General features: G+C 47.4%; 19 protein-coding genes across 33 annotated transcripts in view; 9 read left to right on the top strand and 10 right to left on the bottom strand.

Annotated features, from left to right (window-relative positions):
- Positions 1-4,006: 4,006 nt before the first annotated feature.
- Positions 4,007-9,209, bottom strand: wipi2 (WD repeat domain, phosphoinositide interacting 2). The gene is made up of 12 exons (XM_003964418.3): positions 8,985-9,209; positions 8,292-8,374; positions 7,755-7,924; positions 7,539-7,635; positions 7,284-7,381; positions 7,042-7,134; positions 6,843-6,913; positions 6,561-6,674; positions 6,275-6,439; positions 5,996-6,103; positions 5,813-5,910; positions 4,007-5,329 (listed from the first exon to the last, which is right to left on the bottom strand). Exons 1-12 carry the CDS (start codon positions 9,056-9,058, stop codon positions 5,217-5,219), a joined length of 1,284 nt encoding a protein of 427 aa, XP_003964467.2. The 5' UTR covers positions 9,059-9,209; the 3' UTR covers positions 4,007-5,216.
- A 2,387-nt stretch (positions 9,210-11,596) lies between these two features.
- Positions 11,597-17,749, top strand: mmd2a (monocyte to macrophage differentiation-associated 2a). The gene is made up of 7 exons (XM_011603738.2): positions 11,597-12,290; positions 14,504-14,585; positions 15,227-15,387; positions 15,708-15,782; positions 15,897-15,998; positions 16,095-16,164; positions 16,338-17,749. Exons 1-7 carry the CDS (start codon positions 12,262-12,264, stop codon positions 16,536-16,538), a joined length of 720 nt encoding a protein of 239 aa, XP_011602040.1. The 5' UTR covers positions 11,597-12,261; the 3' UTR covers positions 16,539-17,749.
- Positions 16,942-23,707, bottom strand: ap5z1 (adaptor related protein complex 5 subunit zeta 1). Of its 2 annotated transcripts, XM_011603740.2 has the most exons (18): positions 23,348-23,707; positions 22,872-23,009; positions 22,511-22,679; positions 22,192-22,336; positions 21,960-22,072; positions 21,701-21,875; positions 21,557-21,598; positions 20,510-20,650; positions 20,342-20,379; positions 20,084-20,246; positions 19,806-19,984; positions 19,597-19,739; positions 19,392-19,510; positions 18,892-19,019; positions 18,725-18,822; positions 18,500-18,632; positions 18,204-18,418; positions 16,942-18,127 (listed from the first exon to the last, which is right to left on the bottom strand). In XM_011603740.2, the coding sequence occupies exons 1-18, from the start codon at positions 23,386-23,388 to the stop codon at positions 17,875-17,877; spliced, it is 2,433 nt and encodes an 810-aa protein (XP_011602042.2). In that variant the 5' UTR covers positions 23,389-23,707; the 3' UTR covers positions 16,942-17,874. The 2 variants fall into 2 exon arrangements, with proteins under 2 accessions (XP_011602042.2, XP_003964485.2); XM_003964436.3 differs by lacking the exon at positions 21,557-21,598.
- A 237-nt stretch (positions 23,708-23,944) lies between these two features.
- Positions 23,945-37,777, top strand: card11 (caspase recruitment domain family, member 11). 3 transcript variants are annotated; one of them, XM_011603736.2, is made up of 25 exons: positions 23,945-24,186; positions 28,168-28,366; positions 28,496-28,633; positions 28,820-28,996; positions 29,278-29,426; positions 29,513-29,692; positions 29,891-30,037; positions 30,241-30,366; positions 30,944-31,138; positions 31,213-31,368; positions 31,553-31,616; positions 31,687-31,868; positions 31,955-32,061; positions 32,179-32,219; positions 32,297-32,420; positions 32,504-32,705; positions 32,785-32,911; positions 32,988-33,240; positions 33,445-33,529; positions 34,180-34,275; positions 35,291-35,387; positions 35,609-35,791; positions 35,873-35,994; positions 36,513-36,628; positions 36,967-37,777. In XM_011603736.2, the coding sequence occupies exons 2-25, from the start codon at positions 28,177-28,179 to the stop codon at positions 37,169-37,171; spliced, it is 3,462 nt and encodes a 1,153-aa protein (XP_011602038.1). In that variant the 5' UTR covers positions 23,945-24,186; positions 28,168-28,176; the 3' UTR covers positions 37,172-37,777. The 3 variants fall into 3 exon arrangements, with proteins under 3 accessions (XP_011602038.1, XP_029692308.1, XP_011602039.1); XM_029836448.1 differs by lacking the exon at positions 23,945-24,186 and adding an exon at positions 24,395-25,873; XM_011603737.2 differs by lacking the exon at positions 23,945-24,186 and adding an exon at positions 26,320-26,985.
- A 1,669-nt stretch (positions 37,778-39,446) lies between these two features.
- LOC101072910 (carbohydrate sulfotransferase 12-like) lies at positions 39,447-44,731 on the top strand. Of its 2 annotated transcripts, none has more exons than XM_003964417.3 (5): positions 39,447-39,532; positions 41,049-41,612; positions 42,458-42,610; positions 42,683-42,862; positions 42,938-44,731. In XM_003964417.3, exons 2-5 carry the CDS (start codon positions 41,244-41,246, stop codon positions 43,484-43,486), a joined length of 1,251 nt encoding a protein of 416 aa, XP_003964466.1. In that variant the 5' UTR covers positions 39,447-39,532; positions 41,049-41,243; the 3' UTR covers positions 43,487-44,731. The 2 variants fall into 2 exon arrangements, with proteins under 2 accessions (XP_003964466.1, XP_011602029.1); XM_011603727.2 differs by having other exon boundaries at positions 42,464-42,610.
- Positions 44,732-44,979: 248 nt separating this feature from the next.
- Positions 44,980-49,454, bottom strand: c1qtnf6a (C1q and TNF related 6a). 4 transcript variants are annotated; one of them, XM_011603730.2, is made up of 5 exons: positions 48,961-49,454; positions 48,032-48,210; positions 47,835-47,915; positions 46,915-47,097; positions 44,980-46,802 (listed from the first exon to the last, which is right to left on the bottom strand). In XM_011603730.2, the coding sequence occupies exons 3-5, from the start codon at positions 47,848-47,850 to the stop codon at positions 46,252-46,254; spliced, it is 750 nt and encodes a 249-aa protein (XP_011602032.2). In that variant the 5' UTR covers positions 47,851-47,915; positions 48,032-48,210; positions 48,961-49,454; the 3' UTR covers positions 44,980-46,251. The 4 variants fall into 4 exon arrangements, with proteins under 4 accessions (XP_011602032.2, XP_011602030.2, XP_011602034.2 ...); XM_011603728.2 differs by lacking the exon at positions 48,032-48,210 and having other exon boundaries at positions 47,835-47,952; XM_011603732.2 differs by lacking the exon at positions 47,835-47,915 and having other exon boundaries at positions 48,961-49,450.
- A 923-nt stretch (positions 49,455-50,377) lies between these two features.
- il2rb (interleukin 2 receptor, beta) lies at positions 50,378-55,120 on the bottom strand. 2 transcript variants are annotated; one of them, XM_003964434.3, is made up of 10 exons: positions 54,866-55,120; positions 54,351-54,445; positions 54,132-54,273; positions 53,982-54,048; positions 53,807-53,900; positions 53,593-53,735; positions 52,416-52,584; positions 52,244-52,346; positions 52,037-52,115; positions 50,378-51,833 (listed from the first exon to the last, which is right to left on the bottom strand). In XM_003964434.3, exons 2-10 carry the CDS (start codon positions 54,427-54,429, stop codon positions 51,204-51,206), a joined length of 1,506 nt encoding a protein of 501 aa, XP_003964483.2. In that variant the 5' UTR covers positions 54,430-54,445; positions 54,866-55,120; the 3' UTR covers positions 50,378-51,203. The 2 variants fall into 2 exon arrangements, with proteins under 2 accessions (XP_003964483.2, XP_011602027.2); XM_011603725.2 differs by having other exon boundaries at positions 52,244-52,352; positions 54,866-55,119.
- A 2,853-nt stretch (positions 55,121-57,973) lies between these two features.
- Positions 57,974-60,586, bottom strand: LOC101072687 (SUMO-conjugating enzyme UBC9-like). The gene is made up of 7 exons (XM_003964416.3): positions 60,261-60,586; positions 59,935-60,020; positions 59,756-59,839; positions 59,451-59,523; positions 59,198-59,307; positions 58,842-58,921; positions 57,974-58,756 (listed from the first exon to the last, which is right to left on the bottom strand). Exons 2-7 carry the CDS (start codon positions 59,998-60,000, stop codon positions 58,693-58,695), a joined length of 477 nt encoding a protein of 158 aa, XP_003964465.1. The 5' UTR covers positions 60,001-60,020; positions 60,261-60,586; the 3' UTR covers positions 57,974-58,692.
- Positions 60,587-61,336: 750 nt separating this feature from the next.
- Positions 61,337-63,027, bottom strand: LOC101076640 (3-mercaptopyruvate sulfurtransferase-like). The gene is made up of 2 exons (XM_003964433.3): positions 62,408-63,027; positions 61,337-61,897 (listed from the first exon to the last, which is right to left on the bottom strand). The coding sequence occupies exons 1-2, from the start codon at positions 62,994-62,996 to the stop codon at positions 61,599-61,601; spliced, it is 888 nt and encodes a 295-aa protein (XP_003964482.2). The 5' UTR covers positions 62,997-63,027; the 3' UTR covers positions 61,337-61,598.
- A 1,164-nt stretch (positions 63,028-64,191) lies between these two features.
- Positions 64,192-65,887, bottom strand: LOC101076409 (thiosulfate sulfurtransferase-like). Its single transcript, XM_003964432.3, has 2 exons — positions 65,083-65,887; positions 64,192-64,540 (listed from the first exon to the last, which is right to left on the bottom strand). Exons 1-2 carry the CDS (start codon positions 65,672-65,674, stop codon positions 64,245-64,247), a joined length of 888 nt encoding a protein of 295 aa, XP_003964481.2. The 5' UTR covers positions 65,675-65,887; the 3' UTR covers positions 64,192-64,244.
- A 1,456-nt stretch (positions 65,888-67,343) lies between these two features.
- On the top strand, positions 67,344-74,839 carry LOC101076185 (uncharacterized). Of its 3 annotated transcripts, none has more exons than XM_011603723.2 (4): positions 67,344-67,362; positions 69,080-69,538; positions 69,761-70,165; positions 70,670-74,839. In XM_011603723.2, the coding sequence occupies exons 2-4, from the start codon at positions 69,095-69,097 to the stop codon at positions 74,552-74,554; spliced, it is 4,734 nt and encodes a 1,577-aa protein (XP_011602025.2). In that variant the 5' UTR covers positions 67,344-67,362; positions 69,080-69,094; the 3' UTR covers positions 74,555-74,839. The 3 variants fall into 3 exon arrangements, with proteins under 3 accessions (XP_011602025.2, XP_011602024.2, XP_029692082.1); XM_011603722.2 differs by lacking the exon at positions 67,344-67,362 and adding an exon at positions 67,842-67,931; XM_029836222.1 differs by lacking the exon at positions 67,344-67,362 and adding an exon at positions 67,901-67,917 and having other exon boundaries at positions 69,078-69,538.
- Positions 74,840-75,763: 924 nt separating this feature from the next.
- mief1 (mitochondrial elongation factor 1) lies at positions 75,764-79,555 on the top strand. 2 transcript variants are annotated; one of them, XM_003964415.3, is made up of 6 exons: positions 75,764-75,894; positions 76,655-76,963; positions 77,146-77,299; positions 77,380-77,560; positions 77,963-78,234; positions 78,350-79,555. In XM_003964415.3, exons 3-6 carry the CDS (start codon positions 77,153-77,155, stop codon positions 79,187-79,189), a joined length of 1,440 nt encoding a protein of 479 aa, XP_003964464.1. In that variant the 5' UTR covers positions 75,764-75,894; positions 76,655-76,963; positions 77,146-77,152; the 3' UTR covers positions 79,190-79,555. The 2 variants fall into 2 exon arrangements, with proteins under 2 accessions (XP_003964464.1, XP_011602023.1); XM_011603721.2 differs by having other exon boundaries at positions 75,796-75,989.
- Positions 79,556-81,057: 1,502 nt separating this feature from the next.
- napsa (napsin A aspartic peptidase) lies at positions 81,058-84,225 on the bottom strand. Its single transcript, NM_001078585.1, is given in 9 exon segments — positions 81,058-81,219; positions 81,521-81,619; positions 81,716-81,860; positions 81,968-82,090; positions 82,440-82,633; positions 82,770-82,888; positions 83,328-83,451; positions 83,852-83,978; positions 84,158-84,225. Coding segments are annotated over 9 exon segments (1,161 nt in total).
- Positions 84,226-85,601: 1,376 nt separating this feature from the next.
- On the top strand, positions 85,602-90,613 carry LOC105416418 (uncharacterized). Of its 3 annotated transcripts, none has more exons than XM_011603717.2 (12): positions 85,602-85,834; positions 86,653-86,745; positions 86,837-86,977; positions 87,053-87,205; positions 87,744-87,857; positions 87,943-87,999; positions 88,083-88,214; positions 89,106-89,219; positions 89,293-89,370; positions 89,456-89,495; positions 89,573-89,627; positions 89,705-90,613. In XM_011603717.2, the coding sequence occupies exons 1-12, from the start codon at positions 85,829-85,831 to the stop codon at positions 90,438-90,440; spliced, it is 1,719 nt and encodes a 572-aa protein (XP_011602019.2). In that variant the 5' UTR covers positions 85,602-85,828; the 3' UTR covers positions 90,441-90,613. The 3 variants fall into 3 exon arrangements, with proteins under 3 accessions (XP_011602019.2, XP_011602022.2, XP_011602021.2); XM_011603719.2 differs by having other exon boundaries at positions 85,604-85,834; positions 88,083-88,172; XM_011603720.2 differs by lacking the exon at positions 87,053-87,205 and having other exon boundaries at positions 85,603-85,834.
- A 612-nt stretch (positions 90,614-91,225) lies between these two features.
- Positions 91,226-93,887, top strand: atf4b (activating transcription factor 4b). Its single transcript, XM_003964430.3, has 3 exons — positions 91,226-91,405; positions 92,083-92,538; positions 92,632-93,887. Exons 2-3 carry the CDS (start codon positions 92,190-92,192, stop codon positions 93,582-93,584), a joined length of 1,302 nt encoding a protein of 433 aa, XP_003964479.1. The 5' UTR covers positions 91,226-91,405; positions 92,083-92,189; the 3' UTR covers positions 93,585-93,887.
- On the bottom strand, positions 93,789-99,880 carry LOC105416417 (GTPase IMAP family member 8). Its single transcript, XM_011603716.2, has 6 exons — positions 98,679-99,880; positions 97,537-98,092; positions 97,043-97,140; positions 96,828-96,959; positions 96,024-96,614; positions 93,789-95,940 (listed from the first exon to the last, which is right to left on the bottom strand). The coding sequence occupies exons 1-6, from the start codon at positions 98,707-98,709 to the stop codon at positions 95,867-95,869; spliced, it is 1,482 nt and encodes a 493-aa protein (XP_011602018.1). The 5' UTR covers positions 98,710-99,880; the 3' UTR covers positions 93,789-95,866.
- A 39-nt stretch (positions 99,881-99,919) lies between these two features.
- Positions 99,920-104,180, top strand: adsl (adenylosuccinate lyase). The gene is made up of 12 exons (XM_003964414.3): positions 99,920-100,178; positions 101,470-101,673; positions 101,783-101,827; positions 102,040-102,119; positions 102,208-102,379; positions 102,539-102,585; positions 102,682-102,772; positions 102,850-102,919; positions 102,996-103,143; positions 103,398-103,578; positions 103,655-103,831; positions 103,996-104,180. The coding sequence occupies exons 1-12, from the start codon at positions 100,035-100,037 to the stop codon at positions 104,080-104,082; spliced, it is 1,446 nt and encodes a 481-aa protein (XP_003964463.1). The 5' UTR covers positions 99,920-100,034; the 3' UTR covers positions 104,083-104,180.
- Positions 104,181-118,469: 14,289 nt separating this feature from the next.
- Positions 118,470-126,653, top strand: pdgfbb (platelet-derived growth factor beta polypeptide b). 2 transcript variants are annotated; one of them, XM_011603715.2, is made up of 8 exons: positions 118,470-119,327; positions 122,193-122,289; positions 122,868-122,924; positions 123,006-123,199; positions 123,267-123,449; positions 123,530-124,319; positions 124,401-124,548; positions 124,629-126,653. In XM_011603715.2, the coding sequence occupies exons 1-7, from the start codon at positions 119,262-119,264 to the stop codon at positions 124,529-124,531; spliced, it is 1,518 nt and encodes a 505-aa protein (XP_011602017.2). In that variant the 5' UTR covers positions 118,470-119,261; the 3' UTR covers positions 124,532-124,548; positions 124,629-126,653. The 2 variants fall into 2 exon arrangements, with proteins under 2 accessions (XP_011602017.2, XP_029692179.1); XM_029836319.1 differs by having other exon boundaries at positions 119,280-119,327; positions 122,193-122,285.
- A 2,989-nt stretch (positions 126,654-129,642) lies between these two features.
- csf2rb (colony stimulating factor 2 receptor subunit beta) overlaps positions 129,643-134,039 on the bottom strand; it is a 6,274-nt gene continuing 1,877 nt past the window's right edge. The window contains 13 exon segments of the mRNA XM_029836318.1: positions 129,643-130,648; positions 130,651-130,890; positions 131,080-131,236; positions 131,374-131,453; positions 131,525-131,591; positions 131,665-131,761; positions 131,853-132,033; positions 132,110-132,243; positions 132,882-133,036; positions 133,123-133,261; positions 133,357-133,501; positions 133,760-133,914; positions 133,992-134,039. The exon segment at positions 133,992-134,039 is cut by the window's right edge and continues 125 nt beyond it. Coding sequence (XP_029692178.1) covers positions 130,445-130,648; positions 130,651-130,890; positions 131,080-131,236; positions 131,374-131,453; positions 131,525-131,591; positions 131,665-131,761; positions 131,853-132,033; positions 132,110-132,243; positions 132,882-133,036; positions 133,123-133,261; positions 133,357-133,501; positions 133,760-133,914; positions 133,992-134,039 — 1,802 coding nt within the window. The 3' untranslated portion in view covers positions 129,643-130,444.

Genomic DNA, 134,039 nt, shown 5'->3' on the forward strand with positions numbered 1-134,039 from the left:
GCATTCGCTATAATAGGTCATAAAACTACATTGTAAGTTTCGGTGGTAAATTCTTCTACTTGCGGGATATTTTAAGTATTTATGTGGATAGTGACTGTATGGATTAATATCTATAATCCTTTCTAAAGAGCATGTAGTTTTATCACCCACCACCACCACCACCTTTAGCCACGTCATACTCATGTTGTCAAGTTATTTTATTTATATTAAGCAGTTTATATGAAGTAAAGTTTAATGAGCCTTTTTGGTCTGTGCCACTTAGTACTACCCTGTCATTTCCATTTAAGTTGAAACTTCAAATGAAACTTCATCAAAAAAGGGTTTCAAAAGTAACTTTCAGCAAAAAAAACCTAAATAAAGGCAAATTCAATTCAGTGGCATCACTGGTTAAACTGCACCTTTCTTTAAAAGGTTCCAAACGGATTTAGGCTTCCATTAATGAAAAGCTCTTTTACACAGTGTAGTTACTGGTGCTCTGTCCAGCTTTTTGAACTTTGCACTTTCTACCATTCTTCTTCTGAACATCTTTTACAACAAATCAGTGAAACAACTGACATTCTGATATCTGCGCTGTCGGGAATGTTAAGCACAGGGAGTGTTCAGAAAATGGTTCAGTCCATTAAATTGGCTCAAGCAGGTGGGCAGGGATAACAGCCAGATCTGGGTCTTTAATGGAACCCAGAGTTCAGCTGCTTGACTGCAGCATTAACGGGCGGAACAATGGGGCGGCCTGTTTACAGGACGCCGTAAATCCACATCAGCAGTAAAACAGTTCATGGGACACAAAACTCTTCAGGAAGCTAGGTTAACACACTTATTCCGTCCCCCTTTTCCCCACATCTCATTGTCCCACTTATCACCCAATCATGCACCATCTGTTTAACTAGCCTGTGTGTGTGTGTGTGTGTGTGTCTACACAGTGTTTAAAAGTTGTTGCATGCCAATAGAACCCCCAAATTGAATTGAAAGCTTTCCCCTCATCTCAGAAACAAACTTAGTGATATCATTAGGAGGGGCAAATATAGAGCGTCCCCCGTCTCTAACAGATAACAGGGACGGCGTGAGGACCGGAGGTGGTTTCAGCTTGAGTGATGACTTTCCACTGATGCCGTAAAAGGACGGAGGCTGATTAAAGGACCCCCGGATTTTCATGCTGTGAGGCAGATTGGAGGGGGCGAGACCTCGCGGTGATAGCTGCCTTTAGAGTTTGTGAGGATTTTAGGAGGGAGAAGCACACACACACACACACACACACACTGTAGGTGTCCTGTGTGTAGCTCCTGCGTCGGTAAACGTTCAAATATTCGCTTACCTGCTGTAAATGTTTCACTGTCATTCATTTGCTCAGCTGTCAGGGGCTGACTGAGTTTGCTGCCTCGCTGGGTCGGAGGAATGTGGACATGAGGACTGGAGGACTTCATCGCTGTGGATGGAGACAAAGGATGCTGCGAGGCTGCTTGAGTTCACTAATGTGGTCTAATGAACCTGTTTTTCATGATTAGCAATCGGCTGGCGTCTTGTCATGAAGATGGATGATGTTCGGCAGATGTTCTCCACGGCCAGCCTCTCTGTTGCTGCGGCTGACAGCCAACATCAGGCGTCGTCTGATCCGCACTGATGATCCTCATCTCCCTCAGCCTCTCGTCCTCCTCCACCCTCCTTGTGCCGCATCATCAGGGAGAACCAGAAACCAGTCTGTGCCGATCCTGTGATTCTATGCACGTATTCATGAGGATACACAGCAACAAAGGTGACTTCAGAAGATGGTTCTGGAACCACCATCAGGTCTCTGGAGGGCCAGATCTTCCATGCAAAGCCTATATAGGGGGTTTGCACGGAGGAGGTTGGGTGGTGGTTCTGTTTTAAAAAAAGCAGAACCATCTTCTGAAGTCACCTGCGTTGCTGTGTATCCTCGTGAATACGTGCACAGAATCACAGGGTGGGAAGGGAATACAGCTGTGGGAAAGGCCACCAGACTGTCGCAGGTTTGAGAAAGATTAAGGCGCATATTCACTGTGACACTGTTTCCATCAGCTTCTGCAGTGCCACCAGATTTATTTCCATCTCGTGCTGCATTGATTTTTCACCAAGATCTTGTTGAGTCAGAACGCTGCACAAAGTCTTCTCCAGCACATCCCAAAGATTCTCATTGGTGTAAAGGTCTGGACTCTGGTGGCTCATCCATGAGTGAAGATGATGTCTCATGCTCCCTGAACCACTCTTTCATGATTTGAGCATAGGCATATCCCAAGAGGACAATCTTGGAATCTTGGAGTGACCAAGGAGGAAAAAAATCAATCAATGGAAGAATCTGGTCTTTCAGTGTATTCAGAACGTCAACTGACCTCATTCTTTGGGCGTAAAACGTTGCTGAATCTGGATCTGAGCAACTGCAGCAACCTCAGATCAGAGCTGCCCCCACAGGCTTGTCCAGTGGGCATGACGGGTGCATCATTCTGGACCAGGGTAAATGTGGACTCATCAGAATACCCAACCTTCTTCCATTGCTCCAGAGTCCAAACTTTATGCTCCCTAATAAACTGAAGCCCTTTCCCCCCCAATTAACCTCACTGATTAGTGGTTTTCTGAAGGCTACACAGCTGTTAAGTCCCAGTACCTTGAGTTCCCTCCACATTGTGCAAGAGGAAATGTTCTTACTTCCACTCTTGAGCCCTGAGTTCTACTGTTGTTTTTCTCAATTTGATTTAAGCAAATACAGTATTTAAGTGTTCTTCGATCACAGTCATTCAGGATTTGAAGAGAATGGTTCCCCTCTATCCTTTTCAGTTTTTAATAATGAGTCGGACAGGTCTTAACCAAATATTAGTAGTTTCTGCAATCTCCTAAGATTTTTTCCTCAAAGGACTAACATCTCTTCCACGACCACAAGACGTCCTTCAACATGGTTGTTTAAGAAATGGGAAGCTACTCATTGCATCAGTTGGGGTTAAATAACGTGTTGCCATTTTCCGTGCAGTACTGATCCAAGAGCAGGCTTTTACCTATTTGCATAGTTAAATCCATGTGGCGACTCTCTTTGGACAGGCACTCTATGTTGCAATCTGTGTAGTCTCCACTAGATGGAGCCAAATCTCTCACCTGGAGATGATACAGACCCAAGATGCTGCACGTGTTGGAAGACAACAGGGAGTCACTGTTGTGGACAACATGGATGACGGAGGAAGTGAAGTTGCACTTGTGAACAACACCCTCCATATTAGAGGACAGGTGCAATGAATGCACCAGCCTGTCGACGGCGCTGTTGCTTCTCCCTGTGTTGTGCTCTCTGTCGCTCTCTCCTGCCTGCATGTGTGTCCCCCCCACAGTGATGCTTTGATGTGAGGAGTTTAATTCCAGAGGAGACGGTGAGTGTGTACAAGTTAAAATGCGCTCTAGCAGCTTGAAGTTCACACTGGAACCCATCAAGCTGCCGGCAGCTGTCGACTCGGCTCAGGGTGGACCTTTCCACTTCTATTCTGGTGTCACACTTCACATTTCTCCATCTGTCAGTGTTCTTTTCTTTTGATCCTCTCATCCTCCCGCATCATGTTTGCGCACCGTGCTCCGGTCCACCTGTCCGACATGCGCTGCTGACGCATTAATATGCAGATGCCCTTCTGTGGCTGACAAACACCTGACACACCTCAGGATAGGAGTGGACAATGAGCTTGATGCATTATTCATATAATTCAAATCTGAGAGCTCAATAAGATCCATCTGCTGTCTTCCTAAAGTCCTCTTTGCATCAAGAATGTCAGCGGAATGTCCCAGAATTCCACCTCTTTTTACAGTGTTTATCTTCAGTCATATTCTTCCTAATGTCCTGTTGACACTACATTCATAAAAAAGGATGTAGTGGCTGCACGCGTCACATTGAGATGCTCTGGAAGCAATAAGCAGACCCATCAGGATATTCAGAGGACCTCAAAAGGAATCAGTCACTTCTATTTGAAATCTTCCTGCCTAGAACCGCTCCTGCCCCAACAAACGCCACCAACTCTGCATCGTACATCAACATGGGATTTATTCTCATTTCAGTTTTAGATGAATGTTTTCACATTTCATACAAAAATCATTAGAAAATGCTCAACACACCAAAATCCTGTGGTTAATCCCCGTTTAGCGCCCTCACACACGCGCACACACACACACATACCACAGGATTAATGGGGAATCGTGCAGCCTCCCTGACCAGTTGATGAGAATCCAGCTTGAGCTTCAGAGAGTGAATCCACGGGTTCCCTTCGATGGTCGCTACCGCACGGTGCATGAAATGTCACGGCCGTTTCCTGGTGGGCCGCCGATACCTGGTCACATCCAGCACTGCAGAGACGAATACAGCAGGACGCCGTCGCCGACGGCTTTTTGCCAAAGGTGTCAGATGTATGGACAGAGTACCACGTCAACACCACCATGCATGTTTTTGAACACAGGATACATCGTTGGTTATGACTGATTATAGAGCAGGAAAAAAATAAATCAATAACAATATCAGGTTCAATTCAAGCAATGATGGGGGGGGGCAGGAAGGTCCACTGAGCCCCTGTTTGAGTGAGGTAAAAATAGGACAAGAAGAAGCGAATCACTTGGTGTGTTGCTAATGTACACGCGCAGCACTCAAACAGCTACAGATGCGCTCTCTGCACAGGCGCACTGACACACACTTGTACCAAAAGTTCCAAATCCTTCACTGGAGGGGGGATCGGATCGGTTTCCCACCCGGACTGGAGATACGCGAGGGTAACAAAAGACCGAACATAACCTTCGCATTAAGATCAGACGACTGAACACACATTTTTATTTAGCCAAAACAGAGAGCCCCCCCCGAGACAGAGGAAACTGTATCATCGGAGCTGCGAGGCACTTACACAATCACGATCTTTTCACAGAGTGCCTGGGTCCCAGTGTGTGCCTTTAGAGACGTAGCTACATTTTTAACATTTTTGAATCAAACGTCCAACACACAAGCTTTCAGACACTCGCATGGGGGGGGGGGGCATTTTCAGCGGTTGGCACATGTACATGCAAAGCATCAGTTTGACCTGTGGAGGCAAAACTGAGGGAGAAAAATGACAAACGTATGCGAGCAGATGAACGGGCTCCTGAACAGCGTTTAAAAACACCCCTGGCCTCCTGATCCTGCCCCCCCCCACACTGTGTGTCACATTTTCCGTAGCAGCACCAGAGGAGTCCCCCTGATCGATGGATCCGGCCGCTCAGTCCGTCTCCAGGATGAGCGGAGGCTGTTCGTTCTCTTCCTCCAAGTGCAGGTCATTGAGGTCATCTTCTAGGCCAGCCCCTCCCACAGCACCCTGCTCTTCACAGTAACCTAGGAAACAAGGTCAGAGGGCAAACAAGGAAAATAGTTTGCTATGAAGTAAAAAAACAACTGTAGATCTTCTTTTGAAGGCAACAGGGGGGAGGATTCTTTTTTTAAAGACTAACTCATATCAGAGTTGACTTATTTCTCATGAGAATATATCAACAATACTTTATTGGAAATACGTTTTCTTTCAAACTTAAATAATGTTTGGAATTTTAATCATATTTTTAATAATTAGAAGAGAAAGAATGACAAGAAGCCACTTTATAAGCTCCAACTATTTGAAAGAGAATGAAACCATAAAGTCCAACTACAACACAGACACAATCTGTTTTAAATTACATGAATCAACTTAAACATTTTAAAGTAGGAGAATATTCTGAAGGTGCAAAAATGATCAACTGTAGCTCAGCATGGATATAGAAACAACCTACAGATTACCAAAGATTATCTGCATAAGCAATATGTCAAATCCAGCAGGAAACATACCTTTAGTCACTGCAGCACTGTAGGTCTGAGCCACGAGTGGGCGGTCATGTGATCCCTGCTCCAGGATCTCATTGGATGGTTCGGCACTGCCGTCTAACCTGAAATCAGTGACACAAAAGTCTGGATGACCAACTCTCGGATTAGAACCCCTGACAAGAGCGAGTGAGTGAGAGTGTGTGTTACCTGTGCTGCTTCATCAGTGTGCACTCTCCTCCTTCTTGTGGATCCAAGTTGTAGAGATACAGGTACCCATCAGCCGCAGCCACCAACAATCTGGGAATCTTCTGAATCCTAAATTAAAATAACAACCATAAAAAGCCTCTCTTAATTCACACACGCGATACTCTGAGAGTGAAATGGACTCTTTCTACCTGGACTGGAAATTACAGTTAAACATCTATCAAAACTGTCCACATCTCCACTTGAACGACGCGCGACAAGTCTGCTTCTGCAGACACTCACACAGCTAAGGCGCAGATGTTCTTGTGACCGCAGAACGGCAGACGCACAGTGGCAAAGGCCCGTCCCTGGGTGAACATTTCAGTCACTTGGGACGGCAGGTAAGTGGTGGACGCCATCAGCACCTTGCCTATATACCCTCCCCATGTGGTGGGCTCCTCTGCAGGACTACAGGCACACACACACACACACACACACACACAAACAGAATAAATAGTTTCACACAATACAGAAAACATAAAGAACCTCCTAACTTTCAGTTATTCAAGGGAGATGAAATAGTACGCACACATATTTCTCCTTCTGGGTCTCCAGTTTGAAGATGTGGACCGTTTCTGTGTTGCTGGAAGCTGACAGGTACAAGCCTTCCATACTGAATGCTAATGAGCAGATACTGACGCACCTAAAACAAAGAGAAGCATTTAGGTTTTCTCCAAACAGTTGCTATCACATAAATAAAATGAATAATAGGTGCACTCAGTGTTAAGATGGAGGCTTCTGACTTTATAAAGACTCAATTTTTTTAAGCAGTTGAAGTAATAATAAAAAAAAAGAGCAAGAAATCCTCCACCTCTTCACTCCTCTTCGAAACTCAAAGAGCTTCTGTCCCTCTGGGATTGAAAAGACACGGATAACCGTTCCCTAAGGGGTGAAAGATACACAAGGGATGATAAAGCATGGAGGGGAGGCAGGAACAGTATTTGTGTAGCATGAAATAACACACGGGTGGATAAAAAAACAAACACCCAACACTCAAAATAATCATTTACTTTCTCTGAGGCTGTGGCCAGTTTGGTTCCACTGGCATCAAAAGCCAGAGCGGCTAATGGGCTGTCGTGGGCTGGAATCATATTAGCCGCTCTCTGCAGAAACAATACGGACAACATGAACGCAAGTGAGTGATGACAGCAAACAGTGGCTGTCAAACCAGACGGTGTCATCATAGCAGGCATAAATCTCCTTCAGCAAAGAATAAGAGTGAAGGACCTGTGGTGGTGCATCTGTCACCTACCAGGTTGACTGTGTCAAACACCTGGACTTCTCCTATTGTAGCGCTGCCTGGGTAGGCCAGATAACAATTGTCATTGCTGATGGACAGGGCACACAATCCTGTGAGCAGAAACACCAAAGGAATTCAGGGAAAAATGATTATTCTGACGTCACTGAACAGCTCCTCTTTTGTGGATTTAATATTCGAGTAAGTGACAGTGTCAGTTTGCAGCCACCACGAAATCAGAAAAGAAATTGCTTTGGTTATGACGCTCACCCGATGGGTTCGGAGGGGTTTCTCGGATCGTGTGCAACACTTTCATGTCTCGGATGTTGTGTATATAAAGTGATTCCTCCAGACACACTATCAGCCTCTGAACAGCAAAGCACGACAACATCACCATCAGTGTGACGACCAAAAATGTGTAAACCTGTTCCCGTTCTGGGCAAGGAAAATGTGTTTTCTGATGTGGTGACACAGCGATTTCTTCACCTGTCTGTTGAGCTTGACAGCCAGGATGGTGTTGGAGTAGGAGTAGTTGCAGATTTCAGTTCCCTTCTTGAAATGACAGACCTTGAGTTTTCTCGGAGCCTTGAGGCTGACGATGGCCACCAGACTGCTGGAGAACAGACGCTCCACGATGCACACATCCTCCGTGTCCACTGGTAGCGCCACACACAAACATGCAAAAACATCACTTTCTGGCATTTAAATGGTGGCATTTCTCCTTTTATTGCTACATTTGCTGACAAGATAGTTAAATGGTCGTCATAACCATTTACATATTTCCATTTATATCAAAGAGTCAGAGTCAGACCCTGCAGGACAAAGGTTGCAAACATTTATGAAGATCTTTAATTAAAACTTTAAACAAATCTAATATACTCAGTATGAAAATCATGGCTGATAATACACAATACAACCTTATTCTTTCAAGCAAGGATCTGATGACTCAGCTATATCATTACAGAGTAATGACAACATATTTTAAAAGACAAGAAAGGCAAGGAGATGTTGGTCAATACTTACTACATTCATATATCTGCTCCAATTTATCCACTGATGACAGTGAGAAAAACTTGTATCCCGATTTGGTGCCAACAGCTAAAGACCTAAAATATACAAAATAGAAAAGAAAAGAACACAATTATCTTCTTGTTACTGCACCATGATATTATCAATTGGCTTAAAATTGCTTGGCCATAAAACGACATTGCATTCCTCACTCTTTTGGATGGGACTTATGCTACGTCTCCAACAATTACACCGACCCACTTTGAGACTTTTCCAACACATTCACAGCCCAAATCAACACGTTTGACCTTCTGAAACACGAAACTGTCAAACACTGCGATTAAGTGAACACCCAATAACACGTACGCATCTGTAAAATATACATCGAACATTGCAACTTTTATCTATTCCTCTGGAAAAGATGCCTGCCACCTATGTTAATTATGGCTAAAGTTAGCCACGTTCTCCATGCAGCTTCGCGTTAGCTACAAAGCTATTCTAAAGCGGGGAAAATAACACATCGCCGGGGCATTCTAGCAAGATATCCTTAAACATCGCCTTGTGTTGGAGGTCACTGCTAATGCGAGTATCAGCACCGAGGCTATTTCATTCCGTCACCCAACCAGGCGCCCACACTGGGCTTGCTAACGAAGGCTAGCGTTGACAGCAGAGGCCGACGGTTCTCCAGTCCCCCCGGCCCTGCCTTACGTGTTGTCCTGGTTAAAGTTTGCGAAGAGGAGCTGGCTTCCGCCCGCATCCCCGCTTTGACTGGCCAGGTTCATGGGTTCGGCACCATGGACATGTAAAGCTCTGGCAGAAATAGCAGCAGTTCGACCGGGTTCAAGCAGCAACGTTGTCCGTGTCGGGGCTGTCTCCTGCGAGCCCCGCTGTTGTGATTGTTGTTGTTTTTCATGGAGCTGGCCTCCCTCTACTGCGCATGCGCCGTCCAGGCCGCGTGCTGCGTCTTTAAAGGGGCAGAGCACCGTTGGTACGTGCAAAGTTGACGTGGGTTTAAAACCTAACTTTAAAATGATCAAAAAGCAGATGTGACAGAGGACAGATGTTCCGAACTCTCCATCATCGGGTCCATCCGGGAGAAAAGCACTTTTGGAAACTTTCTGTCGGAAAATTAGCGACTCACGGCTTTATGTAACAGCGCCCCCACCGGCCACCTGAATAACTGCTGGGGGAAATGAATGGGACTTCATGAATTATGAATTCAAATTATGATTCAAATTGTTCCTACAAACCAAACAAGATCTTAACATAAATTTGTGGTGTTGTGCTGGAGTGTTGGGACATTTGTATATTAATGGTTAAAAAAAGTCTAATGTGTCAGCCCATAGTTTTTCTTTTAAGTGATAGGCAGAAATTTGGAAAGCATTTAAAACCAAAGAGCTGAAGCTTGAGTACACCCTTACTCAGTAGATTACTGTATTCAGCCAAGCAGGATCAGTGCTGGTAAAAAAAGAAACTAAACTAAACAAAGCATAAATCAGTAACTATATTTGGACCATGGGAAAGAACATTAAAAGATGGTTGAGAACTTGTAGACACAGGCTCAGTGTTTTTACCTGTGTTTTTACATGTGCTCATCGGAGGGGGGAAACAACTCAAAAGTTGAATGTTTAATTAAAAGTTTCATTATTGTTTAATGCCGTCAACACATAACAACATACACTTATAATAAAATCACTTACACTGACAATATATTGTCACTTATATATGAATAACTAAAATATGAATAACTAAACATGTATTACTGTGTGACTAGACAGACAGACAGACACACACACACACAGACAGACAGACAGACAGACAGACAGACAGACAGACAGACAGACAGACAGACAGACAGATAGATAGATAGATAGATAGATAGATAGATAGATAGATAGATAGATAGATAGATAGATATTTAGATAGATAGATAAATAAATATACAGACAGACAGACAGACAGACAGACAGACAGACAGACAGACAGACAGACAGATTACCTTTAGTAGTATGAAACGCTTATTAGCAGACAGTTGCTTTATCATTAGAAGTGCATGTGCTTCCTGGTACTTGTTCTCAGTAGTGATGACCAAAGAGTTCTGGTATTTTTAAGTGTATTTTTCTTCTCTTACACTGACAGTGACATCATCCAGGCTGGAAACAGTGTCTCCATCGCATACATCTTTTTTTCAGTTGGATGTTTTCAGGGACTGAGAGATACTCTCCCACAGAAACAACATAAATGCAATTTCAAGGGTAGAACATAAATAATATTCCAGTTCAGATCTTTCTATGTGGAGTTTGCATGGTCAAGGGGTACTTTTAGAGTCAGTCCAATAAAGATTTTGTTTCCTCCAATGTTTTTAACTAAGACCCAGAAACTTTGCTGAAGATTTACGGTGTTTAAATTCTAATGCTGAAGTTAGTTAAACTGTAAAACCTGTTTGTATCAACGCAGAGAACGAGCGGTGGACGTTGTTATTTACTTGCGTAAATAAAGCCGCCTGCCCGTGGTGAATATGTCACATGCTTTGTTGAAAGAGGGGAAACTTGTTTGGTCATCTGTGTGTTTGCAGAATGTAACTGTTCCGTCTCACACAGCTGCTGCTCAGTCCCACAAAGAGCCACTGCCGCCACTGTTGTTGGATAATTTTTAATTTTCCACTGAGCCCCTTGCTCTCTCTCTCTCCCCCTCTGTTGTTTGAAGGCAAATATGAGAGGGTCAGTGAAGGACAGGCAGAAGATAACAACATGTGAAAAACTGCCACATTTTTCCTATTTTAAATGTTAATCCCTTTTGTGTTTTGAACTGTTGGAAATGATTACAAATGTCCAAATAAAGATATCATTGTGCAGCAGCTCTGTGTGGACGATAAGGCCACATAAACCACTGAGAATTTGGATTCCAAGAATTCAACATGTGTCTTCAACTTCCTTCCTGTTACAGCACATTAGAAGCTACGGTGGCCCGCAGGGAACACATCTTTTATAGTAGAGCCTCATACAGGCTCATTTTCAGGCTACTTTAATGTTGTAGACACATTCTGAAATTAGCTGGGACATTTGATGGTGTTATTTGTTAAATTACTAACATGAAGAAATACTTCAGTGGGTATTCAATGCCCAGGTGGCCATGAGACAACATACTATTCCATGGAGGAGAAACCCAAGTCAGTACTACAGAAGTATCTTTTGTGTATGCTTGTTTGCACGTATTTTATTTCAAGATGGACACTTTGAAGGAAGCTAGGTTGTTACAGGGGCTGCGCCATTAATAATGCATTAAACACCGGTAGTATATCAACACTGACACATGCAACAAGTGCAAAAAGAACAGCTGCGTGATGAAAAACATAAATGACCCGTTTAGCTGCAATTGTAGTGCCGGAATGTAATGATGATGACGCTGATGATGATGCTGAATCATGTGAATAACAATAATTGGAATACTCCATAAAGAAGGAGAGTGAAACACGCAACACTCTCTCACAACCTCATTATAGGACACTTTCATCCTAACGCATAAAACCCAGCGCTGAAATGATCACCTGGATACCAACATGTTCCAACAACATTTAAATACCAGCAGGCGGCTCGACATGTAAACCGAGGCCGGAGAAGTGGTGTCGGGAGGGGCTGCTGCTCTGTTATCATCCGTCCAGAGGAAAGGGGAGGGCTCACAGACCCAGTCCCGCGGAACATCCCGCAAACGCACGAGACGCCAACAAAACTCGCTGCACCCTCCGACCTGCGCTCGCCGCCGCGCGCTCGCTCCGGCCGCGGAAACTCTCGCGACTTTGGGTCAAACTCCCCCGTCTGTGGCCCCGCTGCCTCGCTCCGCGGACGCGACTCTCCTGGCCGACTTTTCTATGGGACATCCGGAGCGGCGGGTCCGCAGGAGGGGACGACGCTCGCGGATGTGCCGACGGTAAACAGAGCGCCGGGCGCCTGACGCACGCGCGGGCGCGCGCAGAGCCCTTCACGAGATGGACTTCAAGAAGACAAAATTCGGAAGGTAATCATCCCCTCCTGTTTGGATCCGATAGCCGTGCGTAACGACGCACAAAACCAGAGTTTATGGACTGCGTGTGTGTGTTTGTGTGTGTGTTTCTGTCACCATAACTTATTCATTGATCCATCTCAGTCATGTAATAACACCCAAATCCAAAAAGTGAAAGTTCAAGCGTGTTGAAACAGTGTACACAAAATATACATGCTAATTCATTTCTAAATGAGCGTTTCGGCTTCAAAATCTTGGCTTCGCTCTGATGCTGGAGGTAATCTGCAAAAAGATTCCCTAATCTGAAAGTGGACCAGTAAAAGAACAGCATGATGTGAAGGAATAAACTAACAGCAGCAGGAAATGGGCCACAGATGTTTTTAGTAGTGCAGTATTTGGGTAAATGTGCTTGTTTACATGGTTACATTCTGCCACTGCGTGGCTGTAACACGAGTGTGTCACACACGCGCGCACACACACTCGAGAGTTTACAGTAGAGCAATCACTTTGAATTCTGCATGGCTGCCTTTATCGGTCATCCAGGCTCCAGCCTTTGTGTGTGAAAATGGAGATGACTACAATCGTGAGAACCAGAGTTCAAGACCCGCAAGAGATAAACTTGATCTCTCCGTTAAAAGAGTGGCCCTGTATTTAAACAGAGGACACACACACACACACACACACATACAGTCAATCCTGTGCTGTTGAGGGCCATTCAGACGAATTTATGAACCATTACTTAACACACACATTTACAGAAACACAAAATCTGGAGAGAATCCCAATCCCTGTCCTCTGTTTTCAGTTCATTACACACACACACACACACACACACACACACACACACACACACACACACACACACACAGAGCAGCCTCTTATGAATGATTGGGACACATTTTCACTGGCCTGGAAAACAGAAAACAAATGTGATGGCCGTGTTGCCTAAATGCATCTGCTGATTATGATACCTACAATACGGAGCGTGTTGTGACAATATCGCAACGGTTTGTTCAATCCCCGTTTTCACGCCGCAGGCAGTGGAGAAAGCTGCAGGAAAAACATGCTTGTTTGTGCAGGGCGTGTGTAGGAGGGAGTGTGCCTCAACATATGAGGCGATGATGAAGAAGACAAATGTCAGGAATTAAACACACACCTGAGCTCACTGTTAGATTATCTCCATGAAGCCTGGGAATTCACAAACATTCCACTTACACAATGGTTAAAGCTCCAGATCAGTCAGTGGCATCAGCGTGAGTATGCTTAAAAATCAGAACAATTTATGATGAAAGGAAAGATGTGCTGTGTGACGGAGCACTGTGGGCTCACTATGTGATGATTTAAGTCACATCTAAAATAACATTTAAAAATAAAATGAAATAAAATGGTCCAATTATGCTTCTACTCATAGTTTATCTCTTAAACTGCACAAACATCTCCAACAAAATAAAAGCACCTACTTGTAAAGGGGAGTCATTCAGACATCTGTGTATAATAACATAACGGGTTTTTACTTCTTTTTTTGTCACGCTACGTGACACAGTTAGGCATCCTCCCCTCAGGTGGGACGTATTAATCGTGTTCCTCCAATAAGCTTCTTTGTAGGGGTTCGCATGTGGCCGAGGAGGATCGTGCGTTAACGTTTCTGTTCTATGTTTGTGTGAATATAGACAGCTGGGATGTGAGCCCCCTTCTTTTAAACACCTCGAGTTACAGAATACCCACACAAATCGTGCCTGTTACAAAATCCTTATGTTTCAACCATCCAGATTTAGAGAATAAATCAGATTTGGCGATTCATGCATCTTGAAATATAAACTGTGGTTTCATAACATCGCCAGATGTGGTATGTTCCTCGCAAGACGGAATGTTTGCTGATTACACACGCGCACACGCGCACACACACACACACACACACACACACACACACACACACACACACACACCCACACACACACACACACACTTAAGAGTAGCGATCACACTAGAATTCAGAGAGCATGATGTGGATTACAAAGCTGCAAATCCTTGAAGAATGGCAATCTCACACACACACACACACACACACACACACACACACACACACACACACACACACACACACACACAGTTCATGGTTTCAGCACACTAATTATTAACCAGAACAGTGATACCTGATTCTTCACCTGTACTCATGCTTCTGTCATCTCCCCCTCTCTGCTACCCCCCCGCCCCCACCCCCCTCTCAGGTTCATGAACTGCAGGGTCCCAGCCAGTAAGCGATACCAGCCCACCGAGTACGAGCACGCGGCCAACTGCGCCACACACGGGGTGAGCCGGGTTCTCGTCCACTTTTCCTGTAGTTACTGGAGGTTCAGCGATGGAGCGGATTGGATTGTGAGGAATGAGGCCGAACGCAGGAGGATTTCTGGCCGCGGCGCAGAGGAAGTGGGCTGTAATCTGTGATTCAGCCTGCAGCATTTCTCTAATCTGCTGTAATCCACGTGAACATGTGCCCGTGACACAGCAGGAGGGAGAGAGTGAAAGAGAAAACAGAAAAATGAATTTCAAGGGGCTGCAGAGACCGGCGCCTGCAAACGCCCATGCTAACATCAAGTATCAACTTCACCTTCTGTTAAGCATCTTAAAGAGAAGTTTAATCACTGAAATCATCTAAACTTTCTGGTGCTAAATTCTGATGTAAAACAATGAAAATCCAAAAATCTGCGAATCTTAGGGTGCTTCCACACACCTCTGCTGTGGTCATATCAGCCTAAATTATGCTCTAATATCTTGGATTAAAGGGAGATAATTAGCATCTGCTGTTTATGCATGAAGGCTCAGTGTTTCTTGTCTAATTGCTGACCTAAATTACTTCAGACTGAGAGCAGAAACACAATTATCTTAACAACATTTGCATTTACTAATCAAGGAAAAATAAAAAAAAACAACGCTTTTTTTCCTCCATCTAGTTTTGGATCCTTCCAAGTCTGGTAGGCGGGTCTGTGCTGTATTTCCTGTCTGTAGACCAATGGCATCGCACAGCCGCCTGGCTCTACGGGAGCGGCCTCACGGGTCTGTTTGTCACCTCCACGCTCTTCCACACGGCTGCCTGGAAAATCAGTCACCTCCGGTGTGTGTTCATGGGTGCATGTGGGTGTATGTGTGTGTGAGGCATTTGGCACATGTGCATGTTTGTGTTCTGCTTCGATAAACAGTGTTTATGAAATATGACCCAACCTGAGGGCCCGAGCCAAATACACAATGAATGTTTGATTCACCATGAAGAAACTGAACTGAAACCACTGGAATATCGTGTTTTTATAACCTAAACATCATAAATGATCCTGGCAAATGAAAGTAATGACCGGTTCCCTCACCTGGAAGAGTGAGATTAAACAAAAAACATTGTTAATGGTTTTAATTAGAGCTGTTGTTGTCGTCACGGTGCAGGAATGTGGAGCAGCGGTTCCACATGTGTGACCGGATGGCCATCTACTTCTTCATCGCTGCTTCCTACTCTCCATGGTGGGTCACCTGACAGCAGCCAGTACCTTGTGCAGTTTGGCAGTTTTCTCAAGCTGAAACTGGTGTGTGTGTGTGTGTGTGTGTGTGTGTGTGTGTGTGTGTGTGTGTGTTCAGGCTGATGCTGAGGGAGCTGGGGCCCTGGTCGTGCCACATGCGGTGGCTGATATGGGTCATGGCTTGTGTTGGGTCTGTGTACGTCTTCTTTTTCCACGAGAGGTAACGCCGACACCTGCTAAATGCCGCACTTCTGCGTGAACCACTAACATTTTGAAATGAGTTTTTATATCCTCACATGTCTCCTGGAACTGTTAGGTATAAACTGCTGGAGCTGTTGGGGTATGTGGCCATGGGAGCGGTTCCTGCCTTCGTCATATTGTCTATGGTAATAATCAGCTTTTAATGGAAGAACAGCTAGACCACCATCGCTAGTTACTGTAGCATGTGTCTGAACTGAAACCCTGGGCTCTCTTATGTGACCATAAAAATCTGATGGTGAAACCATCACTGACACCAGGATGTTCCTGAATAATGGTTTTCTCCACTCGACCGGTCCAGGTGGAGCGCGCAGGTGTGTGCGAACTGGCAGTGGGAGGCGTCTTGTACGTGGTGGGCGTTGTTTTCTTCAAGAGCGACGGTCTGGTCCCTTTTGCCCACGCCATCTGGCACCTTTTTGTGGCGGCGGGAGCGAGTGTTCACTATTACGCCATCTGGAGGTACCTGTACTTACCGGAGTCGATGCTGCACACGTCAAGGTGACAAATGCCCCTCCGCCAGAGATGGCGTGTTGTCGTGGCGTGTGAGAAAAGTGTGTTCAAAGACACAAAATGGTAAAACAACCTCAGTGGGAGAGAGGATGAGTGAGATGCGACTCAGGTCAGAGAAGGCCAGGTCTCTCCCACCAAACTCTTGGTGTTGAATTAAAATGCTAGCTATATGCTAAGATCGGAGACCTTTTTGTATTCATCACCTGATGGAAGATCATTTGTACTTAGATGTGTTAAATTTAGATGTTGATTTTCCAAAAAAAAACAAACACTGATTCACATTCTAATGGAGTTTAGACATAAAAGGCAAGAAAACAGTGTGTCGGCACTAATAAAATGTCTTAATTCTGATTATGTCATCACACAGGATGAAGGTGTAAATTCTATGAGCAAAGTTAATGTACAACACTGAACTTTAATCAGGCAATTGTTAATGACCAACATTTAGTGCCAAAACACACAACAAATCCACGTTCTGTTGGTGCTGTTCAATAATGGAACATCATTTACTTTCTTCTTTACACAGTTGCAAATAAGGCTGCAAATTAGTTGGAAATTAAACTTTTAAATGAATAGAACAGGTAATCCACACTTCTGGCTGGATAAACACAGTTAGCTGAATCAGTTAGCAAAGCAGAAGACAATGGATGTTTTTGGTAGGAATCTAGAAATGACCTGAACACACGCATATCAGTCCAAATCCTGTTGTTATTGCACAAAGTTAATATTTCCCGAAATGTGCAACCCTATTTGCAAACAATGAATCTATAGATTTTGGGTGTTTTTTTAAAGAATGAATTCTGTTTCACTCTGATCGTAACTGAATTTATCACTGGTAGCTCTGGAAGAGTCACTCGGCACCAACAAATCTGGAACTACCCTGTCCACATTGACAGAACTCGCTGTGATTGTCAGCCTCAAGTGTATTGATGCATCCAGGATGGCTGCACAGCTAATCCTGCACGGGTGTCGGATTGTATCGTTTAGTCTCTTTCTCTATTGTTCCTAGGGTGCACTTTTAACATTTGATCACTTTTGCACTGAATTCTGCACCATCTAATGTCTAATCTTTAGAAAAGTGTTTTCTTTTCCTCTCAGAAAACAGAGCATATACTCAGGTAATAAGCATTTTATTTTTTAAACCAGATGATCTATTTTGAGGAAGAAAAAAAAAATCACCATTAAAGAAAAAGAGATGCTCTATCACACTGTGCTGTGTCTGTGGTTTGTTTGGGTGCCAGAAAGTGCTTTATCAAGTAGAACTCTATTAATTCAAGAAATGCACCAAAGTTGGTTCCCGGTTGGCAGGTCAGGTACAGCGTAACAGATCACTGGGAATGTGTGAGGTGGGTAAGGAGCCGCAGCCTCAGCGGCATGGCCATGTTGGTGTCTCTGTGCCATCGGGGCTCTGTGATGTATGATGGGGGTGTCAGGACGCTCTGAGCCACGCCGGGGGTCTTCAGCAGGGACCACAACTCCTCACCACGAGTTACTATGGAAACCAGATCCTCCTCGTCAGCGCACCAGGCAACTGATCCACCCCTAGTTACCGTTCTCAGCTTAGACAGGAACAGAGACACCCTGAAACAACACATAATTACCATCACGCAAGGCTTTTTCAACATTAATCACCAGGTGCAGCTGATCAGCTGGTCACCTGGGTATGAGGTCATGTGATCGGGACGCCAGCTTGGCCATAGCGCTCATCAGAGTGGTGATGACCCTCGGGGCAGGGCAGGAGCCTCCTGACGGCGGAGTAGAGGAGGTGATCTCAAACAGCACCGCCTCCAGAGCCTCGAAACAGGAAGTGATGAGGTTCACGGAGCAGCGAGAGTCACATGACACCGAAAGGTACTCCCCCAGCACCCACACCTGAAAGCCAACGAAGGTATTACTTTAACATCCAGTTTACTCAAAATATCCTCCAGTCAGCATGGACCACAGCTTCATTACCACGTGCGTGTAGATCTCCTCTTTGTTGTAGACGTTGGTCGTGGTCCCAGCAAACTCCAGCAGCTCGTGGGACTGGTCCACCACCAGGGACGGGTGCAGCTTGCACAGGTTCAGCAGGTGGCAGCTGAAGACCCTACAGAAACACGGAGGGGTGGAGAAAGTGAGGAGACAGAGGACTGAGAAGCAGCAGATGAACGCGTTTGCCCCGCGTGCGTGTGTGAGAACCTGTGTATCTCTTTGCTGTAAGAAGGGATGTTGAGGAGCAGGCTGCTTCTCTCCAGAATCACCAAAATCAAGTGAGCCAACAGCTGCTCGTCAGCTACCTGAGGGAGGTAACAGTCGTTAACCGGCCGAGGCTGCGCGTGCTGATCTGTAAAGAAAGTCAGTCTCACCTTAATAACTGCGTTGAAAAAAACGTGCAGCATCACGGGGACGATCTGAGCGCACCGGACGACTCTGGGCCAATCAGCAGCCTCGGCCAGCAGCTCATGGAGGGTGCTCAGTCGATCGATGGTGTCGCCTGCGGAGCGCGAAAAAAGAACAATGCAGAAATAGATCATCTGTCAAAATATCCAGACCTCCCGTCTGCGCTGCAGTTTGTCTGTTCAGGCACGGCCGAGCAAAAAGATCAGAGTAAAGTTTCATTTCTTTCCAGGCTTTGATCGATACGAGAGCGCTCGCTGTTCAACGACCAGACACAACAGGAGGTTCAGACGTGAATAGTGAGACAGAAGAGTCTTCCCAAAAAGAGGACCTGGGAGGTCAGAGTCTGATTTAAAAAGAGACAATACGTTTTTCCCTGTTCCTGAGTGCTACAGGTTGAAGTAGTAGGAAGAGTGTAACAGTCGTCATTTTAAATGAGAAAAACCTAAAGCACCATGATTTGTGCTACCTGTGCCTGCCTCGGTTCGAAGCAGGAAGAGGAAAAGGCCTCTGAAAGAGGGGTTCCGAAATGCCTCGAGTGGCACGAGGCCCCGGGCGCCGGCTTCAGCGATGGGCAAAGAGGCCGCCCTGCGACACAGACACGGAGGTAGTAAAGTATCAGTGTGAGAGGGGCTTTAGACAAATTATTAAGCCAGCTGTAGGCTAAAGTCCACCTCAGCTGCAGTACAAGTGTGGCAGAGAGGCAGGGTAGGTCCAGCAGAGTGTGGAGGAGTTCCACCGCAGTTCCCGCTGTCACCAGAGAGGGCATCAGATCCACAAACTCATCCACCAACGCTGGGCTGTTCCACGCCAACATCTGAACACAGAAGGGATGCTCAGTTCTTATCATGTATGTGGGAGGTCCAAGTTCTCTGGTTTTCACCTTTAGCAGGTTTGGAAAGAAGTGGGTGTACTGAGGGACTCGGAATTTCAGACTGTCGAGGTTCAGACGGAGGAAGCGCAACAGTTCGTGTGCCAGGAAGTTGTCATTGAACAGCTCGGCAGGGAAGCGGCCAAAAACCAGCTTCCACACGACGTCGCAATCCACCGCAGCGACCTCACCTGGATGGGTTCAAGTACAGCTTTATACAACTTGGAACCGTTAACAGATGGACCGAGCACAAAGGCATAATCTCAGGCGCGTCCCCGAGTTGTCAGCACCGTGGTTGAGGTAGAACTGAGCTACAGGCAGCAGGACTCTGGCGAACGACAGGTCAGAGCTGAGCCGTCCAAAGAGCGCTTTGATGTACGGGAACGTCCGGTAGACCAGCGACGTGTCTTCTGAACACACACAGTCCAGTACGCACACGGCCTCCACCAGGCACTGAACCAGGAAGAGGGTGACATTAGGAAATCTGACCTGATTTAGCACCGAGCGGTCATGTGACAGCAGTTAGCGTCTGGACTTAATACACTCACGGCTTTCTGCAGGTCTGTGTCTGTCTTTTTATGAGCCTCTGAGACAAGAAAGAACAGAAAGGTGAAATATAAGACACACACCGTGACATCAGTAGGTGCCAGTCATTCCCATTTGTGTATTTTGCATTTCTCACACACACTGACTGGTGTTAACATGCACAAACTCACTGCGATCGCACTGCTCAATGAGGCGCTGGCAGTACTGGAAAGCCTTCTCTCTCAATCGCTCCTTTGGAGGCAACAGGCGGCTGGAGGAGGAAGTTGCCGAAACCATAGAAACCACTGAACCGTCCACCTCGGAACGGTCATCTGCAGCATGAAAGAGCGAGTTAGTGTGATCAGAATACGTAGATCTTTGTTGCAGCAGAAGCATTGAAATTTAGAGGATGACCACATGGTTAAGGGTCATGAGTTGTAATATAACCTGAAAGCATGTAGCCTGTCTTGGAAATATTCACATTTGCTCACTTATTAACTCACATTCCTGTGAAGCACCTGGCTGCATGACACTACAAAAGCAAACCGCTGAAAACTCACAGGAGCACGATAAAATATACAGGAGGAATTGAAAGGGTCATAAAAGGGTAGATAAAGGAGCTACACCTCAGATTACATTTTGCACAAAATAATTTGGCTTTAAAGCTGAACGACCCGTAGTCCCAACCAGCAGGTGTCACTGTGCAGCTGCAAAAGCCTGCAAAGCCACAAGACAGCCTCAAATGAAAAGATAAATCCTCCGTATGACTACGTAGATTGATATAGACGTGTAAGTGAGAGAAAGGCCTACAGACAATCACGAAGGCTGAAACATTCACAGGTGCTGACAAAAATGGAGGAAACGCTGAAGTTGTTAGTTGTAAAGGAGGCACAAAGCTGTTCAGCCCAGCAGAGGACACGAGGAACCACATCAGTGATCACAATGACTGGTTTTGGAGATTATTTTTGTTTACAGAGGAAAAAAAAAATCACTTGGCTGCCTAGTGTGGTTCTTTCACCTATAAACTTTTCAGAATACTCAAGGAAGGTGAAAAGGATGTGATTCAGAATCTAATTAAGACGTTAGGCTGTGTTAGACCACATGTGGCTGTGAAACAAGATCATGCAAAGTGCTGTGAGCTGATGTCTCACACCCTGAGGTTAAGAAGGTGCTAAGAAGTGAGCGTATCTGCTGTGCCCAGAGACAGCAGAGAGAATCCACCCGCTCACAAGTCTTACCATTAGAAAAGGAGTGGGAGAGGCTGTGCTGCAGCCTGCTCACTGGAGAGGATGGGGAAAAAAACAACAACAGAGGCTGAGGCTGACGTTCGTTTGTAGCTCCAACATCAAGTAAACTGCTCATTAGCCGCGGGGCAGCCTTACCTGTGTCGACTGTGCTGTTGCCATTGGAAACAGAATGATAAGTGAGAAGCCAGTGGCGAAGCATGGAGAAGGAGTAAACATTCATCCACTGGTCCTCGGTGAAGCCCTGGCCCACGCACAGGACGGTGAAGAAATCCCCCGACACGGTGCCGTCCAGCTCGGTTATGGGTGGCGGCTGACGGACAAGGTGTGCACACACAATGAAGAGAAAAGTGATGGATGTGATGGAGGAAGATGAAAACATGCTGATCCAACTCACCTGCCGTGACCTAGGCCCCGTAAAGAATCCTCCCGAGGAAGCCCCACCCCCCTGAGTGATGCTGGCATAACGTAACCAGTCAACAAACTTTTTACTCAGGAAGGTCACATGATCTAGGCCAAAAAAAAAAAGGGGGGTGGGGGGGGTGGTAGGGGTTAAAATCGGTACGGTTGCTGATAACCACCTGACGATTTTTCAACTTTAGTCCCAGTACGAAACGTGTCTTCGTCACCTTCAGTGAGACAGTCGGGGCTGTGAGTGATGACACTGTTCAGGATGGGCAGGGTGTGTGTGAGCGACAGCCCCTCTGACTGTCGGTTTTCAAGGTTGCGCAGCAGCTGGGTGCAGTAAGACGAGAGATCAGTCCTGGAATCGACCTGTTGGGGGAGTCACATTTTGCTAAATGTGCTTTTGGGTCAGGAGCACAAAAATGAAAGCTATGGTTATTGTGTGCTGAAAGCATGAACGGGGCCTCCGAGCTGTAATTGCAACCCGAGCCACTTTTTTTCCACCATCTCAATGTTAACAGGAAGAATTCAAATAAACCTGACCTGTGAGAGCAGCAGAGCAGCCGCATGGCTGTTTAAAGGACTGAAGTTCTTTTGGTTGTACTCCAAACCCAGGGACGATTCTCTGAGCACAGCTGAGCTCAGTACCTGCAGCTGCTCAACAGGTGATGAGAGGAGTGAGGACACCTTCTTCTGAAGCTCTGCTGGTAACCTTTAATTGGTGACACACAAAGAGACAAACAGTTGAGAGAGAAGGGACTAACTAAAGCCAGATTAATGGGTGAAACGGGGATGGATATGGAATGAGGTGAAATGATTGGAGATGACATAATGAAACAGCAAGAAAGATGCAGAGTTAAATAGTGGGAATGAACTGAAAGTGAAAACTGACAGAAGTCCTTACTGTCTGGAGTACTTGTTGGCAGAAAGGATGAGGTGCAGCCTCTGCAGGGAGTCAACAGTCTCATGGCCATGCTCCTTTACTTTAAGAACTTTGATCAATCTGCTGTAAAACTTCTGCAGCTCAGACTCTTCTATGTCTCTGGAAAGAACACAAACCGTTTAGCTGTTCACGCTATTAAAAGTCCTTAAAGCGCCATTGTATGTCAGTTCATCATCTCCAATATTGTATATGCACACGGAAGATGAATTTGTTTCTCAATTTTTAATTTCTCGTTTTACACAGTGTTGCAGAGTCACGTTGCTGCTGTAAAAGTAACTTAAACAGAGCCTTCCGGGAGCCATCGAGACGAAAGTAAATGTAAAAGCGAGTTATTGCTGTGACATGTCACCTGGTATTAGCCTCGCTAGCTCACAACAGGGGGTTACAGCGAAAGGCGTATAAATCTGCAGTAGTACAATTTGACATCGTTTTCTTACCTTGCTTGTCGAATTAAACTCTCTGAGCCCTGAGAGTACATTTTAACAGAAGATGTCACATTACTCGGCTCTTTTAATTTACAAAAAAGTAAACAGTGCGGTGCTGATTTTCTTCCGGACTAGAAGCACACGACCATCCCTTTAGTTCCGCTTTCGCATCCGTGACGTATTTGATCTGTATGTTAAATAAATCGTAAAACAAAAAAACACCATACAGGTATGTGGATAATAAGAACGTGATTTATGTACAGATATCATGCACCTAGCTAACCATTTTGATAAAATCAGTGCAGTAAATTAAAAACAGATGACATCCAATAATTAAAGGGGTGAAGAACCGAATGGAGCCGTCGATTCCGCAATCCACCTGTTTCCATCTGCCCGCCCCTTCTCTCTTTCTCTCCCCCGTCTCTCTATCTGTCCCTCTCCCCCCCCCCCCCCCCCCGTCTCTCCCCCTCTCATCTATCTGTCCCCCCCCCCCCCTCTCTCTCTAGCTCTCTCTCTCTCCCCCTGTCTCTCTCTATCTGTCCCTCTCTCTCTCTCTCTCTCTCTCTCTCTCTCTCTCTCTCTCTCTCTCTCTCTCTCTCTCTCTCTCTCTCTCTCTCTCTCTCTCTCTCGCTGTCTCTCACGCTACCGGGGCCACCGCTCCAGTGCGCCCCAGAAGTTTGTCCGAAAGTTGTTTGTCCGAAAGTTGTCGCAAAACAGATGACGACTAAAGAAGAATAGATGGACGCAGCATGACCATAAAGGATTTATGACGGATTCAAAACTCCACAAATAAGACGAGAAAAGGCTGCGTTGAAGTTCTCCACACTTGGCACCGCAGCGCGACACTTTGGGTAGGTCAAACTTGTCGGAACACGATTTTCGTTCAGGTTCGTGCGAATAAAAACAGTGATGATTCGTCCTCGTAAACGTTTGACGGTCCGTGTCGAGGTAGCGTGGGAAGTATTATTGACTGACGCCTGAAATATCCGAGCGCAGGTACAGACTTTAGACCCATTCACATCTGTCCCCTTAAAGGCTCCTACAGAAGCCTTTTGGCCCGTGCGTGTGGAATGTGGCTTGTGCACGGCTCCCTGTCTTTGCCAACACCTCATTGGCAACACAGGAGAGTTATTAATGCAGCGAGACAGTAACTGTCATCAGCAGATACACATCCAGACATGTGGGATCAGGGCGCAGCAGGTGCAGGGGACCATCAGGTTGAGCTGCAGAGCTTTTAAATAATGATTATTGATCCCAGAAGGGGGACAGATACAGTCAGAGAGTCAGATATCACTGATTTGATGAAAGAAAGAGATGAAAAAAACGTGTTGTCTGCTGCATGATATAAAGACACTGTATAATTACATAGTAGGAAAGCTGAATGTCTGTGCTCCGTATACGTGGGGACGTATCAGATTCCCATCGGCCTGTGCTGCTGGACAATGAGGCCTTTATGGCATTTACCACACCCGAACTAATCGTATCTGTCCATCATCCTACCCGCCAGCCAATCCCAGAGCAGTGCAGACTGTCTTTGATGCCCTGTGACCTTTTATAACCATCATTGACACAATACCTGGCAACACCGAGCGTTCAAAGATGACAAAATGACAGGAAACTGAACAAATCTGGCACTGGCAGAAGTCAGGACAGGAAGGTGAAAGACCACAGCACTTCTCAGTACTGCTCCTTTTTACAATCTGTTTGTGTGTTTCATGAAATTCTAATAATCACCCTCATCATTTCCTGTTCAGATTTCAAGCACTCATCTGTGCAAACACACTCTTTATCATACGAGACTGTTTAGATGTGCAGTTTACGCATGCAGGTGCAATAAATCTGAAGGGTTTATTGGCCTTTTAGTGAAAAAATCAAGACGGCCTATTGCTTATCGTCACCGAAATGTTAGCTTTAATGGCAGAATAAAAGAGATAATTGATCGTTCAACATTGGTCTGCATCACTGAACAGGCTGGCTAGTTTTGACTTTAACTAACCCGCTGTGATAATTGGAATAATAATTTTTGACCTCATAAAATGGTTGAGACAAGGTGATTTATCTGTGATAGATAAAGTGTTTATTTTTATTCAGTCAACAGGAATAAAAAGAGGAAAGTGCCTGAAAACCAAAAGAATAAACTGTAAGTGAAATTATGAATAACAAAACAGGTTTTATTTCAGGCATTTGTTGGTTGCAGACCAGTAAATCTGCCCCCGTTAGTTTACCTCAGATCATCCGGGGGTCGGAATCCTCCGTGAGATCCAGCTCGTCAGTGCCGTATCCAGCTCCATGTCCCAGTAAAGTGACATCAAGTTTGGAAGTTAGTGCAGCCTTTTTGAAAGGCTTGTTTCCATGGCGATACTCAGTCTCTGTGGCTTCCAATTACAGATTAGTCGGTGACACGTGAAGTCAGACTCCAGACTGCATTTTAGACTGACGCAGTTGGATGAATCATTTTTCATTTTACTGAACAAATCCTAAAAACGTGACAACTGGACGGGATCAAAGATGCTGCGTCATCGCGGCCACAACACACAGGTACAATTCGCTAATCTTCTATCGTTAAATTAGGTTGGAAGGTGAACGATGTTCTTGTCTGACAGCAAAAAAAAATAAATCTGGATTATGTTTGGCCCATAAACCACTTAAAAAGGGATGTGGGTGAGGGGCCAAATATCGGGCACAGCAGTGGACAGTATGTTTATGCACGGAAACAGGAAAATATGCAACATTTAGATTGAGGACACACACACTCGCTCTCTATCGCCATTGACCACATTACTATTGACAATAGCGGCCCACAGAGAGGACTAAAACAGAGCACCGGAAGAGAACTACTACACACATCTGGTTGAAAAAGGAGGAAGCAGGGATGCATTTTCTCGGTAATGAACTCCAAAATAAGAGAAGAGAGAAGAGGAAATGTGTGTGTGGTTGGGGGATTCTCGATATGTGTGTGTGAATTGCATTAAATTTGTGTGTGCACACAGACTGTGTACTTCTGCATGAGTGCATATGGGTGTCAGTTGGTGTGCGCTGTTGTGGTTTGATCATGAGACGCACACACACAGACGCAACCACACACACACCTTTACATTTCTGTGCTTTTGCAGAGACGTGATCAATAATGTGTCAAGTTTGGCCTGTGTCTGCATGTGTTGTTGTTCCATCCTCATGGTGACAGTTGTACAACAACGTGCACACATTTAGTCATGGTTTCAGGCTCGTTTTGCATGTCTATGTATGATACATGAAAGCGTGTCACAAAGCAGAATTGTTTGATTGTGTGATAGCATGCAAATATGTACGTGAGAGAGAGAGAGAGTGTGCGTCTGTGTGTGTGTATGTGTGTGTGCATGATAGAGGAAATTGAGTGGGAGTCGGAGGAAGACAGAAAGAGTAGAAATGTGTTGCTGAATGAAACGCAAAACAAAGGAGAAGCAAATGGAAAGATGTCAGTTGTGTGTTTATAAGTGAGAGATGGAGCGGTTGAATGTGTGGGACCCGAACCAGCGGCGTCTCCCGCCGTCCTGTTAACGCATCACATTGACCCCCCTGCATCAGAGGACAGATCAGGCGCATCAGGTGCACCACGGTAACAGACCTAAAGCCCGTTCGATTTGACAGGAGCAACCTGGACCTTAAACACTGTGAGTCGGCATCACCACCACTTTTACCGTTGCAGCAGGACAAATGCTAATGCTAGTATAGGGACAGATACGATGGCGTCTCCGGATCATTACCGCCGCCTGAACAGCGCCCTCACGCAGCACAGTACAGAATCCAACAACATATTTTTTTGACTTTTTTCATAACTTTTTCTTGACTAGCAACTTATACACTGCTAAAGCTTAATGCAAAGGCAACGCAATCTCTATCGACGCAGTTGTAACTTTACCCGAGCGTTTGCCTTCCATGTTCATTTACTTCATATTACAGTTTAATTGATCAAATCTGACTACATCATATCTCGCTCCTTTTATTCCTCATGAGGTTTCATTTGACATTTCATCCTAATTATCCCACCTACTAAAGTTCATGACCTTTTGATTGGGTCAGGCTGATATAAAAGCAGGTAAGATAACCATGAAGTGTCACAGTTCTTGTTACTGTGTTGCCTTATAGGTCAAAGAGCAATGTTGGTAGCTGAAACTGTGCAACGCAAGAGGTTTTTTTTAGTGGCTGGAACATGGATTTCAGAGTAACCGTCGCCACAGTAGGCTGAAAACGTCATGTTTATTTTAGCTCCACACTCACCTTATTTGTTACCCACTAACCTTCCGCTATAAAAATAGACAATTTATTTTCTATTTCTATTTTGCTCAGTAGAAAATTTTCAAAGGCACAGCGTGTCTTTCTACAGCTATGCAGATTACACACGGATTTTCCTTCTCACTGGGAACCAGTGACCTATGAGGCCTCCCTGCTGTGGTTGACTGACGTAAACTGTAGGATGGCTCATAACCTCTCACAAGTTAACAATCCAAACCCAGAAATCTTAGTGTTAGGCTCATCACGTCCTCTTCGTCCTGTCATTCTTGTCAGTCCACCTGTGGATCCAGGTTAGACTCCGGCCGCTCTCAGCGGTCCCTGTTTTTGGCCGTTCCGAAGGTGAGCTTGATGAGCTTTACTTTAGAATGACCTTCCTGAAGAGATTAAGCTGGCAAGGTCAGGATTATTCTGTCTTCTTTAGGCCCACTTACTTATGCCGACAGGCTTTTGTGTGACATCAGTTTCGTGTCCTTTTATCAAGCTTATTGGTGTGACATGTATGATATGAATTGTATCTGTGGTTAGCATACCATGGCTTAACTGCTTTTATGGGATTTCAGGGCAGAGACATGGAAACTGGGCAGGAAGATGATGCAGAGGCGCTGTGGGAGAAGGTGGAGTGCAAGCGCTTTGAGCTGTGCCGCATCATCTCCCCAGGGAAGCTCACGCCCTACCTCCGTCAGTGCAAAGTCCTGGACGAACAGGACGAGGATGAGATCCTCAACTCCATTCTGCTGGTGTCTAAAGCAAACCGCACAAGTAGGTAGAAAACCGGCACACGCGTGTTCCATCCTCTCTACCCCCGGTAACCTGTGATTATGGCCACTGAAAACGGCCGTTTTGTGTTTTCGTGGGTTGAAATTTGATGGCGAATGGCTCCTCTGCTAGGCCGTCTACTTGATATCCTCCACACTAAAGGGGAGCGAGGTTACGTGGCGTTTCTGGAGAGCCTGGAGTTTTACTACCCCGACCTTTACAAGCTGGTCACTGGGAATGAACCGACGCGCCGCTTCTCCACCATCGTAGGTGAGAATTCAGCAATTTGGGGGCCTCGTAGTTCATCTGATATTAGAAAAAGAATCTGTTTTCGACAGGGTTTTGACCCTTTTTACCACCAGAAATAGAATTTTTGGGTGATTTCCTGTTGCACCAATTCAGTTCTGGATCTAAAAATGACAACATCGGTGTAACACGTTTGTTTGTTCCCCGCAGTGAAGGAGGGTCACGAGGGGCTGACCCAGTTCCTGATGAATGAAGTGATGAAGTTGCAGCAACAATTTAAACTCAAGACGCTGCAACACGTGGAACTCAGCAGGCAGAATTGCACTCTGGAGGACGAGAAGAAGAAACTACGATTCGCCAATCAGGAGCTTCAGGCCTTCCAACAGCGTAAACATGCTTATTTTTCTACCGAAAAGGATTTTTTTAAAATAAAGAACTGCTCAAAACAGCCATCATGTGTTAGATCACATCCATTTTAGCTTTGTTGATTCAATAAGCTGTGTGAACACCGCAGGATGTTCTTTTGAACGTTTTGTGTCGGTGAATGTTCTCTCTCGAAGACTCTCGACTCGCGTTTTCAGTTCTTTCAAACATTTTGCAAATATCACTAAACAGCTGACGTCTGTAGTGGTCAACACACTGATGCCCTGCTCCCAAATGTTCTGCAGGATACAACAAGCTGAGAGAAGAGAGAAACACGTACAGCGACGAGCTGCTGATTGTGAAGGACGAAAACTACAAACTGGCCATGAGGTACGCCTCGCTGAGCGAAGAGAAGAACATGGCCGTGATGAGGAGCAGGGACCTGCAGCTGGAGGTACCGGCCGACCGACGGCCATGACGGGACACACCGCTTCCATGTGCACTGATTTGGTCAGCTCGCTCTCTGGTGGCTCTCCGCAGATCGATCAGCTGAAGCACAGACTCAACAAGCTGGAGGAGGAGTGCAAGATGGAGCGGCGGCAGAGCCTCAAGCTGAAGAACGACATCGAGAACCGGCCGAAGAGAGAGCAGATCTTTGAGCTGGAGAGAGAGAACGAGATGCTCAAGATCAAACTACAGGACCTGCAGTCCATCATCCAGGTGACCTCCTCCCCCAGCACGGGCAAGCCTACACGAGGGGGGCGGGATTAAACATACAGGAAGTTGTCACTGTGGCATCAGATGAAAGCGCCAAGTCAGACCTTGACTGACCACCGACTCATCAGAGCTGATGGGATGTAAAATAGAATAAAAAAAAGCTTAAATGCTAATCTCCTACACTTGTTCCTTATCCTTCAGCCGGGCTCTCTACCGGCCTCAGACAAGACCATCGTCGACATTCTGGAACACGACAAACAGGAAGCCTTAGAGGACCGACAGGATCTGGTCAACCGCCTCTATAACCTCCACGAAGAACTGAGACACGCGGAAGAGCTGCGAGATAAGGTGACATACGTTGGAACCCGAGAGCGGAGGGGAACGCACGGAGGTTTAAGCAAAAAGACCTCTTAATAACTGTAATGCCCATGAGACCATCTGTGAAACACACCCAGTGCAGAAACCCCCGACTCTGGCCTCGCTTATTGTCACCTGCTCATTCAAAAGCAGCTTTTGTGTGTGTGTGTGTGTTTGTGTGTGTGTGTGTGCAGTACCTGGAGGAGAAGGAGGAACTGGAGCTGAAGAGCTCCACACTTCAGAAGGACTGCGAGATGTATCGCAACCGCATCAACACCATCTCCGTCCAGCTAGAGGAGGTGGTGAAGGAGCGGGACCAGGTGAAACACACACGCCACACACTGCTTCTATCTCCGTGAGCACTTTCATTAACGCAATAGCTGCATTTCCGACATCATTTCTTGCAACATGTATTACCAGCTGGGCTGTTTTCGCCACAGCTTAAAGTTCCCCAAATTGTATGCAAGTCTGGTGACGTTTGTAGTCAGACTTTGTTTCTTAAGGTTCTTCAAATTTGTCGTCTGTAGTCACAGATTCAAAGTCTGGCTGGGCGTCTTCTTAAGCTAATACTCACATGATTCTGGCCCTCATCTTCTGCTCCATTTCCACGTGAAACTCAAAGGAAACGCTAACGAGCCCACAGGGCATAACCCCAACATAGACCTGGCCCCCAAGAATCCCAGGGAGATCTAAAAAGGAATCCAAAAACTTTTTTCCAAGGTAGTTTTGGCGGAAACGCGCCTAAAGGGGCCTAATTCCGGCGTCTTAAAACAGCCAGGGCCACCCCAACTGCCCTCCCCTCCCCAAACAACCTCACTCTGATGGTGAAAGGTGTATTCTGGTCATCACTGTGTTCCACGTGACACACACACACGCTAATTGTAACGTGTGTAACAGGCGTTTCATGCCAGAGACGACGCGCAGCACCAGTTCTCCCTTTGTCTACTTGACAAAGACAAATACCGCAAGCAGATCCGGGAGCTGGAGGAGAAGAGCGACGAGCTCCATATTGAGATGGTACGCAAAGAGGCCAGGCTAGTCACCCTGGAGTCTCGCCTCCGACGGCTCTCCAAAGACATTGTTTTGGACCCGGTTGGTACCTCAACTTCCTCAGGTCTTAGTTCTGGCTGCATGGTCTCCATGGGATTCATTTTTCCCTTTAACAGAGCCTTTCAAGAGATCTGCCCCAAACCATCAGCTCATTGGGGGAGGAGTTTAAATTGGTCCAGGGCCAATCAGAGTGGTCCAGCGACGAGTCACCTGAGGACAGGTTCCTATCTGAAGAGCCTCGACTCAGACGCAGACTCAACCTAAAAGCAGGGGTCAGCTGCTGCACACACATACACTTCCTCTATTATCATCAGTACAAGGAAATGAGAATTTTGAAGTGAAATTAAAAATTTTGTTGGAAATCTTCCGGATCTGAGGGACGGAAAAGCTGAACTGTCTGGACGGGTGCTGAAGCGGACTTCAACGTTCATTAAAAGACTTATTTCTGCATTTCAGAACAGAGTGAAGTGTCCAGTCCTGAACAAAGACCAGCACTTCTCAGACAGCGGTCAAGCTGCAGGTATCATAGCAAGCGTCTGCCTCAGCTCCCACCCTGATGCTCCGTAAACTCTCCCGTTTCTGTTCACCAGCTACTCTCAATGGCGGCTATCTGAAGCTCCAGATGCCAACAACCTTGCACGCCAAAAGCCATTCCCTTCCCACATCCCCCTTACACTCACCCTGCTCGGCCATGCCCCTGGCATCCTCCCACTCCCCGTCGCCCTCGCCGGTCTCCTTCGCCAGCGCGGACCAGAGCAACAGGCCGAACCTGGTGAGGGTCGCTCTCCCCGCCACTGTCGCGTAATGAAGAGTTGGAATATTTCACACACTTTCACACTTCCTGTTTGGAACCTCCAGCTTCGTACCCGTAACGACAGTATCCTGTCCACGCTCCCCGAGCCACCAGAGAAAGCGTCGCTTTATCGGCGGGAACGGGAGAAGGAGCATGATTTCCACCCCCACAGGTGCGGCCCAGTCTAATCAGATAAAAACACACCTAATCCATGAATAATATTGGATTCAGTTTCTTTTACATTTTTATTTTGAGAACAGATTTCAACCTGTTGCTTTGTCTCCTTTAGCATCTTGGACCTTGACAGTGACAACATGGAGACGGAGTTTGGTAAATTGGGCTTGTGTTTCTTTACTTTTGTGCGTCAAATTTCTCCAACTGTTGGTTAACCTTTGGTTTTCCCTCAGAGGATGAAGTACAGCAGGGTCCTCCGTCCATCCACTCCTCGTCATCATCCTACCAGTCGGAAGTGATGGACACGTATGACCTGGAGCAGGTCTCCAAGATCTGGAGGAAGCTGTCGCTGGAGAGGTGAGGGGCACGGACACGGCTGGAAACTTGTGCCGGTTCAGCGGCTGAAATGACTGTTCGTGTGTGTGTGTGTGTGTGCGCAGGCCATTTCGTCCATCTTTGTCCTCCTTCTCGAGGGTCAGCTCGTCCCTGAAGCCGGTGCAGCAGCTGTCGCTCATGGGCGACGACCTGCTGAAGGACCTCACTCTGGTGGGCGGCAACGAGAGCGGCATTTTCGTTTCGTCCGTCCAGACCAGTTCACCGGCAGAGAAGGCGGGGCTACGGGAGGGCCACCATCTGCTTCTGGTAAGAACAGGAGGAGACAGTCAAACAATAAGAGAAGGGTGTGTCTCTTCGGGGGTACTTTGACCTGCGTCTCCGACAGCTCGAGGGATGCATACGTGGCGAGCAGCAAAGCGTCTCCCTGGACACCAGCACTCAAGAGGAGGCCCACTGGATGCTGCAGCACTGCTCCGGACCCGTCAGGCTACATTATCGCCCCAACTACGACTGTGAGTGGGATTCACGTTGCGTTTGCGCTCACGGAGCTTCAAACATATGCGAATACTCGACTGCGTGAATTCGCAGCCTTCCGCCGTCTTCAGCGGGACCTGACGGAGGGCCTGCTGGCTTCAGGGGACTCCTTCTACATACGTCTCAACCTCAACATCTCCAGCCAATCAGACAACTGTACGCTAAGCGTGCGCTGCGACGACATAGTGCACGTGCTGGATACCAGGTACCAGAATCGCTGCGAGTGGCTGTGCACCTGTGTGGACCCCTACAGTGGTGCCGACCTGACCCGGCCAACGGACCGCGGCACCATACCCAGCAGCTCAAGGTAGAAGCACTGGTGCCAGGCCTCTGTGCTCTGGCTGAAAAAGCTCACGTGCACGGGTCACACTCCGAGTTTACCTCCTCTGTGCAGCTTCAACTTGCTCGCACAGTTTCCACACTTGACTGCTGTCACACAGGAAGCTGCTCAACATGAAGGCAAACTCTGAACAGTGTCGCACTTTTAAGAGTATTTTGGTCGTGTGTGCAGAGCCCAGCAGCTGCTCATGGTAAAGATTCAGAAGTTAATGTCTCGAGGGGCGAGAGAGGAGAGCGAAAGCCGCCGCAACAGTCGGGTAAGAAGCTTCCTGAAGGTAAAAGGAAAACAAAGTGCCTCATGAACTAGAAATAAAATACCTATTTTGTTCTTACAAACAAAAGAAAACCATCAAAGAAGCCTTTTTTTTTAGATTCCCCTTCAAACATCTCCTCATCTAGTGGGCTAACACACAGATATGGAACTGTGCCTTTAACTGATGCGTCCTCTCAAAGTGTCATGGGGTGATGCGTTTGGGTTTTTGTAGGAAGTCAGAGTTGCGCCTAGCTGCAGAGACAGCCGCCATCTTACATAGCCTCTTGATATCCTTCATTTTTCTCAGTATAAACGCTCACATGTGTTTTCTATAGATACCAGGCTCAATGAGCAATGAGTGATGGAACCTATGAGGGCAGCGGATGTAGAGAAAAGTGTTTTCTTGCTAATCCCAGCAAGTAGTGTGGCCCTTCACGCCTCATGACCTCCAACAGGTGGATGCTTAAGCTGTTCCAATATGACCCCAGGCCCTCGGTGCTGGCGTGCACGGGCAGATTCGACCACGAAAAGCTGAGGAAATTCGATTTAAACAGATTAGAATAGATTGAAATAAATGAGAAGAGATCTTCCAGTTCGGGGTATATCAAAAATGTGTCGTCATCCTCTGAAAACATTGCGTTTGTTCCTGCGCAGTTCAACCTGCAGCCGGACGAAGCCAGCGCCTCCCCAGATCCCAAGACCAGCCCGCGGTTGTCTCGGGCCAGCATCTTCCTCACGCAGATACTGCAGGTAAGATGAGACGCAGAAACACCTCCCGCCACTGTGTATCTGCTGTAAATCAGGTTCTAGGTTACTTTATATGTACCTTCAGGTATGTTTTGTTTGGGATGAATCAACTTTAATGGTCCCGTTTGTGACCTATGCAGAGGGCACAAATGGGACCAGCAAGCCAGCGTTGAGAGGGTGACAGCTGTTGGTTTAGACACAGCCAGCCATCCTCTGTAAGTGGTTTGTGTACAGGGAGGCTGGATAAAGCTGGGGTTCTTCAACCAGCCCGCTCCACCATTTTACCATTCGGTTAAGCACTTTTTTAGCTTTAAGTGACAGGTTTCCAAACCACCACACTAGACACAGTGATAGCGCAGATAATAAAACAAGTGGTTCCGCCGATGTGCTGATAAAACAACAATTTCCCTTGACTGAAGAGCCGACTCTCAGCTTTGGAGGACCTTCGTTGGTTGAGTCAATAAATGTGTAACAAAACAGCTGCAAGAGCAACAGAACAATTATTGGGCTGGTTGTTATAGCAACTGGCTGTGTTATTGAATGAATTCTGGACTGTATCGAGCCCTCAACTCTGCTCACAGTCACAGACAGATGCTGCGGCTACACGGTGCAGATGGATCGTTGCCAGTGCTGTAAACGTACTGGAAAACCTTTAAAGATGAAGGAGTAGAAATAAATGTTGCTAATCGACCGAATCCAAACTCTACAGGAAGGACGTTCAAAAATGAGCCGAAGGTCGGACATCTAAACACAAAAAGCTACAGTTTTATTTAGAAGTAGGTTAGTTTATCCTCATACATTTGAGTGGGGATGATCTGTATGAATTAGCTGTAACTGCTCAATATTTAATTCTTTTGTTGACTGTTTAATCTCAATTCCATTGTGATGTGCCCAAAAAAAAAAAAAAATCTGTCGCCAGCTGAGCAAATGCTCAAAAGCAGGAAAAGAAATGATCCGTTCAGATGTCCTTAATCATCTAAACACCACGACTCAGCTCTTTATGCACTTTCACTTCTAGTTTGTCAGCAGGGTGGACATCAAGTACAAGAGAATGAACAGCAACGAGCGGGTGAGGATCCTAAACCCCGGCAGCGTGACCATCCCCAGGGCAGAAGGTGAGCACAGCGTGGTGAAGGTGGACATGGAAGAGTTCGCGGGACAAAAAGTCCTCACGCGGGGAACTCGATGAGTTCGCAGTTTGTGTGGGTTGAGTCACAAAGCTGGAAGTTTGAGTTTTGACCCGCTGCTGGGGGAGAAAAAAAATGAAGTGAAAGTCCTGAAAAACGATCTTGGAAAGTCAGTTGACGTTCATGTGACGGCGATATGTCGTCAACAGAAAGCGCCGAGGCCGAAAGCGACTTGAGCCGCAGCCTGAACCTGGTTCCCTACAGTCAGGTCACCCTCCAGCGGACGCAGAGGAGGAGGCCCGTCCTCTTCGCTCCGGCCGCCCTCTCAACAACCATCATCCAGAAATTACTGAACATGGGCGGAGCCATGGACTTTAACATCTGTAAACCCGGTCAGCGCCCCCCTCTTTTAAGGATACGTCTTGCTTTTGATCTGTGCTTTATTTCTTCACTAAAATCTGGCTTTGTTGTAGACATGCTGTTCAAAGAAGAGTTCCATCTGAAGCAGAACGTGGAGCCCTTCATCCACTACAGAGAGAAACACACCACCTTTGAATGTATCACGCGAGAAAACATCGAGGCCGTCGCTGCTAAGGTGCGACGCCACTGACGGCCGTCGGCAACTCCAGTCCTCAAGGTCGAATTCAGGGCGGCTTTTCTATCCTACAGGTAGAGATCGCTTTCATCTGGGGAGCCACCTTATGTGGTGAAAGCGGTTTCTGCCTGGTGGGACACAAAAACCAGCTTGAATCTGGCCCTCGAGGACTGGAGTTCCCCATCACAGCCCTTTATCCCATCCAGATATTGAAGGTTTTCCTCCCTTTTATTCACAACATAGATTTACAAATTAGACATTGATCTCATTTTATTTAAAAAAAAAACCCTCAAACAACTCAACAATTACTAATTTTCCTGCAATCTTCTTTTTTTTTTTTAAACCTCGCTACACATTAAAGCACAACAGTCCTTCCTCTTTTTGGTTAGCTTGGCAGCTTAGTTGGTCACAGCTAAACCGTGGCTGACCGTGCAAATATCTGAGCTTCCGAGACTGTAGTGTCGTAATAACGGAGACAATAAGGACGCAGATTTGATTTGGTTTCATTTATCCACCAGGGGAAACACTGCCTGCTGGAGGCTGAGCTGAGCTGTGTCAAAGACCTGCTGAGGAGAGAGATCTATCCAATCATCATCCATATCAAGATCTGTGAGAAAAATATCAAGAAGTTACGGTAAGGAGGTTGAAGCTGCTTCACACATTAACCAACTAAAGGCTTCTTACCCACAATGCAACACATCAAGGCTGTTGTTTTGCTGTACAAACTAACAAAGCTACCTGCAGCTAAATCAGGAAGGCGACACAATCAAAGACCACAAAGGAAACAATTTTTCTTCTGCTGGCTGAAGATTTTCTGTCTTTTTTGTCCTTTATCGTTGATGATTGATCAGTCAGTGAGATCAGAGACTTACAACACACACCACTGCTGCAAAAGCGTCTACAGGACGGGTTCCAAACGTCACCACACTCACCACCGTGACACTGCTTCCTTCCTGTTTCCTGTCCGTGCAGGAAGCTGCCGCTGCGTGTGGAGTCGGAGGACGAGTTTGTGAGGATGTGTCGGGCGAAGGAGAAGGAGTTGGAGGGCATTCCCTGTCTCTACGCCAGCCTGGAGCCCGACGCCTGGGCGGGGCCAGAGGAGCTCATCAAGGTCATCAAAGAGCGAATCCTGGAGGAGCAGAAGAAGGTGGTGTGGGTGGAGCAGGACCTCCTGTAACATGTAATATGTAGCCAGGCAACCGAAAAACCAAGCCTGTCTTTTCACCATACTGTCATATTTATTTTCAGATGCGACGTTTCAGACGCTGATATAAATGTAAAATAAATACTTTAGTGTATATTTGTAAGCTCAGACACGTTGATGAAAAATAAATAAATTAACGTATAAAAAACCCTCACTGGTCTACACTGCCCCCCTATGGTCAGTTTGGGGCACTACAATGTAGGTTTGATTAGAAGTGGCTTTTTGAGTCTTCCAAGTTTAAGCAAAAACAATGAAGAGCGTGAATCACCTGTACGTTACTGAAGCATAATGCATTCACATGAAAACCAAATTGAATTTGTAATTGTTTCATTCTGAATTATCAAGACAGGTTACATGAGAACCTCCAAGAACCTGCGAGTCTACCATTAAATCGAGCTCTCCGTTAAGAAATGACGTGTGATTGTGTGAAAATTAGTCCGAAACATAAAATAAATTCATGGTTTAAAAAATAAAAACTGGGGGGGAAAAAAACAGAAAAAATGTCACTGAAAAACCAAGCATGGAAATAAAGTACTGGTACTCTGGAAAACAGAAAGAAATCATTCTGGAAAAACAAAACAAAAAGGAAATCTGTTTTTTTTATTTATTTTTTTCCAAAATGCTCTTCAAATGGGAGGAAATCATTTTTGGCCGCTGTGTCTGTGTGCTAACAGAATCCAGACGTGGTTGGAGGACGAGGTCTGAACCTAAATCTTTATTGCCACCAGTAAAGAAAACACATTTAAATCTTAAAAATACATTTGAAACTTTAAACCTCTAAGGACGCTCACGAAAGGACGCTGCATTTTGTGTAGAGTGTCTTCTGTTTGCAGCACAGATGCATGCTGGGAGCTGCTGATCGCTGCAGCTTATAACTCAGTTTTTACGTTTACTGTCAGGGGGCAGCAGAAGGGTGGATGTGGCCGAACAGGGGCAGGTCAGAGGGGGATTCAACTACCGTTTCCAGGAGGCCACCAGCTAATCTCCTCGGAGAGAGACATATCAAGCAACTCTCTGGCTCTCTTTCATCGTCACCATGACGATGGACAGAATGATCCACCCTAGGGTTCCAGACCACAAGGTGCTCCAATCCTCTCCACGGACATCCAGGACATTCTCCTCCACAGGTCCCACCCACGGGGCAGTCCATCACACATTTACTGCATTACTCATCAGAAATAAGTCCAAGTTTTACCAGGACTGCAAAGAAAAACATCACCATTAATCTGAAACTCCTGCTCAGCTAAACCAGTAGAAACATCCAAGTGTATGTTAAAAGTAGCCTTATTGCAGTTCATTTCTAGATGATATTTATTACTTAATGAGGACCGGGACATTCTGAATTTTCAAGGTCAAGATTGGAATTGGTGTCGATAGGGTTGAGTACTTCATTGTGACGTTAGGATTAAGGTGAGAGGCTGTGAAATGAAATATGCCAGTCTGAGTCCTCATAAAGATAGTAGAAAGGGTTCCAGCATTACTGCAGGTGTTGTTATTTTAAATTACTTCCTCAGGAGAATGTGTGCTGGTGATGAAAAATGTTATGAGGCAGAGGGTGTGTGTGTGTTCATTTTGGCTGGTTCTCACATCTTGAAAGGGCTGTTTGAGGGTTAAGACTGAATTCAAGGGTTAAGGTAAACTGTGAGGGTGACTTAGCCTCAGATTTAGGGTCAGGCACGAGGAGCTGGAATGCCTAATGTCAACGAATGTCCTTACAAAGATAGAAGTCCAAACGTGTGTGTCAGCATTGCAGGTAGTTATTTTAAGCGTTATTATGAGAACACGTGCTGATGGTGAAAAATGTAATGCGGACACAACGTGTGTATGTGTGTGCGCATGTGTGTGTGTGTGTGAGAGAGAGCGCGTTGTTGGGACTCAGCTCGTGTTTGATGTCTCAGGATGAGCTCACTGAGGGTTCGGGCGCATCAGCCCGGGGCAACAGGAGCTGACAGGTCCCCGGGGCCATCATTTCTCCATGCTCTAATTTCATGACAGAAGAAGACATTTTTTATTGCGGGGTCGCCTGCAGCACGCCGTTCCCCGCACGCTGGCCTCGTGGATGGGGGCGGGGGGGGGGGTGTGGAAAGACTGTCGACATAAATCATCCCCAAACTACAGTCGCTCCGCTGCTGGAGCTGACCCAGAAAAAGTGAATCCCCCTCCTTTTGCGCTTCACCGTGCTGAGAACTCAGCCTCGAACTCTCGCGATGTTTCGCGTGACCTCACCTCATCGCTTGGAAAACGGGTCGGGGAGGGGGGAGGGGGGGGGTGAAGTGAAGAGAGGCTCATCAGAAGCGGCTGACGCGGCGCTGCGAGCTGCGGCCACGGAAAGAGGTGAGAGGGCGTCGTTGTTGTTATCTCCGGCGTTTTCTTATTTATTTGAAGGGCGAAAGTCAGCTCGCCGCTCGGTTGTCCCGCAGCAGGGACATCTTCTACCTTCCTTTGTTTCAGCGGGGAGCTGCACTTTAACGGGAGCGCTGTTGGCGCGCGGGCAGCGGGTGTTGACACAAGCCGGAAGCTCGGCGAGCTCCGTTTATCCTGCGCGTTTCTCCTCCGCGTTTATTTAAAAAATAAAAATGAACCGAGAGCTCCGAGGCGCGATGAGCAGCTCCTCCGGGCACCCTCCAGTCAAAGGCCACATTGTGTTTGGCCCTAGAGGGGAGAGGGGGGGGGGGCAGGACGGGCTGATTTATATCTGATCATGCGGAGCTCCGGCTGCTCTGAGCGGCTGCTGCTGAGTCCGCGGGAGGGACGCCAAAGTAGAGCCAACCCCCCCCCGGCAACTGCGCGCAAATTCCCATTTCTAACGAAGTTTGATAAATGGCTTTGTAATCGATCAACTGGCGCGAACACATTTAAAAGCGGCTGATTACATCACTGCAGTTTTCTGTGTAAAATGCACGTGCGGTGCATATTTTCCCCTCGAGCCTCATTGCAAGAGATGCATAAATCATTTCTCAATGTGGAGAGGGCAGCGGTGAGTTACTGTAAATGGATGAGCAGCCAGAAGCCCCTGGAGGGGAAAATTGGGATCTTCTAAGTCCTCTTAGCTGCAGGAAAGACTAAATAATAGGAGGACTGTTGCACAGCTGGCTCCAGATTTAGTGTCTGAATGGAAAAGTGAATCCTTGTGACTTCTGAGCCACACAGGAAGGAAACTCCATAAAATGGAATAAGGAGGAGGAAAAACATGGGTTGCGACTGAAGTCACTCCAGAAACCAGATCACATATCCTGCAGGTCTCCGTGAAGGCGGCGTTGTGGGTCTCACGAACACGGCGAGTTTGAGTGTGTTTTTATTTGGTGAGGTGTGTAAAATATTTGCCGCTGGCTCGCTCTCAAAGGTTGCTGACACAGAGGCTTTTATGACTTCAGCGGTCCTCAGATCCAGGTGCCGGGCTGGGATTCACGGGAAGCCTGTCGGGAGCGGCGGGAAGTGCTCAGGCAGGGAGAATCTGGAGCTCTGTGCCGTACAAAGGTCGCGGAATGCAGAGGTTTGACAAGCGGTTGTGATTTTACTGCAGGGAGTGGGAGTCCACCCCGAGGTGAAGGAGAAATTGAGCTCACTCCTTGTTGAAAACTGGCGCCTGTAAATGTTGGGCTCGCCTCCACTGCCTCGCTGTGTTTCCTGTTTGGGTTTCTGACCTCGGCCGCGAAGCTCCGTCAACGCGCCGATATTTGACCCGTTTCTGGCAGCCTTTGTTGCAGGGCGGTGCAAAAATACCCGCCGGGTTGTGAACTCGCCTCATTGTTTGACGCGCCAGCTGGCGGAGAGCCGAGCTGATAATCTGATTTAAGAAATGGAGCTGGGATGTTTCTAAGAAAGGTGATTTTTCTGCCTGTGTCTGCAGGGAGCTGCAGCCATGGAGTGGAGGTAAAAGCTAATCCGCGGATGGCAGATTACACTTCCTGTGGCGCGACGACATCATGATAAGCTCCCTCCTACCACCGACCCCGCTGTAGCTGTCATCTTTTGCTATGCTGAGCAAGAGCTCCTGGACCTTCGCTCTGTTGCCATGGTGACCCCGTAGCTAGCACCAGTCGCCATGGGAACATCCAGGATGTTTCGCATCTTTGTTGTCCTTGGCACGGTCTTCATGATCCTCCTGATCATCATCTACTGGGACGATGTCGGGGCCTCTCATCTGTATTTGCACGCCCCTGTCTCACCTGGCCCCAAAATGTCCCCGCCCCCCGCTGTCCCGCATAGGCCGCAAACCTCCCGCGCCCCGTCCTTCCTGTCCGACATCGACGCCTTCGTTAACCAGTTCCTTGAGCCGGGGACGGGCGAGCCCACGGACCAGGTGCCCGTGGACACGAGCAACCAGTCGGAGAAGGCGGAGGAGAGGTACATTCCACGGCAGGAGTGGAAGACTCACCTGAGCCCAGTGGCGGCGGAGCTCCGAGACCGACAGGTGGGTTTTTATCATCATCACGTCTGTGCGGGGAATCTCTAACAGCATTGGAGCAGATGCTCGGCTCCCTGCCGACTCCTTGTTTTGCGTCTGTTTGGGTCAGAGGCTCCTGATGAGTGGAGTTAGACAATCGGGGCTCAGAGAGGAGCAGAACCAGGTTTAACAGCAAGATTAGTCGGGATCCCCGAGTAGATCCCAGCGCTTTAGAGGGATTTTCAAACATGCTCGGTATGGCTTTTTTCTGCCTCCTGCACCAACCATCCCAGGAGATCTAACATTTAGAGGATGAAATGGGTGAAAATGCATATTGATGATGGAAGCAGGTCCAACATGCAGAGGAGGGCCGACCGATTTTGGTAAAGATGATAAAGTGAAAAAGGTTGTTTTTTTTCATCTGGGAGATATATTTAGACTTTTCTTTTGGAAACATTCCAAGGAGGAAGTGTGAAGTGCCCCGACAGCAGGATCCACCTCTGCCATTTTAGGTTATTTCCTCCAACAGCTCCAAACTGTGAATCCATTATTTATCAACCACAAATGGTGCCTGAACAGTCATCATTGTTGGGATAAATATTTTAGGTCCATCTGAAAAGGAAGGTTCTCCAAGCTGTCAGGACTTTACTCAGAAAGCGAGATGGCCTAAGCTGCAGGGATCTCAGTGATGCCTCAGATGAGTGTGATCAGCTGACCTCCCTGGTCTGTGAATGACTGGTTCTTCTGACACATTCTCTCTAATATGTAACCGAAGGCTTCGGAAGCCCGTTCAGACCGTCCTGGCTTCCAGGAAACAAAATGTCTAACTTCTCCACCTTTTGTGTTTGGGCCGTGTGAAACCTCGGAACCAGGAGCAGCGGCGGCAGTTACTTCAGGAGATGTGCACAAACGACAGCGTAGCCTTTCCCGGCAAAAACCGTTCTTTCGATGACATTCCCAACAAGGAACTGGATCACCTCATCGTGGACGACCGCCACGGGATCATCTACTGCTACGTCCCCAAGGTGAGAAGCTGTTTGCTCTGTGATGTCTGTGTGGCGCCGCTAACGGTGCCGCGCGTCTGCCCCCCACCCCAGGTAGCCTGTAGCAACTGGAAGCGCATCATGATAGTGTTGAGCGAAGGCCTGCTGAAGGACGGCGTGCCCCAGAGGGATCCGCTGGCCATTCCCCGAGCCCTGGTCCACAACAGCAGCATGCACTTTACTTTTAACAAGTTCTGGAAACGTTACGGCAAGTTTGCGAAGCACCTCATGAAGGTGGGTTCAAACGCCGCACTGCCCGGCGAGGTGTAACGGCTCTCCCCTGTGCTAATCTGGATCTTCTTTTCGAAGGTGAAACTGAAGAAGTACACCAAATTTATTTTCGTGCGGGACCCCTTTGTGCGCCTCATCTCCGCCTACCGGAACAAATTCGAGCTGCCCAACAACGAGTTCTACCGGCATTTTGCACAGGTCATGCTGCGTCGCTACGGCAACCAGCCAACGCCTCCCGCCTCCGTAGATGAGGCGTTTGAGGCGGGCATCCATCCCTCGTTCTCGAACTTCATCCAGTACCTGCTGGACCCCAAAACGGAGAAGGAGATGCCCTTTAATGAGCACTGGCGGCAGGTTTACCGGCTTTGCCACCCTTGCCAGATCCAGTACGACTTTGTGGGCCATCTAGAGACGGCGGAGGAGGACGCGGAGCACCTGCTGCGCCTGCTCCGCGTGGATAATGTGGTGGAGTTCCCCACCTCCAGCAGGAACCTTACGGCCAGCAGCTGGGAAACCGACTGGTTCAGCACAGTGCCCGTGGAAGCACGGAGAAAACTCTACAAGCTGTACGAGCCCGACTTCAGGCTCTTCGGCTACCAAAAACCAGACTCTGTCCTCAACGAGTGACTCTTGTTCCTACAAAATGGCTTCTGTAACGCTCCAGCACCTGGCTTTCTTTTTATAATCACAGAAATGACAAGCACACGCTCCTCACATCACCGTGCACGGTCAGTGTAGCCCACGACACACAGCAACACCCTCTTTGATGCCATCTCTGGTGGTTGTGATATCGCACTTTGCATGTAAGACTTGTAATAAGTGAGTGAGACGGAGGAAATGACGTCACAAGAGTCTGTTTTTTTTTGGTTCTGACCTCGGCGGAGTTGTCCTACATGTTCCAGTGGTCCCAGCTGTCAAGTACAGCGAGCGTTCAGGGCGATTTCCTTAAAAAAGGTTTTGAAACGGAACCCGTGACAGTAGTCAGCACCGTACAGAAGCATTTCATGGCTCATTAGGGAGACGCAGCGCGTTGTCCGACCTCATTTCACGTACTTCCCGTTTGCAGGAATCATTTTCGCAGCGTAACAGAAGAAAAGCAGCAGCAGCTCCATAAGGAGACCGTTTAAATATTAATTTCATCCTGGTTCGATGCACAAGGACAAGGCTCGTTCCTTTCAAACATGCAGCAGTTCCAAAAGGAACCTTTCCCACGCGCCGCTCGTCACGCTACATTTTGTAGGCAACAATGTAGGACAAAATGTAACCCTGGAGAGGACGCCGGTGTTGCTTCTCCCACCGAAACAAAGTATTTTTTTACGGTAGGATTCGGGATTATTTGAGGCGAGGGGCTTAGGGAGCAGCATTTTCCCTCATTAGTGCGATACCAGTGCTCTGTCGGGAGGATGCGTCGCTCCGCGGTGGATGAGGCTGCGGGTCAAGTTCCGCCTCCTGGGTGTGGTTCGGGCGCAGGGTTTATGCGCGGCCTGGGAGCTGGGGTTAGTGCCTTTGGGTTGTAAAAGTTTACACAAAAAGGAGTATTTTTGTAGATGGACAAACCCAGCGACGGACAAGAAAAGTGTTGGATGATATGAGAGCCCTTCAACAGCTGTGTGTGTCTGTGTGTGTGTGTGTGTGTGTGTGTGTGTGTGTGGTGTCACCATCGTGCAGGACATAAATGTTTGACTGTTGTTTCTGCCTTCTTTTGTTTTATATAAACAAATGTGTTTTTTATTGGTTTTTTTATCAGTCTTCATCTGTTTTGCATTTCTTTAAACTCGAGCAGTTCAAGAGTTCAAATGACCAACGGAACCACAGAACTATTTTGTAAAGAAAAAAGTTTATATATTGTCAGAATAAATGCCGTCAGTATCTTGCTTTGGTCACTCAGTGGAGTCACTGTCTTCTTACATAGTTGCATTTTTAAACAGCCAGACTTTACAAACCATTCTAAACATTTAGAACATCGTTAATGGTTGGTTTTAGTATTCAAATCTCGAATAGTCCTTGGCATCGCCAAGGTCGAGGGTTGCAGGGAGTTTACATTCATGGGCTGGAGAAACAGCAGCAGAAAATATCAAGATGAAGTGTTGTGCTTCATTTATAGTCGCGTCAGTATCTGATCTGCACAGATTATTGATTTTTTTTTTTCATCTTTTGGAAGAATCAGAAATCACCTCTGAGAAGCTCATCTGTTGCCACGCCAACAGGTCAGGACTCACACACAGTTCCCAGCAGCTTACGGCCCTGCGTGACCGTGCACGCTTGTAATTCCTCGCTGATGAGACATGTCAGGCAGATCATGAGTGCATTCCTGAGTGATGGGAACATCAAGGGTTTTTAAAATGGACATCTTAAAACAGGCCCGATCTTGTGAAAGGCCTCTGCTACGATTTTGACTGATACGGCTGTGAGAACTGGATGGGATATAGAATATGAGCCATTTTATCATGAAGTCCATCAGCAGCGATGGTCCGTGGTTTCCTCAGGGTGGCGCTGTTGCCAATGTTTATGCAACGGACAACTTAAAGAGAAATCTGCGAAGCAGAACGAGGTCATATTAGATTTTTAAGAACACTAATTAATTCTCTGGTAAAATATTTAGTAAATTGAGGCTCTGAGGTCCCGACAAAGGCGCAAAGGCACCAGGTACCGGGTCGGAACACTCATTGGATAAACGTTCATCAAATTCCAACATTGATATTCAGTGAACACTGGCTCCTATTTGATACTTCGTTCATTAGTAATCATCATTAGTAACTATACTGATACAGTGGTGATTTATTACAAAAAGAATAAAGTTTCACCTGTATTGCTCTAAATAATCTACAATATTTGAACACTAATTTATAGCATAGTTGCGTCGACGTCCCTCTAGTGGCCAGGATGGGCAACTACAACAACGTAAGGAAAAGAAAATGTTTAAACTACTGAAATTAAGTGATTAGATTACATTTTAACGGCATTAGAGAAGTATTTCAGACTGCACTATGGCACTGATTACACATTTCAGGTGCAGGCATTTAGCAATGCCTTTAATAAACATTTATAACATCTTGGTCATAGATGGAATTGATCTTTTTTAATCTTTATGATTAACAACTGACGTCTTCAGTCCAATCCTGCAGTTCATACATTTTAGTACTGATGAAAAAATAATAATAAAAAAGCCTGAACCTCATGAGCACTATCTGAACCATCAGAGGAACTCATTTTCAGATGCTCGATTTAGCATTCGCGTGTGGATAAAAATAAACAAAGACAACCTGAGCTTTGGCAGGATCACGCTCAGTTGTAGCCTGTTTTCTAAAGAAATTCTAAAGAATATGAAAATGATGGTGGGATTTTGAAAAATATTTAGATTTAGAATTTGTGGACAACCGAATCTATTTTTCTTAACCCTCAGTGCTCGCTTTGATGAGGTATCCATTGAAAGTGATGTAGATGTCCACATCGTCGCTGTAGATCGCATTCTCCCGCTCCCTCTTGTACAGTCGGACCCACACCTCATCGCCCTGCTCCAGCTCCAGCATCACGCTCTGACTCTGCATGATGGAGCGGTCGCTGGGCTGGGCGTACACGATGGTCTGCTCTTCGTCGTTCTTCATGAGGTGCAGGTACGTCTCTTTGAAGTTCCATGTGTGGATGTTGACGTTGAAGAAGTAGACCCCCGGCACGTGGCAGGCGAATTTCCCCCTGAACATGTCGAACTGGTGGTCCAGGTTGACGAACACTGTGTCGAACACCAGGGCCTGGTAGGACTCCAGGCTGTGGAGGGATTTGCGACGGCCCACGGAGAAGGCCGAGTGCTGGAGTTTGCACAGGTCTCCGGGTGGACCTGCCTGACCTTTGCTGCCCTTGGAGCCCGTGGGACCTGGCGAGCCCGTGGGGCCTTCATGTCCAGGTTTCCCAGGCGTTCCTCTGTCGCCGCGGTCGCCTTTGTCACCTGTGCATGAGTCACCTCATCAGAATAAAGTGGCGGCTCAATAGAGACGTAGCTCAAAATAGCATGTGGGGCTTGTCCATCTAAGACTAGATGAGGCGGACTCATATCGTACCTTTGAGGATGGTCATGTTGATGTAGGTGCGGACCTCTGGAACATGGCCGAACCTCGCTGTAGGAGGTGGGGATCCGCTGCCCTCCAGCATCTCCAGGTCATCACAGCACTGCCTGCAGGGCGGAGGCAGCAAGGTCACCGGGGAGGCGAAGGACACGAGGAGGAGGAGGAGACCCAACATGGCTGCGCTCACACGGAAAAGAGGAAAAAAAGTGCCAGATGAGTGCTTGAAGTACAGATATTTGATCCAGATCTGCACTGACATGAATTTATTAAACAGCTTTGGAACCGCTGATTAAACTGATATAAAGATTCCTCATCACATTTAGCGCGTTAGCACTTTCTCCCCAGGCTCGGTGAGACGCCGCTCGCGCTGTTAGCTTCCTAACCGTTCAGGAATATTTCAGCGATTAGGCCAGCGTGCACTGATTGGGTTGGGTCACTTTTTCGTGATCATAAACAAATGGTAGAAAAGTAGCTGACAGAGGTAGAAAAGAATTTACTGGAGATGATTGTGTTTCCAGATTCAGTACACACACACACACACACATCTTCATACTTTGTAAGGACCTAGATCGACATAATGCATTTCCAGCTGCTAAGCCTGACCCTAACTATCCTATCCAACGCTGGCCCTGACCCTCATCCCGATGCTGACCCTGACCCTGGCCATGAACCTAAATCTTAATTTAAACTCAACCTTAAAACCACATCTTAACCCTCAAATAGTCCTTTAGTTGAAGTGGTGAGGACCAGCCAAAATGTCCTTACTTTCCAAAAATGTCCTCACTTTGCTAGAAGAATGAGTGTTTTTGGTATCCTGTATGTAGTAAGTACAAGCATACAGGGTATGTAAATCAGTGCAAATATCAGCAGTTCACTTTAAGCTCTTTATACTGACGATATTAAACATTGTTAACCTCGTTCGGCTGACATCACTCCTCCCTGTGTACTGATCCACAGCAATGATGCAGAGGTTTTATTCCCTATTGGTGCCCATCCTGCAGCAGAGGCACTCACACTCAGAGGTCGCTCACACTAGAGGTCACACACACACACACACACACAGACACACACACACAGACACACACACACCAATTGATCAACAGTTATTTACACGTTTTGACTCCTGCTGGTTTGTTCCAGAGAGGTTGAGGCGAGCTGAGTGTTTTCCAGCAGGAAAAGGCCGCGGCTGTTTGCCAAACTCCCAGTGCTCAGCAGCTGGAACAGTGTGTGTGTGTGTGTGTGTGTGTGTGTTTGGACAGGACAGCTGCATCCACGCAGGACGGAGCAGCTCTGCAGGCACACACACACACACACACACACACACACACACACACACACACACACACACAGAGTCAGTTGAGTGTTCATTTCCTGCTGATATTCTTATAGTTACTTGCATTTTCTGGGGAATAAAACACGTCAAACTGCACAGAAACGAGGAAGCGAGAAAAGACGCAGCACACTCTGATCAGACCCTGAAGACCAGCAGCAGGAGGTAGAAACCAGTGTTCCCAGCAGCAGCAAATATACACAATCAGGACAGAACTCCAACCACGCTGTAAAAAGTTAGTTTGGGACCTATTAGAAGTTTGAGTTAACAGGATTTACGCTGCAGATTCCTGCTTCCTTGTGAGATTATTAGCTGTTAGTTTAGTCCATCTGCACATACGACCGCTGCCGTGGGGACTGTGACACAGAGCATCACATGACCGGTCCGGAGACCAGACCAGAGCCAGGATGCATTTTTACATTACATCATTTTACAAGCATCCTTGATTCTATGAGACATCTTGTTGAGGCACTTTTCTCACTCCCGACATCTCACCACACAGAAGCCAAGGTCTCATGTCAATCGCAGGTTTCCAGCAGGTGGTTCCTGTCAGATCCAACAGGTTTATCCTGCCTCAGACAAATGCTATTGTGCGGGGGGGTGGGGGTGGGGGTGGGGGTGGGGGTGGGGGTGGGGGTGGATTGAGTCACACATCCGACCACAATAACGCTAAAGTCTCGCTTGCAGCATTTCATGGGAATCGACCTCACCTCGTTCTGCAGCCGCTTCAGTCCGCCGAAGAGGCGACGCTGGAGAGCCGGGCTCCCAAGTCAGCGCCTCCTACCCCCCCCAGCCCCTCCTTCACACTGTGGGAGTGAGCTGGAGGATTCTGCACAAGATGTCTGGATCTGAAAAAGTCCAGCAGCCGATGATAAAGTGGGCGGCGGGATGAGGTTATCCAGGAAAAATAGAGCTCGCCATCCTCACTCAGGGCTCCTTCAGCCTGAAACACACTCTGAGGAACATCTAATAAAGTGAGGACTTTGCTAGTCAGACGATGAATATAAAGGGAACTTCCCGGATGTCGAAGGGAGTCAGTCAGGAATCCGTTACAACAAATCCGAAACAAGACCGTAGTGAGTCCCGTGCACAGCCGTATAGCCAACCAGCTCATTTTAAAACAAATCCAGCTGGCTGGAGCTCCATGTCTGCCTCTGCTGCAGCTGCAGATACCAGAACACTGGAACGTGCACAGCCGTGCACAGCCGGAGCCCATTATCACCACTGGCCTTCAGACGGCTCCTCTGCAGTCGGCTGAAAACAACATTCCTTCATTTCCCCCCCAATTATCTTGAACTGAAGGTTGACCAACACTCTTCTTTCTTTCTTTCTTTCTTTCTTTCTTTCTTTCTTTCTTTCTTTCTTTCTTTCTTTCTTTCTTTCTTTCTTTCTGTGGTGGAAGGAGTGCGAACGAGAGAGAGCGAGAGACTGAAAAAAGCTCCTTAGTTTAGCGAGTGTGTGTGTGTGAGTTTGTGGGGCGGCCGACCGCGTGCGGCCGTCATGGCGGCGAACGCCAACTTGAACGGGTTGAGCAGGAGACACGGGGTGAAGGTGGGAGCGGGCTCCGTGCTCAGTGTGGAGGAGGTGGCTCTGGCTGTGGGCCAGGAAATCGGTCCCAGCTCCGTGAAGTCCTCATGAAGACCAAAGGCATGAGGGGTCCTGATTTGGAGATTTACTTCCCCGACAAGCTCCTCTTCATCCAGTCAGCCGGTCATTGGATCAAACACAGAGTGGTGTCGGACCTGACCGACCCTGAGATCTTTCGGCTGAGGAAACATACGGGCAAAGCCAGGAAACAACTGAGAGAACTGTCCAACAAGAGCACCAGCTCGTAGGCCGACTGGCTGGGAAGGGATGGAGCCCCCCCCCCCCCACTGGAGCCTGCCTGACGAGCCACCACCGTTTCCCTCTCTAGGATGGATCTCTGTGTCAGACCAGTGCCTGTTTCTGTTCCGAGCGAGAGACAATATTTCAAGTGTGCGATGAGTTACTGTTTTTTGTTGAATTCTATTTATCGTACCTTATTGTCACTACTGTGTTGTCAACAGGGTGTGAAATTTGTAAATAAAGTGTCAAAAAAAATCTTTCTTTCTCTCTTTCTCACTCATCCAACCTGACATCACAGAGTTGAGCCAGACTTCTACGTCTTTATTGGTGTTGACTGTCAGCGATACAAAGAGTCATCTTGTTTGGATGACGACAACGGGCGGCGCGGTAATACAAGTGATAAAAGCAGCCGTGAAATGAATGAAGATAACGTCTGCTTGTTTTTCTCCAGCATGCTGAGATGCAGATGTTGATAATGTGCTTCTGCGCATTTACGAAGTGAAAATAAAATCAAAAAACTGGCCTCGGAGAGGAGAATGTGGTGTGCGGTGCATTTCCTGTGTCGGGACATCTTGTTGTGTTACTACTGTGTGTCAGTCACACTTGGAGCATGAACCTTTGTGCTGAAATGGAAAGTGGAAAATGTGCCTTAAGCCGCCCCGTGGCTGAATGTCAATGATGTTGAGCGGATGTTGCAGGTTGGGGGCAGAGTTAAATGTCAAACCACAATCTAATACACACACACACTCACACACACCACCATGACCACTTGACAGGACACGTAAACACAAGGGTGCATCGCAGGATGCGGAACGTTGACCCGTTTTGACCGCAGGTTCGCTTTGGTTGGGTCCCTGCAGCTCACGTGACGCCGTGTCATGGAAATATTCAGGGTGTGGGGAGACAAACAGAGTCAAGATGATGAAAAAAGGTGTCGGTGCTGAACCAGCCAGCACAAGTGCGACAAGCCTGCGAAAGCTTTTTCCTGCTATGGCTCCTCGTTGGGTTCTTCTCTGTGTGCCTTCCAGGACCACGACATGATTACATTAACGTTTAAAAAAAGCCTGTTAAAATAACAGCCGGACAATAAAAACAAGTCGCCACGTGATGCGTGTTCTGCAGGTTGTCAGATGGATTTGTTGCTGAACGTCATGTGGAGCTCTTTGAGCGTCAGGTATCCGGTTCTGCAAGGCTGCTCGTTCATGGAGGAGGACCTGCAGACGCTGCCCCCCTCAGCCGAGTCCACCGGGGGGTCGCCGCTGGAGAGGTGAGGGGGGCTGAGCAGAGGGGGCTTGGGAGGGCGCTGAGGAAGGAGACCCAGGAGAGGACAAATCTGGTCCCCTGAAACTTCACTGTCCGTCTCTTTTGACTCATCTTCTTTTCTGAAGCTGAATCCAGAGTCGGGGCTCTGCGACTCCCGCTTCAGGCTCTCGTAACTGCGAGTGTTCCCAAAGGAGGAGCAGAGAGACCCGGAGACGCCGGCGTCCCCGCTGTCGCCTTCATCCGGGTAAGCGGAGGAGGCGGGGGAGCGCACGGTTGGAGCTGAGCCGCTGAATGAGCTGGACGGGAAATAGCCAATATTGAAGAAGGAAGACAACGAGGGGGAGGAGCCGCTGGCGTCTGACTGCATCGGAGCGCTGGGGAAGACGGAGGAGGGAGGAGAGACCGAGGCCACGGCGGCGTCACACACCTCGATCGCAGAGATGCCCTCGATTGGCTGTGTGATGAAGAAGGCCTCAGCGGGATTGAGCCAAGCCTGGAAGCAAAATAGACGGTCTAAACTCAAATCCAGCCATCAATAGCTGAACCTCAAAATCAGACAATGAATGGATGGATGGATGGATGGATGGATGGATGGATGGATGGGTGGGTGGATGGATGGATGGATGGATGGATGGATGGATGGATGGATGGATGGATGGATGGATGGATGGATGGATGGATGGATGGATTTCCTACTTTTAGATTTCCTTCATAGAGAGACTGAAGGGTGCAGAAGTATTTCGAAGGGTTTGGCACCGGTTTCTTCTTGTAGATGCTGAAAGAACAAATGATCAAACACACCACAAAGACACACACGATTGTACTATGTTTGTGAGGACGTTCATAGACGTAAAGCATGTGAGGGCCAACTAAAATGTTGCTTGAACAGGAACACATAATGACCTCTTCCTGAAACATCCGGCGTAAAGGACCAGAATGACAACGCAGACGACCCCCAAACTCAAAATCAGCCCCGTCACCAGCGGCATCAGATCCAGGGTCCAATCTGAAACTAAGAGCTCCTTTTATCTCACATCTTACACCAGAACATCGGGACCTGGGATCTAAAGCATACTTTCGTCCCTCTCTGTCTCCACGAACCAGGAGGTCGTCGGACTCCAGTTGCTCCAGTACTTGTTTGGGGATTCATTTGGTCGAACTCTCACCCTGACGTCACAGAGTCCCGTCATCTTGGAGGATGGAACTCTGAGCTTTTGATCTTGTGTATAGAGGTCCTTGGCCTCCTGTGACGGGAGACACTGAATTAGCCTGATATTTTTTCTACGAGGACATAAACCTGCCATAAATGGAGCAGACGAACCCCCCAGATGTGCAGAACAGGGTCTGATAATGTATATAGAGAGACGGTGGAGAGGGACAGTGATTGAGCAGAGTTGGACAGTGAGGCTTCGCAGGACAAAAGGTTTGAATTGCAGCCACCGAGAAACAGCAAAGAAACGCTGCAGTGGTGACGAGAGAAATGAGGGAAAAGGTCCACAATGTCCAACATTGAAACAAACATGCCCAAAATTGACACTAACAGGTCCAACATTGACACTAACAGGTCCAACATTGACACTAACGGGTCCAACATTGACACTAACGGGTCCAACATTGACACTAACAGGTCCAACGTTGACACTAACGGGTCCAACATTGACACTAACGGGTCCAACATTGACACTAACAGGTCCAACGTTGACACGAACATGTCCGACATTGACAGTTACAGGTCCAACGTTGACACTAACATGTCCAACATGTCCTGTGGAGACTGACAGAAATGTATAAGGGTGGGAAACAACTACGCAGCTGCAGCTTAGAGGACATCGCCACCCCAATAAGACTCCAAAGCAGAGTACAGTTAGCTGACCGAAACATTTAGGTTAGTTTAGGTTACAATTCTGATTGTAAGAGCCGCTGTATAAATAAATAAAGATTGATTGATTGATTGACTGATTAGAGAAGAGATGCAGAACAGGTTAACCTCCGCTGTTAGAGGTTAAGGTCCAAACTTTTCTTGCGTGCTTCATCCCTCTGAGGGTGAGAGCGCTGGAGCCGATCCCAGCTGCTTATGGGCGTAGGCTCGGTACCACCCTGAATTAGTCACTGCAGGGCCCTATGGGACCATCTGAGGTTGGCACCTTGCTCAAGGGTACCATGGTGGATCAGAGGTCTCAGCCCAACACTGTACATATTGTTGCATTATCATTAAAATGGTCATTTATCCGTGCACTGTTCCGTGCACTCACCTCCCACTGTTGATTCGTCTGCTTGATCTGAACGTGGAACTCGCCGGACTCGAATCTAGACCAGGGAGCGCTGGGACCCCAGGATATCGAGCTGTCGTTGGCTGTGGTATTAACCACGGGAGCGGTCGGGGGATTCATTTTGACTGCGCACACAGACACGTGGTGTTTATCGAGGGTGTAAGGAGCCAGGCGTAACCTTCTGAAAGGGCCTCACTGTGGCTGCGCGGCTGGTAGGCGGTCAGGTTCTGCACCAGCGCCCCGTCACACTCCATCCTGATAGAGGGAATTTTACGATAGGGGTTGAACTCCTGGTGTGTGATGGAAGGTGAGCGGGTCAGAAAAGGATAAAAATGAATGACAGGGTTTTGATTGATGATCCGGTGACTTACCGTTTTTTCAAAAACAACGCTGCAGCTAGGAGGAGAGTTGCCGAGCTGCTCCAACCTGCAGGAGCGACTACCAAAAGAAACGTTAAGAAAGTGTTAATGAGGCTGATGCTTCATCTCAAGGGAAATGCCAGCACGGTGGATAGAAAGTACATTATTTCTCTGCTCCCTTTCCTCACAATCCGGATTTTTTCCACGCCAGAGATGGAACAGTTAGCGCCTGGAGCCCGAGCGGCGCCGTGCCACCCACAGGTGACGGTGTTGACGTAGTCATTTACACAGAGGAGACCTGGAACTAAGAGACAGAAGACATGGAAGAGCCGTCTGTTTCACCTGATGATCTACCCCCCCCCATCATCCCTGCAGTTTTACCTTCGGGGCCGTCGGCAGGAGAGGCCACATCCAACGAAAGCAGGAGAATCAGCAGGTGCAGACAGCGGTGGGTCGCCATAGTTACAACACAATCACTGAGGAGTAAACACAGCACATCAGGTTGAGACCAGAGAACCTCTTGTGTAAAAATAGCTTGCACTCGGTGCAAAATGATGACCCGAAACCACCCCCCCCCCTCTCTTGGTAGGTGAATGTCTTCCTCATTGTCTCAACAGCCAATCGCCATCGGGCTGACAGAACAATAGCAGATCCACGGGTTCGCAAAAAACCGCTGAAGCGAAGAAGGTGTTGAAATGAAACTTGACCGGAATGAGAACACAGGAAGTGGCGCTAAACCGGCGACAAAGTTGGCCCGACGACGTGACGCAGTACCGAGTGAATACATCCCCCCCAACTGATGAGGGTCGGTCACCGCTACCGACCTTCACCTTTCAAATGACTGAAACAATAACGACGGACGCTAAACCTGTTCCTAAGGCATTTTAGAAGATTACCTGGTGATCGTCGCCGTGGGGTCTCAGGGGCCCTCTGGAGGAAGCTCATCTTCGGTCTCGTTTCCTGACTCTCTGAAGAGATCTCTTTCTCCGCCACTCATCCCTCCATCTCTCTCTCTCTCTCTGGTTTTTCGTGTTCGTGCCGACTTCTGTTTGCAGCTACAGTGTTTCTGTCGCAGACAGGAAACCTTACATGGTGATGAGTGATGGCGAGAAAGGGGACCGAGGTGGCGGCAGTGGGGGTGGTCACCTGGCGCCTCCCCTCAGCTGGGACCCGGACCCCATCATCAACGTGCCTGGAAACTAGTCATATAACGCCAACCACATCCGCTTTCAGGCAGAGCGCGGGTCAGGCTGCAGCAGGAGGAACCAGCAGGTTTTTCTTGTGAAGTGGTCGATATCAGAGAAGTTCATCATTTGATGATAATCAAAGATGTCGCCAGATTTAAAGCCGACAAACCAGAACTCACACATGTGGAAATTAGCGGTGTCGGCTCGAAATTTCAAGGGAGGCTACCCACCTAATTGAAGAAACCGCGGCGGGCGGGCGGGCGGGCGGGCGAGGGAGGGGATGAATTAAATCCACACTCTGTAGACGTGTTGTTGATGAAGAGGTTGACGTGTCGGGCGGCTGTGAGTGTTCTCGGTTACAGCGACGTGCATGAAAACACACACCGAGAAAACTGAACCGCCTCAGAACTGCTGCTGCTCCAGCCACAAGCGCCGCAAACAAGAAGCGGCTGTTTCAGAATGGTTATTTTAATGTCATTTTAGCTGCCTTTTATGTGTTTTTCAGAAGAAACGCAGCTTTCCTTGATCACCCAAGTGGAAAGTGTTGATTTATCTTTAGTGTTTTCATTTGTGCCCCATTACTCCGCCAATTCTGGCACCAAAAACACAGACCAATCTGTTATGCCTCTATTTTAATCCAAATTGTGTTCATCTGTTTGAGGTTAGAACGACATTTGTGTTGAGTCATTAATTAGATTGATGGTCTTGGAGAGCCGTTGTGGCGGCGCCAAGCAGCTCACGCCGACAGACGGATTCATCTCAGCGCTGAACTTCAGCGGGGCCTTGTGCAACACTCCCCCACGTTGTTCTTGCACAGATCACAGAGCGCCACACGCGACGGTTGCCGTTGGGCCCTGCAGAGGTTGATCCGCTGGTGCCCTCGCAGATCATCACGCAGATGAGCGCCGAGGCCTGCAGGTGCGTGGGTCTCGGCGAAAAGGTCAAGCCCGCCATGTCTGAGGCAGGAAGCTGCACAGGAGACCACAGTTAGTGCTCGAAAAGCATCGAGTCGACAGTCTCCACTGGCAGACCACAGGAGGGGGGTGGGGTGCTGTGTAGGTGGAGGCCGTCAAGGTCAAAAAAGGTCTTTTTGCTGACTCACCTCGCACAAACGTCAACGTTCCCTTTCCTGTTCGACATGGTTCATCTATGGGCGCTGAATCAAACAGGTGGTTTAATATGACAGCTTTAGCAGGCCAGCAGTCCTCCTCTGGACACACACACACACACACACACACACACACCCACACACACACGGGTGACGACTTCTACAGCTAGTCATGAAAGGAAGCAGCAGGTAGTAACGAAAAGGGACTTTTTGTGGTTTTTGCTGAAACCGTCTTTTTTTGTTGCTTTTACACCTCACACACGCGATTGTGGACACGCACGCGCGCACACGCACATGCACACAGAGGGAGGTAAACAAAATAACCTCTTCAGCTGCTGCCTGCATTACGAACCATTCAGATCTTTACGTTTTTGGTCAGAGTGGTCACTTTTTCCTTTTGCACTCACCAAAAATCTGACTTGGAGACTGTTTCTGGTTTTATCACAACATTTTAATCTTTGTGGTGGGGTTTCACAGACGGACAATTAAAGATGCAAACTCAATTTATTTGGGAAGCAGTTCCTGAAAACAGAGCTGGGCTAGTGGCTAAAGATGTTAGCGTGCGAACATATTCAACACATACTGTAAAAATACAGGAAATAATCTAAAAGTAAGAAAATCATAAACAAAAGATCACAGTATTGTTAAATTTCTAGATGATTTTTGTGCTTAATGAGGACAAATTGGAACATTGGGCAATAAATGAGAAAATGTTTAAAAATGTTTGAATTTATGATTAAACTTTCTTTCTTCCCTGTTGCCTTTATTTGATATTTTAATGTGACATTACGGAAAAGATGAAATTCCAAAAAAATAAAGTTATTGGACGGCCTGAGTGCAATACTAATTGTGATTTTTTTTTTCCTGAAAAAAAAAAGTTAAAATCATTGTTTTAAATAAACTCGAGACAGGTGCGTGCGTCAATATCACCATACAACGATAACAGAGTATTTTGGTTTTTTTTAGTATGAGTTGTTAACTCCGTGGTCACAGTGAATCATCGAGAAGCGGGTCAGAAAAAAAGGTGTTATATTTCTCAAGAATGCTGCGATCCACGATTCTGATATTAAATGTTACCGCCTCCGGCAGAAGGAAACGGTGCGATTTGTCAGTATTTTAAGAGTCCTCCACCATGCACAAAAATACTTGTGCAATACACTGTGGGTCGCAAGCTCCCATTTTAAATACAGTGCATGAAGAAATATCAGCAAGTATCAGTAGGAAACGGCCTTTATAGCATGGAAGGAAAGGTTTGTCCTTCTGACTCATGTTTAACCATAAATCACAATATTAAACTGCTGTTTATCAAAGGAGAAATCAGCTGGTTTCTGCACTCCATCATAACAAAACTTGCTATGATACATATCTTCACCAAAATGCTTTCGTAACTGTTGAGCTGAAAGGTCAATTAATTAACACACTATTTTCCCAACTTATTTGCAGCGTTTTCCAGCCGAAGTGCATGCTTGACCCAGCAGGGGGCGCTCATTACACTTCAAAAACCTTAAAATAACCACCTGGATTAGTGTTGGACTACAGTGAGAGCTTCACCTGCAATAAACAGGTTTTAAAAAATCGTTTAAAACCTTCATTTTAAGATTTTGTTGCTTTATTATATTTGGAAAAACCTCCCTGACTCTACTAAAAATCAAAAACTGGACATTTTCCATCAAATCAATCCTGTTTGCGTTCAAAAGGGAAGCAGAAAACCATCTTTTGTTCAACTTTATTCCACAGTTTTATGCCATTTATGGTGTCCATTGTTTATTATACCACTCACAAATGTCGACTGGCTAAAACAATATAAAACATAAGCCCCACATAATTTATTTATATTATGTACATTAACTCGGAGGCAGAGAAAGGTCCGGCCGCTGTTCCTCTCGGCTGGGTGAGAGGCCATTCCAATGAGCGTCCTTCAGCTCCGGTTGACCACATGGACCTTGAAGTTTGGAGCTTTAAAGGACCAGTTCTGCCATTTCTAACCAGTCTGGAGGACAGAACTCTGAGGGTGTTGGGGTTTCTCTAGCTGGCTGTAGTGTTGAGGTTGTTGGAGGGACATCCAAGCTGCACTGCGATCAAATTTAGACGGCGGGGAGACTCCGACACCCCCCCTTGTTTTTTTTAAATTTTTTCTACATCTGATGGGGTTTGATAGAAACTGGAAGCAAAAGCTCTTCTGTCACAAAAGACTGACTTTAACACATGGTCTGATTATGGATGATCATCTACAGATCTGGTAATACATGAGGATGACTAAGCATGAATGGAGACACGAGTGACGAGACAAGAAAGAAAGAAGAAAAGAAATAAAGCACAGATTTGTCACCTGTACTGTGTATTAATACTTGAGACTGAATTGTTATTGGAGTGGTCCGTCAGGTGCTGCCTGTCTGTAACCTTCCTCGCTTCAGCAGGGCTCTCCTCTCTATGTCGGGGCGAACTTCTTGGCCTGTGCCCTTACCCGCTTCTCATAGTCCACCCTGTTCTGACTGGAACGCACAAAACAGGGAGATTTAAGCGATCTCTTGTAGTCGAGCAGGCATGCCCGATGACGCAGTGGGAGGGCACACGTACCAGTAGATTGTGTATGCCTCTGCCTGTGCTGGGTCTTGGATGTTGGGCTCATTCAGCAGCTCCTGGATACCCAGCAGGATCTGAAACAACCATCAGCCATCCTCCAGTCAGTGAGGAGGTGGTTAATAAAGGCCTGCTGTTGAACTGCATGTCTGGCTGACCCTCAACCCTTCATTATCTTCGCACAACAGTTCTACTATTTAAATATATGTGAAAAGCCTTAAAAATAATTGATTGGATTTGTCAGAATAAAGCAGCCTTTTTTTCTGCTCTGATGACACTGTTCACCCTTTACTTTTTGCACTACACAAATGCTAAATTTGAGTGTGTAGCTCCACCGAATAAGCGTTTGTGACCTGTTTGATGGTGATGGCAGGCCTCCAGTCTTTGTCCTCCTCCAGGATGGACAGACACACGGTACCAGACGGGTAGACGTTTGGGTGGAATATGGGTGGCTCAAACTTGCCTGAGTGTAAATAATTTTTTTTTTTTTTAAAACAACAATACAGTACAATAGAAAGCTTGAAGAATTTTGTTTAAAAAAATAGACATGGCAACTAGCCCATAATCATAACAACACCCGCAGCGAGAGAAGAAAAAACAACTCACATTTTGGTGGTGAGGAGGGGTAGTCATCTTTAAAAAGCATTCGGAGTTTGTAAAGTCCTCCCTCCCACAAGGTCTATCAAATATTAAAAGAGTAATTAAAAAAAATATAGATAGAAAATGCCACAAACTGTTGCTGATATGGATTAAAATCTATACAGGTGATTGCTGCCTTAAACTTTAAATTTAGGCTAAGTTAGCTTTAACCTAAGATCCGGTTGGAAAACTATCTTCTCAAGTGTTCATTTGCTGCTCATTTTACAGGTATGAAATGAGTTGTTCATTTTTTGGTAAAGGTTCAAACTTACTCCTTTCTTCCCGGGAATGGCGCATTCCCAGTTCATCAGATTCATGGTTCCATCCGCGTTTTTAGTAGGCACAGCAACAAAACCCTGTTCAGACCACGTCAAACACAGAATATTGCTCAAAATGACAATCTGATCCAAAAAAAAGAACCTTTGGGCATTTAGGTGAGAGTGCTGCTTACGAATGGATGATCTTTTCTCCAGGCTTTGCGCTCCTGTGACAGGCGGCTAAGAGCGATGCCAGACATTGCTTCTCATCAACGCCTCCCTGTGGAACAAAAGCGTCACAAAAACATAAAATATTCATTTCCAGCTGTTTACAGACTGGTAACCTAGCTCCGCTTAGGGGTTGTGGAAAATTCCAATCGCTATAGGTGACTTATAGTCAGCTGTATTGATAATAAGAGAAATAGAAATAACAGGTTAACTTGTTACACGACGCAAAAAGAAAATCCAACACAATAAGAGCGATGTAGCAACATCGTATTTTCAATTTTACAATACTTACCAATAGGTTTGGTACGACTTATTAGTAAAATTTCGAGATTTGGCGTGTTGGGTTAGCTTGAATGCTTCGCTAAGACTATTATTTTGTTGACGGCGATAATCACACCCTTCGATGTCCAAAATCAGAAGTAACGAAGCAGTTAGAGCGCAAATAATGGAACCGAATATCTGTTCGCTTTATGTAACGCACACCAACAAACCCTATTCGACATATATTCGTCTATTCTTTGACAGAATACAGCAATTAGGTTTTAAAAAAATGTGACTGCTAACACCGTTAGAGTGGCTACTCAGGAAGGACCCCAATTTGTTTATTTCGTCAGGACCTTCAGGCAGTTTACAGGACACCTAAAAATGACGATGAGAGAGAGAGAAAGAAAGAGAGAGAGGCGGACATTTTTGTGACGTTCATGAAGGTTTTGTCCTATTTACTCAGAATTTCTCGGTCAAAGTTTCAATAGTCTATTAAATTAGATTTTAACTTGTATAAAACGATTGCAAAGCGATGTCACCTGTTGAATAGAACACCAAAAACACGAAGAAGTGCAGTTTAAAGGTGATTGTCAGTGATATTGTCAATCAGGCAAGGCTGGTTCCCCAGAGATATCAGCTGAGGAAGGCATATTCTTCTGGTTTGTGTGTTTTTCTTATCACACACTAGATAGCAACAGCCTCGCTCGCTACCTGCCAGCTGGGCCATAAAATAAGCTGGCTTTCACTGCAATCATCTGGAGTAATTTCTTATGTCTCATTTAGAATAAAACACTTTAGGGCCCGCGAGGAGATAAAATCAACATGACTAAAAGACCAAATTACATAAATTTAAAGAAAAAGTATACACAGGAATTAAATCAAACTGCTTTTTTTTAAGTTCTCTGAATTGGCCCTGTCTTTTACTGAGTGTCTGTTATTCAGACTTTAGCGCTTCTGATGGGTTGAAATATTTTTTTTACCCTTTTGACATTAGTGGTCCCGTAACAGAGTAAATATTTACATTCCTGGTTACTGAATAAAAGAGCCGACATGGCAGATTCTCCAGTGAAAGTCGTGACATGGTCCCAATTGAAGAACACCAAGTCAAAAGCTGAACGTTTCATTTATTTTAACAGTCGCAGATGAGTTCAGAAAGTGCACTTCTTTCAGGAAAAGCTCCCATTTTCATACTTTCATGTTGATATGTCCTAATATCAATATTGACAAAACATAGAATGGTATTATAAGCTATGTAAACTCGTAAAATAACCAGCTGTAAGGAAAAGTAAATTTAACTTCAGGCAAGATGCATAGTTTATAAAAGCTCTGACTGGGGTTGCCACGGTAACTAAACATTGCCCCCGCTCTACACCTTCTTTCCCTCTCCCTCAGAGATGACCAGGTCTGGAGAAGCCCTCTTAAACCATTCGGACCAGGAGCCGTCGTAAACACACGCCCCGGGGTGGCCGAGCAGGTGAGCAGCCAGCACCACGTGGCAGGCGGTGACGCCTGACCCGCAGGTGGTCCAGAGAGGCTTGTTCAGGTCGATCCCCGCCTCCCGGAACAGTCTGATCAGGTCCTCGTTCCCCAGCTCCTTTCCGGAAGGATCCATGAATGAAGTGAAGGGCATGTTGACGGCACCAGGGAAGTGACCCGGGAGGGTGTCTGTTAGGGCGAGACAGAGGAGGGGGACACAACGACGCCCCACCTTTAATGCAAATTCATCACACTCCACATGAACGTTAGCAACCAATGTTGAACCGACGCCAAGGGCTTCTACAGAACAGCCAGGGGCCCCCGAAATGTCCAAAGAAAGGGACCCTTCCTGACTTCAGTGAAAGACTTGAGCCTCTAATAAAGTGAATAAAGTGATGATGGTTCAAAGGTTCAGGCAGCACAGATGCAGCAAATACTCACTGACCCTGGCGGAAATGCTGCAGTCTGTTCAAAACAAGCCCGTAATGTAAAGATTTACAGGTTTTGATGGAATTTTAAAGGAAAAATTAGCAACTTTTATAAATATATATGCAAACAATTTAACATGTTGATGGAGGCCCCACAGAATACGTTCCCTTCTATCTAAACACCCTCTAATATAAATTACTTTAAAAACAAACAAACAAGAAAATATAAATCCAAAACTTTGCAGGCAACAGGTTTAAGGGCCCATCTTACCCTCTCTGGGCTCCGGCTCCGTCCCCCTGAACCGTCCCGCTGACCTGGCATCCACAATCTGGACCAGCCCGGTTCTGGTGTTCTCCAGCACGTCCTCATAGCTCTTCACCCAGTCCCGGTTGAGGGTCGCCGAGAACTCCGCGCAGCTCGGCTGGGAGTACTCGGGGGTGGCCTCCAAGCCTTCGGCCAGCCAGTTCTTCATCCCCCCGTCCAGCACCGACACCAGGCTGTGTCCGAACAGGCGGAACATCCACCACACCCGCGGCGCGCTGTACGAGCCGAAGTCGCTGGTGTCGTAAACCACGACGTGCGTGTCGTGGCCGATGCCCAAACCCGCCACATACCGGGAGAAGTGATCGGCGCTGGGCAGCATGTGATCCAGCGCGGAGGTCTTGTCGGAGCATTCGTCGATGTCAAAGAAGGACGATCCGGGGATGTGTTTCTGTGCAAACTCAGCCTTCGGGTTCCGCTTGGTTTTCGGGAGGTACCACGAAGTGTCCAGAACGCGGAGCCTCGGCCCGATGAGGTTATTTCTGATGGCATCTGCCAGCCACTGGGCCGACACCAGAGCCCGGGTCTGAGCCGCCATGATGCAGTACAACGATCCGCCACCAGGGGGTGGAGTTGGTCACCAGTGTCAGAGGCGCTGCCCCCTTTTTAACTTCCGTCACACTTTTACCACAACATCCAACCATTAACACCATAATAGCAATATTAATCATATTAATGTCAGTAAAATTGTACTACTGATGTTTTTGGAAAAAGAAAAAAAATATTTCCTCCATTTTGATTTTAGGCCCTAACTTCAGTCTACCACATGATGTGGAAATCTTTAAACTATTTAATACCTTTAGTTTTATCTTACTGGTTTATTTTATGGCTTGTAAAAATATGTGTCACAATTAATTAAACAATATTAGAAATTTTGGAAATTCCCGGAGAAAAGTTTTTCCCCTCCAAATGAAGAATCCACTTATGCAGCAAGCAAATGACTGCTTTTAAAAATGTGGTTATCACAGTATGTTTAACAGTGTTATTGTCATTTAAACTGGTTCTGCATCAGTGCGTAACAAATTACTAGAAGGGGATGTTTGTGATTTTTGACTCTTTACAATTTCCCTTTACAGTCTTTTACTGTTTATGAATAACACAAATAATTTAGATGATTATGATATAAATCATTGTGTTCCCCATAATCAGGCCTATATGTTTTGAACAGTAAATTATTTGCAAATTTAATGTTTTATTCCCTTCCATCACTGTCTGTTGTTTTGTCTTGGAATGCTGAAAAGTTCCTCTGTGTAAACCAAATAAAGATAATCTAATTTTTTTTCTTAAAGTTAAAATGATTACATGATTTCTGATATGGATCTTAATACTTATGTGACGCATTATTTACTTTAAGATGAGAAAAATCCTCCTCGGTAAATGATTCAGCAACCAAACAGATGTATCCATGTGTTCATATCATCAACATCAACTGGAAACAGGAGCGTAATTATGTAAGTATTTTACCAGAGAGCGACCAGCAGGGGGAGACATTTAGATGCTGATATTTAGTTTGTTTCAACGCTGCATGTCGCATTATTTTGTGGGAGAGAAAACATCTTAACTGCATTTTGGTCAAATACAGTTTAAATGTACTATTATCTAGCTAACTGTTGTAATAAACACATAACATGAGAATGAGGTATCAAGAACTGGAAAAATGTCAAACACCCTGCGAAAGAAGAGTATGTTTATTTATCTCTCAGATGTGCATAAAAAAGTGATTCTCAAAAGTGATTTACACAGTTATTAATCAACATGATCAACATGATCTGAATTTGTTTTTTTCTTAAAGCTGACTTTTGATCTGGGAGACGACATGCTCCGGTGGAGCCTTGGTGAACCATTCGTACCAGGACCCGTCGTACACCGACGCCCCGGGGGCCCCGCACAGATGGGCAGCCAGCACCATGTGACAGGCAGTCACGCCAGAACCGCACGACCCGCACAGGGGCTTCTTCAGGTCCACCTGCGACCTCTCGAAAAACTGCTTCAGCTTCTCAGTGGACAGGAACATGCCCTCATCGTCAAGGAACCCGAAGAATGGCATGCACTTGGAGCCAGGGATGTGACCTGATTGGACCCCTGGAGACAGCAGAGCATCAGTGTGGCTCCTCCATACCACACCAGAAGAACCACACGGCTACCACTAAACACAACAGAACACCTACGCAAATTAATTTGTATTTTTTGTTCCTTGGCACAAGTTAAAAGGAGGACAGGTGAAAAGTTCATGGCACCCTGGTCACCATCATATCACTGTTTATTAGATAACACAGTACCAACTGGCTGAACTTCAGATAAATGACAGATTTTACCCTGAAATAGGGTAAAACATTATTGAATTCCTCAGTTTGCATAAGCAGTTTTTGTTAAACATTTATTTAACTGGTTACAAACTATCATGCCCGTCTTTTATATTTTCCTGATAAACCAATGCAAACAAAAGGTCAGTGCACAAGTGAACCGATCACAACAGAAATATCTGTTATTTGAAAGTATAGGAAAAACTATTAATACAAGAAAAACCGTGTAAAATACCGAATATCGTAGCAGAAAACAGATAAATAAATTTAAAATGACGCCAAATTGGGCTTGATTCCGGTTTTGTAATAAAAGAAACTTGCCTTCTCTTGGTTCCGGCTCTTTTCCCAGGAACCTTTGGTGCGGCCTCACATCCACTACCTGGAACTCCTGCTCCCTGATGTTTCGGGTGACATCTTCAAACGACTTCACCCAGGACGGGTGATTCCTGGTGGCCGTGAATCGGGCCCGTTCGGGTCTGCTGTGAGCCGCTGTGACCGGGTGACCTTCTCTGACCCAGTTCCTCAGCCCCCCGTTCAGCACCGACACGTTGGAATGTCCGAAGAACCGAAACATCCACCAGACGCGGGTGCAGGTGAACGACCCGAAGTCGCTGGCGTCGTACACAACCACGTGGGTGTTGTTTCCGACCCCCAGGTTCCCCACATAGTCCGCGAAAATGTCCGGGCTGGGGAGGGTGTGATCGAACTTGGAAGCGGGGTCAACGCACTCGTCAATGTCGAAGAAAGACGCGCCCGCGATGTGACCCTGGGCGAACTCCTTCCTCCCGTCCCTCTTCATCATTGGCAAGTACCAGGACGTATCCAGGATCCGCAGGCGCGGACCCACCAAGTTGCGTTTGACCATGTCCGAAAGCCATTTAGCCGAAACCAGAACCTGACTTGGTGCTCCCATTGTGGAGCAGAACTCTGTGCAACAAGCCTGCGACCTCCCTGCTCAACAGCGCCCCCACTGGGTTGAATATGCAATCGGAGTTTGGAACCATGAATTAAAAAAATTGCATCACGATTAAAACAAAGCAAAGTGAAACCAAATTCTTCCACACGTTTTTATTACAACACCAGTTAACTATTCTGAAATAAAAGTAATCCTACCCTCAAAAAAGAAGTAAAAATGTGAGCAAATGCACGTTTAACTGAACAACAGTTACCGTTTATCTAATCTGAGCTCAGGCCTGTGGGAAAACGTTTCATAATGTCTCCCATTAACTCCCACACAGCCCTTCCTAACATCGTCTCAAACCAGAAAAGATTCAGCTGCCTTAACCTGTAGTTCATTTCTTTCTGCCAAAATAAATAACACTCATGTTGGTGACTTTATTTCATCATTTATGTGTAAACAGAAGCAACAGCATTCAACAAAACACCCATGTGATTTAAGGTTAAACATGCCGGAAGAGAAGAAAATTACAGATTGAATTAGACATAATCAGATCATTCGTTGTTACATAATATATGACCACACCCTATACACTTTCCGGCCACTTTATTAGGCACAAGTTGCTCGTAAAATGGTGACCCACCTTTTGCTTTCAGAACAGCCTTAATTCTTCATGGCATCCTCAGAGATTTGCTGCTGATGTGGCAGCTGGATATCCTTGATGTGCATCTCCTATTCTACCTCACCCTGAAGGTGTTTTATTGGATTGAGATCTGGTGACTGGGGGCCCCCGTTGGATTAGAGCCAACTCATTGGTATGTTGGAGAAACCAGTATGAGATGAAATGAGCTTTGGGAGATGGTGCCTTACCCTGCTGGAAGTAGCCATCAGGAGATGGGGACTGTGTGGCCATAAAGATACAGACATGGTCAGTAGCAACAATCAGGTAGGTTGTTTATGCCAAATTCTGACCCAACCGTCTGAATGCACCTCGAACTGGGACAAGTCAGACCAGGCAGCCTCACTTGTTCTGGGGAGCCTGTGTATTTTGTTGCCTCACTTTCCTGTTCTTAGGTGACAGAAGGTGTGCTGTGCTGCTGTTGACCATCTAGCTGCAATAGAAGAGAAAGAAAAGGCCAGACATGCATAATTATTGGAGAATTCAGCCATCATTAAGTCAGCAGCAACCTTTTAGACTTACAAGGAGGTAAGAGGGAAAATCTTCCTAAAATTAAGGTCAGATATGTGGAATTCATTGGGCCAAACTGTGACAGTGTCATAGGCCATTGCCAGTAATCCAACACTTTTGTCATCTTTTGGATTTCTGAGGCCCATGTTCACTAACGCCATTCATCTTAAGACATTCACTCGCTCCCTGCTTAATAAATCTGTGTATGCCTAATTCCAACCTCATGGAATCATTGTGGGATCAACATGAAGCTTTTCTGAATGTACAAAATAAACTGGAATGAGAGAGAGAGAGAGAGAGAGAGAGAGAGAGAGAGAGAGAGAGAGAGAGAGTGTGTGTATGATTGTGTGTGTGTGTGTGTGTGTGTGTGTGTGTGGGGGGGGGGGGGGGTAACTTAATTGGAATCACTAGTTTTTTATTAGGAATGAACACTGGTGTGTCCAGTCCAGAGCTTACTTGTCAGTGACTGCCCTGCTGTCGACTGGTCAGGTTTTACGGAAGATTCTGTGCTCTGGTGAGTGTTTTTATCTGTTAAAATGATCAATAATTTAGGTAGGAGCAGGAATATTGGCACCCAGTGAATCATCAGTTTGCTCTTTTAAAAAAGTATGGTCTAAAAAAACAAACTTCTTCGTCACCATAGAGCAATAATTTAAGTAAAACGAATCCGATTTTCTTCTCTTTGCCATCAGATTATGATTTTAAAACGACACAGGCAAATTAGAACCCTTATTTCTGTATTGTGTGTTTTAAAAAGAGCTCTGTTTTGGGTCAAACACGCTTTTGAACAAATGGAAACCAATCCTCAACTCAACTCAACAATATCTTTTTAGATTTTTGTCTCTCTCGTGAATAAATAAAAGTCCAGTTTAGTTTCCCAGCAGTTATCGATCATCACGTCACTCTGCTTTTCCATAATGTTCCTAATGAGGCACAATTAACGCAGCCAATCAAAGAGCAGGACTGTGGGCGGGGAGAAGGAATTTGATTGCTTAATTGGAGTCAGAAGTTCTTTATTAGAGGGAGCCTTGTGGGCGGGGGTGTGTGTGGAGTCCTCCTCGCCGCTGTCAGCCGTCGTGTCAGGTTCGTTAAAACTTTCTAATCAGTCTTTTTGACGAAATAAAGCGCTTGTTGTGCCCCCCCCCCCCCTTAGTTAAAGTCGATATTTCACGGCACAGACTTGATCAGAGATCGTCTTCAGAAGCCTCTCTGATGCCAGCAGCTTTTTTTTAATCTGATCTGAAGCACTTGCTGAATAAAGCCAAGTTTTACTCAAAGTGTTCAATCGAGTGGTTTCAAGATTATTATTTTTTTAAATTTAAGTGTTTCTGTGCTGTCCGCATTCATCAGTGCGCGCTCCTGCAGTCGCATGACTACTTTGGTTCTCAGACAGACGGCATTGTAGGCAAACTGGTGAGACAAATGAAGAGTAATCTAATTTAGAAGCAGTGGTACAGCGAGGAATGACGCTGTCGCTGGGACAATGGACGTAGTCTGACAGGAAAGATTGATTTCACGTGTGAGCTTGGTTACTGTGGCCTGTAAGACGCACCTGAGGGCTGGCCTGGTTTGACTCTTCGTTCAGAGGCCTGTGACAAGCATTTAAGTCTGCCCATGATGGACACTCCTTAAGTTGCCTGATCATCCAGTTTATTTTTAATTTTTTTTTTGGCTCAGGGGTCATTTAAATAAGTGGACAATATGCTTGGCTGCATCTAGGGTTCCAGATTGTGCCTGTTTCAGTTATATGGGGGGTGGCAAACCCTGATATTTAAGGTTAAGTAATAAGTAAATGGAACACTGAAATTGAGAAACTGCCCCCTCAAAATCCAGATTCCAAACAGGAGTAGACTCCTGGACATGGATTATTTTTTTCCACCATTGAATGTTACACCAGTGGCTTTTGAAATTGGGGCAGAACCTGAGCACCATGCTTCAATAATGCATCCTCAAAATGTAAGCTGTAGCAAGGGTGCTGTATTGTACAGGAACATGTTGCTTGTGTATATGGTGCTAATGTATGTCTGAGGTAATTATGCATTTTATACTAACACAAAGTAGACTTGGTTTGGTTGATCTACAAACTTGATTGGCTAACAAAGCACTTGGTTAGTTGGACACCAAAACTACTTGATTATAAAAACATTTACCTGCTTATGCCCAGCACACTTTCCTAGTTTAATTCTGTAATGTAACTATAACAGTGGTTTTCTTTCACCTTCTCTCTCAAGCCTCCACATAACAAGATGGCCCTTCTCAATTTCCCCATTCCTGATTTGGCCGTGACATTGCAGGAAGTGAATCGTGTCCTTGAGCTTATTTTGAGCCCGGAGCTTTTTTCTGACTTCAAAAATTCAGTGAAACACCAGAGGGAAGTCCTCCTAGAAGTCCAGAAGAAATTTACAACTCTCGCTAAAGACCAAGAGAACTGGGTTACTGAAATTTTCAAGAGGAGCCTGTTGTCCTGCGACGATCCCCTGCCCACCTCCACGGCGCTCCCTTTTGTGCTCCTTCCTTCCCAGGCCAAGCAACGCTCCCAGCTGGGGAGGGCAGCTGCTCTTCTTTGGGCAGCGGCAAAACTATGCGCCGAGCCCTGTTTGCTGGAGGGCAGCACATCCCTGGAGTGCACCCAGCAGTCGGAGCTATTTGCTGCGACCCGCATTCCTGGCAGAAATCAAGATGAGATTAAGGTGAAGTATGCAGCAGAAACAACTTCTGGCCAGGGTTGTTTGGCTTTCTCTTCAAAGACGGCCTCGATTTGCAATTCACTTATCAGTCAGGATGTGCCACGACATGTCATACTGTTCAGGTTGCACCAAGTTAAGGACAACACATCCAATGGCTCAGGATGATGTATTAGACTTGAAGTAGCTTGGATATTATAAACATTTGACTCTTGTTCTCATTTTCAGGTCTATCCTGATAGCACCCATGCCATCGTCATTTGTGGCGGTGGTGTGTTCCCCATTGATGTAATGTCCCGGCCTTGTGATGGTAGCGCGCTCTCAGCTCGACCCTTTCGTGACATCTATAACCAGTTGGTCGGCGTGATGGATCAGCCCAGAGCGGCCAAAGAGAATGATCCCTCTGTCATTTGCAGCCTCTCAGCTCTGGGCCGCAAAGCCTGGGCTGCTTCCAGGGAAGACCTTCTGGAGCAAGGAGGGGACACGGCTGTCTCTCTAGGGATGATGGAAAGTGCCCTGCTTGCACTCTGTTTGGATGAAAGCAATGCACCCCCTGAGATGGCTGCTATCCTTGACGCACTTAAGCTTGGAGGTGGAGGAAAAGGGAGTCCAGCCTTGAGATACTATGACAAGGTAATGTGCTGACTCTAAAAACATGTCTTACTCCAAACCACAACAAGATTTTGTAACACTTGCTCACCAGATGCAAAGTATTTGTGGTTGTATTCACTGCCAACATTTCCCTCTTAATGTTTGCAAACTTTGATACCACATTCACTGCTACTTAAAATTTATTGGTGGCTACAGACATGTGTTCTCCTTAAGCCCCTTATGGCAAGGATGCCATCGTAATATTCATACTACCTATTGTCTTGTACATTCTGCCTTTTGAATAATTTATATCCACCTTGATTTCATTTTGCATAACCAGTGCTGCCATCTGCTGGTAACATGTAAACTAAGTGACATTTCTCTGTAGAACTGTTTTCATACAGACCAAAAATCATCAACATTAAAGTTGAATTGGTGCATTGAAAAGAATCTACAACTAAAATTGGCATTAGGAATCTGGAAACTCAAGTCTTTGATTTTTAAGGTGTTCAAACCACTACTGAAACATGTGTTCTGTCCCGGCAGGTCCTGAATGTGGTGGTGTTCAAAGATGGCACAGCTGGAATGCTGTTTGAACACAGTGCTGTGGATGGAATGGTGGCTTGCCTTGTGGCCCATTGTGTCTACACCCTGTCAGAAACCAGCGAGCTAAACCTGGTCCACAATACCACAGAAAACATGAATGGACCCTCCAAAGAAAATGGTGATGCAGCTCTTCCAGCTCCCCTGATGTTTTCCTTCAACACTCTGAACATGCAAAAATCAGGCCTTGACGCAGGACTACCCCAACAAGTGCTTTCTTTTGATGTGATCTCGTACCCTGATGCTTTTTCAGCTCTCAGAGGACAGAGAGGCCTGTTTGATGCTTGGATCAACTTCTCCTTGCAGCTTTCCCTGAGAGAGACCTTTGGGGAGTCTGCTGCTAATCGCTTCCTGATTGTCACCCCAACCCACATGCGCCACTACAAACATGGCCGCTGTGATCCGACATACTCGGTCACAGTGCACTCTCGTAAATTAGTAGATGCATTGGCTTCCTACTTTGGTTCAGAGAACACAATTGAGTACTCAACTGATCTGCTCCACTTGTTCCATGTTGCTTTTATGGAGCATAAACGCCTGATCAAAAATACCAAGAAAGGTCAAGGTGTTGGTCCCCATATAGCCACCCTGCGTCAATCATTACCCTCTGACAACCCCCTAAAGGAGTACCTGGATCATTTCCGTTGTCCGCCTGTCTACATCACAGGCACAGACGTGATGGAGCCTGTGGAGTGTCTAGTAGGAAATGTTTATGCCCCCAACCAGTTGGCTGTAGGCTACCTCTGGAGACGGGACAAGGTTTGCATTGTGCTAAATGGGAATGGAAAATTTTGCCTGTCATTGGGGAAGCTTCAAAAAAGTCTGAAGAAAAACCTGGAGTTGATGATGCTGCTTGCTGTCCAGGATGCTATTGCACACCAAATGGGAGCACAGGAGTCTATATTCAAAGAGTGTCAAACTGACAAACAGGATGGTGAGATGAATCGTGGCCAAGAGAATTCAAAGGGTCTAGGCTCTGAAGTGAACTCGGACTACACTCTGGTCATTCATGGGGGTGCTGGAGAAGACATGATGCTGAACACCAAAGAGATGAAGCTTGTAGAGTTTGCCTTGGAGGCAGCTTTAACTGTAGGTTCCCAAATGCTTCAAAATGGAGGCAGCGGCCTGGATGCTGTTCAAAGATCAGTGGAAGCTCTGGAGAACTGTTTCCTGTTTAATGCAGGTAAAGGCTCTGTGTTAAACAAAGATGGAAAACATGAAACTGAAGCAACCATTGTTGATGGCAATGAAAAGAGATCCGGGTCAGTTGCTTGCTTGCAAAGTGTGAAGAACCCCATAAAAGCAGCCAGATGTGTCATGGAAAAAAGCTCACATTCACTCATTGTTGGAGAAGGAGCTGAAGAGTTTTTGAGTGGGTTGGAAGAAAAACAGGAGTTTGTTGCACCCGAGTATTTCTACACTGATGTACGTCACAGAGAGCTCATGGCAAAGATCAACCGCATAAATCCTTCTAAAGTTCACCCTCAGACAGTTGGTGCTGTGGCCCTTGATCGATTTCAAAAACTGGCAGCTGCCTCCTCAACAGGTGGGCTGGTTGGAAAGCTGAAAGGGCGAGTTGGAGATACAGCAGTAGTAGGGGCAGGAATATATGCTGATGACAAGGTTGCGCTTGCATGCTCTGGTGATGGTGATATATTTTTGAGACACACGGTTGCACAGAAAATAGCTAGTCTCTACCACCACAAAGGACCCCATCTCAGGAAGGCATGTAAAGAGGTGATGGCAGAGAACCTGGATGGAACCTGTGCAGGCATTATAGCTGTGGATGGTAAAGGTGAGGCGATTATTGAAACAAATGCCAGTGTCATGTTTGTGGCATCAATGGTAAATGGCATTTCAAAGGTGGAGGTCCTTAGGCCCATGACAAGCTACTCAAATGTAATCTGGGAAACTGACGATCTGGTTGCATATCTTAATCCCAAACCGTGGACACCTGGGTCATCCATTCTGACTAGAAAGACACTCGGTGGGCCAAGCAGTATCTTTCAGTTGGCTGTACATGATTTTGTGGCTATGCTACATGGTGCAAGAGCAGTTTCAAACTTGTTATGTGAGAGACTGGGGGTGCAGCGATGTGCCTTGGTTTTCAATCCAACCCCAGGGGAACCAGTTTGCCTAAAAATCCTTCCACTTCATGGCCTGGAGGCAAAATGGCAGCCCTATCTTTCCATTGAAGAAGAGTTCCACCCTTGCAGTCCAGGTTATTGCACTTCAAAAAGTGGACCCCGTTGGGACGATGAAGAGCTGGCTGAGGTTCAGATCCAGATTAGAACCGGACTTCCAAATTCAGCTGGGGAGTTGTGCTTTGACTTCTTTGGAGATGCCTCTTGTGAAAACTTGTTCAGTCGTATTGTACGTGGAGAGCAACAACAATGGCGAGTCTGGGAAGATGATCAGCATATTGCCTTTTTGACCCCATACCCCAACTCTCCAGGACTTACTGTTATGGTGCCACGCAAGCCACTGTCCAGCAACATATTTAAATTGGAGGACGATGACTACAAAGCTCTAGTCCTAGCCACTTATAAAGTTGCTAAGCTCCTGGAAAACACGATGAAAACCAAAAATGTTGGCCTGATGGTTGAGGGCTTTGAGATCGACTACGCCCATGTGAAGCTGATTCCTTTGTTGCCGTCCCCTGATGGTAGCATTCCTACTGAACTGCATTCAGAATTCCACAAAAACTATCCTGGCTATGTTTCCTCACTGGATGGTCCAGCTGCAGACCCTGTTGAAATTGAAAAGCTTCACTCCAAGATTATGCAGTGCCGTCCTCCTCATTCATGGAAAGACCCAGAATCTCACTCCATGCTGGCCATCAATAACCACTGGTATCGCAACCTGTTCCAGATTCAGAACACTCTGTTCCACAGCACAGTGGAGTATTTTCACACTTCATGCCAGTATTCTTATGCCCTAACCCCAGTCACATCAGATACTATCTCCTCCCCCTTGGGCCTTGGATCTGACTCTGAGCCTGTTTCTGTTAACCTGCTGGGTCAGGATGTCTATTTGGCTGACTCGATGCAGTTTTCACTTGAGTATTTCATTCGCTTCCAGGATAATCTACCCGGGGTGTACTACATATCTCCCAGCTTCAGAGGCGAAGATCCTGATGCCACTCACTTAAACCAGTTCTACCATGTGGAGTGTGAACTTGTGGGTGGCATTGAACAAGCGATTGCCATAGCAGAGAGGTACTTGGCTCACCTTACCAAGTCCATGTTGAAAAATCACTCTGACATGATCCTTAACACTGCTGGGACCCTTGAGCATGTCACTGCCCTGCTGGAGAAGCTGGATGGAAAGACCCCACTTCCAAAAGTCCCACTGGATGACGCCATCTCCATGATGCCCTCGGCTGACTGTTTTGAGTGGGTGCAGGATGGTCAGCCCCAGTATGGCAGAAAGCTAACGCGCAAAGGGGAGCGCTTCCTGATTAAGAAATTTGGTAGCGTGGTTTGGCTGACTGAAATGGATCACTTAGGAGTTCCGTTCTACCAGGCATACGTTGAGGGCACAGGGCAAAAGAAAGCCAAAGCAGCTGACCTTCTCTTTGGACTGGGGGAGACTTTGGGACTGGGTGAACGTCATCTCGCTCCAGAGACAGTGGAGGCTGCCCTGAGGCAGCATGCTGTGCAGGTCAAGTCCTACAAATGGTACATCAACATGCGGCAGGTGAAACCCATGCGCACTAGTGGCTGGGGCATGGGTTCCGAGAGGTATTTGTGTTGGCTCCTTCAGCATGACGATATCAGAGATGTTGTCATCATTCCCAGGATGAAAGGAATGAAGTACATGCCCTGAGCGCAAGTTCATATTGCCTTTCAGTCTTGGATGATGTCTTGAACGCTTGGATATACAGATGGCAGGAAAAAACCCACAGCTTGTTGTTGGCCACATGAACTCGTAATGCCAAGTTTGTGTGAATGCAGATTTTTCTGCTCTTCAACATTGTGATTGTGCATCTTCTGACTTTGGCTCTAAGGTTGCTTTGTACACATTCCCTGTGCTGTAATCTTGAAATGCCATCTTGTGTCTAGCAGTTAAGCTTCTGAATTGTTATGAATAAACTGAATTTGCATGAAATTACTGGATTTCCTTGTACATTTAATACAACTTTAAAGTTGTCACTATGTAGGTGGGTTCTTTAAAATTAAACGCCTGATAACATTTTTAGCACAAATTCCCAAAAGTACAGTACATCACAAAGGGTAGTCACTGGTATCTTTACAATGATGCATTCAAGTCTTTCAACACTTAAAGGCCCATATTTGGTTTGTAACCAGACTTCATGACCAGGCTTTTGTTCCATCACATGACATTTAAGTTCTGATTGGGGAGGAATGCAGCCTGTCTCTCAATTAGGTCTATAGAAATTTAATTTCCCCAAATTTTTAAATTTAATCAGGAATGTCAAACTCAGTCCTTGAGGGTCACGATCCTGAGTGCATTTTCAGCTTGGTAGGACAGAAAGCCCGGCAGGATCATGGCCCTCGAGGACTGAGTTTGACAAATGTGAAACCATTACTCCTAATAGTAATTCATTGTGGATGATGCTTGAACTGCAATGTCAACAGCTTGCAAGCTAAAGCACAATGCAGCAGGGTCGGCTGCTCACATATGGGAGAGAGCTGCTCCCTCACATGGGGAGAGCCCAGCAGACCTGAGAACCGCTACTAGCGTCTCTCCATTCTTTGGGTAGTTGGAAGTCCCACACGTGGTTCTGCGCCTTTCCATGTGTTAAATAATTGGTCTTAAATTCTGGTATTCTTGGTCATTCTTTTCGCAAAAAGATAATCGAACCAAGGGAAGAAAGAAGCGAAGTCGACTTTCGACAGTTGGAGCCCGTTTGTTGTCGTTTGTTCGTCTTAACATAAAATGAGAACATATTACTTCAATTACGTTAAACCACTAAAATGCATGACTCGTGTTTAAAAAAGATGTATATGATGTATGTATAATGAAACATGCTGATAAAATCACGGTTAATATTTATAAATATACATTTGAACAGGAAAATATCAACCCGGATGTAATCCGCCAACAGACTATTATTTCCGGGTGTCAGTGTCGCGTCTGACCCCCGGCTTGGACATTTTTCCGCCTCTGTTTGAAGCAAAAACCTTTGATGTAATTTCTTAAACGTAAGTTTGTTCGTATTTCTTTTGTGTTTACTCTGGTATTTAAGCTTCCAACGTGTCCATAAACGAGCGTGTCTTGTCACCAAGCCTGGCTAACGGTAAGGTCAGGCTAATGGCTAGTTAGCTCGTTAAGCTAATAGCCAAGTCAATATTCAAGAGATGTGTAACTTTGCGTTCAGACAGCCATTTTCTAACCTTAACTTCGTTTAAGGCCAAATCGAATTACGGCTTCTAGAAATCCTGGACTATAATGGCTCTTTGTCTGAAGTGGGTTAGTCATTGAGAAGTTTTTGAGGCTAGCTAGTATTTAAACCGATATTGCTTGTATTCATATATTGTTGTTATTGGGGGGCTTTTTTGGTTCTTAAACTGATTTCATCACCATAACACACACAAACTTTATACTGGCGGCGGTTCTGAGTTATACCACAATGCTATTGTAGGTGCTCATTAATTAACTGTGAGGTAAGAATCTAATGAACCAATATAGTTGTTGCCTCTGTAATAGATGAGCTTGGGCATAAAGAAGCCCCCCACCTCCCAGGAATGTTTGTCTCACAACAGATTGATTATTAACAACTAGTTGCAGGCCATTAGCTATCACATGATAGTCAGTGTGTACTTGCAATAGTCTTTCAGATTAGATCAGCACAGCACCCAAGTCTATTCCTTCCTTATTAATATACTTTGTCTATAACTCCTTTTGGCCCATTATAAAGCTTTTAAATTAAGCTAAATATGATACATCTTATCACTTTCCCAGGAGCCAGGGTGTCCCCCATCTCCATGTGTGATTCCTAATGGGCGGCTGGTCTCGCAGCGCTGTGCTGGAGCTGTACCGGGCGCTGCTCCGCGCAGGGCGTCACCTTCAATACACCGATCGCAATTACTACCGTCACGCTGTGGTTCGAGAATTCCGCCGCTGCCAAGCCCTGACTGCACCCGAGGAGAAAGAGGAAGCCCTGAAGAGGGGCCAGTTCTTCCTTAAGAGTCGCTTGGGTGGTCTTATGTAGGCACAAGGGTTAACAGGTCATCAGGAGGTGGGTTAAACAGTCATCTGGAGGCACACTGGGTAGGTTTACAATGTAATATACTAATACATAAAGACAGTAGATAAATAGAGTTTGTGTGGTTACTTTTTTATTCTCTACTGGATTAAGCCATAAGTAACATTGTCACACAACATTTAAGTTTGTAGAGTGTTCAGCTCTGTCTCATTCTTTTTTTCGTCCCTTTTATTGTCTCTGTGTTCAGTGGCAGGATGGCAGGGTGGAATGGAAACCGTAAAGGCAAGAAAGATGACAATGGGATTGGCACAGCCATTGATTTCATGCTTTCTAATGCTAAGCTTGTGCTGGGAGTGGGTGGAGCAGCCATGCTGGGCATAGCAACTCTGGCTGTCAAAAGAGTGAGAGCTTTGCATTGACCCTTTATTCTTCCCTGCTTTTTATTTCTGCATAATGTCATGGACGCTGTGTTGCTTCACAGATGTACGACCGTGCCATCAGCGCTCCCACCAGCCCCACCAAGATGGAGCAAAGTGGAAAGAAAAGTTGGGAGGAGCCAGTGTGGATGGGTTCCTCCCCGCGGGTGTTGAACCATGACATGAAGTCCACTGTTAGCAGGTCACTGCAGTCTTTACCCACTTCTTCACACGCTCTGGAGCCCGGTGAGTGAAAGAAAGTGTAGATTAAATGTCAGCCATATTATGTTCCCCAAAATAGGCCCGTCAATTGTGTTTTATATGACTTCTCTCTGACAGACAGACTCTTTGGAGGATTCTTGCTCTTCCTTTACAGTGGGTGTTGGCTCTAGCTAATGCTGTAGTGTCACCAGCTAGTTTGCACTAATATGACATCCATAAACACTTTAATGTCTTAGATTGTATTGACTCAGATATTTGAAATCCAACCTTTATGTCTCCCACATTCTGTACCCCTGTATCCCTTCCAGATTTCTTATCCAGAGTAAATATCGGTTTGCAGTTGGGCTGTGATAAACAGTCTGGTGATGTAACGTGTGTTAGAATAGATACTTTTCCTCTGTTGGTGATGATTTTGAACTCCCCCAGACTGTCTGCGGAGGGCCGTGGGCCGAGCCGTTGCGGGAGGGAGTGGCCCTTCCCAGTCAGACATGCTGCGGGCTCGGATGCGTCTGTCGCTGCAGGAGCACCTGTGGGAATTTTATAAATGCAATGTCAACATCCCCGCTGAAGAGCAGGCTCTGGCGAGAAAGGCGGCCCTCGACATCTGCGCTGAGCTCCGAGTGTTCCTCCACGCCAAACTGCCCGACATGCCCCTCAGAGAGATGTACCTCAGTGGAAGCTTGTATGATGACCTCCAGGTGAGAGATTAGAGATCCCACACTGTCGGTACGGCATGTTTACAAGAGTTGTGGCTACATATTCTACTTTTATAATTCGTCCAATGTTTAATAATAGTATTTACTACCTGTGCAGGTGGTGACAGCAGACCACGCCCAGCTCATGGTACCTCTCGTCTTGGAAAAGAACCTGTGGTCGTCCATCCCTGGAGAGGACACTATCATGAACGTTCCGGGTTTCTGGCTCATCCGCAGGGAGAACCTGGAGTATTTCCCACGCAACAGCAGCTACTGGGACCGCTGCATGGTCGGGGGTTACCTCTCTCCTAAGTCGGTCCTGGAGGTTTTTGACAAGCTTGTAGCTGGATCCATTAACTGGCCAGCCATCGGGAGCATCCTGGACTACGTCATCCGTCCCGTGGTACCCTCAGAAACGCTCACCTTGGAGGTTCAGTATGAAACGGATAGAAAGCTGTACGTGGATTTCCTGCCCTTGCTTGTGATGGAGGACGGAACGTCGCTGATTGCCAAACCTCACCGACTTGCCGCAGAGCGTCACGAAAACCTGTGGCGGGAGAGCTTCCGCGTGGCCGAGACGGCACGGCTCAGGGCCCTCGATCAGGAGGACGGAGGCTGCCGATGCACCTGCCTAAAGGTGGCGAAAGCGGTGTGCAAGCTCAACCCGGCGCTGAACCGGCTCAACGCCAGCCAGCTCACCAACGCCATACTGCTGCTCTGTGAAAAGGAAGGCGACTGGACTCAGGAAGCACTGGCCGACCGCTTCCTTCAGTTGCTACGGGCGCTGGTGGGACACCTGGAGGCTGGGACACTGCCCTGCGCCCTCAGTCCCAAAGTGAACTTGTTCTGCGAGCTTACCGAACAGGAAGTGGACGAGCTGGGATATACGCTTTACTGCGCCCTCTCAGATCCAGAGGGTCTGCTGAGAAGCGCTGCGATGCAGCCCTCCAGTCCGTGATGACCTCATGCTATTCTTAATTCTAAGTAATTATCATATGGTAGTGTGGTTGTAGGGAGGTCCCCGGAACATCTCTCTTCATTCGTGAATGCCTCGGTGACGACCACGATCGCAGCTTCTCAGTGTCGAGGTCAGTCCTCACACAACACCTGCGTAACGTGTGATATAACGCCGCCGCGGCAGAAGGCGTTGTATTAATGAAGTTTAAGAAAAGCCGCGGCTGCTTTTCAGGACCTTCCAGAGAGGACGGACGTGCCCGATACAATCAAATGTTTACTCCGAGGTGGACGTGTGCCTATGTGACAGGGAATATTCTGTAACGATGTATGTGTGACAACTAGAAGGCTAATAAATTGTTGATCTTTCTTTAAGACTCAACATTCTTTTAACTTTGAAATAATGAATTAGTCGTCCTACGAGAATCCAAAGTTCCTGCGAAGAAAACTTCATTAATACACCGGCGGTATTTGGATGCACGTGTGTGTGGGGGAGGGGGGGGAGGGGTCCTTGAAAACGAAGCGTTGGGCTTTGAGGAGTGAATGCAGAGTGCATGTAGTATTTATCTGACCTGTAAGTCCAAACCAGATGTGGATACACTTGAATAATGTACTGCTGTCTATGTGTGACTCACACCGTCCCGTCATGGGTATAAGGGGTTGTTTGTGACACAGATCATGTGATCCCCGAGTACAAAGCTGCTTTTTGAATTTAATTTCTTCAGTGTTGTTGAGCCGCAGGATCAACTTCAGCCACTCTTCATACTTCTGCTTCAGCTTCTGTAGCAGCTGCTGGCTGAAGTTGGAGAAGTCTGCTGTACCAAAACGCTGTTAACGTTGCCGCTTTTGTCGTCAGACCCATTCGTCTTGGTCTTAATTTCAGTTCCCTGCCTTGCTCAGTGTGTTGAGCCTTTTTCTGCTAATGGTTCTAGCTTTCTGCAGATTCTGAAGGCCATATTTAAACCCTAATTAGCTCAGAGGTGCCGACCTGGACTGTAGTTCTACCTGTTGCGTCTCTGTGTTGTAATTATAGGTGATCATTCTGAGAGGGACCATTTGACAGAAGAATCTTTGACAGCCAAGGATTTTAAACTGTCTTATGTTCTCACGTTTAGCCTTTGTTTGAGAAGAAGCTTTGACGCGTCCTCCTCCTGGCTCCAGACTCCCTGTCTGTAAAGTGTACCATATTTCTGTAGATCTGTCATGAGTTCTTTGAATATTCTCAATATTCATGACGAAACAGGTAAATATTTTTGTATTTATTCTACATTTGTTACCAAAAAGAGGTTTATTTCCATTGATTCTACTGAATCAATATAGCCGTATGTCCCATAAGACCTGGTTAATGTCACAAATCACCACTGGACCTGGGTGGGGGCGGTCCCAATGCCACATTCTTATGTTCTTCGCAAGAAAATAAAACCCCAAAGTCGCTATATGTCTGACATATTGGCCATAATGCTGTGTTGCATGCTATGTAGATATATATTTTCCAGGTCTGGAGGACTGTGCAGCACTTTGTAACTTTCATTAAATGTTGCAACTAAGCTCCTGTATCTCCGTCATTTCCCTGTAACCATTTCAAACTTGAGGGTTTTGTTGTCTTTGGTTTTGTTTTTCTTGGCTTGGGCGGGGGGGGGGGGGGGGGGGGGTTAGGTTGCATTGGTTAATATTTGCTTAGTACACCTTTCCCGGAGAGCAGCTTTAGCCAGATAATCCTTCATTTGCAAGAAATTGATTCAAACACAAGCTTTATTGAATGAGCTGACCTGAGCAGTCCCTAGATCTTAAGGATTGTTCTTTCTTTAGAATCTACTGAACTACGGCTCGTCTGGGTGTGTGATTGAAACATTGCATCGCTAAAGCGGCGGGCTATTTTGCGAGGGCGAAGCCCACGCGGTCCGCATCCCTGTCAAAGACGGTGTAGTACTTCATGATGAAGACGTCTCCCAAGTTCCACAAAGGTGCTGCAGGAGGGCCCATATCCAAGGCCATGAAGCGGGACTGACAGAATGCTGTACCCCTGTCCATTTCCTGTGTGCCCAGAAATTGTTTAGACCACCGTATGTACCAAGATGCTAAGATCTCGGTATTGCTAATATAGAGCTGAGGAAGGATTCTGAAACTTGATGCAAAACCTTTTCATAAATGCCAAAAAGTCTAGAAAACTCCCAGATTAACCAACATAAATGAGTATTTCAGGTAGATATGATAAGCCCTTGTATCAAGCAATCTGTGAACTCCTTAGTTCATCAAGAATTCCCAAGGTTCTAATTTAGACTTGCTTTGTTTGGCATGATGATGATGCGTGTGTGTGTGTGTGCGTGTGCTCTACCTTCCAGATGTAATCCTCTGGGTTCAGGGGAAACAGTTTCCCTCCAATGTTGAAGGAGATGACGGGCATAGAGGGAATCTGCTCACAGTCAATGATGTTCTAGAAGGGAGGCAGGGGAGAGGAGACGGTGCTGAAGGTGTGTTTCAATCATCGGGCAGCACCTTTCCTCACTGGTCTTGAAAGAGCCGGCTGCACCTCGTCCTTTTGCCTCGACATGCCTGGGATCGCGTTGTGCAGCGCTCTGATTTCCTCTGAAGGACCGGTTATGAGGCTCGTTCCCGTGTCAACGATGGTTTGGCAACTGGGTTTACAGAGGCTCAGCTGGTCACCAACATTGATCCTTTACAAAGAAACACAGAGTTGCATCTCTCCGCTTCCAAAACAAACAGAAGGAGCCGAAAGTGTGTCAACAAGCATTAGTGCCCCAGCTCATTCACAGCGTCTCACCCGTTAACCTCGATCTGCCAGTAGGCCTTTCGCGTGACGTTGACGTAGTGCAATTCTCCGGCATAGTGCTCCGGGTTAAGCCCCCCTAGTATCAGCTGTCCACCTATAGCTGCCTCTGGGTCTCTGCAAGGAACAGAACAAAGAATATGCTCAAAAGGGCAACTTTTTAACAGCTCGTGGTGCTTCCACTCTAGAACTGTTCGTTCCACTAACTAAGCCTGAAAACGCTTGCAAGTGAACCCTGAGGCGGTTTGCTTAGAGCGTGGATGCAAAAGGACTCTCCAGGGAACCAGACAGGAAGTGACATGGAACAACAACAAAGCTTATCCAAAGGACCGACTAGCAGATGTAGAGGTGTTGTTTGTGGTGACCAAACCAACGAACAGTAAAGGAGAGTTTGGTCGCCTTTCGAATGTGTAGTGTGGAAGTAAACCAAATGAAGGGTGCACCCCCCTCTTATGTTGTTACACACCTGTTCAGGTAAAAGGAGAAAACGTTCTGTGGCAGCAGCTTAGCCGCCATGATCCTGTCGAAAACCGGAGCGATGGTTGAAATGGACGGATAGGCCATGCCCAAGATCCCATCAAACTGAGTATAAATGAAGGTTTCCCCAGGTTGCCTCACTGCTTCTCCAAAGAGCTGGCCAGGCACTTGCAGACCTCCAATCTGCAAGCAGGGGAGCCAGGAGAAGACAGCGGCAAACACCAGTCATTTTAATACACGGAAGGAATGACGGGACCCTCAAAACTGAGGAGTTCCGCTCAACAGGAGGAGTTTGTCAGTGGAAATGTCTGGAACTCACGGAGAGAGTGTCCTTGCTGACGAAGCCAGACAACCTGCCGCTCTGATACTCAATGAAAAAACCCCTGTCGCACTGAACATACGTGCTCGATCTGTAGGACCTGTAATGACGATGGAGGCCTAAAGAGAGGAAAGCCAATGAAGAGGAAAATGTCACTCACCTTCAACTATCTGGCACTTTCCCCCCACTCTCCACACCCCAATTTGAGAGGCCTGGTCTATAGGTCAAAAAGCCCCCAGGAGCTCAGTCTGCAGGTGACTGGACTAGGGGGGTCAGGAGGTTTCTGGTTTAAGTCCCAGTCACAGACCAAAAAGATGTTAAAAATGGTAAGTTCCCTTTGCGGGATTAATAAAGGCTTTATGGGTCCTTTCATACGCATTAGCGTTACTATACGAATTACTGTTTATTTAAGAACAAGCTATGTAAAGTCGAGGTCAGGAGCGGTCTAAACCGGCCCCTGAGGTGAGAGCCTGTAACAGTGGAGCTGAAAGCTCCGATCCAGTGGATGTTTGAAGCGCTCCCAGTCACTCAGTCCATCTCACAAAACACCAAACTCACCGCACGCCAGGTACAGGGGAGAGCAGTAAACGGAGGGGACCCAGAGGTCAGAGGAGCCCGTGTCAAACAGCACGGTGAATTCCTGCGGAGGAGTGCCGATGCTGATCTTCCCAAAATACTGGAGCTGTGGAGACAGGAAGTGACCCCACTCAGATTTGCATCGAAACTGCGTCACTTAAGTTCGTTGTATAAGATCAGTCCCAGTGAAATTGGGCAACATGTAATCAATATTATAGAAACATGAGAAAAGACCCAGAAAGGCACCACAGGAGTGTATGGAACAGTCTGGAATGTGAGGAAACGTGCAAATGGAGCTTTCTGTGGACGTATTCGGAGCAATTACAACGTCACCCTGCTTGATCATGGAAATTTAAGTCTAATATGTAACCAGTTCTTCCTCTTCCCAAATATTGAACTTGGAGAAGTAGTTTGATGCCTGCGGCGGCACCCTGTTGGGCTGATTTGGTTTTTTAAGCTCTTCCAGTGTGGAGGAGAGCTTTGGCAGCACGTCCACATGGTCTTACATCATAGATGTTGATCAGCCTCACTGCTGGTGACTCGGGGTCCGTAGAGCTGGCTGCAACACGGAGCAGAGACCTCTGATTGTTGCTCATCCGGGTTAGCAGACTCCTCGCTCTATGTAGAGAAATGCTGGAATGAAGGACACACACAGGTCAGGGTTGGTGTTGCTCTCATATCCTGAAACGGAACAATGAGCAATTGAGCAGCAGGTAACACTATAACACACACCTCCTCCTTCACTCAACAAGACAAATAAAGCTGAATGAAGTCGTGCTGCTTTGACCTAAAGGTACTCTACATTTATTTACCTGGTGATAGCGGCGCTTTCTGTTATCAGCAGCGCCCCGATGATTAAAAAGGCCTGGATCCGTGCCATGTTGGGAGAGAAACACCTCAGGTAAGTTATTTTCTTCGCTACCTGGTGAGCGCGCTCCACACAGCCAAACCAGGACTGCCAAAAGTTCGACTGCGTCCGCGTGTGTTTGGCTTCCCGCGTTACACATCCCTGTGGTTGGAGAACGATAGTAGGCGGGGTGTCCTGATTGGTGGAGGGTGGCAGTAGGCTTTATAACCCAAGAGTCAGAGCATCTGGACAGAATCCAGACTGTATAATAGATAGATAGATAGATAGATAGATAGATAGATAGATAGATAGATGGCCTGCTCTTTATTTCGTACCACTTAAGGGTGAGGTGGATGGATGAATGGATGAATGGATGGATGGATGGATGGATGAATGGATGAATGGATGGATGGATGGATGGATTGATGGATGGATGGATGGATGGATGAATGGATGAATGGATGGATGGATGAATGGATGAATGGATGGATGGATGGATGGATTGATGGATGGATGGATGGATGGATGAATGGATGAATGGATGGATGGATGGATTGGATGGATGGGTGGATGGATGGATGGAGTGCACGTTGAAGAAAGCTTGGGGTTTAATTCCACCTCAGCCTCGTGGCCTGCGTGTGTTTGCCCCAGGTTCCTGTCCCAGTCCAGAAGCATACACAGAGTGACCCATCTCTCACCCTTGATGGGTCATTAAGTGGTCCAGTGTCCTCTCAGACAGCAGCTGGACACGTCTTTACTCAAAAGAGCTGTATCACGATTCTGGTGTTTTCTTGTGCTCCATCCCTTTTAATTGTGTTGCTCTCTGATCAAACCTGTTCTCGTGTGTGCGTGTGTGTGTGTGTGTGTGTGTTTGTTTGTGTGTGTGTGTGTGTCTGCGTGCTCCAGGGTGCCCTCTAGGTTCTTCTACCTGCCTGCTTCCTCTGCCCATCTGTCATACCCTCCACTGAATGTTTGTTCTCTGTTTCCTTTTCTGAGGCGATGTTATCTCAGAAATGAAAAAATAATAATAAAAAAATTGGACCATTGTCACATGTCAGTGGTTGGAGTCACGGTCCACTTTCCACGTATAGAGGACTCACGTCTTACGTCACCAGCAGTTGGCGTCATTCATAAAAAGGGGCACCTGTGCGATATTTAGGTTATTGAGGGGCTGAGTTCATACCTTTTGTTGACCGCTCTTGCTACGCTTTCCTCCTTATTCTGCCCCTCGTAGTTTAGGAGGAAAGTAGCCACAATATCATTGTTGAAATTGTGGTAATATTAAAACAGAACAGAAGTTGGAAGATTAATCACCCAACAGCCCTGAAAGCCATAGAGGAAAGCAGGCGTGCAGAGGAGCAGACACTCACTCAGCCTGTTGAACGTGTTTTAGATGAAATCCTCCACCAAACGAGCACAGTTTAATCCTACACACTGAAGTTATTTTCGAGTGTACGCCCACATATTTTGTCCCTGAGCTGTGACTCATCAGGAATCACACCTTTCTGACTATACAGACTGAATGACAGTGACAAGGCAGGAGAGGTTTGTAAGCAAAGGATTTCTGAGAGCATTTCTTCCATTATTAAAGGAATATTAAAGAAAATATTGACAGTGGAGGCTTCATTCCTGGACTATGACAGTAAGGATCAGCTCTTTCTTCTTTATGACATTTATTTATTGGGCCTGTAGAAAGCAGATGAAAAGGCCGATATGGTTGTCATTTCTTATAAAGGTGCAAACAGCCATTTAGTCTGGTGAAACCTGTCATAAATTTCACTTGGCTGCGGAATTCCGAAATTCTTCTGGAATTGACTGCAATTAGCAGGATGGGTGTTGAAATCTCTGCTACAAAATCCAGCAGCATGTGAGCGACAGTCTTATTGGATGAACTGCTCGTCATATCGGTGAAGGTTTGCTTAGTTCATCACTTCATTTTTCTCTGGCTGAGAATGATGAACTTGATCTTTTAAGTCACTCAGTAATAGCAGGATGAGCGCACTCGCTCTGAAACCAATTAAAGTATTCCGTCCGGTGGGGATGGAAAATAAAATAAATAAACAGCTGAAAATATAAGTCATGGTAATTGGGAGATGAATTAAGCACAGTGCAGACGCCCCACAACGGCAGGAAAGCAAGCCTCTTTGCGGTGTTAAATCTGACAATCTTTGCTCACAATCCATCAGAAGTTCTTTATGGCGGTTCACAACACTAAATTTTAGCGCTTGTTTTTGTTGAAAAGAGACCGTCTCACGTTACTTTGAGTGTTCATATTTTTATCGGATCGTCCATGAGATGTGAGTGGACAGAGGGCAAATGTTTTGCACAGTAGTAGAGCTAAAGAAGGCTGTGGCCTAAGTTCCTTCTTAGGTAATGGACGAGAAACCAGGCAATAGCAAACATCTTTTTGAAGCTGTTACTACTTCTACACACACACTTATAGTACGTTCAACTCCACAGCCACTCAAACCGCCCAGGAAAAGCTATGCAATGAAGCCCACCATCACCTATGAAAGTCTGCAGTCTCTCTACGAGGACCCTGATGCGTTACAGGTAAAGACAGAGCCGGGCTAGCAGCACCGGTTAAAGCTGGTGGAGCGGTGAAAGTGGTTATACTGTAAAGTGGCTCTTCATCTCTCGACAGCCTGCTGTCACTGATGGAAACCAGACAGAGGTCAAAGTCAGGCCGGTTCCTCGACCCAGGTCCAAGTTAGTGTCCAAGCCCGAGGTGACCAGTCACAACGATGCCGATGCAGCGGACGCAGGGCACAGCAGCAGCTCAGTGGTGAGGCAGCCGGTTTTTTTCAGGCAGTCTCTGTTACACCGAGACATGATGTTTCCGTCTTTGTCCTGCTGTCAGGATTCCCATTTTTATGAATACCCCGTAGACTACAAAAGGCTGCGGCCTGTTCGTCCTCCTCCCAAACCACCGGTGAGCAAGTCGGTAGCCTCTGACAAACCCTCAGCAGGTGAGGGCGGGGGGAATTCCAGTGTGAGCCTGAATTCTGAGGAGGTAATTGAGCTGTTCTTATATTTAATGCCTTTATTTTTGACTGCTGACCCTTAGTCTGCTGCATTATGAAGCTTGTGACGTTAAATAAAACTGATGTTTTAGTGTTGTAACAGGCAAAATGACAGAAATAAGCAGTTAGCGTCTGATTTCTATGTTGGTTCTGCGATTCACCAGCTATAAAAAACACAAGACAAAGACAATTTGCAGGCAGAAGAATCCACATGATTTCAGTCAGAAACGGGAGTTTTGTTTGGTTTCAAGCCAGTAAATACAGCAGTGTTTAAACCTTCCATCATAAGTCCCAGTTGGTGGTTTTAAAGCCAAATTCAGACCATGAGAGAGGAGGTAACGCTCCACCTGCAAGTGCAGGGAAATTGAGCAGGTGTCTGAGAGAATAGTAGCACTGGAGGGGCTCCAGGGGCATTTTCATATAAATTTAGTGTTCACATCTGTTCTTATGCATCATAATTTCAAATGATTCAAAGATTTTAAGAAGAACTTCACTGACTATTCTCTCTCTCTCTTCATTTCTCTCCAGTCTCCAGCTATCACCACTGATGGAACCCATTCCACCCCCCCACCCCGACCCCCGCGGCCTCCTCTTCCCCCCACTTACTGCAATACAGAACCAACAACGAGACGTAAATCTGAGGTATATCGGCATTTTACACCTCTCCTTCGACCTCTCCCTTTAACCCAATATTTATGGCATCTCAATGCTCCCGTTTCTTGGCTAGACCCTCTCAGGTGACAGCGAGCGTTCTGGATCTCCGTGGATCGGCTGCAATGATGGGGTGAGTTGTATAAAGCGATTTGGGATGGCAACCAACCATTGAAAAGTGAAATGATTACGCAACCCTGTGTCTTTCACATCCAGGCTGCAGAACATGCAGACAAACCTGTAGTTCCTCCTCGATACTTCTCTCTATCCCGGCGAGCCTCGGAGAGTGATGTATCACCTGCACAGGTACACAAGAAATCCCCCCTCACACGCGTGAATACAACCAAGGTATTGAAAGACGTCATTGCTGACGTCACGGAAGCTGACATGCACACGGCTCTTTATTACTCTATTTCCGCCTGTGTTATCTCTGCTCTTGCTTTTGGACTATAGAGTGATATCACAGTCCATCATTAGCTTTCATTCCCCCTCCCACTATTGCTCCCAGTGAGGCCGTTAATAACCAACAAAAGCACGTAATCTTCACTTACGAATTATGCAAACCTTTAAATGCTACATTTCTTATATGAACAAACCACAGTTTTTGGCAAAGAAAACAAAAGAAAAAATGTCGTGATTATTTTTAATGTACTACATCAAAATTGGATTACTTTTTTTTAAATTCTTGCAGCCTAGCACATGTTAATATATTAATTAGGAGCAACATTGGCTGATTTTATTATCATTCTTTGCTCACTTCTCTTGTCAACAGTTGTACATTAAATGTGCACAAAGCTATAAGCTGATTTATTTTTCCGCTGTACCGGTATTTGGATTTTATTTTTCTAAACCAAGGTCAGATTTAATTTGTAAATATCAAATATTAGGCCTTTTAAAATTTTCAACCCTTTAATTTCATTGCCATATTATGGTATGTCCCACCCTGCCAGCAGGAAAAGGCTGAAATACAGTTCGTTAATGGTGGTACAGGTGCCCAAAAATATATATACACACACACCCACTGACATGTAAACTGACCACCTCATAGTGTTGATGAAGAGGAGGGGGGTGTTGAAAAATAACTTTTTGAAAAATAACTACAACAAAAAGTGCCAAGTGTACACGTTGTATGCATTTGGAGGGTAACCTTGCTTGTATGCCTGGATGTGTGTGTAACCATATTTCATATCATGTTAATGTATCTTGGAAGATGTTTTTTGCTGTTGTTTTCTGTCTCAGACGAGGCCACCACAACCTCCCACACCTCCACCTAAAGGAGAACAGTCAACGTTCAGTGAGGCAGTATACCGACCCTACCTGCACATTCTACCAGAGGATAATCACCATGTCCTGGTGAGAGGGTCGTAGGTCCTTTCCGTGCATTTAAACACGACCTGCGCTCACATTATTCACTAAACACTTTCAGACAAACGGGAGGTGTGCGCCACGTTTGGGTCAACACCCACGAGATTCTCCTCAGAACGAAACCAAATTGAACACCGAGGTGACTGTTCTCTCCTCCGACTGTGATTCGAGTTACCATGATTTCAGGAGGGTCACTAACTGGAAAATTACCTGTTTTTGTAAAGGAAATCAACATGATGCTGAGATGGTTGAGAAGAGTGTCAAGTAAGCCTATTCTGCTGTCAACAGTTAAATATTAAAATGACAAACGTTGTAGTCACCTGAATCTGTCTTCTCCTCAGAATCAGATTCTTTGGCTCCTTCCTTGTACGGCCTCAGTATAGAGGAAGAAATCAGGTGAACAGGAACTATGAATCCTCTCTGTGCAATTATGACTGACTGGAGACACATTGTTTATGGTTTTCCTGCTACAGATCATTTCAACAGAGAGCTGCAGATCTGAGGAAGGCCCTCCGCCTTTACAGCCTCCTCATGATGAAGCGCAGCGAAAGCCTGCGTGACATCCTCGCAGAGTTCAGCTCCATCTCCTCCAGCCTGGACAAGATGCAGAAGAAGACCAAAACCATGGGCATCGCCGGCGGGACGACGGGAGCGGTGGGAGGCGTGACAGCGGTGCTGGGCATCGCCTTGGCGCCCGTCACCATGGGGACCTCGCTGATCGCCACGGCTGTCGGTGCCGGTATGATGGCGTCCGCCGGGGGCATGGGTGCCCACACGGCCAAGCAGGCCAAAAAGAAGAATGTGACTCGCACGGCTGTTGAGAAACTAGTGGATGATTATAAGCTAACTATTGTGGACCTGGAATACTGCTTGGACTTCATCCTGTCCGTGATGAGCGAGCTGAGGAGGCACGACCTTCCCAGACTGCAGAGATCCGGAGTCGAGACCGAAGCACTGAAGCTGGCACATCTGTCCCAGTCTGTGATGAGCAGCAGGAACAACTTCAGGAAGGGTTCCGCTAGTGGAATGTCCTCTGAGAGACTGCTTCAGGTTTTTGCCAAAGAACTGGATCAGTATTTCACAGAAAACCAAGGTCAGAAGCTGAAGAAGTCGTGCAGGAGCAAGTTCTCTGGGAGGGTCCGCCTGCTGGCGGAAAATCTGCAAGATGAGCTGGATCACCTGAACTGTATGTGGGAAATGTTCAGCTGAAGCAAAGAACTGGCTGCTGCGTGTGTGCTCGTTTGTGTGTGTGTGTGTGTGTGTGTGTGTGTGTGTGTGTGTGTGTGTGTGTGTGTGTGTGTGTGTGAGAGAGAGAGTAACAGACAGTGTTAAAAATCATCAGAATATCTTATTTTTAATAAACCCTTTTGTATTAGCTTGAAGTTGTGACTCGAAAACCTTTCATTCCTTTTGTATGAGTAAATAATACAGTAATATCAGTAACCAGAGTAGCAACATAAAGTGCCTGATACTTCAGGAAAAACGTGATTTTATTTGAACGTTTTAACTTAGACACATCAGACATCCAGTTCCAGTATAGGCTACAGCTTTACCATTGATATGCTGCAACAAAGCACAGACATTTGCAATTATAAATGCAGAAGTCTGTAAAACCATGAGCAGAGAGATGAGGATGAGCTTGAAATTACACATCATCCATCCTTTTCTGCTGTTCAGTAGAGGTGCAGACTTCGCTCTTCATTTAATTTTTTTATTGGGCCAATTTTTTTCCCCCCATTTTGGATTTATAAGCATATTTCTTTCTTTCTTTCTTTCTTTCTTTCTTTCTTTCTTTCTTTCTTTCTTTCTTTCTTTCTTTCTTTCTTTCTTTCTTTCTTTCTTTCTTTCTTTCTTTCTTTCTTTCTTTCTTTCTTTCTTTCTTTCTTTCTTTCTTTCTTTCTTTCTTTAAAAAAAAACACTGAGGAAAGTGTACCCGGCGGAGTGATAACAACGAGCAGTGCGGAAGGATACACGCGTGAAGCCGTTGGTTTGGCACTATATGTTGACCACGCGAGCGGCAGCGCCATCTTCTTGGAACAAAACACCGCCTGACTTCGTTGTTGAACATCGCTTTATTGAGCCGAAATGGCAGTGTAAAGTGTGCCGTGACACAGCCGCCAACAGAACAGTGCATCCAGCCAGTGCACTGAGTCACTTGATTCAGCAAAAATGTCGTAAGTGTTTTTATATTTTTGATAATAACTAGTTGGACTGAGCTGCCCGGCCTACATTGTCCGCGTGACCTGACAGCCAGAAGTTACTTGTAATAAGAAATTGAACTTGATACATTTAAAAAAAATGATTTCTTAACTACCATTTTGACGTGTAGAAATAAGAAATGTTAACTACAACGTTGTTACAATATCGTATCTGAGAAAAGAATCGATGATGCAACACGTGACTAGTTTGAAATCGATTTTTGTTTTATTTTCAAAATGAATAACCTTCCCTACAAGCTGTCACCTATAATAAGCTGTCACAGCCGAGTTATGATTGTCTTGAACGACATCAAAGTCAACGTGGCATTCGAAGAAAGGTTCCTGAGACGGTCAAAATGGCTGCTGCAGATACGAACAATTACAGGAAGTGATATAAGGAGCTAAGACGTCAGCAGACTGACGTCACAGTCACAAGACTGGTGTCTGGCTCAAAACACGTGATGTGCACCGACCACATGGAAGACCAGGGGGCAGTGTTGCATGTTCCTCATCCATGATTTCCGTCTGTTACCCTCAAACACTTCTGAAATGTACACAAGCCAAAATATAAAATGGTCAACTCAGTTCATTCTTCTATAAAAAAAAAAAAAATCTTGATTTTTCTCATCACGACTCTGTTCCTTGTCCCTCAGGTCCTACGTGGAAACCCTCACTGCCGCTGCTGCATTTGACAGCATAAACGATTTCGAGACCTACACCACATTGTCACGCGCTCCCTTTGTGACAAACAACAGCCACTATGACCATGATGATGACAAGCTCACAGTTTGGCCTGGAAGACATGGAGGACCTTCTCTGGGGGCCTTCCTCTCCCATGGTTGATGCAGTGGACCTCCTCTCCGTTTACACTGACCAGCAAGAACTGCAGGAAGGAGGGAGAGCCTCACTGGAGTGGGACACTCCTCCCGTGTCCCCCATCAACTCCTTGTCGCCTCCTTCCTCTTCATCTCCTCCCTTCTACTCCCCACCTCCTTCACCACCGGCTGTCCTCTTCCATGAGGATAAAGTCGGGACTGAGTCTGACTTGCTGCCCCTCTCTTCGGTAGGCCATCTAGGTCCGCTGAAGGTGGCTTTGGATGACGGAAAAGGTATTAATTTAAAAACAAAATGCGAAATGGGATAAGAAATCACACGTGTTTGGGTTTTGAGCAATAAGTTGATTTTAATGTTTGTGTCCACAGAAGAAATGCTCAGTGACCTGGATTGGATGGCCGAACGGGTGGAGTTTGACCTGGAGTCTTTGATTGGCTCCCGCAGTACCACTGATGAGGCCCCCAGCTCTCCAGACGACCTCCTGGCCTCCCTGGATTGCCCCATGGAGCTCGATTCCCTCTCATTGCCTTCTCCGTCAACACCTATGCCCACATGTCCTCCATCTGCCTCTTCTCCAAATATCCATACCTTGACCCCCACTCTTCCCGCTCCCACTTCAGAGCCCTCTGTTATCACGGTGGAAGATCCTGAATCCTATATTGAAGACCAAGTGGTTCTTTCCCCTCCTCCTTGTGTCCCTGAGCCACAAGAAGAGCTTGAAATCAGGTCTGAGCCTGCTTCTCCAGACCCATCTCCTCCAGTATTAGATTCCCCCTCCTCCCCGGCCTGCACTCTGGATCTGGGCAGTGAAGTCGATGTCTCGGAGTGCGAGGTGGGGCCGGTGGTGAGCTCTGCTGTGCCCTCAGTCCAACGGGTCGTCCTCTCTCTGTCACCCACTCGCCTTGTGTTTGTACTGGCCCCCAAAAAGGAAGTTACACTCTCTGCCCCTGCTGTTACCAGCCCAGCAGAAGTCATTCGTGTATGTGCGCCACAAAAGCCCTGCAGAAGCAGACCATACCCCGAACCCACGGCCTGCCCCCCGTCTCCCAGTGGCAGCGGTGTCAAAGTCAGGAAGACTGCGAAGTCCAAGGGCAAGAAACAGAAGAAGATGGAGCAGAATAAGACGGCAGCCACACGTTACAGACAGAAAAAGAAACTTGAGAAGGAAGATCTTCTCGAAGAATACACAATTTTGGAGAGGAAGAACGTGGAGCTGAAAGAGAAGGCGGAGTCCATGGCCAGAGAGATAAAGTACCTCAAAGAGCTGATGGAGGAGGTCCGGCAGACCGTAATAAAAAAGGGGCTGGCTGCAGATCCTTGATCGCTGGCGCATGGATGAACTGTTGAAGTGGGGAAGTTGGTCTCAGCCGACTTTTAATCGTTTTCCAATGTATTTAATGTAAACAAGCATAAGAAATCATGTTTTAACGTGCATGCTTTTCAAATCTACAGCACTGATAGTCACCCCTGTCCTATTCTCAGTACCTTTATGGGAACCCACTCATTATGTAATCTTGTATCCTGATGTGTATGATGCTGAATTTATCCGTTAGATTTTAACAGCTCTATGTATTAAACAATAGACCGTGTGTGTTATGGACCAATAAAGTATAATGTAATCAAATTGTTTTGTTTTATTGGACATAAAAGGGGAGAAGTTGGTATGAAGCTGAAGTAAATTAGAGGCTTTCACCATTTTAGGTGGTTCGGCACAGTGAACAATGACAAGAGTCAAAGTGGCCGTGTCAGTATTTAAAACGGCCTGAGCTATCAACTGAAGCTGATGAATGTAGCAGAACAACTTTCAGATGGTTGGAAATGATTTTATTAAACGATCTAAGCCCTCGCTCTACGGAGGAGATAATACAGTGCTTTCTTCCACACTTGAGTTTTCTAACACTTTTCTCGACAGGCAAATAAATCATCCTACGCTTCATAAGCGACTACACGATTGACGACTATCAGAGGAGCAGCTTTTAGAAATCCTGTAGTCCATTCATAAAAACCAATAACGATAGCCTTGATAGTAAGGGTATGAAAGGCAAAAATACTCTATATTTAACTTTTTTTCTGACAATGCAATCACCAGGGACCACACAGTAAGCAACGTCACATTGGCACAACTCACACACAGTGCAAAATGCTTCCCTAAAAGCGTACAATGTGGCCTACGGTAAATATACACGGCTTAGACGATATATTCAACTGTGACTTTAACTGTGACTCCAGATGAGCATCACACACATCATCAGGTAGCATCCATGCTTGTCACACAAAGTGCTGCGAGAACCTACACCACAGGAGAAAGAAAGGGAGAGCAGAAAGGAAACTGCATCAGGCTACGCGCTAGTATAAAATGTGTCTCTGCGTCTGGGCAGTGCTATTGGTGGCATATGCTTTCACTTGTCCCCCCCCCCCCCTTTTCTTTTTGCAGTCATAAAGGTGGAAGGGTGTCAGAAATTCCCGCGAACTCAGAGGAATAAACGTGAGGTTGCCATCTGCTCTATAGGCACTGGTTTATGGTATATTAGCATGCGGTGTTTTTAACATGCCACTGAGACCTCAGTACACTGTACATCTTTAAAGCTGCTAACAGCGCCGGGATCGGGGAGTCTCAGCTGTGCCCTGTAGAAAAAGGTAGTAAAAGTCCTGCGTGAGCTCCTGTGGGTCATGAGGTCATTCTGTTTGTGTAGCATGCAAAAGCTTGACGTAGCCTATGAGGTTCTACACCCTCCACACCCCCCCGCTTTGATACTGAGGCACATAGCTGAATCTATATTGTTGATAAATGCATATGACGGCCGGGTGGTGGCGTAGAATTATCCACAATTTAGCTACGTCTGACTTTGAGGCGGGCTACTGTTGGTTATGATTAAGTGGAGATGGATTTAGATGTTTTTGCAAGCAGGAGCAAACCCCCGTCAAAGTGCAAACGCCGAGTTTTTATAGCTCGCAAAAAAACCCAAAACTCGATTCAGCAGCTGCAGTTCAGCGTTTCATTCCTGAATCCCTGAGCGTAAACTAAATAAATGTCGATGATCGCAGATATTTTTAACATCGGGTGCCAAAGATCAAAGATGTCACCTGCATTTGTAGGTCTGGACATTATCTTGGTATCGGTATTCAATAGGTGGCGCTCCCTCAAGGCTTTGCCCTTAAAATGCTCATTTGAACTGAAGGATAGAAATGGCACTTGATGCAGAAGCAGTTAAGTGTATTGTAAACCTTAGAGATGTTCTTCGTAGACCACTTTTATCTTCGGAGTCCAGGGTGGACGTGGTGAAACCTCAACCACCGTATGCACTCCTTAGGTGACTGCTCACCCTATTGTGTTGCTCAGCCTCTGTTTGGAGGCAGTTCTCTGAAGACATGTTGATAAGCATGAATCCAACTCTGGTCCCTTTAAGGCAGAACGCGCCTCACACCATTTGGATCGAGCCTGGGCCGGCGGGTCGACGACGTCTTCTCTTATGACGGAGACTGTTTTCCTGAAAACCCTTCAGGGAGATATGTTAATGAGGTTTAAGTTGCACGAGGTGATGCTTGGGCTCATTTAAGACTCGGTGTAGATAGGGAGCAGAAGCGCTTCTCTTCTAAAGCCGGTTACTGCAGCTGGCACCCTCGACAGTCATCCTCGGGCTCCGTGTTGTCAGAGGAGTAAGAGCTTTCCTCGCTCACTGTCAAAAGCAACGGAGGTGTGTTAGACAGGTGGAAAAACACGACTTTTCGGAATACGCGAGGGAACGGAAGTGTGACTTACACCACTCATCCTGTATGGGGAGAAAAGCCTTGTCTCCGTTCTCCCTGATCATCTCCTCGATTTTATCCAGCAGGACCGACACGCTTCGGTCCTTGCCGGGGGTCTTGCTGTCCAGGACGTGGTAGTAGTTCCCGCAGTATTCCAGCAGTCTTTGCAGCTCCCGTCCACCTCTGAGAATGTGTTCCTCTATCGGGGTGCGGCCCAGCCAGTCACCACAGCTGAACAGCACCATGGTGTGGAGGCACGCAGTTTCGCCAAACAGCGTCTCAATGTGAGCCAGCAGCGTCCGCCTTTTCCTGGCGGTCAGGGACGACACGACAGGGAGGACCAGCAGCAGCGTGTGGGGGCCAGGCCTCAGGAGGGCAGCTCCGCGCTGGGACTCCTGCCGGATGCGCTTTGGGGTCCTCCGCACGGAGAACCAATCCCAGCCTGGGGTGTCGACGATGGTGACCCGGCGGCCACACACCAGGGCCTGTCGCCTCAGACACAACTCCGTCTCCTGGCCTGACTCGAAAAATCGGCGGCCCAGAATGGAGTTGCCCACCGAACTTTTCCCGACGCCCTTCCAGCCCAGCAAGAGCACTCTCAACTCTGTAGGGACCAGCCAAAAGATATGAGGATCAAAACCACCAGATGGGGCCCAGAACCTATTACCTTCTTATACAGGGAGAGTGCTAACCCTAACCACCACAATGTGACCTTTGTTGTCCAGCATTATGACACGCCCACTTGTCTACCTTCATTACAGGAGTCCCCCATTCTTTTCCTAACACTCATTTATTTATTCACGTGGCTCCTGCGTACCTCTGGGAGGTCCTCCAATCATCTGCTCCCTCTGTCTGGCGTGCTCCTCCATCCTCATCCTCTCCTCCTCCAGGGCTCGTCTTGCCTGCTCCTCTTCTAACAAGATCAGCTCATTCACCTCAAAGTACCAGCCTGCAGGGAGACAGCGTTATATCATTTGATCATTTCAGTTCTCCTAACAGCCAGCGGCGCCGTTGCTACACTGGGAAGCGAACCTTGGTTGTCGGTGATCAATTCCTCCACCTTTTCCATCAGTTCTGGCACCTGCGTGTTGTCCTCCGCGTCTTTCCGAGTGTTGTCAAAAGCATGGTACCTACGAGTGAACAAGATCCTTTCAGTCTTCAGTTGGATTTAAGGCTCAATTTAAGATCTTCGCTTTGCTGAAGATGGCACTCAAGCCTTTTTAATTTGAATAATTCCCTGTCAAATTGAGCTGCTTATGTTAATGCGCGACACAACTTGACTTCCATGCGTTTGGATTAGGGGTTTTTATTTAGGCCTGTCTACATGACGTGACAGACAAGAACCCTTGAAAAACTACACAATGGCTTTACCCACAATGCAGTGCTTTCCACGGCATCAGTCAAGTCTGTGTTAGCTGCGATGGCCTGTGTGTTAAGCTGCAGCTTTGATTATTGCTAGCGTTTGAAGATTTACCATAAATATATTTTGGCATTGGAGAAGAAAAGACAGAAAAAAGGAATCGTACCTGCTTCCACATTTCTCTACCAGCCACTGCAAGGCCTCGCCCGTGTTCGCTATGTGCTCCTCAATGAAAACACCTTTACTCAGCTTGTCCACACAGGTGAACAGCACCATGGAGTACCTCCAGGTCCCTCCACCGAGCGCTCCTAACTGCTCCTCTGCGGCCCTCCTCTGGGTTTCAGTGAAAGGCTGGGAGACTGATACCACCAGTAGGATGGCATGGGGTCCGGGGGGGCAGAGGATGGCCCCCATGCACGGCCCCTCGCTGTCAAGGCTTGGTGGTGGCTGTGGCAGGCTGTCTGGTTCGGTTTCAGCATTGTCATTGCTGTCAGCTTCGCCACTGGCGGTGGGGTCACTTGGGATGGCCCAGGGTGGGGTGTCGACCACAGTGACCCGTCTGCCGTACATCTCTGTATGGCCCACGTTGCTGTGCGTGGTCTCTGTCCCGGAGTCGAAAACATCATCCCCCAGGATGGTGTTGGCAGTGGAGGTCTTACCAGACTGTGGACCCCCGAGAATCAGCAATCTGCGCTCAGGAGGGTGTCGACCCCTGGGGTCCCCTGTTAAAACATAGAGATTAGATAATAATATTGTTGTTTTTCCCCCCTGCTTCATCCCTTTATACAGCGTGCATTTTTTGGGATGCTGTCGACTGTAACATATTGCTACCCCCCCCTTCTTTTCATCTTTTTTCTACCTCTGCTGTGTCATTTTCATTTTCATTCTCAGTCCTTTTTTTAAACTCCTGATCCTGCTCCAGGCCTACTTTCTCCCCATTAATCTCCATCGTCAGGAATAATGACTCACAGAGGAGGACGTTGAATTCTGTCCAGGACAACACTCGGCTGAAAGTTTACGTTTATGGTATCTGTGTTTTGCTTAACTGGATGACACAGGTCCAAAAATATATTCCAGCAGCAACCAAGGAAATGACGCCTGTAAATCTTAAAATGATGAGAGGGTTCACTGACTCTCATATGCTAACTCTTTCCATATGAGCTACTAAGTACGGGCAGTTGGCTCTTTTGGTGCAACAGTTTCCACGCTGCACCAAAAGATTCCATCCCTGAACCTGTCAGCCGGGGAGCTGCGGTGAAGGGTGAAGATGTAGTAGAGGTGTGCAGCAACTGATGAAAACCCACTTACCAGTGTCAGAAGCAGAGGACACAGCAGCCATCTTGTGTGTAGAACCTCTGGCTTCCTCTCTCTCTGCCACCCGCCTCCTTCTCCTTCTTGCCTCCACGGTGAATGCCTCTCCTTGAGTCTTCAGAAAGCGGTGAAACCCAAGAGGCTTGCGAAACCCTGCCTGGAACGCTTCACTCCAACCATCATTCTACTGCAGAGCCACTCTGTCGCTGGCTCCCTCAGCCTCCCTTTGCGTCCTCTTACCTTCCGTGCCATTCAACTTCTCCCCATCTGTTTTATAATCTTCCACACGCCCCCTCCTCACTGATAACAGTCCTTGTCCCCTGCCGCTTCCACTGTAGCCCCTTACCTCTTCTTCTTTTGTGTTTATTTTCCAGCTCAAGCAGAGCAGAGGGATTGTGCAACAGAGGAAGCCAAATCCAGCCCTGCTGCAGCAGTCTCAAAAGGATGTCTCGTCATTTTTTGAGGCGGAAGCAGGTCCTCCCACTTACTCGTTCCAGACAGCAGCAGCAGCAGCAGCACTGTATGCAGACTGCAGTCAGAGGACGGATATATAGACAGAGGAGAGAGGGGTGGGCGAGAGAGAGCACTCCATTCTGTTTACAGCTGGATGTATTCCCTAGCTGCTGCATCATGCACAAACAAAATTATTTATAGGCTCCTTGCAGAATCATACACTAATGCTGTGGGAAAAACAGGGCGATGCCACATCGCATGAATACACCTAAATGCTGATATGAGACAGGGATTATGTAACGCATAATATGCCCCTATAAATAGCATAGATGACAGCCGTTATCTAATCGCGCTGAATTTCAAACACTCAGTAAAACCCCATTCTGCTCACGTACACTTAGCGATGTGAGTTTTTGGTGGAAAATGGTACAAAGCAGCACTAATTGTCTGACCTCATCTCTGGCTCCTTCTCAGGTTAATTATGCACAGACTGGAGCGAGGTACATTCACGGACCCGAGGGAAAAGACCAACACGGCGACATTAGACAAGGAAAGCAGTTTATTTTAGTCGCAAATTAAAGGTCCTTTTCAATTATATTGTAATACAGTTTTACATTTTGCCAGTCCGCAGACCTTTACCTCGTAAAGCCACAAATATTAAAAAGAGATAACTGTGAGTGGACCACCAGTGTCACCCACCTATTTATTATGCGTGTATCAATCTCACTGCCGTACACCGACAGGAGGCGTCGTAAAACCGTGCCGCCTGCTCGACCATGTGACGTAAACACATGTTCAGCACGCCTGCGTCATCTGAGCGTGTGTGTTGGCGTGTGCGTGGATCCGTCTGCAGGGTAAAGCGGCCGGAACACCAGCTGAGTCGTTTGAAGACCGCCAAACATGGACGGAGCCGACGAGTTCATGAAGTACCGCTCGCCGCTGGTGTCGCGGTACGCCAGCAAAGAAATGGCCTACAACTTCAGCGACAGGAAGAAATTCACCACATGGAGGAAGCTGTGGATCTACCTGGCCAAGGCTGAGAAGGTTTGACATGCTGGACAAATTGGGGACCCCCGCAACAGATTGTCTTCATGTTCGTGGCCACTTGTGCTTTTGCAATCTTTGTGACCTTCAGGGAGCCGTATCAAGTTCTCAGCTATATATAGTTTCAGGCAGGGGGTACATCTGTAAATGCTGCCTGCTGTCAGTCCTGAGCTCTTTACTCTGTAACAAACAGTAGGTTTTAAACATTCAACCAAAGTTGCACAATTGTAACTTCTAAATGCATTTGGTTTACAATTGCATTAATAGGTCACATATAAAAATATGATAAAGAGCGTATTTAGGCCTCCACTGCAGACATGTATATGTATGAAGTCCATGCAAAGCAAGCAACAAGTACTCTTAAATAGATCATGAATTTGGGTGGAGGTTTCAAATATTGAAACAGGAAGTAATCTGTATAAAGAGGTTAATAAATAAATTAGCAGTATTTAGTGGCTCAGCTATTCCAACAAACTCTGTATGACTGCTAAATTAATTTAAACATTTATTTCTTCATCCTCTTGTCACTAAAAATACCTATATGTTCCAAAAGTACATTCACGTCTCTCCACTTGTGCCAGTTTGTTTAGATATCTTGGATTATTCATAAAAAATAGAAATTGCTTAAAGCTAAATTCCTAAATTGAATCCTTTGCCTCACTCAGGGGGGTCCATGGAGATACCCTCCCACATGCAGTGTCTCATGTGACCAGCAGCTAATAGTGGCTGATCAGAGTCCATTCTGTTCCTATTTGCCATAACTTTGTTATTGGTTCTGTTGTTTAAACTCAGTTAGGGAGGCTTGCACATGTCTGTGGGGTATCTGGAAAGCTAAAGGCTAAATGCTAATAGCTAAAATCAATCGACAGCCTGAGAGCGGAGCGCTCTATTGGGATGATCTGGTGCTGTCAGCCAGATCTGATGGAGCCACACCTCTGAGGACTGTGTAGGAAATGAAAAGTCTAATCTGGATCTATTCTGGATTCTGGAAAAATCTGTTCTGGATTTTATGGGTCGTAAAGAGAGAAACGAAGATGGGAGTCATGTGACCTCTCCCGCTAATTGGTTGCACCACTGCGATCACACTGGTTCTGTCTCATGACTGCTCGGTTGTAATGGGAGCAACTAAAATCTAATCAGGATATTGATTCCCTCACAAGAGGTCTGACCACGCTCACAATGAGAAATTAGCTGCGTCATCATCAGATCGCTCCAGGCCCCTCATGACCAGAGACCAGAGACGTACGGTGACGCCTCAGTGACCTCTGTCTTTCTGTCTCCTGTCCTTCAGTCCCTGGGTCTGCCCATCACAGAGGCCCAGATTCAAGAGATGGAGAGCCACCAGAAGGACATCGACTTCGCCATGGCGGCTGAGGAGGAGCGCAAGCTGAGGCACGACGTGATGGCCCACGTGCACACCTTTGCGCACTGCTGCCCCACGGCTGCGCCCATCATCCACCTGGGCGCCACCTCCTGCTACGTTGGGGACAACACTGTAATCCCGTCTGCCTGTATTCAACTCATTTGAGTTCCTCCTGAACTTGCGGTACACTCCTGCACACCCTTCGCTGCGCTCTCTAAACTGTTGTTTCGCCCCCCCCCAGGATCTGATTGTGCTGCGTGATGGATTTGACATTCTCCTGCCTAAGGTGAGTCTCAGCTGTTGGCCTGGAAACACACAGTCATCCGTCTCTGGGTTCGTTCTGTCCCAGTGAGCCTCAGCTGTTCGCTCACGAGCCGCCGATGCAGAAAGAATTGATGCTCAGTGTTTGGTCACACGAGCCGACGTGAACAGCGAACGGAGGGCAGTGACGCTGTGATGCTAACGGTGGTTCCTGCTGTTGTGCTCGTTGCCCCACAGTTGGCCAGAGTCATCGACAGGCTGGCCAACTTTGCCGAGACGTACGCCGACCTCCCGACGCTCGGCTTCACACACTACCAGTGAGTGTGAGTGTGAGACCCTGTTGGCCAGTTTTAACACTGAAGAACGTGCGTTGATTATGCCCCCCCCCCCCTTCTGTCTTGTCAGACCCGCCCAGCTGACCACGGTGGGGAAACGAGCGTGTCTTTGGTTGCAGGACCTGACCATGGACATCCGCAACCTGCAGCGGGCTCGGGACGACCTGCGCTTCCGCGGGGTCAAGGGGACCACTGGGACCCAGGCCAGCTTCCTGCAGCTCTTTCAGGGGGACCATGACAAGGTAAAACCAGGCAGGAGCCCGAGTTTGTCGTCTAGATGTGGTAGTTGCTTTGATCGTGGTTCTTATGGGGTCTTATTTTCACAAAATGAAGTGCAGATTTATAAACATAAAAACCGGGGAATACAATGTAGACATGTTCATTTTTAATCATTACACCAGGTAGAGGAGCTTGATAGGTTGGTGACGGAGATGGCTTCCTTCCAAAAGTAAGTGCTGCAGTTTGAGTTTTTCAGTAGCTTCATATCACGCAGAAGTGTTTTATTTGGCTGGTGGCTTTGATGCTTTTATCCCCAATGTGACAGGTCCTACCTGGTGACCGGACAGACGTACAGCCGTAAGGTGGACGTTGACTGTCTGTCCAGCCTGGCCAGTTTGGGAGCGACTGTTCACAAGGTGAGCTGCAGAAGCTGGAGACACATAGAAATGCTGCCCCCTTGTGGTCATTCACGTCAATGCGCATCTGCTTGTAGATCTGCACTGACATCCGCCTGCTGGCCAATCTGAAGGAGATCGAGGAGCCTTTCGAGAAGGACCAAATCGGTACGCTCCTCACACAGAAACACCTGCCAGCGTCACAGTGCGAACGCAACGTGTCGGCCTACGTGTTGTCCTCCAGGGTCCAGCGCCATGCCCTACAAGAGGAACCCCATGCGATCGGAGCGCTGCTGCAGCTTGGCCCGACATCTGGTGGCGCTGATAGCCGACCCTCTGCAGACTGCCTCGGTCCAGTGGCTGGAGAGGACCCTGGACGACAGCGCCAACAGGTTTCACACATTCAGATTTCACTCTTCATTTAAGATTGCATTCCATCGAGCAATGATATCTCATTAACTCTCTCATTAACGCTGTTCTCAGGCACTTTAATGACCTTTCAAGGGAGAAATGAGGTCCTGCATTTTGACAGTTTTGATTATGTTAAGATTATGACAGTTAAGATTATGTTTTGTTTCAGTTTGTGTTTGGAGGTCTAACAGCTGGTGGGTTGTGGTGACCTGACATCTTCTCACCCCTCCTGTAGGAGAATCTCTCTGGCCGAGTCCTTCTTGACGGCGGACATCATCCTCAGCACCCTGCAGAACATCAGCGAGGGGCTGGTGGTCTATCCCAAAGTCATCGAGAGGCACATCCGCCAGGAGCTTCCCTTCATGGCCACAGAGAACATCATCATGGCCGTGGTGAAGGCCGGCGGGAACAGACAGGTGACCCGCTTGTTTCAGCGCTGGCCTGGGTCAGACGGCCCTTTGTGCTTTAATAACGTCGCTCCGCTCCCTGCAGGACTGCCACGAGAAAATCCGCGTCCTGTCCCAGGAGGCAGCAGCGGTGGTCAAACAGGAAGGGGGGGACAATGACCTGCTGGCCAGGGTCCAAAAAGACCCCTATTTTGCCCCCATTCTAGGGCAGCTGGATGCAATACTGGAGCCCAAAACTTTCATCGGCCGTGCGCCTCAGCAGGTACACTGCCATTATCTCAGCTGATGTCAAGACTGTGTCCGTTGCCATAGCAACCGGGAAGCAAATTTGCTGCCGGAGCAACAGCGTGTTGATTCATTAGCCTGATGTCTGGATTGCAAACAGTATTTTATCGGTGTATGACGCTGTTTCTTCTTTAACTGCAGGTGGCCAGGTTCCTCTCTGAAGAAGTGCGCCCCCTGTTGGAGCCGTATAGATCCAAAATGGACGTCAAGATTGAGCTCGAACTCTGATGCTGACACAAAAAATGATTTGCTTGAGAACCAGAGGGAAGACGTCAACCTGGAACCTGAAGTGTTGCTACAATAAAGAAAATCCATTGTTGCATTATTTATCTGGTGCTTTTACTTGTGTTCACTCAAACAAGTGTGTGTTTAAGCACAAAATATTTCACATCAATGAAATCTTCATCTCCATTAATGCAAAATTAAACGTGTAATTCTGTGTGATATTCAGGATCAAGTATGAAGCTCTGTCACTTTATAAAATAAAACTCGTTTGGCCAGACCCCATTAATGTTTTCTATGCTGCCATTTAGGTCGTGTCTTCGTGTAGCAGCAGTAACACAAACAAACGCTGGGTGTCGCCATTTAGCCACAATTTTCCACTTCCGTAATTTAAAAAAAAAAAAATGCATTCATCTTTTTATTTATGCATGAAGCAAATGAGTGGAAGCATTGATCAGTTCTGCAAAATAGTTACAATAGGAACACAAAAAGACAACAGCAAAGGTTTTATTCAGAGAAATTATGTCCTTTATGATTATGGCTCCATCATGCAAGTTATTTCCTCAAATATTCCCTTGTAGAGTGAAAATGCCTATTTATAAAAACATGTATGAATATATTGATTGGCTCTGCGTCCTCTGTCAAACTTTATCTCCAACTGGGACAGACTCTCATTGCGCGACACAGCGTTACATTCCCAGTGTGTCCAGCAGGGGCGCTGTGCTGAGCTGGTTTCATTGATGGGAAAGAGCAGCTCTGGTTCTGCGCCAGGCTTTCAGAGATTCCTCTCATTTAAACACAAGTCTCAGCACAAATGTCCAGGGCTGTTTGAGACCACAATGGCGCCCTCAGAAGCGCGCTGAGTGGGAGATGTCCTGATTTTGGCTCAAGCACTCCAACTATTTCTCCCATCTGACTTCTGTGTTTATCTAAACATACTGTCCCGGGTAATGTTGGCACGGACTTAAATCACACTTTTTTGTTGAAATTTTCTCTTAAGTTTAAAGACATCGCTGGGGGATGTAGAGATGGGAATTCGGGGGCCCCTGGTGCCCTTCTATGTCCTGACAGCATTCTTTCACATACTTCATGAAGTGATCACCAGGGGGGCTTTGAGGAGCACCACAGGGATCAGAAGGACAGTTTAGGATTCTGCATCTCCAAACATGAACTTTTTCTACTCGAATTTAAAATTGAGCACCTCCCCAGTTGCCTCTGAACCTCAAGTAACGCATGACCATCCGAAGCTTGCCTTGAAACTATCTTCATTTTCAGGCCCATTTTGAATTGCAATTCTTTGTGATTAATCACATCATCTTTGGGAGAACAAGCCAGGGCTGAGGGTGAAGACCCGTTAGCAAAGTGGCTAATCCAGTCAGGAAGTTACCATCACCGGCGCCTGGTACTTCTGGATAACAGCAGCATGCACGTTCACATGCACAGCGAAAGGTTTTTGAAATGAAATGACTCTTAAAATCACAGATAGAAACCCAGAAAACGTGGAGGGCAACTAAAGTAAATGTCAACAAAGGTCTTGAACTTGTGGAATAGTGCATGAAAACATTCTCGACGTGACGCCTGCCTTGTTGTTTTTGACTTTGAGTCAAGAAGTAGCTAACTGCAGCCATGTCGCACAAGTATATAGCATAATCTCTGCTAACACCTGCTCGCGCTCTATTCTGTGTTATCCTCCCGACGGCTCTGCACCAAAAACAACAGCAGTCTTTTCTTTCTTCCTGTCAGGCAGCAGAGCGCTCGCCTGCAATCGCCGCTATCAGACGTCGGCGTGGTAGCTCGCCGCCGCTCCGCAAGCGTCCGTCAGCTTTTATCAGCCGAAAGTCAAATTCTGCACATTCCATCGCTGCAGGGCGGGATTTTAGCCGTACGGCAGCCACAGGTGAAAGGTTTCGGATGGAGAGAACGATGGCTGACGTAAACAGAAGAGGGACCAGATTGTTCCAGGGCCGGAGATCCGGGGAGAGATAGAGAGACCGGGGGCAGAGCGTCTGGAATAAAGAGAGTGGGCACCAGCAGCTGTGATCTCACCCTCCTTCCCCTCTCCCTCGACGGGCCGCTTCCAGAAAGATGCCCTTTCGCTGAAAAATGCCAAGCGCACCACATTCCACCGGCCACACAAAGGTCCTCCCTCGGCTCAGCTGCACAGGCACGATCAGACAAGGGCTAATTATGTAATTAGCCTGGCTGGTGCGGAGGGGGACCCTCAGATGGCGGGCTGGCGTGTCATATTTGAGTTATCAAACAATGAAGAGAGTCTTATCAGAGGCCCTTTAATTGTTAGAACAGAGATAAATGGACCCGAGGAATGTTCCTAAGCCTGAACCAGGCTTTCTTTGACAACTATGAACCAAAGATTAGTTATTAAACTTAAGCAGAGGTGAAAATGTCATGTAGGGAGTGGGGGAAATGGATAATTGGGACTTGCTAAATGAAAATTGCACATCCTGGTGTTGCGAAATCAACAAATTTTAGTTTCAGTATTGAACAGTAGCGCCTTCCTGCGGTGTGTATCAAGGTTGTTAGCCTAGCATTAGCTGTTTTGGTGTTTCAAGCCATTCATCACAATTTTGGGCTCCTGTTTTCTCGCCTTCTGCCCTGTTCACGATGATCAAATAACAGTAACACATAGTTTAAGTTTACGCCCTTTCTGACAGTATGGCGTCACGCACACGTGTCGGGCTGCAAAGCTAAAGGTGTGGAAGCTAATCAGCAAAAAACTATCAGCATTAAAAAGTGTCAGTGAGATCAGGGGTCACAGCCAGAGGTTTCCTGTGCTGGAGTATTGACTTAACAATGCTACAGCAAATAGCAAATACTACAAAATCACCATGAGAATTCCTCGCCGGGGTTCGGAACCACCTCTCGCCGAGGCAGGATCCCAGACGAGAATGGAGCCAGTGTCCCGCTCGCTTGGCCGCTGCCCAGCGCTCTCCCCATGCGCCGCGGCCTTGGCGTTGGGTGTGTCTCCGCTCGCACGGGACGGCACAGAATAGACTATTGTTGATCGCACAAGACAGTGAGCCAGGGGAGGAAGGAGAGCTGGTGGTGGGGGTGGGGGGGGGGGGTTTAATGAGTGAGTGAGCAACACGCGGACACGCTCGTGCATGTGAGGACGAACTGGCAGGAGTTGAGGATCCAATGGCTTTCTCAAGGTTTCCCAGAGTGAACGGCTCGGGTTTCACTGTAATAACTCATTTTTATTACCCAACAATCACTGCAAACCCAGATCATTGTGTTCAATGGGGGGGGGGGGGCACAGGCACATTCATGTTCTGTGGGGCTCAGTGATGGTCCTGCCTCTGCCCACATCCAAACTGGTTCGGCTCAGGATCATCAGGGCTACACTGGAGGTTCTGGCGGAACGGTGTGTGATCCAAACCTGCCTGATGTTCTGTCCTGCTCCGTCCTCCCACAAACCCAACAACCCTCTTGGGTCTCACCTGTCCCCAGTCGTCCCCTCGTCCCCGCTCCTTGAACCCACCTCTCCCCCCCCCGTAGCAGCCTTTATAGAAGCCTCCTGTCCGTTCATTTGAGGCATTTTGGGTCACCTGCTTTCCAGTCTTAGTCATTGTTCTGTGTTGGAGTCCGGGTCAAACCGGGTCATTGCTGGTCTCCTGGTCTCTGCCTTGAGCATCATGTGCATGTGATGGGTCTGCTTTGAAGCCCCTCTGAACACAGAAAGAACCTCCAGGAGGTCCGAGCCCGCCGTCCTCAGCTACCTCAGCTCCGGACTAGTGAAGAATTCGATTCAGACGTTTTCTCCTTAAACCCACGGCTGTTTATAGCTCTTGGCGCCGTCCTCCCGAGCTTCGTTGGTCTCTGGAGAAAAGTCCGACTTTGCCAAAGTCTTCTGGAGGGAAAAACCGGCTGAAGCTCAGCTGTACGAGCAGGGACACGATAAAATATCCGATTTCCTCGAGCGGCATCGTGCGAAGGTAAAAAGCCGATGACCGAATCAAGAGGAAATGAGTTAAATGGACAGATGAGTCAGTCTGGAGGAGAGGATTGTGGGCCGCGGTGCTGCTGGCTTTAACAAAGTCATATTCACAGTTGAATACACTGACACAGTCAGAAAATCAGCTTCCAGGTCAGGCGGAGAGAACCCTCATTGTCTGAGCCCAACTGCTCGCAGCTCCCTCCGCGCTCGCTCTTTACAGCCCGCCGGAGCCGCCCGCCAGAACCTTCTGCCCTCTCTAACGTCCTGACCTTTCCCTCCCGTTGGACGACTTTAGAGCCAGCGGAGGGGTAGAACTAATGCGCCGCAGTGGAACAGAATCACGCCCGGGTCGTCCAAGGCCCGTGACATTTTGGAGTGGGCTGTGACCTGCGTTGCTTTGAGGATCAGTCAGACGTTGGCTCAGACGGGGCCCCGAGGTCGGCGCCACTTACGGGCTGAATCGGCGTCTTGATGAGTAGATGTACAGTAGAGAGGCTCATCGTGGGCCTCTGGGTGACGCAAGACAACAAAGGCGGCTTTATCGATGCGGCGCAGCACCTCCGATGGCGCAATCAGCTTTTTTTATTTTATTATCAGCAACAGAGGATCCTCTTCTTCCTCCGCTTCGTAAACGAGATCTACCCGAGAGGTTTCATCACCAGGTCCACTCTCATCTGTCTCCTGTTGGCTTCAGTTCATTTCAACGTCCGTTTTTAATCCCCAGCTGCCACCGGAGAACCGGCTGGCTCTCACCACTAGATGTCACCAGATCTCGCACGGACCTTTAAGGAGTGTCGCAATTTATAGCGTGAAGCTACAGCGGTAACGTCACACCTGACGCTAACGCTCCTCTTTCGTGGAGGTAACTCACCGTTGGGCTTCCACCACGAAGCTTCATGTCACTTTATGGTTACGAAGAAGGTTCTGGGTTTGATGGACCGAGTGTGTGAGCAGGATTGAGACCTTTGTGGGGACTCTGTCGGCTTCAGAGACACAAGGAGAGATTGAGCAAGTTTGATGAACGTTCGTACGTTCATCTTTAACTGAGATAGCGACTTCTCGCGCCCGCTGCATCAATCCTTGGATACCTGGAGTTCAAATCCTCCTCGACTGGATTGTGGGAGCATCCCAGTGTTCTACGTCCATGACTGTAGCCTCCTCGTGGTTTTGACCTCTACTCGCACTCTTGAATTTGCTCCCAATTTGGATTGGCTTGCCTGACCCGGACCGAATCGTCTGCCAACAAAAGGACATTAAGTTCTTTCGAGCCTCCCTCACGTGGCCTCGTGGATCCAGAACCTTCCTTTGGCTGCGCTCCTGCCGTGTTTCGCCCTCTGGAAACATTTAGTCTCGCTCGCCGTCGTGGCAGGAATTCGGCTGCTGGGAGCAGATGTCCGCCAGATTGGCACCTGACCAGAGATCTCTGATGAACATCGGATCCGATCCGAGGCGGGACCAGGCCCTGGGAAACGACGTCAAGAAGATGTTCGCCTTCCAAAATAAGCAGCCTTCCCCGCTCCCCCCGCTGGCCGCTGCGATGGCGTTTTCATGCTTGCTTGGTATTTCTGGATGGCTCCCACATTTGCAACATAAAGGCCATCGGAGTGTGATGATAATGGCGAACAATAATAACGGGGCGGCCGAACAAGGGCTCTGAGAGGCTTGTTGACCTTTCGGAGCTAAACTGGTCCTGGCTTCTGTCTGTGCACTGCTGAGCCCATTGTGTTCCAGGACCTTATCATTGTGTTGCAGCTTCCTCCCGCTGCTGCGCGTCCCGCTCATGCACGTGTGTGCGCGCGTGCGCGTTTCACACGTTCTGATCAAAAATCACAGACGGTTCAGATCTTCCTGCTGGAGATGATGACCCCCCTCCCTCGGTGGACACTGAGAAGCACGTCTTTAATCAGGAACGAAGAGGACACCTAAATCCTCAACGGACCCGAACCGCCGGTTTCCCTCACGCACGGGGGGGTGACGTCATCGACCGTTTCGCGGATGTCGGCGTGCTCATTCACACGCTCAAGGCATCACATCATACCCCACCTCCACCTGTTGGCCCCCCCCCGTCGGTCGTGTGGGTGAGACCTCCTCTGACATCATTCTTGCGGGACAATACACCCACAGCGCAGGGGAACCCCCTGCCCCGGCAACAGGGGGAGCTGTTGTGTCCCAACGGTATGCGTGCTATGACTCATAACCATCTTTCTCCCACGCAGCACACACACACACACACACACACACACACACACTGCATTGGTGGGTCCGCGGTGCAGCATGGACCAAAAGGACAGGGGTTGCGTCAAAGATGTGGGGGCAGGCCCAGGGAGACGTTGCCAGGAGCAACCGATAGCCCAACAAATCTGACCCCGGTGACCCCTGTGGCTGGTGGAATCAACGGCGCTACTGACCCACGCGGAGAGAGTGACACAACAGAGGAGAGACGGGACAGGACAGGACAGAGAGTGTGTGTTTGTGTGTGTTTGTGTGTGTTTGTGTGTGTGTGAGTGTTTGCTGGGCTGAGATTTGAGTTTACATATTTCTGTATTAAAACAAGAACTCCCCTGGCTTCCACGATCCACTCCGACCTTGTGGAGCCACATTTTCCCCCTCGGTCCAGTGGGATCTTCTCACTGCTGGGTCAGATTACTAAGACCCCCCCCCCCCCCCCCCCCCCCCAAGTCCTCAGAGGGTTCAGGTCGATCTGTCGACACTCAAATAATCATCTTCTCAGACCGAACACGAGTAATCCGTTAAACTTCAGAGTGTGTTCACCTCTTATTGTATTATCAATAAGCGCATGTGGAGCCCCCTGCTGGACCGCGCAGGCACTGCAACCCTGGAATCACGGCCCCACAGCCCTGCACGAGAGGTTTAAAGGGTCGTGATCACATATATGTCACGACTGTAGCTTCCACAGGCTCCGCCCTTAATGTATAGCTATAGTGGACACTATTGGCATACTTCACTGGTCTGCTGGGAACCATCGACACAGCCTCAGGGGAAATCTGCTCATGGCTTTAAAGTTAAAAGGGTCGATCAGTCAGACTCGTCCCTGGCGGTAATAATCAAATGAACAGCAGTTCCGAGCCCGCACAGAGGCTGGGATTCCATAAGGAGTGTGTCATATAGGTTGAGCATGTGCCAGAGAGGGACCAGACGGTTGGCAGCTCACAAGAAGGAGCCGACACCTTCCGAGAGATCCCTGGAAAATGATTCAATCTTCGATACGCCAGATTGTTCCCATGACCAGCTCCGTCCGCATGGAAGCAGCTGTGGCTAAAGAACCCACAGTATAGATTACATACGTTCCGCACGTCTGCCCACAGCGTGCGCCTCATGTCCACGATACCTCCAGCGCGTTTAGCTTGTTATGATTCAAATAGTGTAACGGCGATTTGCAGGAAGTGACCGTTCAGGCTGTTACATCCTGATTCCGGACGCTGGATCCCGCTCCTATAGTGGGATCTATAGCTGATCTGCTGATGTTGGCTCTGATAAGTGAGGATCTACAACAAACTATCGCTGGCCATCAAAGTTATCCTCCCATTGTTCCCTCTCACACAGGAAGTAAGGTTTGTTGTGTTATTATTGGATGAGGGAGAAAGAGTTTGGGTGTGTGTGTGTGTGTGTGTGTGTGTGCGCGCATCGATAAGTGTGCCGCGTGCGGAGGCGAGGGGAAGTCGCCGGAATCCTGTACCTGAATCAGAGCGGAAAAGGCTTAGCGCGGTGGAGCGAGGAGCCGCGCAGGAAAACACCTGGGAGAACAAACAGAGCCCGGAGGAGGGAGGAGGAAGAAGAGGGAGAGGAAGAGGAAGAAGAGGGAGAGGAGAGGAAGGATGAGGAGGAGAATTCAACAGAGAGGGAGCGAGAACCGCTGAAGCCATGTGGAGATCAGGAAGCAGAAGAATGTCCTGGGCTTTGGGTTAGCGTAGCATCAATGGGGCTGAGCTGACTCACAGGTTACTAATTGTTCCATGAGGGACTAAGAACAGTTCTAGATGGTTCTGTTCCCATTGATTAGATCCTGTTCCCAGTGATTAGACGCAGCGCTACAATGGAAGGATGGGAAACAATGTGTGGAGTACGTTACGCTATGTGAGCTATGCTAAGGTTAGCCGCTACAAGAACTAATGGTCCTGGGTGGAGCAGCACTTGGTTCCTTCATATAGCAGAACGTTCAGGTGCTCCAGATGTTATTTCTGGAAGAGGTTGGGTTCGTTTCCCATTTTAAAGAGGTTCAGATTAAGACAACGCACTCGCTAACACGTTGCTAGGTGTAAAGAATGTTGAGGGCTGTCCGTGGCGAGCGATGCGATGGTCGACCGAAGCCCGGAGATGCTGTTTTTGTTCCAGTGGCAGATAAACCGGGCCGGACAGAGGGTCCGCTGTGGCTTATCTGCCCAGACATCACATCCCTGACACAGTTTGCCTGGCGGCCGTTCAGCTGAGCGTCGCCGCTCCGCGCTTTCGTCCCGCTCCGTCTCTGCAGATGGCATTGTGTTCGCACACAATCTTCATTGTATCTGCAGTAGGAGGGGATGGAAATCGCTGCGTTTGTTTTGCTGTTTTGGACTCAAAGACCCTTGTTGGCGGCCGGGGCCCGCGGGCCCCTTCGCCCGCCGCCCTCCCTCCCTCCGCTCCTGCCCACATCTTCTGGGAGGTAAAGCCTGGATTTCCCCGTTTCCACTGTCGCTGCCTCTTAAACGCTCACTCTCACCCTCTCATTTAGCGCCACTCCTCTCATTTCCTCCCCCCCCCGGCAGCCCATTATGCACTCCTATTAAAAAAAGCTCCCTATTCTTCGTGTGCCTACCTGCTCGGGCTGTCCTCCAACGCTAATCCTGCGTCTGCGTCAAGGACAAAAATGTCAACCGCACTTTCCCCTTCGCTCCTGCTGTCGTTCCCAAATGCGCTGGATAAGTGGGGACCTATATAAGTTAATTATCAGGCGTGGCGGAGACGTTTTAGGTATTTTCAGACGCAGCAAGGTGTTTCCTCAGCACCTGAGCTCTGCCTGGACCTGCCCAGGCTCTGATTACAGACCCTTCAGCTGCGTGCGCGCTCTCACGTGTGAGAATAGGTGTGAGTAGACCGAGCGTGAGGCCCCGAGCGCAGGTGTTCTATAAACTGCACAGCTGACCCGATGCCCCTGTAATTTGTGCCGCTTTATGGATTTGTAGCTGTGGGTGGGACACTTTCATTACCCACTGACCCACTGGAAACCATTTTAGTGGCTTTTAAATACCATTAGCCCACCTAATAGGTGTTTTCACTTCAGGATATAAGGTGAAATTAAGGTAAAAGTGTCATTTTGGGAAGACAGTGAGGTGCTGGAGGAGGCTCAGCTAAATACGGTCCCATTGTGGAGGGTGGGGCTCAGGTCTGGGAACACAATAACCCTTTAAGGCCTGTTGAGTCTGACACACACAAACGGTGACATATCACCAGTCCATCAGAGCGTTCATTCAGAAACGGGGACAGTTTGGAGAAAGGAGGTCTGAACTCGAGATGGAGGAACTGTTAGCTGCGCACGCTAGCTGGGAAATCTCCGGGCAGATCGGTGCACGCAGGATGTGGCTTGTTCCTGGATGCATTATGAATTCTGTGCCGTGTCCGCTCCGTTCTGAATCAGTTCTGAATCAGTTCTGAATCAGGGTCACGTATTCTCTACTCATACAGTATTTTTCGAGGCAAACACATTTATCGTATGATTAAGATCCTGTGTTCTGCTGAGGAACCTCAATCACCGACGAGGTCCGTTTGTTCAAACAAAAGCTGATCTGGGTCGGGTTTGGATTCCTAACGGGAATAGCAGATGACAGACCACGACCCGCTCCACACAGTGTCATCAGGAAGCAGTAGCGTAAACAGGAATGACTGGGAGGAGGCCGGCGCTCTGCAGAAAAGGCATTTTTAGACCGGCTATTGCAAATACACCTGTAACCTTCTAGCCTCTGTCTCTCACTCCGCTCGTCTCGTCTATTTCGGAGACATGTTTTGTCTCATCTTCCATGGTGGCACGCCAGCCTCAGACATGCAGCCTTTTCAGGTAGCAGCACCAAGGACGTCTATGCTAATACCCAAAGGCTTCGATGCTAATGTGAGGCAGTCCAATTGGAGACCGTTTTCATCTCTTCCTTAGTCCGTTAGCATGCCGATCTTTGTGACAGTTGTTAAATATCAGGATCTCCATCTGTTGGGCATAAGATCCAGAACTCAAAAATTGATTTCTGGGACATGGTTAGGCTGCAGGGCGAGGACATCCCCCCATGGAGCATGCAGGACAGGGTGGGGACGCTGGCAGAAGAATGCTGCTGTATACAACCGCTAAGGGCTGAACAAAACCAGGCATTCCTCACGGAGGTGTTTATACTCCACAGCGTGGTGTGGTCCATCCTCGTTTCATCTGCCAGTGTCGTCGCCAGAACGCTCCCCCGGTGTTGACCCTCGAGGACGCCAGACAGCATGTGCGCCGTCGTTGTTAGCGTGCCTTAAAACCTAGTCTTTGAAAAAGCAGGTGGTCTGTTTAGCTAACTGCAATTGCACTAAATCTAATTTTTGAGAGGCTCAATAAACACACAAACAATGCGCTTGGTTGTCAAGTGATCATGGCGTGTTTATGTCCACCAGACCGGTGGACTCGCTCCACTGTTGGTCTGTAAAGGGATACCTCTGTGCAGGCTAGTACTGGTTAGCTGAGTTGCGCCTGCCGCGCACGTTCCAACATGGTGGCAGCCATTTGAAACCTAGCTTTACATTTAGCTTAGCGGGAGATGTTCCTGACATCTGGAGCTGGGCAGATGTCCAGCACGTTGGAGGAGGGACATCTGGGTTTGGGTCCATCGGGAGAATTAAGAATGACTCATAAAGCAGATCGCTTAGCCTCAGCGGGACACCTGGCTGTTTCTCCAACATGACGGCTCATTGATTTTTTGGGACGTCCCCTACTCCTGTCTTGTCGACTCTGCGACACGGTCATTGTCCCCAGTAGTTTAAAGCACTACGCTGTAGTTTAAAGCAGGCTGGGTGTGTCCGAGGCCTTGCAACACGTCCCACGTTAGCTCTGCTACAAATGTAGCCGCGCGTTAGCCTCTGTTACGATATTAGCGAAGCTGCGGCGGATCTGTCGTTTCCAGGGTTTCGTTCGCTCCGACGTCTGAAACCGAGACCACGAACGGCCCAGATGGACCTCGGAGTGTGAAAGAAGTGGGCGAGTCGGGCAGCTGTTGCCCCGGGCTCGCTGCATCTGCTCTAACTGGCGTAAACACGGACCGGTTTAACATCGGGGTCCAAAGAGTCTTCAGAGCGACCCCCCCCCCCACCACCACCTCTTTGCTCCTCGATGGAGTGCATTCCTGTAATTCCTCTCCGTCTCTCAAATTCGGACCCGTTTGTTAGCTCCTGTTGACGGATGTTTGCCGGGGCAGCGAGCCGGTCCTGGGGGGGGCTGAGAGCTCTGCAGGAACCCGTCTGACAGAGGGACGCAGAGCACCTGATGCCGTTATTGAGGCACATTCCTTCTCCTGGGAGTTGGAAACCTGAGCGGTGGTGCTCAGGGCTGGAGGGGTCAACTAATGACCCCCCCCCCCCCGGTCCATGTGGTCTACATGATCCTCTCTTATCTCCCAGACATGCGTCCTGAACAGCCTGTCCCCCATCAACTAATCAGGGGTCAGTTATTACCCGTCCTGGCTCTCACGCTTTGGACGCCCGCCAATCGCGCGTCTCAAGCACGTGCACACACACCCTCGGGGTCGTGCACGTGCACACACACCCTCGGGATCAGGCCGACGGACGGAAGACGGCCGGAAATCAAATGCCACCATTGTTGGACGGAGGCCGGTCCGGCTCGCCCTGACCTTCTCTGGATCTTCTGATATTTGACTGAGCGCCGCCGTTTCTCACCAGACCGTGGGGGCACAGAAGCCCCTCTGTGCTGCGTCCGGGGGGGGGGGGGGGGCATGAGGCAGTGATGGCGTGTGTTGGCGCCTGCGTGCGGAGGACCGGGGGCGGTTGAGGAGCGCCCCTCCTGGAGCAGCGTCGCTTCACGTGCAGCTTCTGCGCGTGGACTCGGCGAGTCGCTGCCAGCGTCCGTGGGAACCAGGTCAGAAGAGCGGCGAGCTCCGGCTGACGCTGGCGTCTGGCGTCCTGCTGCCCCCCCCAGAAACCCCCCCAGACCCCCGTCAGGTAATTGTTGTGATAGAAATAAATCCTTCCACGTTTCCTTCCTCCTTCATTCATCTGACCTTCCTGGATTAGAGCTCACAGGTGTCTCGGTGCCCCCCCCCCCCCCCCCCCCCTTTAGTTTGTTGAGCTTCAATCAGATTTTTGTGGTAAATTGTCCCTGAAACACCTACTGAAGTGAAGACTGTGTGTGTGTGTGTGTGTGTGTGTGTGAGAGAGAGAGAATGCAGGAAACTCCCCACCTCTGGTACGAAGCTCCGCCCCCCTCTGAGCTCCTCACACGTGCTCTTTGATCTGAAGCTCTGACAGCTCAGATGAGGAAACTTTAGAGTCATTAAAACCTTCAGTTTTCCCTGGAGGTGTCCTCCAGCCCTGGAGGTGTCCTCCTGTCCAGCTCCTGCCTGGGCTGGAGGACACCTCCAGTATGTTTACTGGGGCTCTCTGCTGGTGTCCGTACTGGCCTGGGCCACACGTGTGAGAGTGTAAATATGCTGCTTCCTCCATCGTCTCCTGTTGGAGGACAATGGCGTCCTCGTCCTCACCAGGCACCGCTGGACTGGAGGAACAGGCTGGGTGGACACCACGTCCACAGCTGGAATCACTGGAACCCTGACGTGGAGCTCCTGAGAGCTCCTCCGTTGTGCTCTACCTTCAGAACCAGCTCACTTGTTCTCTGCTCTAGATGAGGTCAGAGAGACTCCTGGGATGTTTAGGAGCACCTTCAGCTTCCTGGAGGCGATGCTGCTGGGACGGCTGGCAGATGTCCCGGTGACACCTCCAAGGGTCTGTTGTGCAAAGGGGGTGAATTCATGTGGAGTTTAAATGTTCTCCAGTGTTCTCCAGGTTCTCCAGGTTCTCCAGTGTTCTCCAGTGCTCTCCAGGTTCTCCAGTGTTCTCCAGTGTTCTCCAGTGTTCTCCAGGTTCTCCAGGTTCTCCAGGGTTCTTCGACAGTCCAAAACTATGAACCTCAGGTTGATCTGGGACACTAAATGTGTGTGTGAATGGTGAGTGTGTCCTGTGATGGACTGGTGACCTGCTCAATGTGTATCAGGACGTCTCCTTTATGAGCCCATCCATCCATCCATCCACCCACCATCCATCCATCCATCCTTCCATCCATCCAACCACACGTCCATCCATCCATCCATCCATCCACCATCCATCCATCCATCCATCCATCCACCCACCATCCATCCATCCATCCATCCATCCATCCATCCATCCATCCATCCATCCATCCATCCATCCATCCATCATCCATCCATCCACCCACCCACCCATCCATCCACCCACCATCCATCCATCCATCCACCCACCATCCATCCATCCATCCATCATCCATCCATCCACCCACCCACCCATCCATCCACCCACCATCCATCCATCCATCCATCCATCCATCCATCCATCCATCCATCCACCCATCCATCCATCCATCCATCCATCCATCCATCCATCCATCCATCCATCCATCCATCCATCCATGACAGGCACCATATTGAACCATCCATCAGTTTGCCAAACCTGGATGTGGATGTTCCTTCCTTGAAAAGACTATTCCCACCACTGGGGGGCACCACACCTTCCTAACGCTGTCTGCAGGGGGTCTGGCAGCAGGACATTTCTGGAACACGGTGCCCCCCCCCACACACACACACACGGAGAGGCTGTGTGAGCTCCTCTCAAAGAACCCTAACTCAGATCTTCCACAGTACCAATTCCAGCTTTCCTCTCATGGTCTTCGGCCCTCACAGTCCAGTTCGGCTGCTCTCGCTATAGTTAGCTTTCTTGTATGTAGCATCTGGTCTAGTTTATTTATGGCTATCGTATATTTAGGTTTATTCTCTGGGAAGCGTCTGCGGCTCCTGGGACGCTGACGTTTAGTGAAGCTCCGTGACTTCACATCAGGAGCCAAAATCACAAGGTCGTCTTAGTAGCATCGCCCCCTACTGGTGGTTCCGCTTTTACCTTTGAAAGAACACACAATTCCCCACGACACACTATTCATTTTAAACGAGTTTCGCGGTTTTTGTTGCGCGGTTTATACTAAACATCAGCCTTTTTTCCCTGATACTTGTCAATCAAAAACAAATAAAAACAAAACAATATTTCCTCATTTTTACAGACGCATCCGTGCACAAGCGTCCGGTGCGCAAACACTGCTGCGCTGTGTGCAGGTCATTAATATTAATAACTCATAATTGAGGCGCTCTTTGTGTTCGCCTGCTGTGACATTATGACAACAGAGAGGAGCCAGATGATTCAGGACTCGGGAAATGTTGCTCACGCCGGACTAGGAGCCTTCAGAGGGTATAATTTGGCCTCTCTGTGGGCAGATTATCACCCATTCTTCAGGCAGGGGGCGGGAGAGAGATACTGCTGCGCGGAGCGACAGCGAACCCCCCCACCCCCCCACAGCACCACCAGCAGCACCAGCCGCACCAACAGCAGCAGCGCTGTGTAATCAGGCAGCTCCAGGCTGAGGCACACCGAGCTTGGCTCGTTGATAAGACTTCGTGGAAGGAGAGGAAGGCAAACTCATGCGCAAAGTTTTTTTTTTTAATTAGATTTTCAGGCTGGACTCCAAGGACGCATTACGGTTAAAGAGAAGCTCTGGTGGATTCCTGTGATCATTTTATTCGGGAAATAATCTCAACTTTATTCACCTCTTCCACGGAGATAGCTTCACCTTATCTGGAAATGTCTTAATCTGTAATAATTACAATGTTATCTCCCTGCACCTTTTGCAGAGAAGGCACTTTTGCGCACGTGGAGGAATAAACGAGAAGTTTTTGAACGTCACAAAAGAAGGGGGGGGGGGGTAAAAAAGGCTCTTTCCCCGCCGTGGAGTTAATTTTATAGAGTTCTTTTCCTTCTTATCTGCGGACATCTGCGGCGCAACCGCGCAGGTAAACGGAGCCGCGGGCGAGCGCGCAGTGACGGGAAGGAGCCGCTGTTCCGCCGCGCGCCCTGCAGAGGAGAAGAGGCTCCCTCGCGCCTCCATAAATGCCCGGTCCGTCGAACTGGCTCGAGGCTGGGCAGCAACATGAGCTCGTGGGTACAGCTGCTGCTCGCGCTGCTGGCGGCGTGTCCGCGCTTTGGCGTCGCAGAGGTGAGTGCGCGTCACGCCTGCTTCATATTTCGATCATGTAAATAAGAGGGACCAAATCAACAAGTGGAGCAAACTTTAATCTCAGCGGGGTCGCGGCCCGCGCGGTGTTGTGCGCGTACACCTGCTGCCGCGAGCCGCAGTTCTCGTCGCGGGTCAGACACGCGGGGGTCGTCCTGACACGCTCTCGCGCACAGCTGGATTCTCCACGTGGGTGAAGTGATGCGTTCATGTCCAGATGTTGAGCAAAGCTCATTACATGAGCTCGAAATTTGTCTGGAAACGGAGGATTTCTTACTTTTCTCAGTTGAACAGAAATGGAAATATATTAAGATTAAACAACAACAGCAAACAAAAACAACAAACAAACAAAACACCCCTCCTTACAGTGACAGACCATACAAACAGATTGATGAGCCGGATTAATGAGGTCAGACATTAAGCAAGAAACTAAAACCAAAGGTGGAGATGCAGAAAAGTGAACCGTGCCTATGTTTAAAAAAAAACAACCAACCAAACAAACAAAATATCATCTTTTGGTGAAATACAATCTGCAGATTTCATATTAGATCGCAGTTCTGGGAAGCGGAGAGTAAAGGCCAATTAGCTTGTGAAATTGCCTTTGGCCTACTTGGCATCAACTGCCCAAATTCTGCACATTTCAATTCATTAATCGTAATTTCTCTGTTGACTAAAGGGTAGTCAAGCTTTCCACAGAATGTTTATCAAAATCAGTTTGGGAATCCATCAACACACGTGATTGACATGTAGCTGTGGAAGCTAATTGTTAATCAATGGTGTGATGCTAACATAAAAGAAAGAAGCAGTCATGAACGTGAGGTCAGAATTACAACCGTGAAAGAGAAACACAACCTGGTTCATGTTAAATGACACCTGGACCTGGTGGCAGCTCTTTTACTGAATTTGAACAAAGGTGAACAGCCAAACACTGACTGACTGGAAGCGAACTAAAGCTGACGGCTACAGCTGCAAATGAAACCTTTTAAGATCCGGATCTATTGTTGGAAAATGGTGATTCTAACCTGCACAGTTCCACTTCTGTCCTATCAAACGCGCCAGTAAAGTTGCATCTTTGAATGTGAGAGTTTATTTAGCAGGTGTGTGACAACCATCCACGAGCTACCATATAGGCAGACCTAGAGACAGTCACAGGATGGACCTAAATTCACATCCTCCACAAGTCTTCCCATTTTATTGCTTTTGGAGCAGCCACATCCAAAGAAGACCGACAATTTGACAGGCCGTGCTTTTAAGAAGAAGACAGCTGTAAAACCTTTGAGGTGTGCAGTCGGAATCCCCCCTTTGGAGGTGATACTTTGAAAATGATGGAGACAGTGTTCAGAGGGTTGATCCCACCACAAAAGCTGTGTGGATTCACACTTGATGTCTCTATAGTTGTATTGACCACACGTGAGACTCCGCAAGCACCGAGGCAACAAACTAGACCCCCTAATTATGAACAATTAACCGCTGCTACGAATTCCTCACTCAAGTCATGGATAATGTCAAGATCCAAGCGGCAGGGCCAGAACTTTCTGGATTCTGAAGCTGTCCGCGTTGATCTCAATTGGACTGGCTAACACATGGCGTTGAGGAGGTGTTCCTGCGTAATGTGTCCACACACGGTTTCCGTCTGTTTTGTTTATCAGAAATGAAGCGTTTACGTAGCATTTCCTGCCGCGCAGGTCGCCATGACAGCGGACAAAAGCCTACTATAATTAACGTCAGACGTGATTAATCAAGCGAGCGGGCTTGTTCCACTGGCAGAAGGAAGAAGTCATCATGATGACTCCTCTGGGGCATCGGCGGCTCCTCTCCAGAGCTCCGTGTAACCCGCCAGGCATTTCCCAGCTGTAAAATCTACCTCAGCACACCAACAATGGGGGAAAGTCGGTGGCGTAGAGTCGTGGACAGGATGCTTCCTTTGGCTGGAACCTGCTTTCCGGTGGGATTCGTCTCAGCCTCCAGAACTTTCGAAGTTCCTCCCACAGTCGCATCCTTTCAGCAGGCTGCCTTAGATCTCATGCTCGCCCAGGGTTCCAACATCTGTCCTCTTTGAGGTGATCTGAGCGACCTGACGAATGGAGCACGTCCACCAGACTGACGCCTGATCTTCATCCATTTAAACCCGTCTTTTATTCAACGGTTATCCCTCTTTTTTCAGAGATCCACCTCCCTTGGCCCCGTGTCACTCCTTCCCCCACTTCCTGACTCCTTCCTGACTTCTTTGACCCCTAAATGTTAGCAGATGAGGGGGACACAACGCCAATAGTCATTCACCCCGCTCTTAGTGACCATTGTGTGTCTGCTTTAGTTAATACTGCTCCCCCCTCTGGCTGTCTTGCCCATTAGTGACTGATGGTGATGGTTGGGGTCAGCCTGGAGAACCGACAGTTCTGAGCTGATTCGTTTTTAGAAAGATCCAATCAATAAGCTCACGTCTCTTGCTCGTTGTCATTTTGCCACAAATTTATAACCCATAATCCGATAATCACAGTCTCAGAATGGGATGTTTCATTTTTGGAGTCTGAGATCATCACTGAAGTGAACAAAAGTCTGAATGCACAGTTTCTGTTATATTTGCTTTTGTTTTCTCATAGAAAGGATGTCATATTGTTCATTACTCCAGACTGAAGGACTTGTGGCAGACGCGATGCATTCTTATTCCATTTCCTCTCAGGAACTGTCTGCAACAGGCTTGTGTTGCCTCATATAGGATGCATGGGAAATTTTAAAAATAGGCATTCTTTTAGTCCCGTATGAGGTCAGAAAAGTGTTCCGTGCCTGTTTCATTTTGGTCATAACTGTGTGTCCAACCGTGATTCGACACGTGTGGTTGTGTTTCAGGGGGAGCCTCTGCCCGCAGCTCTGGTGGAGCTGGTTAGGAACACTCCCATCTCCTCCATTGAGGATCTCCAGCTGCTGCTGCTCACTGACTCCGTAGGTAAAGACCTGCAGGTTCTAATACTTTAACATTTTAAAGCTGTCTGGAGGGGAAGCCAACTATAATATGTCAGAAATATGCAATCATGTATCAAATTGTGTGAGACTTGGTGGCATCTAGTGGTTAGAATAGAGATTGCAAGAAGTGAATCCACCTCTCAGATTAAAAATGTAGCTTTTTTGCTGCAAAATGTACACAGCTGAGTTATACTTTAAAAATGATCTTGTTTCTCTGAGTAGCAACAAGGAGGAGCCAATTGTAGCGCCCCTGGAGTTGGATCCATTTCTATATTTACAAAAAATAGGAGATCATTGGCTGCTCTAAATTGATCTTAGGTACTGTACAATTTTGTTTTATATGCTAGCTGTACGATTAAGATGGCTGGACCTCTTCCCCCGCCTCTCAGCTCAATCTGAAAGCTACAGTGACACTTAGAGGCCACTTCTCGACCCAAACTGCGAGCAGCAAATATCAGCAGTAATAAAACTGACCCAGACAAGCAAAGGAACAAACTCCCTCCCCCGTGATGTTCCTCCATCCACATGTTTGCATAAATGTTATTTATTGCTGTCTCTCAGATGAGGAGGACGAGGACGAAGCTGCCATAGGAGGTCACAGAGTACCGAGAAGCCTCAGTGAGTTACACTTGTCACGGGCTCCTCTAACCCCCCCCCCAACGCACCCTCGCTAACACCCAGTCGCATCTCATCCCGCAGACGCCCAGCTAGCTCAGCATGCTCTGTGTAAAGTTCGCACAGAGGTGGAGGAGGTCACCAGAGCTATGTTGGACAGCAGCAACGCTAACTTCCTGTTATGGCCGCCTTGTGTGGAGGTGCAGCGTTGCTCTGGATGCTGCAACACCAAAAGCCAGCAGTGTGTCCCCGTGGCCACCCACATCCGTCACTTGCAGGTAAGGAACCACGCGCAGCAGCGCTGATGTGCTCTTCTCCTTTACGACACCTCTTCAACACCTCCAGGTCATGAAGATCGAGTATGTCAACAAAAGACCCATGTATGCTAAAGTGGTGGTGTCGGTGGTCGACCACGTGGAGTGCCGATGTCAGGACGTACCGCGTCTGCCAACGCCCAAGAAAAAATCGTCCGGCAGGCAGCACGGCCTTCACCTCCGAAACCGGACGGTCGCTCAAGACCACGAACTGGTCAGACTTCGCAAGTCACCTAATTTGCATATGGTTAAAGGTGTGATGGTTTAACTCAATGCTGACTTTTACTGACGCAGGGGAAAGGTCACCGCAAGGACGACCTCCACCAGTGGGACGAGCTGAAGCACAACCAGAGGGTCCAGTTGGAGGATCTGTTGGAGCAGCACTGGAACACCAGGGGGGACACCTTTACTCAGCCTGTCGATGGGTACAGTCGGGCGGGGGCTGATAAGTCTCTCACTGGAGAAGCTGTTCTTTTAATTCCACACTGGACACACAACTCCACCAGACCCACTGGGACTAACGACCAAACTGGGACGCTGGAGAATCGAGAGAGTAAAGATGGTAGAATCCTAGATGATAATAAGACTGTTCCTTCTGTGGATCGCGTTAGCAGTGAGGTGAAGAAGGAGCTGGAAGAAAGTGAGAATGGGCATCTGCTAACCCGGGGTGACGAGGAAGACGGAGAGAAAATGACTCCATCAATGCAAGAAGATAAAAAACTCTCAAAAGGCCACACGGATGGTTTCGCTCACCATGTCACCAGGAATCCTCAAGCCGGTTTTGGTCACACTGAGGCAGGAAGGAGCTGGTTAAAGCCAACCAAAGAGCCAAACCCAGACCCTCGAGAACGGGTGAGACAGAGAGACAATGAGACTCCTGAAGAGGTCCAACAGGAGGAGGAGGACAAGGTGGAGCGGGAGAGGGAAGAACTTCTTCTCCTACACAAGAAACTAGACCAAGAGAAAGAGATTCTGAGGCAGAAGCAGCTGAATCAAGAGGGAGAGGAGAGACAGAAAGGAAAGAAGACCGAGAGTCACCCGCAGAGTAAACACCACCATCATCCGCAAACAACACAAGCACCAGGTAAAAGACACTACCGGTTATGACCCGAGTAAATAAAAGTTGAAAATTCCTCTTATCGACCTTATGGTTTGATTCCAACAGCAACAACAGGGACAACGACACGGCAACCATCACCTCAAGCGGGCCCCAGACCCCCGGCTCACCCGAAGAAAAAGAGGAGGAGGAACCGCAAACGAATTAGCAAGGCAGCTATGAGAGCAATGCTAATGTAGAGCTAAAATAAACCCAGGTGAGGAGACAGGAAACGTTTGGTTCCAGGAAGTCGACTTGTCCGTTTGTAACTTTTAACGACTTCTTTGTTCCTCACAGGGAACAAAGTGAACTTCTGGTGGATCTGGAGGTGAAGCAGCGGGACTCCCCCCTTTTTAAGTATTTATTCACTTGTCAGTAACCTGCTCATCTCGTGAGATCTCCTCTGTAACACTACTAATGCCTGTGTGGTGAACCTGTAACTACACCTGAGTGGGGCAAGAAGAGGGTAAGAAGAAAATTGAGTAGAAATGCAAAAAAGGACCTTGTAAAAAGCTGTTGTTGTCATAAAGACACGGCTGGGGGCGAACACAGTCCCGTGGGGGTGGGGGGGCCACTGCGCCACTGTAGGACTGTGGAAAATACTCTGTTATGATATCAAAAAGAGGGAAGCTGCACTTGGACTTCGTCAGGACTGTTGGACGGAGTTTGTTGCTGAAAGACTCGATGTGTGGACGCCGTGTTCCCACCGGACTACCAACGATCCGCCTAAATGTTCCCGACTCCTGTTGGTGAAGGATCAGTCGTATCGCGTTTGGATAACCTACGTGTGCCACCTGCGACGGACGGTCGGGGATGGAATCCCCCCTTAACCCGGATCTTGGCGGTTAACAGGAGACAGATGGACGGACAATCTAGAGGACTCAACCAGCAACCAATTCAGGCCAAATAAGCAGTGCTTTAAAATAAGGCTACAAGTCGCAGGAAGGCTCAGTGTCAGTAGCATAAAAACGTAGATTTAAGGCAGAGAGGTGTGACAACGTGTATTAGCTCAGATGGTCTGTTATTAACAATACTTAACTGCATGTAATCGATTACAAACACTGGAATCTTCAGGGCGTGAGTGGACAACAAAGTGGCCTCGTCTTCACCTCGTCTTAGCGGGATCCAGTCACGTGTGGTGTCACGGAAGTCCGTCGTAAAGACTCCCTTGGGGCTGGGCTGGACCGCAACACCCCAACAATATCGCGATTTTGTGATTATTTAAAATAAGCTTAGCTATATAGCTTAGCTAGATATTGGACTCCAAACTAGCTATTACGCTGGCAGCAAGCTACTGCAATTTGAGCTAAATAGGCTCCCTTTAGTGGAAAAAAAGCGTTAAATATCATTTATCACGTTAAGACGAGGTGGACGCGCAGCCACACAGACAAAATTCCAGTTTCGCATTTTAAAAATCCGAACGCAGGTGCAAAGAAAAATGGTGTTAATTGAAACAGGGATGATCGTGTTGCATCTGTGGCCTGACATTTGTGCTGTATTTATTTATTTCCTTCTGCTTGTCTGATTCGGTGAACGCGATGACGCCACATTCCCAAACTCCTTAAATAATCCCGCCTCATCAGTTCTGGCGTCCCTTCAGGGCTCCCAGGAAGACGTGCTGATTGTTACACGAGAAAGGAAGGAAAGAAAGATTCTTTTAGGCCAGAACAATAGGTCATATCATCAGATCACGCTCAACAAACGTTGAATTTAATTACTGTGAACTGCATCGTCGAGAGGTTTTTTCATTGTTTTCAGTCAAATTATGGGGAGAAACTTTATAATCAGCATCAAACATCTCAACTATTTCTATTATTTGACGACTTGGGAGTGATAAATTTGTCTTAATGATACATCGGTTGAGATGTAACAATGTCTGTGACTTCCTGTAGTGCTTAACTTTAAGTTTCTATTTCCCAAAAAAGGAAAAGAGAAGTGTGCATGTGTCAGTGTATGATGGTATGGCGTGGGAACAGGGCTGATGTCACGTCTGTTTTCCTTTTCTCCTTCATAAACACCATACACACTTGTACCAATAACACATTTTTTCCCAGCTGTCTGTGCTGTGTACTGTATCATTTGTTCAAGTGAGGCGTTTCTAAAAGGATCAATTAACAATTAGTCCTATTTTCATTCAAATCTGAATCAAGAGTTTTTAAAGAACACTTAAAAAAAAAAATACATTTAGCACCCAATAAAGAGTCTTTGGCCTGGATACAGTATGAACTCTTTTAAACTGCATTACAAGGTTTGTACAGATTTCTTCATACAGACACCAGAAAATGAAGAAAATAACAAAAAGCACAAAATAAACAGATAAATCTACATCCTGAGAATGTTGGAATGCTCTTTGTGGCTTGCTAACAGGCTATTGCTAACCAGGTAAGCCAAAGGATTACCATTACTAAACTGGGGCTTCCAGCAGCTTTGAGTTTAGCATCTTAGCATGCTAACATTTTCTATCAAGCATCAATCACCTAAATGATTTCATTCACGCTGACATTTTACGTTAATTAAAGTATATGGCATAAATAAATGGCAGCTCCATTCTCGATGTTAAGAAGAACTGCTGTCATGGCAGCAAGAAACGTGCACACACACACACACACACACACACACACACACACATGCAAGGTTTGTTTTTATTTAGTGTAAATTATTAAAAAAACAAAGAACTTGTGCACTGTAGGTGACCTCAGGAACATCTGCTTCACACCCTTTAACCCCCCCCCCCCTCCCGCCGTATGTGTATTCTGGATTCTTCCAATTAAGGTGCCGCCAATCTCGTGCTCCTGTCCTTGTTCCTGACCACCAAACTATCTCTACATTCAGCACTGAGGTGGGATTCCCGGTTTTCCGCGAGTGTCCAAGCAGTTCCTCCCCATCCCCCGTGGACGCGGACCGAGGCTTGTTGACTGTGGCAAACACACACCAGCACGCTCACCCTCATTCAAATGTACGCGGGGGTCAACCGCCATGACAATGTGGGAGGGTCTCTGAGGGACCAGGGGACTGTGACTAAAGCCACAAGATGGTTCAGCTGACTGCTTGACCTTAAAGGGCTCCTTAAATCCTGAAACACGGCTCCTGAACCAGCAAAGAACAACAGAGGGAAAAAGAAAAACTGATGTTCTGGGAGCAGATCAAAGTTCCGAATTCATGGGATCAATAAGACAATGAAGACGGGGGTGAACCTACATCTGATGAATCTGTCTATGGTTGCCGAGGTAATCTGGTAATGAGACACCAAAAACAAGGAAGACTAATAAAACTGACTTCTTGTGGTTCACTGGAGGACAGACACACTTTGTGGTCACCAGGTGCTTGTAACAGTATCCCTCCCCAGGCTCTCGTTCCAGCCTGAGTTCTAGAGCAGGGGTACATAATCCCCGATTTAGCTCATCCATTAAACCTTTTTTAATTAATAGTTGTTAATTATTGCCCCATTACAACCAATATTGGCACGACAAATTCTTCCCACAGTGCCTATATGAGGTCTGGGTGGTCACGCTCGCTGACATCAATTAGCTAAAGCGAGGGCTAACAGACTGTTTGGCCAGCTGTGGCTCAAAGTGGACATTGTGGTTCCGGTGCAGAACATCAAGGGGTCCACAGCAGGAGTACAGACAGGAAGTGATGCTATTTCATTTCCTCTTTCATTTCCAAGCAAACTGACTGCAAACACATTATTGTTGCTAGCAGCCGGCTAACATGTTGACAGTTAACAGACAGCCGTAAAGTTAAGCTGGACTTCCTAAATCCTATAAGACTAATTCCTTGGAATGAATCCTATTGACGTACTGGTGTGTGATGATGACCTGTACACCCATGATGTCATTTATTTTTAGAATACCAAATCAATCTTTATTGACTTCACATACTATACTGCTTTTAATCGTGGCGTTTTTCATTTTAAACCTTTAAAAATACGCCGACTCGCTCCGGCTAAAGGAGCTGTTGCGATTCACTTCTTTCTTCTTCTCCTCCAGTCTTGGTGACAAAGCATGAAACTTCCTAACCTGTCTTGGAACAAATGTTCGGAGCAACTGTTTGTGTTTTGGTCTGGATTCCCTGACGTCCAGTCGTGAGGAAACAGGAGGCCTTTGAACAGGAGGGTCAAGCATCCGTGCGGCGCCACGCACTCCCCACACCTTACAGCACGCTTATTTTCCTGTTATGCACAAGCAGAGACGAGGACACTCTGTACGCCGATGACCACATCTCCTGTCAACAAGCTCACACTACCTAATCTCGTCCCATCCCGGCATCTCCCCACCTTTATTTCCTCTGAGAAGACGAATCCTTCACGGCTCGTTCGGTCAGTCGGTGAAAACCTGATTTCTGCTCAGAACAACAAACCGGTGAAGAATTCCCGGATTCCCGTCAAACACCGAGGCCAAACCGGGCGAGCGTGTCAGCGTCTCCCAGGGCGCCGCGCCTCAGCTGCGGTGTGTCACGGCATTCCTCGGCGTCTTCGGACAGGAAGTTATACCCACAGATGCGGTGAAAATCGCAGGAAGTTGATATCGGCATGCCTGGAATTCCAGCCGCTGCAGAAATAACCGAGCAGAATAATGAGGATGAAAAAAGGTCGCAGTCGTGCTGCCGCGTCAGCTCGAACCTTCATTGATTGCAAGGACATTAGCAGGGTTTGACGTCCTCATTTCCACCTGGATCTTGGCTGGACGACCATTTATAGTCGTAAAGATGACAACATAAAACCAGGGAAGTGACAGAATAATAGTTAATGGTATAGAAAATGCACACAGGCTTGTTCTGTGTCCGTGAAAGAAGCGGCCATCAGAAATAACCTTCAGTTTGATAATGCAGTTAACGCTCTTTAAGCGTGTCTTTGGAAGAGGAGCATTCTGCGTCATGCACATCCTGCTGCAGCATCGCCGCACCCTCAGCTAGCGCGCTAGCGGCTGCGTCAGGTTTGGTGCAGTCACATGGCCTTTAAAGGATACCGTAGGCTCACTAGTGCATCAACATCAGGAGGCTTTACAGAATTCTAAGTCATCATCAGTAATTTACTCTGCTAAAATGATGCTGCAAACGTGCTCCCGGCTCACCTGATCACGGCTAAACTCCCACTTGATCAAAACGAGCATCACTGGAGGAGCTCAGAAGAAAAACTCATGTCGAGTTCCTGTCGAGGTCAGAGCAGGCAGGTGAGGAGGCCGCAGTGGTACCTGAATAAAGCTTTCAGATGCCTCAAAGATGACCTTTGTTACTGAGGATTTACAAAAAACACTATCCCAGACGTCCAAATTAAATCAGTATCTGAAATCCATTAGTAAAGAGTCACAAACCCAGTACAAGCTGTTATTTATTGATTTAGGATGAGTTATAATTCATGTGCGGTGGTCAGGGTGCATGACTGTCAAAAACAACTGACTGAAGGTCGTTTATTTTAAGAAAGAAGCAAAAAGAAATCTGCAATGACTGCTAACCCCCTGGTGCAGGTCCAGGCTTGGTCTTTCTGCTTATAATATAATATTTGAAAATGGAGGAAACCATGCAGAAAGCTCTGCGGGGTCACCTGAGCTTACGATTGCTGCTACTTTATCTTGGAAGCTGCTCCGGTTTCTAAACTAGCTGCTTTCCTATAACACCACGCACAGCAAAGTTTGTGGTCTGAAATGTGCTTCTGACATTTAGCGCTACACTCGGCTCCCTGAGGGCCACAAACACGCCGACACAACAGTTAAATCAGCCTTTTATATTGGGCATAACAATATTTGAGTGCTTCCAGGTCCCATGGCAGTGCTGGTGAGAGGGTCCTAACTCACACATCTTTATGCAGACAGGCGCGCGGTCAATGCTGCAGCCAGCAAATTTACATATTTTTCCTAAAATGCAATTTACATAATCCTGCTGTTTATCATAAAGATGCCGTAAAGACGAGGCCAAATGCTCAATTAGATTCTCTCCAAATAACACTTTAGAGCTGGAAAGACACAGAGGTTCAGTCTGAAGGCTCCCGCCTCGACTCACTACTGCCCTCTATCGGTCGAACACTCTCAGGCCACGACAGAGCAGGCAGGTAAGAGTTTGTTCCTTTTAAGGCACAAAAGTCGCTAAGCTGAATACTCTGCCTGACGACGACGACGTCAGGCAGAGTGACCAAACAGGTCCGGCCAGGTCACGTGTGGCCTGTTGGAAGCTGGCAGTAGCCTGAGGCCTGTACGGAGACCCCAGGAGGCCAGGCTGTAAAAGCTGGAGGGCTGCTGCTGCTGCTGCTGCTGCTGCTGCTGCTGCTGCTGCTGCTGCTGCTGCTGCTGCTGCTGCTGCTGCTGCAGGGGGCTTCTCTGGGGGGCTCTCTGAGGTCCGGCACCTCGTCGGTCACCTGCCCAGTGTCCGGAGGGCACTGATGCAGCCCACTGTTCTCCTGAGGGGGGGCTGCACCGACGTCACAGTGAGGAAGATGATGATGTGGGGATCCACTCGTACTGCGGCTGGGCAGGCACACGTAGTCCTGTTCACCCACGGTCAAGTTCAGGGCGGCAGGGTTTTCTAGTGAGGATGGCGTGTCCCTGATGCCGTTCAGCTTTGATTCCTGTCACAGTGAAGCATTTGATTAAACTTTGAAACTTTGTTCAACAGGTATTGATTCTGTGTGAAAGCAGAGAAATCTCCTTTCTCTCATTTTTGCATTCTAAACCAAATCAAATCAGATTTGCATTTAAACCTCATCCTGAACGTCTTCATCCCTTCAAATTTAAACATCCTGTCGGACCAAACTGACCCAGCACAGGATGTACAGGCCGCTGAATCCCATGAAGTCGCCAGACCCGTTGCTATGGTCACAGATGAACGGTTGTTTGCTGCATTCCCAGCCGCCGTCCTCCTGCGAGTGATTTTCTTCAATGTTCTTCTTTGGCAAAAGGTAGACGTCAGTGCAGCTGCAACGAGACGCAGAAACACAGACGGCTGCTTCTGATGACTCCAGATAATGGAACCATCTCCAAATATGCACATCCAAAGGAATTTTGCCGTCATCTGTTAACTGTTATCCATGCTGAAAAGCGTGAAGGGTTACCAGGTCGACAAGCTGCCAAAGTGTTGACCTTTGCTGGTGAAGGACGGCTTCATCAGGGCCTGGCTCTGACGTTCGGTCACCTGTACATCACAAAAACACCTTAACTTGGAAAAGAACGGCGCTGCCTGTGAAACCCGGGAGCTTTTCTGACCTTGATCTCAGACATGATCTTGCTTTTGCCTGGAGATGGGATCGAGTCCACCCACAGAATCACCCTCCTGTCCGTTCAAAACGAGACCGTTAATGACACGCGGCGGAAATCTCCACGTGAGGAAAGAGTAAAGGACGAACCTCTGACAAGCCGCGACGGCGCAATAGATGGTGTAGAAGACCGTGGCCACAAACATGGCGATGAAGCAATAGATCAGGGTGTTGGGCGACCAGGCGGCTGCCGGGGGAACACAGCACTCAGGAAGTGATGTTGGTCCGAGTAAACGCAATAAATAAGAATACAGTAATGTTCTGGAGGGTGACGGAACCTTCATGCGAGGTCCACGTGGCAGGAAGAGACAATTCCGACGGGATCCCCCCGTAGATGGCCCCGTCTTCGGGGACGACGAGTGACCTGACCTTGACCTGGTAGACCTGGGACGGGACCAGAGAGGCTTGCAGGATGTTCCAAGACACGGTGCCTTTCGAGACGTTCTGGAAGTCCTGGCACTTCGGGGTACAGAAAGACGACTCGTCAACTCTTCAGAACCACTCAGACGCTTCACAGGAATAAGTGTTTTCTCACCTCTTCGTCTTTTCTGTAATAACACAGCTGATAATACACTTGGATCTTTGCCTGCTTGTTCGGCTCCACCCACGTCACCACCCAGTTGCTGCCTTTCTCCATCACGCGTAGCTGCTCAGGTGGGTCAGGACGAACTGGACGAGGACAGATTCCAGTTTAGAAGCATCGTGGAAGCAACTGCTGGTTATGTGACGTCAGTCAGGACGTCTGCATGTGAAGCTAAGGGCGAGCTTCCACCGCACCTCCAAAACTGAGGCATTTTAACCCCCCTACAGTGTGAATGGCCAAGAATTTGATGATTTGTGGAAAAAGTGCAGCTCATGTGTTGCGCACGGAGAGAGTAAGGCCTGGTTAGATGAAGAACACGTAACATGTGCTGTAGCAGGGACAAACCAGCAGAGCTGCGCCTGTGTGACTCTTTAAGTCTGGCTGGAATGAACTTTGTTCCTGTTTCAGCTGCCTCAAGAATTTACAGAAATGTCTCTGTCCTGGTGGAGTTTGGAGCTGCCTGTACAGCAGAAAACCATGTGACAACAATTTAATGGAACCCAAATAACAGATTATCAGCCATTAAGTGCTGCCCCTGGTCATCATATATTTGACAGTTTGATGTGTTTTTATTTCAATATAAAAAGGTTCTTTAGACAACTTAAAGTGCAGTACCATCGTTTATGGCCTAGGTGGCGCCACTCATTCACCTCCGTTCAGTGTGCCAGCAGTTTTATCAGCCGCCGAATGTGTTTTAATTTGAGGGCTTGTTTTTTTCACTCACTGTGCTTGTTTGCCTTGAAAGTCTTGGCGCTGTGTCCTGGCAGCAGCTCCAGGAGCAGGTTGCCAGGGTCTGTTGCAGTCAGCGAGCAGCTGTGTTTCAACACCCGTCCCCCAGGGTCGGAATTTACGCTGTGGTTTTCGCAGCATCTCTCGGTCCTGCTGGCAGGATTTTGGGGAGTGGAGGAAAGGATGAGTAAAGGAGCGACCAGCAGACTTTATTATCGGTATCCCGGGGGACTTACGGAGCAGTGCGGTTGCGGCGGCAGAGCAGCTGGTGGGTAACGACCTGAGAAACGTCTGCGCTGACCTCCCAGCTACACTTCACCTCCTTCTCCATAACCAGCACACAGTGCAGGCTGGGGGGGCGCCACCCGCCTACATCTGGAGACAAAAACGGGTCAGATCCAGTAGCTGATTCCTGTCTGTATTGTTATTTCTGTTAATAACAAAACTTCGAATTGAAGCTAATTTGTCACCTTTTTCTGTCTCCTCTGAACCCACTGGGGTCCAGTCGCTCCACTGCCCCACGCTGACCCGGGCCCTCACTCTGGTTTGGAACCTGCAACCCTGAAGCAACAGTTGCTTCTCTAGCCTCATGCTAGTGTTACTGACATTCTTGGTCTGTAGAGAGAACGACCGCAAAGTAAAACTGAAATAGCCTTATTTAGCTAGTATCAACAAGCTAAAAAAGCTAAGGAAGTTAAAAAAACTGTGTTGGCTTTAACAGTGCAGCGATAAGATTTCAGCTGAGTTAAGAACACATATTAGATGACTTTTAAATGGAGTTTAAAGGGACAAGTAACGAAAACTGAGGTAACACCAGATAACGTCATGTCCTCGCGTTCGGAAGTCTAAGTTCAGATTAGGTCAGATGCTAACCGTCCACGCGTCCCCTTCGTCTCTTCTGTAGCCGAGCTGATACGCAACGTCCTCGTTCAGGGAGGACAAACGGGGGTAAGGCTTGGACCAGCTGACCCGGCAGCCTCCGTCTTCGTCCTCGTGGGTGGACAGATTGACCGGCGGCCGTGTTCTCACTGTACAACACAAGGAGCAGCGTGAGGACCATAAAACAGGGTTTCTCTCGGCGTCGGTCAGTGATTGATGGTCTTACAGTGCTGAGAGAGTTTTACAGGCTTCTGCTGGCAGAGCCGCTCTGTCC

Source organism: Takifugu rubripes, chromosome 5 (assembly GCF_901000725.2).
Source record: "Takifugu rubripes chromosome 5, fTakRub1.2, whole genome shotgun sequence".
In the NCBI taxonomy this organism is placed as follows: Eukaryota; Metazoa; Chordata; class Actinopteri; order Tetraodontiformes; family Tetraodontidae; genus Takifugu; species Takifugu rubripes.

Bases quoted from the DNA above. Each gene is read 5' to 3' on its own strand.
- LOC101076640 (XM_003964433.3), bottom strand. From the start codon at position 62,996: ATGGCGGCTCAGACCCGGGCTCTGGTGTCGGCCCAGTGGCTGGCAGAT. The intron at 61,898-62,407 runs GTAAGATGGGCC...TCGCCCTAACAG, and splicing joins GGAGCCGGAGCCCAGAGAGG to ACACCCTCCCGGGTCACTTC.
- c1qtnf6a (XM_011603728.2), bottom strand. The intron at 46,803-46,914 runs GTACGATATGAG...ACTCATGCACAG, and splicing joins CAACATGACCATCCTCAAAG to GTGACAAAGGCGACCGCGGC.
- pdgfbb (XM_011603715.2), top strand. From the start codon at position 119,262: ATGAGCTCGTGGGTACAGCTGCTGCTCGCGCTGCTGGCGGCGTGTCCG. The intron at 119,328-122,192 runs GTGAGTGCGCGT...GTTGTGTTTCAG, and splicing joins CGCGCTTTGGCGTCGCAGAG to GGGGAGCCTCTGCCCGCAGC. The intron at 123,200-123,266 runs GTAAGGAACCAC...CAACACCTCCAG, and splicing joins CCCACATCCGTCACTTGCAG to GTCATGAAGATCGAGTATGT.
- mief1 (XM_003964415.3), top strand. From the start codon at position 77,153: ATGGCAGGGTGGAATGGAAACCGTAAAGGCAAGAAAGATGACAATGGG. The intron at 77,300-77,379 runs GTGAGAGCTTTG...GTTGCTTCACAG, and splicing joins CAACTCTGGCTGTCAAAAGA to ATGTACGACCGTGCCATCAG. The intron at 77,561-77,962 runs GTGAGTGAAAGA...GAACTCCCCCAG, and splicing joins TTCACACGCTCTGGAGCCCG to ACTGTCTGCGGAGGGCCGTG.
- il2rb (XM_011603725.2), bottom strand. From the start codon at position 54,429: ATGGCGACCCACCGCTGTCTGCACCTGCTGATTCTCCTGCTTTCGTTG. The intron at 54,274-54,350 runs GTAAAACTGCAG...TCTGTCTCTTAG, and splicing joins TCCTGCCGACGGCCCCGAAG to TTCCAGGTCTCCTCTGTGTA. The intron at 52,585-53,592 runs GTGAGTGCACGG...CTCCCGTCACAG, and splicing joins AGACGAATCAACAGTGGGAG to GAGGCCAAGGACCTCTATAC.
- card11 (XM_029836448.1), top strand. From the start codon at position 25,844: ATGCTGCGTCATCGCGGCCACAACACACAG. The intron at 31,869-31,954 runs GTGAGGGTCGCT...TGGAACCTCCAG, and splicing joins AGAGCAACAGGCCGAACCTG to CTTCGTACCCGTAACGACAG. The intron at 33,241-33,444 runs GTAGAAGCACTG...TCGTGTGTGCAG, and splicing joins ACCATACCCAGCAGCTCAAG to AGCCCAGCAGCTGCTCATGG.
- wipi2 (XM_003964418.3), bottom strand. From the start codon at position 9,058: ATGAACCTGGCCAGTCAAAGCGGGGATGCGGGCGGAAGCCAGCTCCTC. The intron at 7,925-8,291 runs GTAAGTATTGAC...TGGCGCTACCAG, and splicing joins GGAGCAGATATATGAATGTA to TGGACACGGAGGATGTGTGC. The intron at 6,440-6,560 runs GTGCGTACTATT...GTGTGCCTGTAG, and splicing joins ACCCAGAAGGAGAAATATGT to TCCTGCAGAGGAGCCCACCA.
- LOC101072687 (XM_003964416.3), bottom strand. From the start codon at position 60,000: ATGTCTGGCATCGCTCTTAGCCGCCTGTCACAGGAGCGCAAAGCCTGG. The intron at 59,840-59,934 runs GTAAGCAGCACT...TGGTCTGAACAG, and splicing joins GGAGAAAAGATCATCCATTC to GGTTTTGTTGCTGTGCCTAC. The intron at 59,524-59,755 runs GTAAGTTTGAAC...AATATTTGATAG, and splicing joins CCATTCCCGGGAAGAAAGGA to ACCTTGTGGGAGGGAGGACT.
- LOC101076409 (XM_003964432.3), bottom strand. From the start codon at position 65,674: ATGGGAGCACCAAGTCAGGTTCTGGTTTCGGCTAAATGGCTTTCGGAC. The intron at 64,541-65,082 runs GCAAGTTTCTTT...TGCTGTCTCCAG, and splicing joins AGAGCCGGAACCAAGAGAAG to GGGTCCAATCAGGTCACATC.
- LOC101076185 (XM_011603723.2), top strand. From the start codon at position 69,095: ATGGCCCTTCTCAATTTCCCCATTCCTGATTTGGCCGTGACATTGCAG. The intron at 69,539-69,760 runs GTGAAGTATGCA...TCTCATTTTCAG, and splicing joins GAAATCAAGATGAGATTAAG to GTCTATCCTGATAGCACCCA. The intron at 70,166-70,669 runs GTAATGTGCTGA...CTGTCCCGGCAG, and splicing joins CCTTGAGATACTATGACAAG to GTCCTGAATGTGGTGGTGTT.
- atf4b (XM_003964430.3), top strand. From the start codon at position 92,190: ATGACCATGATGATGACAAGCTCACAGTTTGGCCTGGAAGACATGGAG. The intron at 92,539-92,631 runs GTATTAATTTAA...TTGTGTCCACAG, and splicing joins GGCTTTGGATGACGGAAAAG to AAGAAATGCTCAGTGACCTG.
- LOC101072910 (XM_003964417.3), top strand. From the start codon at position 41,244: ATGGGAACATCCAGGATGTTTCGCATCTTTGTTGTCCTTGGCACGGTC. The intron at 42,611-42,682 runs GTGAGAAGCTGT...CCCCCACCCCAG, and splicing joins TCTACTGCTACGTCCCCAAG to GTAGCCTGTAGCAACTGGAA. The intron at 42,863-42,937 runs GTGGGTTCAAAC...TTCTTTTCGAAG, and splicing joins TTGCGAAGCACCTCATGAAG to GTGAAACTGAAGAAGTACAC.
- mmd2a (XM_011603738.2), top strand. From the start codon at position 12,262: ATGGACTTCAAGAAGACAAAATTCGGAAG. The intron at 15,783-15,896 runs GTGGGTCACCTG...GTGTGTGTTCAG, and splicing joins GCTGCTTCCTACTCTCCATG to GCTGATGCTGAGGGAGCTGG. The intron at 16,165-16,337 runs GTAATAATCAGC...CGACCGGTCCAG, and splicing joins CCTTCGTCATATTGTCTATG to GTGGAGCGCGCAGGTGTGTG.
- LOC105416417 (XM_011603716.2), bottom strand. From the start codon at position 98,709: ATGGCTGCTGTGTCCTCTGCTTCTGACACTG. The intron at 97,141-97,536 runs GTACGATTCCTT...GTTCACTCGTAG, and splicing joins GTAGAGAAATGTGGAAGCAG to GTACCATGCTTTTGACAACA. The intron at 96,615-96,827 runs GTACGCAGGAGC...TGGTCCCTACAG, and splicing joins GATTGGAGGACCTCCCAGAG to AGTTGAGAGTGCTCTTGCTG.
- LOC105416418 (XM_011603717.2), top strand. The intron at 86,978-87,052 runs GTGAGGCAGCCG...TCCTGCTGTCAG, and splicing joins GGCACAGCAGCAGCTCAGTG to GATTCCCATTTTTATGAATA. The intron at 87,858-87,942 runs GTATATCGGCAT...TTTCTTGGCTAG, and splicing joins CAACGAGACGTAAATCTGAG to ACCCTCTCAGGTGACAGCGA.
- ap5z1 (XM_011603740.2), bottom strand. From the start codon at position 23,388: ATGTACTCTCAGGGCTCAGAGAGTTTAATTCGACAAGCAAG. The intron at 22,073-22,191 runs GTGACGAAGACA...TTTTTGGCCTAG, and splicing joins CCCCGACTGTCTCACTGAAG to ATCATGTGACCTTCCTGAGT. The intron at 21,599-21,700 runs GTAAGGCTGCCC...CATCCTCTCCAG, and splicing joins CAACAGCACAGTCGACACAG to TGAGCAGGCTGCAGCACAGC.
- adsl (XM_003964414.3), top strand. From the start codon at position 100,035: ATGGACGGAGCCGACGAGTTCATGAAGTACCGCTCGCCGCTGGTGTCG. The intron at 101,828-102,039 runs GTGAGTCTCAGC...GTTGCCCCACAG, and splicing joins TTGACATTCTCCTGCCTAAG to TTGGCCAGAGTCATCGACAG. The intron at 102,120-102,207 runs GTGAGTGTGAGT...CTGTCTTGTCAG, and splicing joins CTCGGCTTCACACACTACCA to ACCCGCCCAGCTGACCACGG.